This window comes from Drosophila sulfurigaster, chromosome 2R, assembly GCF_023558435.1.
Source record: "Drosophila sulfurigaster albostrigata strain 15112-1811.04 chromosome 2R, ASM2355843v2, whole genome shotgun sequence".
Lineage (NCBI taxonomy): Eukaryota > Metazoa > Arthropoda > Insecta > Diptera > Drosophilidae > Drosophila > Drosophila sulfurigaster.
Genome location: NC_084882.1, coordinates 3760905 through 3871340, shown reverse-complemented (window position 1 = coordinate 3871340; position 110436 = coordinate 3760905). Strand labels below are relative to the sequence as shown.

At 39.9% G+C, this 110436-nt stretch overlaps 3 protein-coding genes across 3 annotated transcripts in view; 2 read left to right on the top strand and 1 right to left on the bottom strand.

Moving 5' to 3' along the window:
* Nucleotides 1–24806: 24806 nt before the first annotated feature.
* LOC133835782 (aminopeptidase N) lies at nucleotides 24807–102303 on the bottom strand. Its single transcript, XM_062265847.1, has 13 exons — nucleotides 102228–102303; nucleotides 87289–87364; nucleotides 54829–55082; nucleotides 54507–54765; nucleotides 53271–53350; nucleotides 50087–50261; nucleotides 40102–40247; nucleotides 39896–40046; nucleotides 39142–39836; nucleotides 26455–26638; nucleotides 26198–26394; nucleotides 25826–26137; nucleotides 24807–25013 (listed from the first exon to the last, which is right to left on the bottom strand). The coding sequence occupies exons 2-13, from the start codon at nucleotides 87358–87360 to the stop codon at nucleotides 24935–24937; spliced, it is 2604 nt and encodes an 867-aa protein (XP_062121831.1). The 5' UTR covers nucleotides 87361–87364; nucleotides 102228–102303; the 3' UTR covers nucleotides 24807–24934.
* On the top strand, nucleotides 94588–98885 carry LOC133837923 (uncharacterized). Its single transcript, XM_062268836.1, has 2 exons — nucleotides 94588–94724; nucleotides 94784–98885. Exons 1-2 carry the CDS (start codon nucleotides 94659–94661, stop codon nucleotides 98654–98656), a joined length of 3939 nt encoding a protein of 1312 aa, XP_062124820.1. The 5' UTR covers nucleotides 94588–94658; the 3' UTR covers nucleotides 98657–98885.
* Nucleotides 102304–109803: 7500 nt separating the features above from the next.
* Nucleotides 109804–110436, top strand: part of LOC133837455 (uncharacterized) — a 2042-nt gene continuing 1409 nt past the window's right edge. The window contains exon 1 of the mRNA XM_062268229.1: nucleotides 109804–110149. Within this exon, the coding sequence (XP_062124213.1) occupies nucleotides 109999–110149 (151 nt within the window). The 5' untranslated portion in view covers nucleotides 109804–109998. The remainder of the gene's footprint in view (nucleotides 110150–110436) is intronic.

Genomic DNA, 110436 nt, shown 5'->3' with positions numbered 1-110436 from the left:
CCATTTTTAGTGTTCCTGTTGGGTAACAAACTAAATTATCTAATTGACTGTGGGTCTCATATACTCAAAGCGGTTTTTTTTTTGCTGAACTCTATATAAGAAGTCCCAGAGCTTCTTAAAATAACTGATGTTCCCAGATGATCGTAAGCGCTATCATTTTGACCACTTTGTACAGGAATATAATTGTTGCAGAGCGAGTTGCTTATTTTGATATAAAATGGGAATAAGTAGTCAATTGATGAGTAATAAATAAATTTTACTTATATATATATGTACTTATACTTTTTGAATGTCCATCGTGCCACATAATTTATTAAATTGCTTATTTTCGGGTGATTTGCTTCTATTGCTTTTGTTATTCTTCTTTTTTCTGCCTGAATTTTTTTCTTATCCCTAAACAGCTGTTCGCGTGATGCAGTTTTGCTGTTAACACTTGCATCATAGAACTGCATCATTAAAGCAGATGCACTTGGTCTAAACCGAGTGTTATAGCCTATTTCCACTGCACTTGTTTTTTAGGTTTTTCAAAGTCCCGTTTCGGGGTTTCCATTGGCACGAACCGAAAAATATGGGCAACGGTAAATTTCTCAATATGGCCGCTCTGAAATGTCAGCTGTTCAAATGTAAACACGAGTTGGCGTACAATTCAAAAAACAGCACGCGCATTTCTAAAATGGAAAATTTTCTAAAATTGCCCGATTTTTATGCCAGGATTTTAACGAAGGGGAGGAAGTGTAGGTCATTGCCAAAGTAAAGAAAACGCCATCAGTTTGGGCCTATGTAAGTAGAATTTCTGGCAGCAATGTAATATTTACATGAAAACATTTACTTTTTAGCAACGGCATGGGTATTTTTGGGAACGCGATATTCCTGGAAACAGTGAATTTTTTTTTTTAAGATAATTTTCAAATTAATAGGGAGGAGTTTGGCATCCTTGTGGAGTGAATTCGTGGATTGGCCACAAAAGACACTACATTTCTCCTCCCATAACTCGATCAACATAGCCTCGTGGTTCGCACTCCACGATATTGACGGCTTGTGAGTTTTTTGGCTCATCTAAAATATAAAAAATTTGGTTTAAAAAGCAAAATAAAATTTTTATTTTTCTATTTTCATACCTTGGCGCACTTGAATGTCTGCTGTTTGTTTAGTGGTGAGCTCTTTTTCGTTGTCATATCGATAAAAATATCGCGTAATTACCCAAAAAGTGCGTTCGCTATTTCTACGTAGCTCGCGAACGTAGAAAAACCGACTTTTTTTTCTCAATTTTAATACTTCTCTTCGATATGAGTGCAAAATAATAGGTTGACCATTTTTTCTATTTTGGAACTGCTGATTCGATATTCACATACGGTCCAGTATCGGAGTATCCTAGTTTTCCTGTCTATCTATTTTGGGAGTTCCAATATGCAATACCAGCACATATAAGTGTGTACGCATCGACAATATTCTTACGACTGTCGGTACGACTGACTTTCATTATCCGATTGAATAATATCTAACTCGCTAACTCAAAAACGTCTGTCTAATATTTTTTTTTTTTTACCTCTGGACCTTCCACTGCACTTTCAGCAAAAGAGTAGTTACCTTCAACTTCAAAGCACTCTATTAACCAGTAATATGCATTCTCTATTTTGAGAAATCTTAACACCACTCTTACTAAAATTCACAACACTTCCTTTTCACTCAGTTGTTCCACTGGACATAAAATTCTCCATCGTATATTGGTAAATCGTCCCATGTCTCAAGTGCAACAACAAAGTTTTCATATTCTTTTGATGATGACTTGCAAACCAGACGATCGCTCGTAGGTCATTTGTTATTTCTCTTCTTACTCCAGTTAGTTGGTCAGTCAACGCATTCGAAAATCACCAGCATTTTTCGCCTACCGCACTGGCTGGCTTGGGTGGTACATGTTAGTTTATTCCTCGCTTCCAGCGATGTTTTGAAATTTTTAATATGTACATACATATACCAACTGCGAAGTCGTGACGCTCGCCTGAGCCTTGTTGTGAGTCCAATTGTAGTAGGCTGCTGTATACTTTCTCCTATTCCACGATTCAGTTGCGAGCACACTCGAGTAGCTTTCATAATGGTTTAGCTTGCCCTGTCCACTTTCTACTTATTTAGACCAAAAGCATCTGGTAAGTGATTCTATGATGCAAGTGCTTACCGCAAAGCTAAAATTCAACAGCTATTATACACTCCTGCCCAAAATTATACACCTCTAAATTTTTTGTTTCGGCGCTTGTGGCAGAATGGAAAACGAAAAAGATCAAAACAAAGTATGAGGAATGATAGCACAAAGAGTAATGCATAAAATGAGATATTGTTGACTCTGTTTGGATCTCCCGTTTTCATGTAACGGTAAAAAAAGCACACATGCTTCAATTTTAGCTAGGCTGCACGTGTATCAAAACTATACGACACATTTCATTATTTCTGTGCACAGCCAATATTTTATTTATTTTTTTTATTAATTATTAAAGATTATTAGTTAATAACAGCATTTTGATCTTTTTTTAGTTCAACAATTCTTTTAGACATTGAATTAATTAATTTTTTTTATAATTATTTGGCCTGGGAAAGACCATTGCATCAAAATTTTACGTTTGACACTATCGACGGTCTCAAATTTACTGTTGTCGGCATAAATTCGCCTGGCTAAGATACTCCATATGTTTTCTATATGTACTGTGAGCTTTTTTGAGTGGTCACACCTGCCTTCATCTGGCATCAACATCCTCCCCTCCTTGCAATGAGTTGCAAAGGGATTTATTGTCCACATAGACCGGACAGAATGCAGCCATTGCCAAACCGTTGGTACTCGGCAGGATGCCAGGTTGAATGATGTGAGGATACACATCAGTGCCGAGCACCAGGGACACTATCGATGGCTGGAACCAGCGTTTGTCGCCAAGCGTGATGCTGCGGAACTTTTCCAAGTTATCGCCATCGACAGGTCGGAGGGGGGTGCGCCGGCAAAGTTGGGGATCAACCTTTTGACGAAAGTCGAAATTGCCGTGCACACGCCCTCCGTACCAACGCGGGTGACGGATAGCCGATAGGTCGTTGCAATTATGAAGCGCTAATACGGCTGGTCGCAGTGCACGGGTCGATCAGTGCTCGCATCTCGAACGTTTTACATCCGGTGTCGATAAGGATGTTGGCCGTCGGTAGGATGCTCACAGCCTTATCTTGCAAGGATGAGAGCGACGTCGGAAACGCCCCTTCATGCGGAGGTGAGGCCGGTCGACGGTGAACCGGCGGAGACCGATCCGGGTCCGGTTGTTCGTTGCGTCATCGCTGACGGCTGGGGCGAGCGCTGTGTGCCTCTTTGAAGTGCAGGAACGTGACAAACACTCTGCGGCTTCACGTGGTGCGGCAAGATTGCCTGGAATGCTGGTGGGCCAGACAGTTAGAGCATTACTTGTTAATAAGTACTGATCTTAACCGTTTCTCAGCTGTCAGCCTAAGAAAGCGCTGACACTTCCGTAGTGGGTGGATCCCACGGCGCACGCGACCCAGAAGGAAGCCGTCAGCGGGTCGTCTCTGGTCGACGGTTACATGGAATGAAACAAGGCAATGATTATTATATATTATATATAATATATATATGATATATTATTATATCTTTTACATTGTCAATGAAACATGGAACAGGACAGCATAGGACAGCACAGGACGTCGAATATTCGTCCATCAGTCCTTCCGACGGAGAGGGGTCAGTTTTGTTGTCCTCCATCGAATAGTACCCTGCGCCGTGAGCACGTCTACAACTCGAACCATTGTATCGGTGCCTGGACACGTCGTCAGCACCCGTCCTAGGCGCCACTCTTTGGAGGGAAGGTTGTCTTCCTTTACGATGACTATGTCACCGATCTTAAGGTTCTGTGTAGGGGATTGCCACTTCGTCCGTTTATGCTCTTTCAGGTAAACATCCTTCCAACGGAAAGAGAATTGTTGGTGAAGAGCCTTCAGTCGCTGTCATCGATTTAGGATGGAGGTGGCCGGTTGGTTAATTTCTGGTTCCAACACCGAAATAAGCGGGCCACCTATGAGGAAATGGCCATGAGTTAAGGCCCGTAGGGTCTTCGGACATCGGAGAGATCGGAAGACAGAAGAGTGGATAACTCTTCAAACGTATATTTTGTGGTGAAGGTCGCCTTGTAAAAGAGTGGGGCTTCCCATAATCCATCTATATGTGGGGCGCTCGGTGGGTTGAAGTGCTTTGGTGACCATGCTTTGAGATGATGCAGTCTCTCGTCGCTTCCAAAAAGTCGGTGGAAATCACCTTGCCAACTCCAACGAAATTCTTCCCGTTGTCCGAGTGCATTTGCTGTGGGTACCCGCGCCGTGCTATGAAAATGCGGCCATGAGGTCCGACGTCGCCTCCAAGTTGATCGCCTTCGTGCTGAAGCACACGAACAGACATATGAGGCAGACTCGGCCGGTGTAGTTCTTGACTTCGAATCGACCAGCGAAACCAACTCCCGTGTACGTGAACGGTCTCGAGTAGGATGCCCTTTCCTTGGGCAGGTCCCCCATCATTTAGGTACGCAATCTCTTTTTCTAGATCACACAAACCTTACAGGAACTGATGGTGGATTTCACGGATTGGAATCCAATTTGGATTGGAATCCAAAATCTGGAGCGGATCAGATGCATGACTACTTGGTTACCCCCATGTAAGGATATACCATGGGTGAACCGAACCAATAGTCGCGCAAAGGACGAGTAATATGAGAGTATAATTGGATGACTCTCATCATAACTTAGCGTGTGGGACGCCTTCAGACGCCCACAGGCCCTTAGAATCCCCTTGCCATCAAGAAATGGATTCAAGTTTCGGATTAAACTTGAAGAAGGAACCTGCTGCCTGGACTGCAGACAGTGGTATTCCTTTGGAAAGGTTTGTCGTTAAGTCATGATGATTAATCGCTCTTGGACCCATGACAGCTCATCAGCATTGACCATGGTCGAGCCTGGAACTGCAAATTTCTGACTTTTATCAATCAATCTGAAAACGTAGGCGGAAGTGCGAAGTGCTCTGCCAAAATCAGAAAACTTGCTCAAGAAATCAGGAGTAGGAGGTAACTTAACGATGTTACACCTAATCCGCTGCTTTAACAGTCTCCGGAATTGGACTTGAAGATGTTGGCCATTGATCCGGTTGGAGATGGAGCCACTCGCTCACTGCCACCTCAAAGGGTTATGAATCAGCTCTTGTGGCATGACACTTCAGCTTGCGAGATCTGCCGGATTGTGTTTGGATCGCACGTGCGATCAACTCTTGGAATTGCTGGTCTATTTTGGCAACACGATTGGCCACAAAGGCTGTTCACCCAAGATAGAACAATTGTTGAATTAGTTCAAAAGAATGTCTGGAAACTCTCTGGTGGAACTCAGCCAACAGGACTCCACCACAAAGTTCCAAACGTGGCACTGAGAGTGACTTGATAGGAGCCACTCTTGTCTTCGCAGTGAGGAGATGCGTGGTCACTTTGTTCGCCGTCTCAGCGCGGACATAGGTCGCCGCTCCATACGCCCTTTCTGAAGCTCCCGATATATTCCTTTCATTGGAGTAGAAGATCCGCGGGTGGCTGTCCGAAGAGTTTGGCAATCTGTGATAGTACTTCCCTCTTCGTAGGAGTCCTAACGGGTCATTTCTGGTGGCATGAAGAACTCGTCGTCGTGAGCTTGCCACCCAATGCCCAGAGTTTTCGCCATACTCGAGTCCTCGAGTTCTAGGAAGTCCTCTCGGAGCAGCACGCTTTTGTTGTTCGATGTCGAATGTAACTGTGTTTAACTCGAATTCACTGATCTCACAGTTCGTCGTACGAAACATAATTCGTTAGAACGGTGTGTGCTTCGAGTCCACAAGGATTTGACGATACATCTTCGTTATGTCTGCATTGAACACATACCGAAAATATCGCCATTTGAGGATCTGCACAGTGAGATCCGATTAGAGAATGGGCCCTGGATGAAGGATATCATTCAGACTTGCCATTTGAGGATGGACAAGAAGCCTCCCAAAAAAAGGAAATGAATTTGTCGAGCTGATCTTCTGCTTGGATGGCGACTCTTGTCGAAAATGCTGAGACAGCTTTCAACACATTCTGAGAAAGGAGGCCGGTGAGAATCCAGCTAAATACGGTTTTTTGCGCAAGAAGTGAGCCTCAAATGTTTGGCCGGGAGCCGCTCAAAATGACTGACGGAAGGATATCCGCGCCAATTAAAATGTCAATCTGAGCACTTTTGTAGAAATATGGATCTGCCAGTTCGATTGCTGGTAGATCCCTTAGGATACTTTGCGGCATATGAATTGAAGGCAGCTTTCCTGCGAATGTGGAATGTGGAATGACGAACGCTGGATCTCGATATGGAGCCTCGACTTCGTTGGAGAACCAGTGCTGAAGTGACATAACTTCTGTACTTGGGACGCAACTGCGTGATTCTGCCCAAATACTTGGGCTTGCACGGACTTAAATGGCAACTTTATGCATTGGAATAAACGCTCAGAAATGAAAGTCGCTTCGGACCCGGAATCGATTAGTGTATGTAGTACCCAAATGGCATACATTGTAGACATCTGCATGAGACCACTCACAACATACGTCTCATTGAATACATTCGAATGGAATGGAATGGAATGAGTGGAATGCAAGAAATGAATCGACATTGTATCAGTATAAGTTCGCGTTTTGCTTCATAGCTTGGGACGTTGAACGAAATGAAAGAGAACGAATGAAGCGAAAAGGGGAAATGATAAATTTGACACTGCGTAGTATATTCGAGTAATTCGAGTTGTTGCGTGCAAATTCGGTCCATTCTTTTTCTGAGGCCTGCAGTTCAAAGACGCATTCATGGACACCTTATTAATAAAAGAAGCGGACGAATCTGTATGTATTTGTAGTCCGCGTTATTTTTATTGTCTTTTTAGTTTAATGTTGTTGTTTTAATTTATATTTACAGTTTAATTTTATTTACAGTTGCAACTTCAATCGTTCGAATTCAGCGTCTCAGTTTTCTGAGTTCTCACTTCATTCAATTCGTTTCTCTTTCTCTATTCTTTGTGCGACTGAGTCGTACGTAAGCGAGTCAACTCATTCACTTCAGTTTGGCTTTGCTTTCAAATTCACTCAACTCATTTTGACCATTGTGCATTCGAATGCGATTTTTTTTTGCCACTCATGCAGATGTCTAATACATTGATGACCGCCGTGTCGAGAAGAATATTCTGAGCGTTAATGTTAAAATAATTCTGCTCGTTTGATTCTGAGTGAACCGTATGAGAGGCACCATCGCCTCGATGAAGAAGAGTGTTGTGCCGGCCCTTGCATGTGAAGCAATTGTGCACTCGTACACTCTCTGAGCTGGTGACCTCTAGCAAAACAATTTAAACAGAGACTCTTCTGTTTAATGTAGGTCATCCGATCATTGACCGACGTTTGAAGGAAACGTGGAAAGACTCGGACAGGGTGATTCTCTTTTGAGCACAAGTCACACGATTTGCCTTTCTGAGTGATCCGGGCTTCAAAAGAGGTAACTCACTTTGAACTCTGCTGTGGACGGGATGATCCAGCGGTAGTGTTGTGCGAGTTGGAAGTTTGTTTCACGTGCTCAATAGCCTCGAGTGTACGATAACGCTCGTTGAGGAACGTGATTATGTCAGCCATGCGAGAGTCTTGGGCTTGTCCACCAATGATTGCTCCCATAATGAGAGTATAAGCTTGGGGAGCTTGGATGAACAAAGAAAAACCAGGATGCAGTCTGCGAAAGGACTAGAGACGGAAATGTTTGAGTGGTCAAGAGCGATCAAGCACCGCTGAATCGTGCTCTGCAGCTCCTTAATCGCTACCCCCGACTCTTGTGAAACCGTGGACAGGTTGAAGAGTATTTTGAGCTGGCTCGTAATCAGTAAGCGCTTGTTTTCAAAACGATTACAGAGAGCACTCCAAGCCGACGCAAAACCATCGTTCGTGAGCGGAATCTTGGCAATGATCTCGTTGGCCTCATCTGCAGTTTTGGAATTCAGATGGAACAATTTCTCGACAGGAGTCAACCTTGGATTGTTGACGTAGATGGTCGTGAAAAGATCACGAAAGGTCGGCCAACGCAAGTAATCTCTATGGAAAACTTCGGTCTCGACTGGAGGGAGCCGGCAGCCACTGGCATACACAGGACGCGCGGATGCGTCACTCCTGACTGACCCGGATACTTTGGTAATTTGCCCCTTCACGCGGGCGAGACACTGCTTGTACACTGAATAACAGTGATCGTATTTTGCCTCCGTGGCTTCTATGCCTTGATTGTCGTCTCGATGCAATGCCTCAGCGCATGTGGCATAAGCGGCCTCTACATTGTCCTAGAGGATTTGTAGCCGGCCACGACGGATCTCGTACGTATGTACGTTGTCGTCCTCGGCTACAGGCTCTCTGACCCGACTCTTGAACTGCACCAGTCTGTCAGCAACGGTGACGATATTGTTGAGAGCTATTGTACGGGTTTAGCTAATTCTCGCCTGGATGGATCGTGTGGTTGCCTGACTATGCACAGCACATAGAAGTTGCGGAGCGTCACTGTGGCGTGTGGCAAATCGTTTCGGCAAAGAAGGACTTTTGGCAGACGGAGATAGACGATAAACTTTAATACGCAGTTGAGCTGCAAGAATGACCTTTTATTTAACGGTTTTGGACCCAGAAAGAGCGGGCGAAGCGGACGACAGACGACGAGCTGTGGTCGGGAGCTTGAGTGAGTGCTTGGAATCTTTCTCACCCTTTTGGCTTTCGGAAATACTATGCTTCGGTAGTCAATTTAGAATCTTTTTTCGACAAAGACTCAGAGTAAAGCAGACATCCGACAGCAAGCCCAGATAGTAGAGGAACTTCGGAAATAGCAGACGCTATTGATTGGAGGAAATTGTTAAATAAAACACAAACAGCAGTGAGAATCTTTATTACAATTGATTCTTCTAAACGAAGAACCATCTTTATGGCATTATACATCTTTATGTGATGTATATAATGTAGTATAATGTAATGGATATATGTATTGGATGTGTGGATATATATATAGTGTATGTTAGGGTGTCCCAAAAAATCATAAATTTTTTTTTTAACGCATACCCTCTAAATTTGTTTGAATGATGTTGAAAATTTTTAAAACGAAATTTGGAGTGGGTAGGATAGCGATAACCCGTGCCGACTTGCATTTTAACTTGTCAATACTTGATTACTATGGTCGACACGTTCGAACGGTCAATGTGTCTGGCATTTTTAATTATTATGTAATGGCATGTTACCAGATCGCCACAAATAGTTGAAAGAGAACATGCAAATAACGCATTAATAGAGCTTTCTAACGGTGCATCGCATGGCATGATCGAAAGCTCCCACTGAGAGTTTTGGACGATTGAAAGTGTGCAGTTTCTTCTCGGCACATTCCTTAGACTTACTTGCAAATCAAACACATAGTTTTCGTTCGGTCAACATGTCAGTGGAGTTACGCACTGCTAAAAAGAATATATTCTTAATAGGTGATGCAAAACACCAAATAACGGGTTCAAAACTTCCTTCTAATAAACAAGTCTTAGCAGTTTTATTCTACAACATTCGTCAAGTGAATTTAACTGTAAATGAAAGTGCAAATCTCAGTATTCGTAAGTGCATTATATGGGAAAAAGCTCGTATACCTACGAAATCTTTTCCCAATTGTGTTAAAAAACTTGTGAGTTTATATCAAGTTTAGAGAGATTTTCAAAAAGATGCACAGAAAACACAAGACGTATTTAAACAGCGTCGACAAGAATTTGTCAGTAACTTGGACAATTATTTGATATTGCCCACGCCGATGCGCTTCAATTATTGAAAACAAATGAAGATAAGTCCTTTTTGCAAGGACAACGGGAGCCAGGTCGGCCGGGTCACTTAGGTGGAGTAGACAAAAAAGCGACCGATAAAGAAGAAAGGGCGCGCCTGAGAATTATTTGGGAAGAGAAACGGTGATCTAAATATATAGCAGAGTCAACCCCAACAACATCATCATATGATCCTTTTCAAGAAGACTTATCTTATTCGGACGAAGACATTATATCGTTGCAAAAAGATTGGCCAACTCATATCGAGAGCGCGCAACCCAAGAAAACAAAAATATCAGGGCGGAAAGACTTTCTCGACCTGAATAAAATGCAGTGCTATAAAGATAAACTAGATCTGCATATGTCTGAAAATTTTTGGAATTCGGCAAAATTTTGAAATTCTAAAGGGTGGGCAAACGAAAATAGCGAATGGGCAGTCTGAAAAAATCAACAAAATTTTGAAATTTGGCAAAAATTTGAGACTTTGAAACTTGGGCCAACGTTGAATTTGTATGGGCAATCAAAAAAAGTTGAAAACCTTAAAATTTTTCAAAATTTTAAAATTCTGAGATATGGGCAGACTTGAAAACACTTGAGGCTACCGTTGTATAGTTTAAGTTTCCATAACTTCGAGGTGTGGGCGATCGATTTTGAGACATTCATGCCGTAAAAATGTCAAAATTTTTCAAAATTCAAAATTTTGAAAACGAAAATTTTTTTCGAAAAACTAAAAGATGGGCAAACGATTTTAAAGCGATTTCCGTAAAAAAAAATTTTGAAAAAAAAAAAATTAAAATAAAAATGGTTGAAAATTTAACCAATAAGAATCAGCCCATGAGAAACGCTACATCCCTTCTAAAGAAGAACTCTGTGGTTCATTGTTTGGTAATCTTCATGAATAAATATAGTTTCTTTTATCTTCTATTTTGTAAACAAATTAGTAATTTTCTTCAATTTTATATTTCAGACAAAAACATTTACGACTTCGAATCAGTCAAAAGTAAAGCGTTGTTCACCCGGCTTGGCTTCAAATTGATGATAGTTTTCTGAACGAAGAACCATCTTTATGGCCAAACATCGCTTCGTTTCAAGATGCTAAGAAAAAGGTTTCAATGCTAAGGGCAGTCAATGATGTTGCTGAAAGAGCGGTTAAGATGATGCAAGAGTTTCATGGATTAATTACAGTTGAAGAGGAACAAAAGCAATTTTTATTACGCTGCGTACAAGAACACCGGAAGATTTATCCAGACTGTAAAAAACAAACCTTAAAAAGAACATTTGTAGAATAATGTTTTTTTTTTACATATATTGTACATAATAATAAATAGCAATATGTTTCGTGTATATAAATATTTTATGACCTAAATTAACTCGATTTTTTAGTAATCTTCAATACTTATTTTGTACAAAAATTTAGATTTTATGTTCGACATCAAGTCGGCACGAGTTGTCCTGATTCAATCGCCATAATATTTATTTTCTATGTTCATAGGGTTATTTGGAAAGGAAATAGAGGATATGCGATTTTAATTAAAAAAAAATCCCACCTGTTACCATGGGACACCCTAGGTATTTATGTCGTGTATATGTATGTAGTGGATGTGTATATATATATGTGGAGTTTATATACGTTGGGTATATACGCGCGTTTATAAATAAAAGTGCAAACTTTATTGTTATTTAGAATAAAATAACATTAAGAGTTGCATACACATGGAGTGTGTTAATAACGACAAACGCGGAATGACAGAAAAGTCACTACAAAGCACTTGTACGGCCAAAAGGAAATATACACTGTGCAACATATGTATATGTACACAAAGTCGATAAGATGGCGGAAATTGCCGGTGGAACGCTTATGTACTTATATATATGCTGTGTAACATATATATAAGAGACAAGGAAAAAAATGGCGCGAACACGACACTTAGAAAAATGTATGGAAAAAAAATGTATTACTTACATATCTTGATGCCAATTGCTGTTGCTGGGGTCGAGTGGTGGAGATGGATCCGGCTGGAAGGACCAAATGTTCGTCGGGGTGGCGATGATTAATGATAACACACTTTCCGTTGAGTAGAGTTTGTAACTTTTAGAAATCACGTTTATCACGTTTTCCACTTTGAAATTACACTTGTAGTGTGGAGAATAGTCGCAAAACATATGTGAGAAGGAAAAAACACTAAAAGTGGGCAGGAAAAACTAGATCAGTGTGACTGCGCGAGTGACAAGGTCACACACACAGTATACTAACTTTGTCACTATCGATATCAATCTATCGCGACCTGTCAGCTGTTTTGAGTGGTAACACCTGCCATCATCTGGCGTCAACAATTGTAAACTGCCAAATTTTGTAAGTTTGTAAGTTTGTAATACAACTGATTGTCATCTATACCGCACTTTTTTCGATAACAATACGAAAAAAGGCAATATACAGCCACACTTTCGAAGCATTGTCGTATTTTCAGAGTTTCAAAATTTCTATATATTTTTTCCACAGAACTTGTCAAATTTAACTATTTAGCATATAAGCTAGTCCTGCAAGTTACAACATTACATTCGCACACTATTTTAGATCAAAATATAAAAATGTTGGATGTTATTGAAACATTTTTTTGGCTGATCCAGATTTTTCATTTCTCCGGGGTGAGCTTACTAGCAAGTTTCAACTTTCTAAGAGTTTCAACAACTAAGACCCCTAGTAAATAGGCGTTTTTGCCCATACAAAAGTATTTCTTTAATAACTTCGACAATTTTAATCTGATCGCAACCAAATTTCTAGAAATCACAACTTACTATAGTCATTATTAAGTATTACGCTTTGCCGTGCGGAAGTGGGCGTGGCAAAATTTTCAAACAAACTTGATCTGCATGCAAATATAACAAATGCTGTAGAAAAAAATTATAGTCTTATAGTCTCTGAGATCCAGTGTTTCATACGGACAGACGGACATGGCTCGATCGTCTAGGTTGTTGACGCTAATCAAGAATATATGTACTTGTCTGAGGTGCCTCCTTCTACCTGTGAGATATATTTCCTGCCGGCACAAAGTTATAAAAAGCATCGAGAGCACGGCAGTCTTGATAGACTTGCCTTTTGTATACGCATGCAGGTTGGGAGTTGATTTGAATAAAAGATGTTTAATAAGTAAGGCTGATTAGTCTAAAGTGGTTGGGACTCATATGACTGTACACATGCGTTGTATATGTCCGAGAGCCAAGGAGATATCTGAGATTTGCTGGATTACAGCATGGATGATGATAATCTATCGAGGCAGGGCGACCTGACACTCGAAAAGGAGTACATTGCCAAATTTATTGTATTATAATTTATTAAACTAGCGGGTGGTGTCATAGTTGGGAGGTACTGCTTTTCGCCATTTTTTGTTAAGTAACATCCTGGGAAATGATATGGGCAGCGTCTCAAGAGTTTTAGCAATGCTCTCGGTCCAGATCAGATTGCACGTCCTGAGCAGATTTGAGCTGGAAGACTGCTTGGACAGCAGCTTCTATGGTATTGAGGAGTTTTTGACGTTGTTCAGACCTGAACAGAAAAACTTTAGCACTCATTCCAGACATATACGTTAGCAAATTGAAATGAGAGATCTGGGTTTCACCGAGGTGGTTTCTATCTTTTTGTCGGTCTGGAGAGTTTGCACGATTTACGGAACGAGGAGACTAGATCTTCTAAGAGGATATTCACAGATGTTTTCATGTTCTGCGCAAATTTGGTTGTACTTGGAGAACATAGAATATTCATAACGGTACTCGAGAACTTGACTCAGTCCGTATTAGAAGGGTGAATGGCTTGGTCGTGGAAACCCTGTTGAATTTGATTTCAAACTGAATGTACTTATGGTCACACTGTCAACGACTCTTTAGTCTCCTGCAGAGGTACGTTCATTTGCAATTATCAAATCTAGCTCAAAAGGAGAAGTGAAGCTTTTAAGACTTATGGAGGTTGGGCTGGAGCACATTTATTAGATGCTTTTAAGCTTGCGGGGTGGCATGTATGCATAAGCAGTTCCTCGTCCTGCTCCTCCGTCTTGTCAATAAAGTTGACGTGCACGGTGTTATCGGAGACGCTCTTCAGACCGAGATCTGCCTCGATCTTCCCTGACCTTCACTTGTGAGTGGTTTTGTCTACGGCTCACGACATCAACCATGATAGCAACGGCATAACAGCTTCTGCAACCGTTGCTAATTATTTCTGTCTTGTTGTCTAACCAATGGGTTTGGACCAGGACGCAGTTGACCGTTGACGCCTGTTTGGCATCGACTTCTCGTTTGGATTGGCAGGCCCGGTGAAACCGGATTACAGTTGCGTAATTGTTCAGAAGTGAGTACGGTTGTCACCCAGCGAAATATCAGGCCAGATAAACTTCTTCTTTTCGTGACAGATTAACTCTGACCGATAGGGCCGATAAGAAGCGGGGACACTGTTGATCCACATTGTATGGTAATATACATAATTAATTACGGAAGCTGAGACAAGGTGCTTATATTTATATGTGTACATATATGTATATGGATGCGTGTACAAGCAGAGAGTTTTTGAACGCGAATAGGAATATCTAATAATACCGTTTCCCAAAAAATCAAATACAGTTTATTGCATATATGAATGTACGTTGCGCTGTAGGAAATACGTTTGTAGACAAGAACTACTAGAATAAAGCCGAATCACAGTCGAAAAATATTGCGTTGCGGTACTTTTTTTTGCTAATGCACTAATGCTAATAGAGACGTGCACTCTGCTACTGAATTAGGTCGGGTCGTAGGACCTTGGCTGATTAGTTGAAAAGAGACATTTTTGTAGATCGAGCATTTGAGTTTGAGTCAGTCTGCGAAGCGTCGAGATAGTGACCAGAACTTGTTGAGTCTATGTGAAGAAAAATAAAGAAATAAAAATGGAAAGTGTAGTAAATGAATTGGGATGGGATGGCTTTCATTCGTACAGAGTAAAGTTTCTGATTGCGGTCAACTTGGTGGCCGCCAGTGCGATCTCTGTCTACGAATGATTGCAAGTTGACACACAGCCTCCTCGTGGCACCTCCTGGGTAGCTATCCCAGCATCCGCTAGATAGCGAGCTAATATGTGCAGCGAGTCATCCGGACGGTAAATGGTTGAGCGCAGGGTTTGGAACCCGCCTCGGAAAAAAGAAGCCCAAGGAAAACCAAAGCGAAAGCCTCGGAAAGGATCCCCCCTTATGTTGACGACCACCGCAAAATGAAAAAGGACTACGATTTAAGGATATGCACCTGGAATGTCCGAACCCTTAATTGGGAGGGTGCCTCTATCCAACTGGCGGATGCCCTCGAGAAATTAAAGGCTGACATTACCGCCATCCAGGAAATGAGATGGACAGGACAAGGTTGCTCCAAGCGAGCAAACTGCGATATCTACTACAGCTGCCATGCGGAGAGGCGCGAATTTGGATGCGGATTTGTAGTAAGCCGGAGACTTCGCCACCACGTCTCCAATTTCACCCCAGTGAGTGAACGGCTGGCTACAATCCGCGTCAAAGCTAGATTTTTTAATCTTAGCATAATTTGCGCGCACGCCCCGACGGAGGAGAAGGACGATGCCGCTAAGGATGCATTCTACGCGAGACTCGAGGACACATACGACCGCTGCCCAAACCACGACGTGAAGATCATCCTCGGGGACTTCAACGCAAAGGTTGGGCGCGAACGCATCTTTGACCGCACCGTCGGGCAATTCAGCCTCCACGAGACCACCTCGAACAACGGTTTCAGGCTGATTGACTTCGCCGCGGCGCGAAACATGGTAGTGAGTAGCACCAGATTTCGGCACCTCGACATCCACAAGGCCACATGGCTGTCCCCTGATCAAAAAACGCGCAACCAGATTGATCATGTTGTGATAGACGGAAGGCATGCCTCAAGCGTGATGGACGTGCGTACGTTTCGTGGAGTCAACATAGACTCGGACCACTATCTTGTCCCAGCCAAGATACGCATGCGGCTATGCCGAGCGAAAAACGTACGCCCCATCACGCAACGAAAGCTTGACGTCACTAGGCTGCGATCACAACGGACAGGAACAGCCTACTCCACTCACCTCTCGGAACTGCTCCACCAACCAACCCCTCTTCCTGTTGACGCCGGCGGACTCTGGGCGCACATATCCCACTCCATGCGAGCTGCCGCTGAAACAGCCATTGGGTTCAAGCGCCCACCCACACGGAACCAATGGTACGACGAGGAGTGTCGCGTCGCAGCTGCGGCAAAAAACGCCGCCTACAGAAGAACGCTGCAGTCTGGCGCAACGCGAGCTACGTGTGAACGTTACAGGGAGAAAAGGAAGGAAGAGAGGCGGCTTTTTAGACGGAAAAAACGAGAGAAAGAAAAGCGAGAGTGCGAGGAACTCGAGGTGTTGCAGGACAGAAATGATGCTCGAAAATTTTACCAACAAGTCAACCGTCTGACACATGGTTTCAAGACCGGAGCATCTAACTGTCGAGATGAAAACGGGAATCTGGTTACAGATACGCAGTGCACGCTGAGGTTATGGAGGGCGCATTTCTCCAAGCTGCTAGCAGGCGATGACGGCACCAATCCCGCCATTGGAGGAAGCAGCCCGATACCACCAATCGACGACAATGTGGATATACCACTACCTAGCCATGACGAGGTCCGAGTTGCTATTATGCGACTCAAAAACAACAAAGCAGCCGGTGCTGACGGACTGCCTGCAGAGTTGTTTAAGGCCGGCGGCGAAGAGCTGATAAGGTGCATGCATCAGCTCTTCTGCAAAATATGGCTAGAAGAAAGCATGCCCAACGATTGGAATCTCAGCGTCCTTTGTCCTGTGCTGAAGAAAGGCGACCCGACGATATGCACCAACTACCGGGGAATTAGCCTGATTGCCATCTCATATAAGGTCCTATCGAGCGTAATATGTGAACGACTGAAGCCGTATACCAGCACACTGATCGGACCTTATCAGTGCGGCTTCAGACCTGGCAAATCCACTATAGACCAGATCTTCACATTGCGCCAAATCCTGGAGAAAACCCACGAAAATGGAATTGACACACACCATCTCTTTGTCGATTACAAAGCTGCATTCGATAGTCCGACACGAGAATGCCTATATGCCACCATGTCTGAGTTCGGTATTCCTGCAAAGCTGATACGTCTTTGCAGGATGACATTGAGCAGCACCATCAGCTCTGTCAAGGTAGGAACGAACCTCTCCGAACCTTTCAATACCGTTCGAGGTTTCAGACAAGGCGACCCCCTGTCGTGCAACCTCTTCAACTTTGTGATGGAAGGGGTCTTGCGGAAAGCCGGTGTGCATCGAGCTGGCACTATTTTTTATAAAAGTGTCCAGCTCCTTGCTTACGCTGATGACATTGACATCATTGGCCGCAGCAAGCGTGATGTCACTGCTGCATTTTCCGCTATCGAAAAAGAGTCAGCAAAAGTGGGTTTGGCGGTAAACGAGGGCAAGACGAAGTATATGCTGTCTACAAGCAGGGAGACGCGGCGTCTAGACTCCCAGGTGGTAGCAGACAACTATACGTTCGAAGTGGTCAAGGAGTTCACATACCTTGGCACTGCCATTAATACCAAAAATGACGTCAGCCTGGAGATCAAGCGAAGAATCACACTTGCCAATAGGTGCTACTTTGGTCTGAGTAGGCAAATGTGCAATAGGGACCTCTCTCGCCGAACAAAATTAGCACTCTACAAGACACTCATCCTACCCGTGCTCTTATATGGCGCAGAAGCATGGGTAGTGTCAATGACAGATGCAGCAGCGCTTGGAGTGTTCGAGAGGAAAATTCTTCGCAAGATCTTCGGTCCCGTTCGGATTGGGGACGACTTTCGCATTCGGATGAACCACGAGCTGTATGAGTTGTACGACGACGTGGACGTGGTCCGGCGCATCACGATACAACGTCTGCGCTGGCTCGGCCACGTTGTGCGTATGGATGAAGAATCTCCAGCTCAGAAGGTATTCGAAGCGAGAGTCGACTACGGGCGACGACGAAGGGGACGACCAAATCTTCGATGGAAGGACCAAGTAGAGCAGGACCTTAATCTGCTAGGAATTTCTAATTGGAGGAGGCGCGCGAAGAGCAGAGGCGCCTGGAGGGAGACGCTGAGGTCGGCCAAAACCCGAAATGGGTTGTAGTGCCACCTAATAATAATAATAATAATAGTAGTAAATGAATGTCCAGGTTTACTCCAAGGTTTCAATCCAGCTCAACTCATTTAAAAACAAGTAAGAAAGCTACAGTCCAGTGTGCTCGACTGTGAGATACCTGCTACCCATTTTGAATAAAAGCAATATATTTTGCTGTATTATTCTCAAAATAAACCAAAAATACTACAAATATACTAATATAATAAATATTATATTTGGTATATCGATATAGTACCACATTCAAAATATAACATAGACGGCACCAGATTGTCAGCCAAGGGAACTGTGACCCCTAGTAAGTAGGCGTTTTTGCCCATACAAAAAAAGTATTTCTTTAATAACTTCCACAATCAATTTTAAGGAATCATAAATACTATAGTTATTATTGTATATACCAAAATTCGCAGGTCTAGCTTTAAAATTACGGTTGTTATTTAAAAAGCGATCCATTTTAATTTTATTAATTGTTTTGTGTTTTTTACAATTTTTCCTCGTTCTTTGCCAATGACGCCGACATAGAAAATGCGCGAAAAATTTTTTTACGGATGTAAGAAGCGCACTATCGATGGCACTATCGATATTGGATGAGCCACTATCGAAGGTGTCTGCTGCCATCGATGGTGGCTCATAAGTGCCAAACCATAGTTCTCCACCTCTAATATGAAGTTCTGCAACTTGCAAGTTCATCAAAAGCAAGGAGAGACTGATTTTGTCATTTTTTTTTTGCCGCGACGAAAATCTCGAAATGAAGACAACAATTGCTCGTGTTCTAGATGTTTGCAGTTAACTGCACCTGCATAAGGACTGCGTTGGCTCTGCTGATGGTTCGCAAGCCCAACATTTGTGGTGTTCGGGTTCAAATCCCGATTGAGAATACATGCAGATTTCATTTTTTTTTTAGTAACATCTAATCACGCACTAATTTTTGATGACTTATAATTTTTTACATTTAAATATTCAAATGAAGCCGTAATTCTTCTTTGCAAACACTATTTAAAACTCTAATTAAAAAAAGTTTGAACTTTAAAATTTTGTTTTGTACATTTTTTAGATAACAAAAACATTTCAAAAAAGTTCAATCTTTTTTTATAAGATAAATGCATAATAAAGTTTATGGAAACATATGATAAAATCAAAGAGTGTAGTGTGAAATGCAATTGTGTTTATGTTAACATTCGCTGTTGAGTTTACATTAAGTTTACGTATTGCGATCTAGGCATTAAGTTATTTTTATAAACATTGTTTATACTATATGGTTTGATAAAAAGGGACTACGAAAATAAGATTGATATAATTGGAAAATCGTCAAGCGGGTAATCGAAATTGTTTATATTTCCAATAAGATTGGTTTGGTGAGCTGGAATATAGCTTAAAAAAATAATAGGACTGTTGTATAAACACAATTCGGTTGTCTACCAGCAAATTTCATGTAATTTCATTTCGGGACTCCCTTATTTTGCACCTTATTCCTTTAACGTCTGACCAACGTACTGCACGCACCAGGTGCACCTATCAGATTCCAAGAACACCAAAGGTCAGTTGCCCAATAAATCCGCCGCAAGTCGGTGTAAGCCATTCCAAGAATTTTGTGAAATGCACCCAACCATCAATCAGAAGGAACGCAGTTAACTCCGCTGCTGAAACTCACAGCTTCATATAGGGCCAGTTTTAGAATTAGTCTTTATTCTCTAATTTGAATCAATAAGGAACCGGTTCCAGTTTGTTAAAATATTTTTCGTTATTATTTTTAACACAAATAAATGACTTGTATGTAAATATGTGTTCAAACAAATGGGAAACGTCTGTTAATTTGCACTTGAAGATCGAATTATGAAAACCTGAGAATAAGGAATTTACAATTATTTATAGTAAACAAATGAAGTTTTTGGCGTTTTTCGGTTGGGCTGTGTTTCGATGAATGAACTTTAAAAGAGGAGGCCCCTGACTGTTGATCTGCCTGCTGTGTTGCTCCGTGGTTTCCATCGCTACTTTTGTTGTTGCTCCCGTTTCTATTGCAATTGCTGTCTGTGTCTGGCATTGCTTTTTCGTTGCTCTTGTTGTTATCGTACCGCTGCAACTGCTGGATCTGCCTGTCGATGCCAGATGATGGCAGGTGTGACCACTCAAAACAGCTGACAGTGTGGTCGCGATCAATTAATATCGATAGTGACAAAGCTAGTATACTGTGCGTGTGACCTTGTCACACGCGCAGTCACACTGATCTATGTAGTTTATCCTCACGTTGGTCACCCTGCCCTCTTTTAGTGCTTTTTCCTACAACATATGTTCTACTATTCTGACCGGCACAACAAGTGTATTTTTTCAAGTGTGCAATAAAAGTAATTGTAAAGTTTACAATTCTCCAATAATTCCAAAGTGAAAGTGTTGTTTACTTATCTGAAGACGCCCCCCTACACATTTTGGTCCTTCGAGCCGGATATATAATTGGATTCGCTCGACCCCAGCAATAGCATTGGTTTTTTCAAGATAAGTGATACACTTTCATACATTCTCCATACATTTTGTGCAAGTGTCGTGTTCGCGCCATATTCTTTTTCCTTGTACATTATATATATGTGACACAGCATATATATATGTATATAAGCGTTCTACCGGCTTTCTTTCCGCAATCTTTTCTACTTTGTGTATACTTTGCACCGTATATATATATATATATATCCTTATATGTATATTTATGTGTAAGTATTTATACAGTTTAAAAGAGTTCGCTTATATTTTCCAATTTGGCCGCTGTTGTATGTACTTTGTGACATCTCTGTCGTTTCGCGTTTGTCTGCTTTTTGACACACTCCAGTGTATGCGACCTCTTCGTGTTATTTTACTCTAAATAACAAGGAAGTTGCACTCTATTAAGAACAAACGCGCGTAGATCCACTACACTCCATATATTTATATATACCTATATATATATACATATACATACGACATATATACATCCACATACGACACACATACATACACGTACACTTCCATACACGACACTTACACACATATACACTCCGTATATGTTCCATTATTACACATATAATATACATATAGTATCACATACATACACGTACACTTCCGTACACGTTACATATACACTCCGTATATGCTCCGTATAAATTGATATTATATATTGAAATCCGTTATTACACATTTCCGTATACGTCCAAATCCGCCACTCCTGCCGCTCAACTCAGAGTCAAAGTTGATCGTCCGTCGCCGTCTGCTTCTTCTGCAACTACACGATCCGTCCAGGCTAAACTTAGCAACATCCGTGCGATGGCTCTCAGCAACTTCGTCGCCGTCTCTGACAGACTGGTGCACTTTGAGAGTCGGGTCAGAGGGCCTGCAGCCGAAGACGACAATGTACACACGTACGAGATCCGTCGTGACCGCCTGCAAGCCCTCTGGGACAGTGTAGAGACCGCTTATGCCACGTGCGCTGATGCACTGCATCGAGACGGCGACAACGAAGGCATACAGGCCATGGAGGCGAAATATGACCACTGCTATGCAGTGTATGAGCGGTGTCTCGCCCATGTAAAGGGGCAAATTACACAAGTTTCCGAATCAACCAGGAGTGAAGCATCCGCTCCTCCTGTGTACTCCAGTGGCTGCCGGCTCCCTCCAGTCGACATCGAAGTATTCCGTGGGGATTACTTGCGGTGGCCGACCTTCCGTGATCTTTTCACGGCCATCTACGTCAACAATCCGAGGTTGACTCCGGTTGAGAAACTATTCCATCTCAATTCAAAACCGCAGATGAGGCCAATGAGATCGTAGCCAAATTTCCGCTGACGAACGATGGTTTCGCGTCGGCTTGGAGTGCTCTCTGCGAGCGATTCGAAAATAAGCGCTTGTTAATAACGAGCCAGTTAAAAATTCTCTTCAACCTGTCCACGGTTTCGCAAGAGTCTGGAGCAGCGATTAAGGAGCTGCATGGCACAATTCAGCGGTGCTTGACCGCTCTTGACCACTCAGACATTTCAGTCTCTAGTCCTTTCGCCGACTGCATCCTGGTCTTTCTTTGCTCATCCAAGCTCCCCAAACTTACACTCTCACTATGGGAGCAATCATTGGTGGACAAGACCAAGATTCCCGCATGGCAGGACATGAGCACATTCCTCAACGAGCGTTATCGTACGCTCGAGGCTGTTGAGGACGTGACGCAAAAAACCTCGCAGAACTCTACCGCTGGACCATCCCGTCCACAGCAGAATTCAAAGCGAATTAACTCTTTCAAGGCCCGAGTCACTCAGAGAGGCAAATCGTGTGACTTGTGCTCAAAAGAGAATCACCCTGTCCGGGTTTGTCCAAGCTTCCTTGAAATGTCGGTCAATGATCGGATGAGCTACATCAAACAGAAAAGTCTCTGTTTAAACTATTTCGCAAGAGGTCACCAACTCCGAGAGTGTACGAGTGCGCACAATTGCTTGACATGCAAGGGGCGGCACCACACTCTTCTCCATCGGGGCGACAGTGCTCACAATGGTGCCTCTTCCTCTTCCACTCCATCCACACTTCCCAACATACAGTCCACTCCGAATCAATCGGCAACAAATGTGCAAAATTACTTTGCCATTAACGCTCAGAACATCCTTCTCGGCACGGCGGTTGTCAATGTATCCCATCTAGGTACTACATACACCGCACGAGCACTAATCGACTCAGGGTCCGAAGCGACTTTCATTTCTGAGCGTTTATTCCAGCGCATAAAGTTGCCATTCCAATCCGTTCAAGCCCAAGTATCTGGGCTGAATCATGCAATTGCGGCCCAACCGCAGAAGTTATGCAACTTCAGCATTGGTTGTCCAACGAAGCCGAGGCTCCGTATTGAGACCTCAGCGTTCGTTATTCCACAACTGGCAGACAAGGTGCCATCATTCCGTGTGCCGAAAGGCTTCCTAAAGGATCTACCAGCGATTGAACTGGCAGATCCAAACTTCTACAAAAGTGCTCAGATTGACATCTTAATTGGCGCGGATATCCTTCCGTCAGTCATCCTGAGCGGTTCCCGGCCAAACATTTGTGGCTCACTCCTTGGCCAACAAACCGTGTTTGGTTGATTCTCACCGGCCCCGTCTCCCAGAATGTGTCGACAACTGTCTCTGCGTTTTCGACAAGAGTCCCTATCCAAGCAGACGATCAACTCGACAGACTAAACTCCAAAGTTTGGGAGGCGGAGGATATTCCGTCGAAGCTGGTTAGCTGCGAAAACACAACTTCACGCAGCAGATGTGGCAGATCTCGGGTGACTCTTCCATTCCGGAAGCCCGTCACCACTCCTAATTTTTATCTGCCTCATCATTCATTCAAACCAGATAGGCACCGACACAAAGACGAATAACATCCTACTTCGTTTCGTTTGTGCTGTCCTATACTGTCCTGTTCCATGTGTCATTGACAATGTAAAGAAGCTACTGTAATAACCATTTGTTCTTGTTTCGTTCCATGTTGCATGCCCGTCTCCGTGTGGATGGGCCTCAAGTCTGCACCAGGCGGCCACAGCACCTTCTTTGCCCTGCTCAACTCGCTCGATTGCTGCCATGGGATCCCAGCACCAGAAGTTCATTTGGTGAAAGAAGAACCGGACCACCTTCCAAATGTTGCAATTCGTGGCCACCTTTACGCAACAATTCCAGTTGCTGTTCCGCAACCAGCACGGCCATGTTCCCGTTCGCCGTCCCCCCTCCGACCTGTCGATGGTGAAAACTTGGAGCAGTTCCGCAGCATTACGCTTACGAATGCTGGTTCCAGCCATCGATGGTGTCCCTGGTGCTCGGCACTGATGTGTATCCTCACATCATTCAACCTCGTATCCTGCCGAGCACCAACGATTTGCCAATGGCCCAGAACTCCACATTGAGTTGGTTTCTGTCCGGTCCATGTGGACAATAAATCCGTTTGCAACTCATTGCAAGGGGGGGAGGATGTCGATGCCAGATGATGGCAGGTGTGACCACTCAAAACAGCTGACAGTGTGGTCGCGATCAATTAATATCGATAGTGACAAAGCTAGTATACTGTGCGTGTGACCTTGTCACACGCGCAGTCACACTGATCTAGTTTATCCTCACGTTGGTCACCCTGCCCTCTTTTAGTGCTTTTTCCTACAACATATGTTCTACTATTCTGACCGGCACAACAAGTGTATTTTTTCAAGTGTGCAATAAAAGTAATTGTAAAGTTTACAATTCTCCAATAATTCCAAAGTGAAAGTGTTGTTTACTTATCTGAAGACGCCCCCCTACACACTGCCATTGTCGGTATTGCGTCTTCGCTGGTGTAGTTATTGTTGTTGACGTTTCCGCCGTTTGGTTCCTAGGAGTTAATAACCGAAATATCACTGACGTTGCGCCCGTATCGTTGGTTATGCGCTGCAGTGTGTTTTATAACATGCAGTTCAATGTATAGTATACATTGTATACCTGAAAACTAACTCTGTTCTTAACTTGTATGTTCTAAAAATTATTTTGATTATAAATAAAATATAAGTCTTTTTCTTTATTAAAGTAAATCGATTCTGTATCTTTATTCAAAATTAAATCACCTGATTTGATATTTGAATGACATTGTTTTATTATCAAAGTTTCAACTTAAAAAGTCCCTTGTCTAGAAGTTATCAAGGTAATTTATGCATACAAATTTCACTTGGTATACTAAATATTCAAAAACAAATTTTATCATATTTAATTGAATCTATAATATATATGTATATACGATTATTTTATATATTAGCTAATAAGTGATCTAGCCACTTTTCGATAACCGGAATATTTTCTTCACTCCACTTAGTTTCTTCTTTTATGTTTCGGAGTGATTTTTCTACAATATGCTGAGCACTGTCAAATTCTCCAGCACGCTCTTCAATTAACTTGTAGACCATGTTATAACCTTTCTGAGTTAAGAAAAAAGCCAGTTGCCGATCCTATTAAATGGTCCCATAAATTAGTTTTATTTTTAAATCTGAAATAAACCATTTTTTTATATTATTTTACATACAAGATATATAAGTAACATATGTTTCATCCAGGGTTGCCAATGCAAATTTATACATTTCCCCAAAAATCGGGATAAAATTCCCCAAATTTGGGGACAAAAATCCGCTGATTCCCCACAAATTCCCCACATAGGTTTTTTTTAAATGAAACTATAAAAAGCTGAGTATAACTCATATTAGTATTCTTAATTAATTAAAATAAAAACTCAAACAGTTAACATTCATATTCTTTTCCATATTTTTGTGGATAGCATTTTGTTTGACGGGTTGAACTTGACGCTGCCGTCTAGTTTTTTAATTCCTTCTCTTGCAGTCATAAATGATACAACAGTATCTGTATTCAGTCGATTACGGTTTTCAGTTTTTAAATTCTTAAGAATAACATAAACTTATCGAACTCAGCTACGAAAATGACGAAGACAGCGCGCATAACATGTAGGCGTTTAAGAAAGAGAAAAAACGGGAATCCCCTGATCATAAACAAAACCACTGTCAATCTACTTGTAGTTTGAAACTAGAGATGTGCTATATGTACATAATATTTTTAAAAAAGGTCGATGTCGTGTCGATAATGAATGATGAAATATTTACCGACGAGAATAAGATGTCAAAAAATGTAAAAATCCCCGCATTTTCCCCACATAATGCCAATCCCCAATAAATCCCCTATCAACTTAAAATTCCACGCACTTCGGGGAATTCCCCACAAATTGGCAACGCTGGTTTCATCATCAGATCCGCTCGTATTAATATTAAAAATATATTACTTATTACTCACTTTTGGCGAAGAGTCATCCAGTTTGTAGATACGAAATTCAACAGTGAATAATGACTAGAACCGCTGGTTAGTGAAGTAAGAATTAAAAATTTGTCGTTTTCAGTAAAATTTGAATGATCTTCAAGAATTGTTATTTTTAAAAGTTGTTCAATTTTTTCCGGCTGTGTGGGGCAACCGGCTAGTGCTTTTAATAAATGTGTTCTTTCACTCAACTTTCGTGACTTTGGAAACTGCATCACGCGCTCTAATCCAAATTGCCATTTCTCTAGAGAACCCCACTTAAATATGGGGCACAAATAATGAGAAGCTTCCCTATAAAATAAAAGAAAGGTTAAATATATCAAGAAATATAAATTTAATGAATATACGGACGGATATTCATGGTTCGGGTTGGTGGTATTCTGCCAAATTTCAAAAGTTTGTTCGGCCTCTTTTATACATGGTTTATAACCAGCTCGGCATAAGAACCTTTTGGTTAATGTGCGAATGTCAGTTTTCCAGTTGTCTTCGATTGAGAGTTCTTCACCTAACTCTTCGTAAAATGGAGCCAACAAAAATATAACGTAGGACTGAAATTAAGATTAATTTTAGTTTTTATGAGGTACTTAATATTGTGTATTCTGTTGCACCTCAAATTTTGCGTGTACTTCCGACTCATCTATATGTCGTCCAATTTGATCTATAAATGTAAAAACTGGATTCCAAACAATGTGGTTTCGCTCATATTTTATAAACAGAGTCATGTTTAGGGCAGCTGAAAAACTAAGATCCCCTGCAAAAGCAAGATTCCAAGCATCATGTAGTAATTTTGCTCTGAAATGTTAAAATGAAAAATCAATTGTTAAACTAGCACGTCATCTTTTATGACGCAAACCAAGCTTCTACATCACACACTTGCTTGGTCACGCGCGAAAGGTTTTTACTGGTAAAGTTGTTGATGGAGTTTCTTAATGAGCTTAAGAGCGTTTTCTGAGCATGCACATAAATAAGAGCGTTCTCGAAGCGTAATCAGTGCATAATAAACATAGATTCATGGTGCCTCTTCAATTTCAGCTTCACTTTCTAACATACGGTTCACTCGGAATCAAACATGCAGAATTATTTTGACATTAACGCTCAGAATATTCTTCTTGACACGGCGGTCATCAATGTATGCCATTTGGGTACTACATACACCGCACGAGCACTAATCGATTCCGGGTCCGAAGCGACTTTCATTTCTGAGCGTTTATTCCAACGCATAAAGTTGCCATTTCAGTCCGTGCAAGCCCAAGTATCTGGGCTGAATCACGCAGTTGCGTCCCAAGTACAGAAGTTATGTCACTTCAGCATTGGTTCTCCAACGAATTCGAGGCTCCATATCGAGATCCAGCGTTCGTCATTCCACATTCCACATTCGCAGGCAAGCTGCCTTCAATCCATATGCCGCAAAGTATCCTAAGGAATTTACCAGCGATCGAACTGGCAGATCCATATTTCTACAAAAGTGCTCAGATTGTCATTTTAATTAATTTAATTTAATATCTTTCCGTCAGTCATTTTGAGCGGCTCCCGGCCAAACATTTGTGGCTCACTTCCTGCGCAAAAAAACGTATTTGGCTGGATTCTCACCAGCCCCGTTTCCCAGAATGTGTCGAAAGCTGTCTCAGCATTTTCGACAAGAGTCGCCATCCATGCAGACGACCAGCTCGACAAATTCATTTCCAAATTTTGGGAGGTGGAGGATATTCCAGCAAAGCTGATGAAAGAGTCCGATTTCGTAGCAAATTTGGCAGATATCGGGTGACTCTTACATTCCGGAAGCCCGATGGGATTGAATTGGGTCATTCCAGATCCATAGCGCTGGCGTAGTTTCTCAAGAACGAGAATCGTTTGTCCAGAAACGATTCTCTAAAGGAGCAGTACAATGCCGATTTCAGGGAGTACGTGGCCTTGGGTCACATGACACCCATCTTGCCTCAGGCGATTGTCACGACTCCTAATTTTTCAACTTTACGGTATATTAATTTATCATATTTTGAAAAAATATCGCAATATTTTGCTATTGTTCAAAATGGGTAGCGGGTATCTCACAGTCGAGCACACTTGACTGTAGCTTTCACTCTACCACCAGAGCTATCACAATGCTTATGAAGCCGCTATTTAACTCTAAGCAACTAAGACACTAGCAGTTGTTGTCGTGTTTATATGCGTTGCAAAACTACACGTGCATACACATACCATATAAAAGTATTTCTTTAGTAACTCCCACAATTTTTTCTGATCGCAACCATATTTTCGGGGATGACAATTACTATAGTTGTTGTTGTATATACCAAAATCGAAGCTCTAGCTTTAAAATAATTTGCGGAGGCGGAAGTGGGCGTGGCAAAAATTTGAGACAAGCTTGATCTGCGTGCAAACATAACAAATGTTGTCGAAAAAAAGTTCTATCTCTTATAGTCTCTGAAATCCATTTCATACGGACAGACGGACATGGCTAGTTCGTCTCGGCTATTGATGCTGATCAATAATATAGGATCGGAGATGCCTCCTTCTACCTGTTACATACATTTCCTGCCGGCACAAAGTTATATAAAAAAGAACCGTTGCATTTGCGAGACTCACGCCGACGTTCAAATTGCGCCTGTAAACATATGTACATATGTTAAGGTGGTGTGCAAAGCAATAAAATGTTTGCTAACTACTTATTATTATTATTACTTATTTTACTAAGTGTTGTACTGTGTCTGCCGATTAAATTGCGGTTACTGCATAACCAAAATCTATTATAACACTAGATTTACCGAGCCAGTCAAAATTACTGGTCTGGCCTTTCTGACCTTAAATATTGACTTTGTCTGAATATTTTTTCCAGAATCTTTTATATGACTTTTATAACAACAATTAAATGTAATAAATTTTATAACTTATTTGAATCCATAATAAAAAACAAGTAAGAAAGTTACAGTCGAGTGTGCTCGACTGTGAGATAGCCGCTACCCATTTTTGATAAAGGCAAAATATTGCGGTTTCATTTTCAAAATATACCAAAAATACTAAAAAATGCTAAAATTATACCAAATGGTATGTTTGGTATATCGATATAATACCACATTCAAAATATACCATAGACGGCACAAAACTCCAGATTGTCAGCCAAAGCAACTCAGACCCCTTGTAAGTAGGCGTTTTTGCCCATACAAAAGTATTTCTTTTATAACTTCCACAATTTTTATCTGGTCGCTTGTTATTCGATTTTTTTGATTTGCGGGGGCGGAAGTGGACGTGTTGACGCTGATCAAGAATATATATACTTTATAGGGTCGGAGATGCCTCCTTCTACCTGTTACATACATTTCCTGCCGGCACAAAGTTATAATACCCTTCCACCCTATGGTAGCGGGTATATGAAAGTAATGGAGAAAAGTCTAGCGAAGAAAATAATGAAAAGTTTCGGCAAGTGGAACTATTTGGAAAAATATTGGAAGGAGGTGTTGTTGGAAGGTTACCAAGTTGATGCATATTCAAAGTCATATCTGGACCTACAGTATACGCTAAAACAAATATAATCAAGGAGATGCCAATACGTGCCTTTTTACTATTGATTGACCATATATTAGACAATATCAAATCTTGCACCGAATTAGAAGCTTCAAGAGTTTCAAAGCAAAGAATGGACAAGTTCACAAGATAAACTGAAAAACTGTTTCAAACCAGGAGCAAATATTAGAGTAAATGAATAATTGTTTCCAACGAAAGCCAGGTGTAGATTTACACAGTATATGTCAAACAAACCAGACAAGTTTGGAATAAAATTCTGGCTAGCTTCTGACGTTGAAACGAAGTATATCGTAAATGGCTTTCCTTATCTAGGAAATGACGAATCACGAAATTTGTCAACACGCCTTAGTGAATTTGTAGTAATGAGACTATTGGAGCCTTTTATCATGAAACGAAGGACTGTAACAACCGACAACCTGTTTTCTAGCGTTCCTTTAGCTTCTAAACTAATAGCCAAAAACACTACGTTGCACATTGAGCCGGATGGCCGATTTGGTGGCATAAAGTCCAAAATTGTATGGAAGAAAATCTTAATTTTTATTTTATATATTTAAACAAGATACCCTAGATAGAAAGTATCAATAAATATTTTTCCCAAAAGTGCAACCTTGGGATTTTTACAGATGTTTAAAGTCAGGTGATTGAACAGCTGATTTTTGTGACAAAATTGGCGGGAAACTTTTGGTGACTTTGTACGCTTGGCAAATCCAAACGAAAGATAAATTTTATATTTTGTAAAATGAATATTGAAGTTTGAGGTATGTAAATTAAGAATAATAAACACAGTTTGTGTGATAATTTGTTAAACGTTATATATGTGTACTGTTTTGTGTTGTCCAAAGAAAACAAAAAGCTAACAAAAGTGTTCGTCTTCTGTAGAGAAAAAAAAGGTGTTCTACGTATTTGAGCGGTGTGTAATGTATATTAATCAATAGTAGACACTTTTTATTAAATTTTAATAACAGTCCGGTATGCGGCTTTTTGCGGCTTTTCCGATGCTTTAATTATTTAGATGTGCTTGAGTTCTATCATGTCACGTTGCTGGACGTGTGGATCGACAGCGGGAGCCACTCCTCCGCACTGGCTTTATTTGTATTTGGGCGACGACAAAAAGGAGTGCAATAAAAAAAAAAATTATGATGTCTATATGGGCATTGGAGTAGGCGTGGTCAAACTTACTTGGAAGTTTGCTTAAATATTTAGAGTGGTTTATTATTGAAGTATGCCAAGTTTCAGCTCGATAAATGCAATATTCGAATTAATACCACCAAATCGGGAATGCGGCCCACTGTGCGTTGATTGGTACGGGACCTTCCAAAAATGTACAAGAAAAATAAGGATATGGTTCGTTTTTCAACATTACTGTATGCAACAATTGAATGTACACTTACTGTTTATAACAGCGAGCCCAAAAAAAAAAAAAATTGTTTTATTGAGTACCAAGCACAAGGCGTCAAAATAAATACCGATCGAAAGGAATTGCCAGAAACTGTGACATTTTATAATAAAACCAAATTTGGTGTTAACGTCACTGATCAAATGGCTCGAAAATGGACAAAGCGCTATGGCGAACAGAGTGCTAGACACTGAAGAGATCACCTCCGCCTATAAGAGACGAACAAGTTCCTGTACCTCGGCGGTACAACATTTCAGGGGCCTTAATTCCGTTAAACGAGCAGGCAAAGTACGATGTATTCCCACCCCTCATCCCAAGCTGAACGAATATTTTTCGCCACTGTGGAACTCCGCTTTTGAAAGAGACTTTTTTAGGGCCGTGATATCGCTAGAAGGATAGGGTTTCATCGAGACGCAATGAAAATTCGACAATAAAGGCCACATCTGGTGATATTGGCATTAAGACTGTAGAAAGATAGAAATCCCTTTCAAAATTTGTGGCGATATAGTCGATATGATCATTAACTCAGGCTCAAAATGCAATCTGGTAAGTCAGTCAGTCCAACGTTATTGATTCAGCACATACATTTTAGAGTGACCGTTTGAACAACTTTTATGTGCCTAATTGTGGCATGGAATGGTAAAAAAACAAAAAATTCATGGCCACACCACTAAAACATTTGTCTTTTAAATAATTTCGCATTCTTTGCCTATTTCTATGGCTTCAATTTACCAAGCAAATTTTATTTCAAATTAGTTGTAAATTTTTTTATACGCATAGGGTAAAAGGGTATTATAACTTTGTGCCGCCAGTAAATGTATGTAACAGGTAGAACGAGGCATCTCCAACCCTATAAAGTATATATATTCTTGATCAGCGTCAACAGCCGAGACGATCTAGCCATGTCCGTCTGTGTGTCTGTCCGTCCGTCCGTCCGTATGAAAAACTGGATCTCAGAGACTATAAGAGATAGAGCTATGATTATGTTTGCACGCAGATGGAGTTTATTTCAAATTTTTGCCACGCCCACTTCCGCACCCACAAATCAAAAAAATCTAATAACAAGCTAGAGCTGTGAATTTCGGTGTATTCAATAACAACAATAGTATTTATGATTATTGAAAATTTGGTTGGGCAAAAACGCCCACTTACTACTAGTAAGTTACTAGGGGTCATAGTTAGAGGTGGAGAACTAGTTTGCGCAATCGATAGTTATTGATAGTTTCCATAAACTATCGACTATCGACGATAGCAATGAAAATCTATCGTCGATAGTTGTCGATAGTACAGTAAAAGAAAATAATTTAATTAGTTTTTGAAATAACCCATATTTATTTAAAGTATGAGAGTATGAAATTGGTTTTCCAATCTTTATCTAAAAATAATAAATAATTGTTATTCAAATAATATGTGAAAAATCACAAGAGTTTTTGCAATTATAAATTCCGCTTTATTCGCGAACACAAAGAGTAGGCCTAATTGTTGTTGGTACAACGAAAACGAAACGAAGAGAGTGATGACGCGCTGATGAGTGTTTGATTTCAACTGTTTTTATAAATCTATGCTAAGTTACATTAAGCCTAACTTAACTAGAGCGGCGAAGCGAGGCGAATTCGCTCAGAGAGCAACAAACGAAAGCTTTATTGCGCTCTCGCTTCGCCCTAACTCTAACAACTTCATTTCATGCTCTTAACTAATAACAATCAAATGCGCCAACACCGGCCCCGATGAATGGCTGTGCCTTCATACGATTGGCAGAGGCGCCAATTTGTGTATTGGCCGTTTAAACAGCCCTCCTGCGCTGGTTCGCACGTCTGCGACGCGCATCGCCCCGTCCGCTCCTGGGTATACCGCCACGACTCGCCTCCTCAGCTCCTCCAGATGGCGACTTGCTCCGACGAAGTTCGTCGCGTTGTCGCAATGGACTCGGCTCGGGCATCCTCTTCGACCAACAAACCTTTGGAAAGCCATTAGAAAGTAGAAAAAATCTACGCCACATATTGAAAATGGGCGGAGCGCTCGGAGTCGATCAGCAGGCAAATTTCCCATTATTTGCGTAAGCAACCGAGGTTTGCATTTAAAGCAACGGATGCATGATCGTACTGTCTGACGACAAAGCTCTTGAGCATTAACTAACCAAAGTCGTTCTCTAAGATTGCTCACGAGCGCTCTTGGGCCAGCGTGACAGTTGGTCAAGTGAAGGTACCTCACATAGCTGCGAGCAAATTGTGAGCGCTTCGACAAGAGGAGTGGAAACTTAGTATCAGACGAAATAGGAGCATTTACCAGTCGCCCCCCGACTCGCAACAACGAAAACGAACACCAAGATCCTTCATACTCATGTATGAAAGGATTGAGTCGCTGTAGACTCGAGCTCACACGTGTACTCTAACGAACCCTTTCTATATCGTCTCTGAATTCGAAATCCTGCATTACTTCTACTATTTTGCTGAATGCTTCTTTTAGTTCTGATGCCGTTGGAACCAGTTCAAATTGAACTGTTTTGTCTTTGCATCTTCGAATGAAGCGGAACACATAAGCGAACACTCTCAACAGACTTGTGTGCGACGAAAAACTTTCGATCGAGTCCACTAGATCTGACTTTACCACTATAGCTGTCAGTCCAACAGCTGTTTTGCGCACTTCCAAATTGCGCGTCTCTTCAGAGACGAAGTGGTGGTTAACTGGCCATGCGTCGTGTGGTTCCATCAAGAATGACGGACCACTAAACCACATTGACGCGCACAGTTCAGTCACATCGCAACCTCTCGATACAATGTCTACGGGGTTCTGCTTAGTTGGAACATGACGCCATTCCACGCTCTCTGACCACTCTTGAATTTCGGCCACTCGATTCGACACGAATGTCGCGAGAGTGGAAGGATGTGACCGGATCCAATGAAGAGTGACTTCCGAATCTGACCAAAGAACCGTCCGTTCAATTGGTGATCGGATCAGCCTTCGGATGCGGTGGCAGAGTTCTGCAAGAAGGTGAGCTGCAGACAACTCAAGTCTAGGGAGAGTCTTAGTTGTGATGGGAGCTACTTTTGATTTTGAGTTTAGTAATGATACTTTACAACCTTCTGCAGTATGCGTACGAACGTAAATACACGCCCCATACGCTCTTATTGAGGCGTCGGCGAAGCCATGTATCTCTATCGGTGACGTAGGCTCTGTGAACAAATATCGTGGCACTTTTATGTTTTGCAATTGTGTCAAATTTGACTTCAATTGGTGCCACGATGTATCCAAACTCAATGGCCAGAGCTCTTGAAGCAGTATCTTTGCTTTTATAATTAAGGGACTCAATAGGCCAAGCGGATCGAATAACCGCGATGTCACCGAGAGAATGTTCCGTTTTGTCCCTTTAAGACCCATGAATGAATCGTCGATACGGAATTGGAACACGTCTTCATTTGGCAACCAAATCACACCTAGAGTCTTGGTTGCGTCAGTCTCGGAGATCGTTATCGGCTTTGGTGTACTGTCTGATGCGGAGAACCCAGGAGCATTCGAGAACCACTTCGCAAGCTCAAAACCTGCTCCTAGCAGTATCTGCGACACTTCAGACTTAATTGTCTTCAGGTCCTCGACGCATGCGGCACCAGTCAACATATCGTCAACTTTGAAGTCTTGCCTGATAACTTCAGCTGCCATAGGGTGCGAAGATTTCGCAATCTCGCTCAGCTGGATCAAACACCGTATGGCCAAGAATGGCGCTGGCGCAGTGCCATATGTTACAGTATTTAATCTGAATAATCTCAACGAGTCTGATGGATCTTTTCTCCACACTATGAGCTGATATTTTCGATCTGCCTCGTGCACCATAACTTGGCGGTACATCTTTGTGATGTCAACCGTTAATGCATATTTATGCAATCGAAAACGAAGCAGAGTCGAAAACAGCTCTTCTTGAATGGTCGGCCCGACCATAAGAATGTCATTCAACGCCTTATGTGTCGAAGTGCGACACGAAGCATCAAATACGACCCTCAGCTTTGTCGAAGTGCTTTGAGGCCGTAATACACATTGGTGCGGAATAACATAGTGTGGTGTACTTGGAAGGATGTGACTCACTTCGGACATGTGGCCCATCTCTACATATTCTTCCATAAACTCCAAGTACATTCGCTTTAACTCAGGATCTCGAGTTAAGCGTTTTTCAAGCGACAAAAACCGCCGTTTAGCAACTTCAAATAAGCACCCAAGCTGGTGCGAATCTGATTTGAACGGCAGTCTTACTTCGAAACGACCACACGGCAATCTTCTCACATTATTTGTGAAATGATCTCCACAACTTTGTTGTTCAGCGGAAAAGACTTTGGAGGGAGAGCGCACATCTTCGACAGTCCAAAACTACAGCAAGGTCTTGTCAATCGAGCTCAAACTTTCTTCCTGATAGCTCAGATTGACAGTCATCTTCTGGTGAGATTTTTCACCAGGAGTGTACCGCCCCGAGACAATCCACCCAAGGCTTGTCTTTTGGAGGATTGGGCACTCTGGACCTTGCTTGATTTGGCCAACGGACAATAGGTCAAAGAATGTTTCAGCGCCGATAAGAAGATCAATTTTCTGCGGTTTGAAGAAATAGGGATCCGCTAGCTGAATATTGTCAGGTATCTTCCAGCCACTGACATTTACAGTGTGATCTGGCTGATAGCCTGAGATCGATTTGAGGATCCATAAATCGATCGCATATTCATTGCAGCCAACTCGCGACTTCACCACAGTGTGTATCTTTTTCTTAACTTGAGAATTGGATTCACCAATGCCAAGCAAGCTGATGCACGAGTCTTCTCTACGCAAATGCAGCCGCTGAGCTAGTTCCTCAGTCACAAAATTAATTTGTGACCCAGAGTCCAGCAAATCTCGGGCTAAGACGAAATCGCCTGAATTCGTCTTTATTTTGATGACTGCTGTGGCCAGGATCACTTTATCCGACACGGTCGCATGCATCGCATGTGAAGTGGATGGACGATCAGGCTTAACAGCGGAGAGACTCGGGGGTGGTAACGCTCTATTATTTGTAGTCGCAGAATATATGTGCAGCAACGTATGATGTGAACGGCTGCACACACGACACTTTTTTGCCTTACATTTGGCGACAGTGTGACCCTTCCGAAGATAATTTATGCATAATGCAGATGTTTTTGCGTAGTCGAATCTCTGTTTAACTGCCAAGGCAGCAAACATCGAGCAACTCACGATGGAATGATCTTCGGAATTGCAATATTCACATTCTTTTGATCAATCTTATCTTTGAGCGTCGTACACGAAAACGAGCTCTTATTAAGCTGTTTAGCGGAAACGGCTTGACTATCGGACTTTGTCGATTTCTCAGCTGACAAGTGCTGATATCGACGATTAAGCACAGTTTCACACTCACTCCATAATGGAATTTTCGTGTAATCTAGCTGCTCATCCCACTTCTTCTTTGTCATTGCATCAACTTTGTGCATGACCAGGTGAATAAGGATTGCATTTGCAATTTTCTTATCATCACCTATTGACAACAAAGATCCGTATATCGCAGAGACAGTGTCAATCAAGTTTCGCAACGCTGAAGCGGAGGGCTGCGAAATCTTTGGCAAATTGAAAAGAGCAGTGATATTTTCATTAAATATCAGACAATCATTGTCATATACTCTTTTCACACTCGCCATTGCTTTCTCATAGTTGTCCACGGTGACTTGAAACGCTCTCACCTTTCCAAGAGCCTCACCAGAGAGACAAGAAATGAGATGATTGAATTTCTCAATGCGCGGAATTGAATGGTCCTTATCAACAAGAGTCTCAAACAAACTTATGAAATTTTTAAATTCGGAATACTTTTCGCTGAACTTTGGCAATGAGAGTTTAGGCAGACGGGTACGAGGAGCGGCAATCGGCTGAATCGATATATTGGCGGATGAAGTATCGGTCAACGATTTCACCATCGCCTTCAGCCTTGCCTTTGCAGTAATGCAAATCTCTTCTAACTCGCACCGGTATTCGTCATATTCGTCAAATGTCTCAATTCTGCTTTGATATTTGATATTTGCACTCTAGCTCTGTCAGACCTCGACCGATAGTGTCACCGAGAATTTGATCGTGAATTCTACTAATGCTCTTTACGCAAATAGCAAGTTTCTTTTTAGAGCCTTCAAGTGTTTCTTTCGAATTCATTTTTGTTTAACTTATTGAAGGAGACGAAAAAAATATAAAAATAAAATACAAAATTAATTTTGTTGCTCCCAACAACAACAACGAAAAAGAAAATTAAAAAATAAAATTTATTTTTTTTTTTTTTGAATTATTATTTTGAATTATTTTTTATTTCTACTTAAATTTTTTTTTTTTATTATTTTTAAATTGTCCTAGCAACCACTAAGCTATCTCGGACAATAATAGGGGGAGTACACAATTCGAGGGAGCAAACGAGATATCGCACTGATACGCTCAACCAACGAGCGAGTTCTGAGCGCTGCAAAGCGCGCGACAACGAAAAGTGCAAGCAACAACACAGACTTCAGAGCGCAATGCACTGTGCAGATGCTGGCTTGCTAACGTATGTATGTGTGCGCTGTTTCTAAGCGTGCGAAACGATAACGAAAATGCAAGCAACAACAATACGGAGCCGAAACGCACCGGTGCAGTGTTGGCTTGCGGGTATATATGTATGTATATACGTACATATGTGCGCTTAGCAACAGCACACAACTTACAGCGGCTACGAATCTGGTGACAAAGGGGGCGACGAAAGCGAAAATTGCAACGAACTAAGAGAAGAAGTTCGATGCAATGGAAATAAAAATTTTCCCTAGTCACTTTCACTTAGAAAAGAAAAAACAATGTTCTGCCTAAGCGGTTCACTTTTTTAAATTAAAAATTTAAAAGCAAATGCTCTACTATTACATATGTGCCAAGAATTGAAAGCGTCACTAGAATCTTGCAACTTGGCAACCAATTCAGTTGTTCGCTTCCAATTTTTCGCACAGTACCTGGAATTGGCGATCTTTAATGATCCCAGCCACTTTCCTCTGTGTGTTTTCTGCAGGTGCAGGGTATCCTCCCGCGATGCTGCAAGGAATCCAGCGATGACACCAACACAAGTAGAATCACAGCACTGGCACAGTCAATAGTTTGTTTATATTTTATTTTATTTTATAAACGACCGGCACGAATTTGTTTTGTTTTTGTTTTCTATTTTCAGTCAATCACTCGCGTTCAAAAACAATTAGAGTCCACCCGGGGGCGCCATGAAAAATCACAAGAGTTTTTGCAATTATAAATTCCGCTTTATTCGCGAACACAACGAGTAGGCCTAATTGTTGTTGGTACAACGAAAACGAAACGAAAAGAGTGATGACGCGCTGATGAGTGTTTGATTTCAACTGTTTTTATAAATCTATGCTAAGTTACATTAAGCCTAACTTAACTAGAGCGGCGAAGCGAGGCGAATTCGCTCAGAGAACAACAACCGAAAGCTTTATAGCGCTCTCGCTTCGCCCTAATTCTAACAACTTCATTTGGTACTTCATGCTCTTAACTAATAACAATCAAATGCGCCAACAATATGAATTTTTATTTTTAAGGTTTACCTTAACTGCTATTTATATATTTATTTCAACCAATAATTTTGTACGCCTACTTGAAAAGATTTGTCTGACTCTACGGTGGAAGCGGGTATACAAAAAAATTTGAAAAAATATCGTTAGCGATTAACCACTATCGAGAGTGCACGCCGCTATCGAGAGCGTGTCGATAGTGGCCAACCATCAGTAGTCCCGATAGTGCTATCAATAGTTCTCCACCTCTAGTCTGAGTTGCTTTGGCTGACAATCTGGTATATTGTGCCGTCTATGGTATATTTTGAATGTTCTACTATATCGATATAACAAACATACCTTTTGGTATATTTTGGTATTTTGTAGCATTTTGGTATATTTTGAGAATAATACCGCAATATTTTGCTTTTATTGAAAATTGGTAGCGGGTATCTCAAGCGAGCACACTCGACTGTAGCTTTCTTACTTGTTTTTATAGTATAGGAAAATTCATTTGCAGTTTAAATTAATGATATGATTATACACATCAAATACACAATGCTTCAGGGTAGAGTATTGACTTATTATGGGCGACTTAGGAGGTTCTAAATTAATCAGTCTATGTTTTTATACAGTTATCATGAGAAATTTCTTTGTATTTTTCAAGTGCGCAGAATAGTGCAATTTTCCTATAAATTAAAAGTTCGTCGAGGACGAACAAAAAAACTTTATGTTGTATTATATGCAACATATATGCTTATATATAAGCAAAATGTGGTTAAAAAAACTATAGCTTTGTTAGTACACACGTATATATTTATATATGTACGTATATGTAGTTATATATTTACCTTGTATATGGTGGAATTTGTTTCCTTCCATTATCAGTTTGTAAGATATCTGACAACATTTTCCAATTTTTATTGTCGTAATTAACTGGAAAAGGTGCAATTTCTTCATAATTTATAATTATAAATTGATCTTTTTCGGGCATATTTTGTATATTTATTTGCTTCTTATTCTCCATCCAGAGGTAAGGACAACCACTTGAAAAATTCAGAGCATCTTGTCTATTAAGTAGAATTGGAATCCACCAAAGCATTTTTTCTTGTTCTGGAACATCATGCGGCCGTTCTCTTAGATACACTTTTTGCTGCAGAATTGCCGTTTTTTCAGTGTAATCTCTAAGGACTTTGACTACTGGAAGACGATGATATGCAAACCAAGTATTTACGATGACCCCCACATTTAAATGAGGCTTAAGTGTTCCATCTTTTAGTGATTGTGAGTTTAAAGATTCCCAAAAGTCATCTCCACAAAATGTCTTATATTGATATTCCAAAATGAAATTTCGTATTCCATTTTGAAAAGATTTTTTGCTCAACGTAAAATTGAGCATTCGTAATACTAACTCTGTTTTATGTGAAATTGTCTCTTGTTTCATTCCAGTTATACGTGAATGTGGGTATCTTTTACTGAATTCGTAATACAATGAATACAGTGTAGTCATTGGATATTTTCCATTAAATTCAACGCCTCCATCAATCTGCAATGTTTATTGATTAAAGTTAAGTTATAATATTCACATAGGAAATATGAGCTTACCTCTAATACAATATCAGACGCCAAAAAACTAGCAATTGCTTTATTAAGATGGGCATCATTCCACCAATTGGGCGTCACCCACGAACCTAGCCATTGATAAATAAGTTCATGAGTTATGTCGTAATGTCCTTTTCTAAGAAGATCTCTTTTTCTAAAATATATAAACAAGTCAAGCTAATATAATTATCAATGTAAAATTAACTTACCCAAAAAGTAACAACCCCCAATTATCCACAGGTCGGGCTAGAGGCAAGTCAGGTATGCAAACCACATCAATTTTTGATAGGGGAATATGTGTCCCAAAGTAATGTTTAATTTTGTTATAAATGGTGACAATCTTTATATACGTTTCCTTAAATAAAACAAAACGTAATTTTTAACCATATTTGGTCAACATAATCCTTCCATTCAGGATATTTCGAAGCATTTAACATGCAATTAAAATATAAAAAAACAAAAACAAAACTACAGTCGAGTGTGCTCGACTGTGAGATATCCGCTACTCATTTTGAATAAAAGAAAAATATTGCGATATTATTCTCAAAATATACCAACATAATATACCACTAAAAAAAATATGTCAAATTGGTATATTGATACGAGTATATAGCTACATTTAATATATGGGTAATACAGTGAAAAAAATCATAAACTAAAACAATTTTAAAAATAAGTGAAGGTTATTCTTAAAGCTTTCGATTAGCACTGTTTTTACTGCTAAGATGAATTTAATTTGGCTTAACAATTATCGGAACAGAAAATAAAACAGAAAAAAAATTTCAAATCCATTCTTAGCTCTTATTAAAGTAATCTTTTAGAGCTATAAAAATAATCTTTTCTTATTTTTAAAATTGTTTCTGGCAATTTTTTTTTTCACTGTAAAGATGGTCGCACACGACATTCGTCGGAGAATTACCCAATAGTTCAAAATATACCAGATTGCCAGACAAAGCAACTCAGACGCCTAGAAAGTAGGCGTTTTTGCGCATACAAAAGTATTTTTTTTAATAACTTCGACAATTTGACAAACATAATAAATGCTGTCGAACAAAAATTATAGCTCTATCTCTTATTGTCTCTGAAATCCAGTGTTTCATACGGACGGACGGACAGACGGACATGGCTATATCGTCTCGGCTGTTGACGCTGATCAAGAATATATATACTTTATAGGGTCGGAGATGCGTCGTTCTACCTGTTATATACATTTCCTGCCGGCCCAAAGTTATAATACCCTTCTATCCTATGGGTAGCGGGTATAAAAACTCTATGGAATACATATATGTATGTGATGTACTGATTTGTCACTGGAGTGATTGGCTCTTCATCTCCTTCCATGATTTGTTTATAATGGCACTTCGCACTGTAAGTCGCTTGCAATGTTCTTCGTCTCGTAACTCGAAGCAGACTGACTCACAAGCCATCTGTCTCTCTCCGCCAATTCTTCTATTTCACCACATCTATTTCATCATCCTTCTAACATTGTCTCTATTGCATCAGCCAAACAACTGCAAGCGCCATGCTCATTTGAGCTTGTATCAAATGATGCTCTGTCCATTTAACATTATGTTACCTAACATACTGTCCGTTAATTTTCAAACCAAACATATCTAGATCTGTAATTCTTCGACACGACCATCCTAACCTTTACGCGTCCTCGCGTATCATGCTTCTCAAAAAGATTCATCATAATAATAACTTTTATTCAATATTTCAATTTCATTCATTTCTCGTAACTTAAAATTCTATTTTACATTAATTTTCCGCTAATTTCTATCTTATAGCAATAAAAAAGTACAAGTATTCTCCATTACAAAGTGAAAATTAAAATCAACAACATAATTCATAAATTCATCAAATGCATTGTAGTTCAGTAGTGTTCCCTTGTCCTGCTCAACTTCCTTTTTTTTACTTAATTTTACCGAACTTATCTACCGCCACAGCGCCATTTCTTTTTATTTTTTCTCATCTCTTTGTACCATAACTCCTTCTCTCAACATCTCTTCATCACTTTACACTCTTAGGCTCTTGCTGCACACACTGCAACGCTCACACGCACACTCCGCGTACTGGTCCCTCTGGACCCACATAGACCCCGCCATGCAGTAACTGCGCAGATTACTACATGACATGGCTATAGCCTTTGTAAATGATTTAATCTGAGCTTATGGTACCTACGAGTGCCTCAGTCGACGATCTCTCGCACTCATCTGCCTCTACATCATTAGGACATGGTCACCTACATTGTAACTTACAATCTTAGCCTTATTCTTGTCATATCGTTGCTTCTCGTATTCAGAACTATTCTTTATATTTTGCAAGGCCTTTGATCTAACATGTTCAATGTCAATGTCCACTTCTTCTACCATTGGCATCATGCCCATTGGTCTTGCCTCTTTACCAATTAATAATTCCAATGGACTAAGCTTTGTGACTCTATTGGCCGTGCAATTCATGGCCAACTGCACTTCTTTTTGAGGCATCCTGCCAAGATCGCTTGCTTGTCTCAACTGCCGTCAACATTGCTTTCATGGTACTCATAACGCGCTCAACCTGTCCATTCGCCCGGCTTGCACCGGTCGCTATCAGATGCAAGCCAATTTTTTGTGTTACGCAAAATTGCCTAAAATCAACACTCGCAAAACTGCGACCTTGATCGGCGATGATACGAGTAGGTACCCCAAACATAGAGATGGTGGATTTCAATGCCTCTATGCAACTATTAGTGTCGAGGCTAAGAGCGTGGTGTAGATGAACATATTTAGTGAAAGCATCTATTTGCCCTTATTTTTTGGTCATTTTTGCCACTCAACTTGCCACTTATGTCCATGTGCACGGTATGCCATGGTATGGAAACTTTGGGTATGGGGTGTAGTTCTATTTGGGCCTTTCCCGACGTTGACTTTGAAAGCTTGCAGGTGATGCAATTCTCAACAAATTTTCACATATATTTGGACATATTTGGGAACCAATACTGCGTATATACCTTATCTAGTGTTTTCTCCCATCCCAAATGCATTATGGCCTCATGTACGTGATTAATCACAGACCACCTAAATGCTCGCGGTATTACCGGCAGACATCGACTTTGTGCGTTTCTCTGTATTACTCTATACAACATGCCTGACCGCATTTCGTACGTCTTTGCATCTTCATGTCTCAGTTCGTTATTTTGCAACTTTGCTATTAAGTCCGTAATCTCTATATCTCGCTGCTGTTCAGCAAGTAGCCAGTTATCTGTAATGTCTGCCATGCATATACGTACTTCCGTTATTTTGGTAGACTTAGTAACCTTGTCAATTGGTAGTGGTTTGCGCGAAAGGAAATCTACATGTGCCATACTGTTTCCTCTTCTATATTCTACCTCAAACTCAAAGGACTGCAGATATGCCCACCAGCGATGGACCCTTGGCGTTAATTCTATTTTATTGCGGCTAGCTTTGAGCGAATTACAATCCGTGAAAACGACAAATGGACGACCCTGCAAATAATGACGAAAATGTTTCACTGCGTTGTACACTGCCAGTGTCTCCAGTTCATATGAGGGGTATCTTGTTTCAGCCCCTGTAGTACACTTGCTATAATATTCTATGACTCTTGGTTTAACGTTTATCTTGTGCATTAAGATAGCTCCATAGCAGTCTGCACTAGCGTCAGTATGGAGTTCAACCGGGTATTGTGGGTCATAGATGATAAGAACTGAGTCGCTAACCAATGCAGATATTATTTCTTGGCGTACCTGCTCATGCTTCTCATGCCACTCGAATTTGCTGTTTTTTGACGTTAAAAAATATAAGGGCTTCATTAATTCAGAAAACCAAGGAACGAATTGTCGGAAGTAGGAAGATAAGCCAATAAATTGTCTTAGTTGCGTAACTGTCTGTGGGGGTTGTAATGCAGTCAATGCCTGAATTTTTCGCGGCTTTGGTCTTATTTCTCCGTTTTCAATTGTATACCCCAAGTATTCAACACTTGGCTCCAAGAAGGAACACTTATCAATATTGTAAGAGAAGCCGACATTAGACAACCTTTGCAATACCTCCTTAAGTCTATTAAAGGCCTCCTCTTTTGTGCTAGAAACAATTAAGACATCATTAATGTAAACAATTGCATACGAATAGGCCACTTCACCCAAAGCACGCATTATGGCTCGCTGAAATACAGATGAAGCGTTCTTCAAGCCAAATGGCATTGCTATAAATTCATATTGACCTTCTGTCGTAACAAATGCTGTGCGTTCTATTGACTCGGGATGTATTGGTATTTGGTAAAAGCCACTCGCCATGTCAAGACTTGTAAAATACTTGCTACCGCGCAGTCTATCAATTTGGTCCGATATTAATGGTAACGGATATTTATCGGAGACCGTATTGGCATTCAACTCACGATAATCGATACATAAACGATCACTGCCGTCCTTTTCTTTACCAGCAGCATTGGACTCGCGAAAGGGGAACAGCTTGGACGTATGACTATTGCTGCCAGAAGTTCTTGTATTTTACCTCTCACCAATATCTTTTCTTCCACGCTTAATCTATACGGACGCCTCATTACCGTTTTATTGGCATCAATCAGACGGATATCCAATTCACCCGTGTTGACTCGTCGGTTAGGTATACCCTTTATGAATGTTGATGCGTGAGGTTTTAATATTTCTGCCAGTTCGGTTCGATCAGACTGAGTTAGATTAACATCACTATTTATGGAGTCCATAAAATTCCACTCAACAGTGCTAGACAGGGTATTAACAGTATTAATTTTGTGTAAAATAAACTTATTGGCATCTATAGTTACGCCAAAGCCCTGACCTAAAATTTCACGGCCAATCAGTGCATCGTGTTTCAAATATTTGTCCATGACAACGTGAAACAGGATCTCTATCGAAAACTCACATATCTTAACAGTGGTCAGAATTTGCATTGAACATGTTACTGATCCTTCACCTATGCCGCTTATAAGTACAGTGTTATTCATTCTCTGGCCCAAGAACTTATTAGCTAATTTTTCTTTTAATAGGGAGCACTCTGCCCCTGAATCAAAAAGTACGGAACGGGCTCACCATGTTGGCACATGATCCCCTTTGGGTCGACGACGGTGCACACATCCACTCGCTTCTCATAAGTGTTGCCCTTGCTTGAAGATGAAGAGGTCGGGCATTTGGTTGCTATATGACCTTACTGACCGCACTTGTAGCAGGTTAAAGTTGACATATCCCTCTTTGGTGTGGCATTGCCGCGAGTCGAGTTGAATTTTGTCTCACTTGCGTCTACCGGTTTTCTGCTTCGACATTCTGCCATTTTATGGCCAGGTTTGCCACAAGAGTGGCACTTTCCTTGCCACGATGTTCTCCGCTTCTTTTGTTCAGGGACACTGGTATAGTCTGGTGTCTCGCAGTCATGGCGCTTACCAAACGCATAGGCACGCAATTGTTTCTCTAGTTCGCTTAGGGTTTTGATGTTCGTTGTAAACAATAATCGCTGCAGTCGTTTATCTATTTGCGCAGCATGCGCTAACACGATCGATACGGCAATTTCTTCGCTGCTCACGTTTTTCCACTTTGAAAGTAAAGCCGTTACTTGTCTGCTGGCAAACACAGACAAACACTCGCTTGGCCTTGGTTTACTGCTGAACATATTAAGCAATATAGCAGCTGACGTCTCTACACCTTCGTATCTTTGGATAAATAATTCTCGGAATTCCAGCCACTTTATTCCACTGTAACCGATTTGTGACAGCCACTGAGATGCTCCTCCTTCCAAAGAGTTGCTTAACGCTATGACGAGAGCGCTACCCTCCAACATGTTCTCTGCCATGATTATGTCAATGGTTTTACACCAAGCAGCATCTGCGTTCGCAATATCGGGACAAAACTTTGGAGGCGTTACTTTTCTACTGGGTTGCGTCGCGGTTCTGGGAATCTGCATCGATTTAATTAATTCCCGAAAAGATTTGTTTTCCGCTTCGAATAATGCACGCCATTGATCGTTCGATAAATTTTGTGGCGAGACCGATCCCACTTCTGATGTCGGAGAATACTGATTTGGCACTGGAGTGATTGGCTCTTCATCTCCTTCCATGATTTGTTTATAATGGCACTTCGCACAGCAAGTCGCTTGCAATGTTCTTAGTCTCGTAACTCGAAGCAGACTGACTCACAAGCCATCTGTCTCTTTCCGCCAATTCTTTTGTTTCACCACATCTATTTCATCATCCTTCTAACATTGTCTCTATTGCATCAGCCAAAGAACGGATAAATTGATAAATAAACGTCCACTAGAGCGAACCTTCGCTCGTGGTTAAAAACAAACACGGATCAATTCATATTATTCAATACATGGCGACCGTGACAGCTAGTCCTGGAGGACTCGATGAAAACCTACAAGTCTAAAAAGTTCTGAGAGACTCATTGACATGCAAAGCATCGTCTCAAGATTCACACTCAAATGATGATTGCCCCTTTACACGGGCGAGACACCGCTCATACACTGCATAGCAGTGGTCATATTTCGCCTCCATGGCCTGTATGCCTTCGTTGTCGCCGTCTCGATGCAGTGCATCAGCGCACGTGGCATTAGCGGCCTCGACATTGTCCCAGAGGGCTTGCAGCTGGTCACGATGGATCTCGTACTTGTGTACATTATTGTCTTCGGCTGCAGGCCCTCTGACCCGACTCTCAAAGTGCACCAGTCCGTCAGAGACGGCGACGAAGTTGCTGAGAGCTATCGCACGGGTGTTGCTAAGTTTAGCCTGAACGGATCGAGTAGTTGGAGGTTTAGGCAACGACAGAGTCTTTGCCGAAGAAGAAGCAGACGGCGACGGACGATCAACTTTGATTGGGAGTTGAGCGGCAGGAGTGGCGGATTTGGACTCCGAAGGAGCGGGCGAAGTGGACGACAGCGAAAGCAAGCACAAATTGGAGAGGAACTTCGGCTGTCGCAGGATAGTGAACAAGGCCGACACAAAAAACACACGGAAATATCGCTGTTGGAAAATACAAAATGTTAAATAAAACACAAACAGCAGCGTGAATCTCGTTGGATCACAAGTTACTGATGTTTATATACATATATGGAAAAAGTTTGAATATGATATATATATATAACGTATATGGAATATATGGACTATATACGGAGTATATATGGAATATATACGGAGTGTATATGTAATATATACGGAGTGTATATGTAATATATACGGAGTGTATATGTAATATATACGGAGTGTATATGTAATATATACGGAGTGTATATGTGTGTAAGTGTCGTGTATGTAAGTGTATGTATGTGTGTCGTATGTGTATGTATATGTGTCGTATGTATATGTAGTGGATCTACGCGCGTTTGGGTTTAGGAGCGTGTAAACTTTCTCGTTATTTAGAATAAAACAACACGAAGAGGAGTGTGTTAAAATGTGCAACGTTTACACAAAGTAGAAAAGATAGCGGAAAAAATGCCGGTGGAACGCTTATGTACTTATATATATGCTGTGTCACATATATACATATGTATAAGGTACAAGGAGAAAAGAATATGGCGCGAACACGACACTTGCACAAAATGTATGGAGAATATAAGAAAGTGTATTACTTATCTTGAAAAACAACCAATGCTGTTGCTGGGGTGGAGCTACTCCGGCTCGAAGGACCAAAATGTGTAGGGGGGCGTCATCGGATAAGTAAATAAACACTTTCACTTTTGAACTTTACAATTACTTTTATTGCACCCTTGAAAAATACACTTGTTGTGCAGGTCAGCGAAAGTAGAACATATATTATGTAGAAAAGCACTAAAAAATGGCAGGGTGACCAACATGACGATAAACTAGATCAGTGTGACTGCGCGTGTGACAAGGCCACACGCATAGTATACTAACTTTGTCAATGTCGATATCAATCGATCGCGACCACACTGTCAGCTGTTTTCAGTGGTCACACCTGACATCATCTATGGACTTTGTTTTCTTTTAATGTTTACGTAGCGATGCATGCCAGTCTGTATGGTCGAACCTTGCTTTTTACTTGGTGCGTTTGCCAGCGCACTGGCTGACAGTGACACAGCAGATAGAACGATCGACGGTATCGGGCATACAGACGAAACTGATGTTGTTGTTGTTGTTGTTGTCATTGCATTTACAGTTGCTACTGACGTTACTGTGCTAGTAACCGTGGCCAGACATGTGTGCAGTTGGGGCGAGGCAAAGCAATCACATTTATCGCTTACCTCGCATTGCGCTGTCAGTAACGTAGACGGAGAGAGAGTGCGCGGTCTTTCGTTGAGAGATAAATTAATAGTGACCGAAAATAAAAATGAAGCTTTCAACCGTTTGCAGATCGTGCCAGAAACTTGAAGAAGCATATATTTTCATTCAATATGACAGTGTTCCTTTCTAAAAACTAAGATTTGACTGAATCCACGCAAAATTCAAGTGTTGGTAGGTTGACAACTTCAAAAATGGTAACGCGATAGGGTTAGCTTCTTACTTTCACCATTGGCTGTTTGAAATCGAAAGATTTATTTCAAAAATAATATATAAAATAAATATATAAAATAAAAAATAACATATAAAGTAAAAATAATATATTTTATAATATACAATTTTCAACATTTTTAGCAAAAGCACGTCGCCTGCTAAATCGAAATATCAATTGTATAAACTGGAGACTTTGGCTATTGTCAATGCCATAAAAGATTTTCGTCATTACCTACAGGGACGTAAGTGTGTAGTATTTATAGATTCTCCTTGAATTCCCAAGTGGAGAATGAAGTTATGAATGACAATAAAACCATAACAGAAGGACTAGTTTTGGCAGGGGTCGAGGTGGCTTGCTTTTTTGTATTAACGCTTAAAATAGGTCAGAGAAGCTGGACCAGTGAATTGAGATAATCAAAAAAAAATTGGTGCCCATTGCCTTAAATCGTTTGCCCATGTTTGACCAGGGAAAATTTTTTTTGCCCTCCCTTAGTTTCAAAATCATGAAAAATTCAAAATCAAATTAAAATCGTTTGCCTATGTTTACCCATTTTCGTTTTCGAAATTTTGAATTTTGAAAAATTTTGACATTTTTTCGGCATGAATGACTCAAAATCGATCGCCCAAAATTTGAATTCGGCAAAATTTTGAAATTTTAAAGGGTGGGAAAACGAAAATAGCAAATGGGCAGACTGAAAAAGTCAAAAAAATTTGAAAAATTTTGAAATTTGGCAAAATTTTGAGACTTTGAAGCATGAGCAAACGATGAATTTGTATGGACAATCAAAACAGTTGAAAACCTTCATATTTTTCAACATTTTGAAATTCTGAGATAAGGGCTGACTTGAAAAAATTTGAGGCTACCGTTGTAGAGTTTTAGTTTTCATAATTTCGTGGTGTGGGCGATCGATTTTGAGTCATTCATGCCGAAAAAATGTCAACATTTTTCAAAAGTAAAAATTTCGAAAACGAAAATTTTTTTCGAAAAACTTAAAGATGGGCAAACATGGGAAAACGATTTTAAAGCGATATCCGCAAAAAAATTTTGAAAAAATAAATTTTGGAATTTACGAATACATTTTTTTTTTTTAATTTTGAAACTAAGGGTGGGCCAAAAAAATTTTTCCTGGGCAAACTTGGGCAAGCGATTTAAAGTAATGGGCACCAATTTTTTTTTGATTGTCCCAAATTACTGGACCCAGCTTTTCTGAGCTGCTTAAAATGTTATGTGAAGACAACTTTATTAATAAAATTTAACTGAAGAACAGAAAAAAATGTGTTTTAAAGTCAGTAAACGAGAATGTACGATTTGTAAGGCTAAATCGCAGGGCAGGACTTTTGTAGGTGAGTATCGTACGGGAGAAACGGAGATGCGCTCTGCTGCTGAGTGAGGTCTGGTCGTAGGACGTTAACTGATTAGCTGGAAAAGGATGCCGATAGTCCTTCTAGATTTCGTCACTTGATAAAATTCATATGAATCGAAAATATGCTGAGTTCTGAGAACAGTCTGTGAAACATCGTGATAGCAAACAGACCTTGTTGTGCTTATCAGAATAAGTAATAATTATGCATTCTTTACCAAATGATTCTGCGATATATATATATATATATATATATATATATATATATATATATATATATATATATATGCATTTTAATATATATATATATATATATATATATTAAAATGTAAACTTTATTATATAATTTAAAATACTCTACCTCTAATTGATTTTCGTCGTCTTTCAAAGTCCACATCTGAATAATAGGTTGAGAGGACGTCATGATATTTGTACTTTTGTATAGTTGAAGGGCTGATATGAAAAATCCAAATGTGAATGTTGACATTGGTGGCGTTTTTTCAAAAAAGTCGATAACATATTCATTTAATTTTGGGCTACAATGATATAAGAATAATGTGCAGGAAAAATAAACATTAAGAAAACCCACTTTAAAGTGTTACAAAACACTTTAATCATATAAAAATGAGAAAATGGATAGATCGTTAAAATATATAAAATACTACTATAAAAACAGATTTTAATATATATGAACTTAACTTAAGAATAAATAAAATAGAAATTAAGTAAGAATGCTAAATTCCAGTGTAAATACTAACATTTATAAAAGGCTATTTTTGGTATATAGTAGGAGTTTAGAGGAACAAATATTGCAGATTGTCAATCAATTCACTTAAGACCCAGCAGTAGTTATTATTGTTTTTATTTATTATATTTCACTTGTTTCTGCAAGAACCACGAAGCTAATGAGGATATCGTTAGGGAATTGTGTTCTAACGTAGTAAGACGATGGCATTCCACGAGAAGAAGCTATTAAATATGTAGACTGTCTTTGTGAAAAAGCTGCTCTATCTTGTTTTCTTATGAACAGTATTCAAATTTGATGAGTTTATTAGTAAAAGTAGTATCACGTGAAATCTTGGCTACTGCAGAGAAGAAAACCTAGGTGTAAAATTTGAGAGAGACGACTATGTAATCGACTATTTAGCTCTCTTTTTTCTGTTACCTCCACAGTTGCTACAATTTTTGTTGGCGACGGGACCCAATAAAGTAATATGTATTCTATATACACAATATATATTTTCATTTTTTACATAAGAGAGGTAAAAGTTTTACGTACAACTTCAAAATGTACGTTTAGTTTCTTTTTTTCAGATCGTTAAATGAAAAAGCATATTGCATTCAACACCTCAATTTAACTACAAGCAATAATAAAGATATCAGAGAAAAGCTGCATCTTTGTATATCAATGCTTGAGAAGAAAACAACTTTCTTTCTAACTCAAATTTTGTAATAAATGGAACCAATCCTGCAATAGACAAATTCTTAATTAATTATATTAATGGATAGATAAATTATCTCTACAGACGCCCAGATCTTACAACCCTTCCGTAGCATGCGACTGAATTTGTGCTTAAAGGTTTAAAAAATGTTATAACAACAAAAAAACTGTTTATTTCTATAACAATTTTGTTTGTTGTCATTGGCTACTACTGGCTGTTTCTACAATCGACCAAGAAAAGCAAAGGGTCATACAAGAATTCCCGGAGCACAATACGGTTTTCGAAAGAAGATTGTTCTTGACACCTATCTTGACCAAATATCTACATATTTCAGATGCATTATTAAAAGCGGTTGATCAACTTGTCGACGTTTCTGTTGTCGCCTAGCATACACCCTCAACTCCTATTCTAGTCATCTATCCAACTCTTCATATCAGACTTCGGCTCAACCTTCGGATCTCTGCCTTGGTCGACCTGATCTTTCTCGAATACTCGTAGTAGCCTCCTATTATTTATACACGCTACCCATAGGGTACAAGGGTATTATAACTTTGTGCCGGCAGGAAATGTATGTAACAGGTAGAAGGAGGCATCTCCGTCCCTATAAAGTATATAATTTGAAAGCTAGAATGGCGATTTTTATATATGACGGAGTCTGTTCTACCGAAGTCTGTTTATTCATTATCGCGAAGCGAGTTTCGATGCTCTCTTAGCCGATTGCACGAGCACACTGACTGCTCGATCCTTTTACTGCCTACGCCATAGCCATCGAACCACACTCAACGACAGCGTCTCGTCGCTGTCGCCCGGCAATAACTGTACTTGTCAAAGCGACAAAATGCGGACAACCAACAAGCGCAAATAAAGAATGATGCAGTCTAACATGCACACTCTTAATTACGCAGTGTCAATGTGCCGAAACGCACAAACAACTACGCAGTGTCAATGTGCCGATACGCACCTACAACTACGCAGTCCCAATGTGCCGACACGAGATGCTGCCTTACTCACTTTTCGACATATATATATTATATATTTATTTTATTTTATATTTTTATATATACAATAATAACTATAGTAATTGTGCTTACTGAAAATTTGGTCGCGATCATATAACAAATGACGAAATTAATAAAGAAATACTTTTGTATGCGCAAAAACGCATACTTTCTAAGGGGTCTTAGATGCTTTGGCTGCCAATCTGGTATATTGTGCTGTATATGGTATATTTTGAATGTGGCACTATATCAATATACCAAATATACAATATAATTATTCTTAAAGTTTACTTAATTTACATAATTTCTTTTTGTTACTCGAAGAAATTTTAATTATCATTCAAAAAGCGTCTAACAAATGTATCTGTATAGACTCTGGTATCAGTTGCGCCTTGTGAAGATGTTCTGTTACTCTTAATTTTTTCTGGATTAATACTGGCACACCCTATCTTCTTTATGGATCGATATCTCGATCGTCGCCTCTGACTTCCTATTAGTTTAATGAATGATTGCTGTAAGGTAATAAAAGGCATTCCAGGAAATTATAAAAAAAAATAAATACCACTTGCATTAAAAAAAATATTTCTTCAAATTATTATTCCGCATTTATGTATTTCAGGCTCATACACAGGTCATAAAATCACAAATAGGCAGATTTGCAATTTCGTAAAAAAAATATTGTTTAGATTACCTATATACCGCAATGAAAGGTAAAAGAACGCACAAGGCCTTCAACCTTTTTTGTTTCTCAAGTTATGTGTGGGCCTTTCCACTTACTTGAAAAAATAAAAAATGAATACAAAAATTATAAATTGACAGCTTGCAAGTAACTACGACAGATACTATTCCACCCTCAATAAGCCATGTGCGTAGTACAAAAAGGTATGAATGTGCTCCGGTTGTAAGCGTGGGTCGCTAATTCCTACCCACCTTTTAATAATTTAAAGTTTACATAAATTATAAAACTCTTCGCTAGAGCTGCCGACATTGTCGTCATAATAATGAGTGATAAAAGAAGCTTTTAGTAATGAAAGTGTTGTGTTAGTACTATATTGATCTAATAGCACTGGGAAATTTTATGTTCCAATTAAATTTATTAACTTACTGCTCGGTGCTTTGATTTAAAGGTGTATTAAAGAGCGCAACCAATTCTTTCGGTCTTGTAATAGAGAAAATAAACGGTACCTGTTGAAATTAGGAAACAATTTTAAGTGCATTTGACTTTATTTAAATTGATATTAAACTTTGGCTTTTTGTTTGCAGTTAACTCCAGTCTTGACTTTTTTGTTTAGAGCTCTCACGCACAACACATGAAAAGTTTTTGCCTTGAATATATACATACATATAAATGGATATGAATTTCCTATGGACTGCATCTTTTTAATTACATTGAATACTCAGTGAGACAGTTATTTCTCCAACAATTTTTTTTGGTGAATTACAAATTATTTATACTTTCATATTTTCCTATATTCATTGTGCAAGCAATGCTTCAGATGCATAAAATTTTTACTTTCGTTTACCAAATAATATATTTTATAGCTGTACATTTTTTATTTAAGCCAATTTTGCTCTTATTACATTTTTATTTGAATTCTGAAAACTTTTTCCACTTTTTTAGAAAAATAATTGCCATGGGGAGTTGGGTTCATTGATTTCAGCTAAGATACCTAATGTATCATTCAAGTGGTCATTTTTACTGGTCGATGATTGTCAATAATTAAGACAGGCTTCAAATGCGCCCTTTTACGTTGCATGGATTTATTCAACCATTTCTGGGTCAACTTATAGGTTGCGCCGATACAGCCATGTCTGTCTGTCTATCCGTATGACTACCTAGATGTCAGAGACTAAAAAAGATAGAGCTATAAGTGCGATAACAGCACTTCTTATTGCTGCATGCAGATAAAGATGATTTTAGACTTTTGCAACGATCATTCCCGCCCACGTAAAACAAAACGGATCCAGCAAGTGAATAAAGATACATACACGTACATATAATAAGAACTACAGTCTTTATGATTTGGTTGCAATCAGGTACAAATTGTAATAACCCTACAATTTGTAGACATAATTTTATATAACAAGAAATGTTATTATTGCATATTACCCTACATGTGCTGAAAATTGTCAAAAATTGAATATATCTTGTGCTATTTAAATATGTATCAAAATAGAGGAAAAATATTTTACTTTCGCGCTCTCCACTTCATTTATTGTTTCACGTTCTAAGTGCATTTGCTCTTGCCGCTACGTCTTTCTCATTATACATATGCATTATTTGGTGTACCCGGCGTGTCAACTTGAGTTATCTAGCCAGAAGCCATTAATCATATATTACCTTGAATCCGGGCTCATCAAAGCAGGGAAATAAGCGATGTGCATTATTTAATCGCAGGTTAGTAGCAAAATATGTTGTGTTTTCATAGGATCCTGTGAAAAACCCCTCCGCACTACTCCAAATGTTTCCATCAAAAGGTATTTCCAAAGTACACTCGGTACCTTGCATAATTGTTTCTTTTAGATATACTACATAAATATTTTTTTTTGGAATTCGACTGCCTCTCAGCACCGCCACATAGTCTGTAGAATTTTCATCACTAAAAACAGTTTATTCTTAATTCATTATTAATTATTTTTAAAACTAAATAAATTATACATACCCGTATTTTTGGTTAATTTTGTGCATCTTAATTTTTCTGTCATTAATGTTTAAGTCATGATGAGCATGCAACGAAATCTTTTTCGAATCTGCAGCCCAGCTCAATTTTATTTTAATAAGTCCGCTGAATGTGCACTCTTCATAGTTAGGCTCTAAGTGAATTTCATAGCTGATTGGTAGCACACTTTTTGGTAAACGATCATCTGTATTGAGGGAGTACGCAGCGGACATATCTATACTCCTCTTCACTGCAGCCTGCAAATGCAAAATTTATATATTATATATACATATATGTCGTATATGTTAAGATAAACAGAATGGAATTTCACATTAATCTTTTTTTGATGTTAACTGTGAACTCGTATGTCAAGAGGTGCGAAGGACTACATCAAGCAGTATCCTCTTGCATTGGTATTATTTCTACCCTAGTCTAATGCTCATGCGTCTCTTACAAATACAATAGGCAAGAGCTTGACGAAATCATAGTAGCATTGGGGGATGGGGAGGCAACAGCTATGTATAGGCGATAGTTTCCTATTTTGAATCTGACAATCACATGACTGTGGATTGTTGCAGAGCTAAATTACCACAAACCTAGATTACTAATGGCATTATCGATAAACTCCAGATCAAGTTTCGATTTGATACCGTCTGCAAATGTCATTTCATTTAGATCTATTACTATATTAATACATGCGACTCCAGTTTGCTTTGAAAAGCCAAGTCGATACCATCTCTTGCCTGTGAAAAGTTTGGTGGATTTGTTTAGATGTAGAAGTAAGTTTTGTTATTGCTGTGCACCTCTCTTTTTTGGTTGCAATCTCCACTGGCTTGCAGTTTTGTGAACTTCCTTCGTGTGATAATGTTCAGAATGTTGAATATAAGAAACATCTGGGCTTAATCTCGATTTCTGTTGATGCTTGGTGTTCGTTAGTGTGAGCTGAGCCACTATTCTCGAATACAAGTCGGGCGCTGTCTGTGTCGCCTTTGGTGGATTGACAGGCTTAGGCGGTTGCAGTCGCCTGGATGGAGGTGTATATAACGTGAATCCAGCTTTAAAGGCAGTCCTTCAGAGGCCACAAATTTCTTCGGACTTTTAACCACTACCGACTTGTCGCGATCCTTAAGTCTAATCTTCCACCAGAGACTACAGTAAAGACCTAGAAATCAGGTATTACTAAGATGAAACTATATTGATGATATACAACACAATAGCACTGGTTTTGTATTGTATAACACTCGAAGTTCCTCGTTTGTTTTTAATTCGGATTTGAATTTTCTATTTGGCGTCAACAATTGACAACCAAGCATAAGCTTAGTACTATAACACTTGCACTTATCGCAAAGTGTCGACAAACATTATGCAGGGCGACGAAAACAAAGACTGCACAACTCCAACTGGATGTCCGCGATATTGAAACTGTGTTTAAAAAACGTTTAAAATCTTAGAAAGCTCGATTGTGTTGTGTGCCCATGCACAGTTAAGCAGTAAGTACTCTTGGCAAAACTGATTTGCCATTTTCCCGATATTTCAAGCCCTACCCGGAACAAATAACTATTTTACGTTTAAAATCTTAGAAAGCTCGATTGTGGCGTGTGCCCATGCACAGTTAAGCAGTAAGTACTCTTGGCAAAACTGATTTGCCATTTTCCCGATATTTCAAGCCCTACTCGGAACAAATAACTAACAAAGTAACTCAAATAAAGTCATTGCGTATTTCTAATAAAGATGGACGAGGAGGGTGCAATGAATACCATCGGCCTTTCTTGGTTGCTTAAGGAAGACAAATTATTACACAAGTATGACAAAAAGAAGGGTCTAATCGAACATAGCAACGTTATATGTTATGATGTTTCTCGCTTAGTTCCCCCCTGAATACCTAAAACCGCCATTGAATACTCTAGCCACTGAAATAAGAGCAATATCTATGCTAATACTACCTTGATTTGTAAATAGTTTACCAGCAAACAATGGAAAATCCATGGATTTGGAGATTCTTCTATCTTTTGAAAGATTGAAAGATCAAAGTGATCAGTCTCAAATTCAACACAGGTACCTTGGGCCATTTCATCCACAAGTTAGCTTCTTTCCTATTAAATAATTTGAGTGAAGTGCGGATCCCATTAATGGGAGAAGGATGTTCAAGCAACTCAATATAAAATTTAATTTGCAATGTAACAAATTCAAAAATCTGTCCATCTTGCAACCTTGTTTGTAATCATGAATTTTCTCGTAAGCGTTGTTATAGACTCACTCCAAGACTTGTTTTCTTAAACGCATTTTATGCCTGCATCTGCTAGAATGTGCCTTTTCGGAAACGCGGGTCGTCTTAGCACAAAGTATTGAAATTGCCCTACGATTTTCTCCTTTTATTTTGGCCTTATATTTTTTTTTTTAAGAGAACTTCCAAGAAACTTGAAATAATTTTCAAGCACTAATATTTCTGTTTGCCAACAATATCGCACTTTTTTCGATAAAATTACCAAAATATTAGCCGAGATACGGTAACATTTTCAGAATAATTGTAGCATCGACAGCCGTCCCTCTCTAACAAACAGTATATTCCATAAATGCGTTAGAAGGTTTGACTTTTCTGAAATAAATACAGCTATTCTATGCAGGATATTAGGTGAGCACTTTATGAGCGATGGAACAGATTTCCATTCGCAATATAGTACGTGTTGCACGCTACAGTTTTCTTCAGCAGTATTAAAATCAATTGTAAATTTTTGCTCTTCGCCGGCAAAGTACTAAGATAAGAAGATATAAACTAAACTATCTCATATATTATAAAGCAATATTTTTCTACTAAAAAGAATCTTAAAATTTGTTAAAACATTAAAATTTATGCATTTTTGCACTTAAAAATTTGGTCTGAAGCCATTGAAATCGTGCCCTTTTTGTTTTATTTGCATGAAATGACACATACGACGCACACTGGTCCTAATGCCCAATATTTTTGCAAAAACCCATTTTTTTTAGTTACGAAAAAAAAACATTTTATCTCCTTAGAATAATAAACGTTCAATTTAAAAATCGCAATTTGGTTACTGAAATTGCATTCCTGCTAAATTCGGTGGCCCTGAAAGTGAGCAGTTCGTTGATCAGAAACGTTGACTTTTTGGCACATTTTAAAGTACAGTAGATTCCGGTTATAGCGACTTTCAAGGGACCGTTATACCCGGAAGACGCACTAACCGAAAGAAGCAAAACAAATTTTTGTTTTTTTTTTTAGGGTTGCCATTTTCGTAATAGAGTTTTAAGATAAAACAAATTAATTTTTAAACAAAACAAAAAAAATGTATAAATTTCATTTAATATCATCGTTTTTCCATAATAAATCGTATACCTGCATGTTCCTTAGCATAAGCTAAGGCGTCAGCTAAAAATAAGAACTAAGAATATAAGAACCTTCCTGTCGCTCCGAACACAAGCAAGAGTGCCATTTCTAACAGCGGGCTGCAGCGTCGTTTGATGGTTAAATTTTTTGGCATTATTTCGCTGATTTTTTTTTTTCGTCGCAATATCCGGTTGAATTCTGTTTTGTCGGTATAAGCGGTTAGTCGCTAAAAGCGGAGACGTTGTAAGCAGAGGCCCTTTCATATAAGCTTGTATGGGGACCAACCAATCCACTGTCCACAGTCGGACACTATAAGCGGAGTCGTTATAACCGGATTCTACTGTATGTTGATGCCAGATGATGATAGGTGTGACCACTCAAAACAGCCGACAGTGTGGTCGCGATCGATTGATATCGATAGCGACAAAGTTAGTATACTGTGCGTGTCACCTTGTCACACGCGCAGTCACACTGATCTAATTTCTCTTTATGCTGGTCACCCTACCCACTTTTAGTGCTTTTCTGCATTCCATCTCATATGTTCGAATTTTTCTTGTGCACATGACAAGTGTTTTACAAATGCTAATAAAAAGTATTCTAAAAGTTTTTAAAAAAAACATAGAATTCAAAAGTGAAAGTGTTATTACTACCCCGAAGACGCCCCCCTACACATTTTGGTCCTTCGAGCCGGATTCCATCACTCGACCCCAGCAAGCAATTGGTATTTTAATATAAGTAATACACTTTTTTTTCTCCATACATTTGTCGTGTCGTGTTCGCGCCATCTTTTTTTCCTCGTACCTTATATATATGTGACACAGCATACATATATATAAGTACATAAGCCTTCCACCGGCATTTTTTCCGCTATCTTTTCTACTTTGTGAATACGTTGCACAGTATATATATATATATATATAGTGACATATCCACCACCACACTCATTTCTCGTATGTGACACTTTCTCGTAATTATTCCCCTATCTCCAAAATATCCTATTGCATTCACATAAATATTATATTATATTCAAAACATAAACTTGTCACGACAGCGACCAATCGTAACAAACAAAAAGGATAAAACAACACGAAGAGGTTGCATACACTGGAGTGTGTTAAAAAGCAGACAAAACGCGAAACGACTGAAATGTAACAAAGTATATATATCCTTTCATACACGACACTTACACACCTACTACATTCCATATTTTCAAACATTTTCATATATGTATATGAACAGCGGCAACTTGTGATCCAACGAGTTTAATAAAGATTCACGCTGCTGTTTGTGTTTTATTTAACATTTTGTTTTTTCCAACACCGAAACATTTTTGTTTTTTTAACAGCGATATTTCCGTCTGTTTTGTGTCGGCCTTATTCACTATCCAGTGACAGCCGAAGTTCATCTCAATATGTGCTTGCTTTCGGCTGTCTGCTTTATCTTGAGTCTTTGTCGAGAAAAGGACTCTAAAGTGACTGCCGAAGCATAGTATGTCCGAAAGCCAAAAGAGTGAAAAAGACTCTAAACTTTCATTAAAGCTTCCGACCACAGCTCGTCGCCTGACGTCGCGGGCCTTCGGAGTCCAAGTCCGCCACTCCTGCCGCTCAACTCCGAGTCAAAGTTGATCGTCCGTCGCCGTCTGCTTCTTCGTCGGCAAAGACTCCGTCGTTGCCTTAACCTCCAACTGCTGCACGTAGTCAGGCAACTACCCGTTCCGTCCAAGCTAAGCTTAGCAAAACCCGTGCGATGGCTCTCAGCAACTTTGTCAGCATCTCTGACAAACTGATGAACTTCGAGAGTCGGGTCAGAGGGCCTGCAGCCGAAGACGACAATGTACACACGTACGAGAAGCATCCGCTCCTCCTGTGTATTCCAGTGGCTGCCGGCTCCCTCCAGTCGACAACGAAGTTTTCCATAGGCCGACCTTCCGTGATCTTTTCACGGCCATCTACGTCAACAACTCGAGGATGACTCCGGTTGAGAAACTATTCCAGCTCAATTCAAAAACCGCAGATGAGGCCAATGCGATCGTAGTCAAATTTCCGCTGACGAACGATGGTTTCGTGTCGGATTGGAGTGCTCTCTGCGAGCTGTTCGAAAACAAGCGCTTGTTGATAACGAGCCAATTAAAAATACTTTTCAACCTGTCCATGGTTACCCAAGAGTCGGGAGCAGCTATTAAGGAGCTGCAGACCACGATTCAGCGTTGCTTGAACGCTCTTGAGCATTCAGATATTTCCGTCTGTAGTCCGTTCGCAGACTGCATCCTCGTATTCCTCTGCTCGTCCAAACTCCCCAAGCTCACACTCTTGTTGTGGGAGCAATCATTGGTGGACAAGTCGAAAATTCCTGCATGGCAGGACATGAGCACGTTCCTCAACAAGCGCTATCTTACGCTCGAGGCGATTGAGAACGTGAAACAAAATGCCAATTCACAGAACGAGATTGCTGGACCATCCCGTCCGCAGAGTTTAAATCGAGTCAACTCATTTGAGGCCCGAGTCACTCCAAAAGGCAAATCGTGTGACTTGTGCTCAAAGGAGAATCACCCTTTCCGAGTGCGCACAATTGGTTCACATGCAAGGCGCGGCACAACACTCTACTTCATCGGGGCGATAGTGCCCGTAATGGTGCCTCCTCCTCTTCTCCGATACAGTCCACTCCGAATCCAACGGCAACAAATGTGCAAAATTACTTGCCAATAACGCACAGAATGTCCTTCTCGGCACGGCGGTCATCAATGTATGCCACTTGGGTACTACATACACCGCGCGTGCGCTAATCGTTTCCGGGTCCGAAGCGACCTTCCTTTCTGAGCGTCTGTTCCAACGCATCAAGTTGCCATTCCAGTCCGTGCGAGCCCAAGTATCTGGGCTGAATCACGCAGTTGTGGCCAATCGCAGAAGTTATGTCACTTCAGCATTGGTTCTCCAACGAAGCCGAGACTCCATATCGAGACTTCGGCATTCGTTATTCCACAGTTGGCAGGCAAACTGCTCTCCTTCAATATGCCGCAAAGTTTCCTAAGGGATCTACCAGCGATCGAACTGGCAGATCCACATTTCTACAAAGGCGCTCAGATTGACATTCTAATTGGCGCGGATATCCTTCCGTCAGTCATCTTGAGCGGCTCCCGGCCAAACATTTGTGGCTCACTCCTTGGGCAAGAAACCGTATTTGGCTAGATTCTTACCGACCCCATTTCTAGAATGTGTCGACAACTGTGTCTGCGTTTTCGACAAGAGTCGCCCTCAAGCAGACGAACAGCTCGACAGTCTAATTTTCAAATTTTGGGAGGTGGAGGATATTCCAGCGAAGCTGATAAAAGAGTCAGACTTCGTTTGTGAAGAAACCTTTGTAAAGACTACTTCTCGTAGCAAATGTGGCAGATATCAGGTGACTCTTTCATTCCAGAAGCCCAATGGCATTGAACAGGGTCATTCCAGATCCATAGCGCTGGCTCAATTCCTCAAGAACGAGAATCGTTTGTCAAGAAACGATTCTCTAAAGGAGCAGTACAATGCCGTTCTCCAGGAGTACTTGGATTTGGGTCATATGACACCCATATCGTCGTTTTTAACGCTTCTTGTCCATCCTCAAATCGCAAGAGTCTGAATGATATCCTTCATTCAGGGCCCATTCTCCAATCGGATCTCACGTTGCAGATCCTCAAATGGCGATACTATCGGTATGTATTCAATGCGGATATAACGAAGATGTATCGCCAAATCCTCATGGACTCGAAGCACATACCGTTCCAACGAATTCAATTTCGTACGTCGGACGGTGAGATCCGTGACTTCGAATTGAACGCAGTTACATTCGGTGTCAACTGTGCGCCTTTCCTGGCCCTACGAGTCCTCCAACAACTTGCTGAAGACGTACGCTTGGAGTATCCTCTCGCAAGCCGAGTCATCTCCAGCAGCATGTACGTGGACGACGTCCTGGCGGGGACACACAAGAAGGAAGAAGCCATCCGGACCATTGCGGAAGTGTGTGCAGCCCTGGACAGCGCTGGCTTCCCGATGAGGAAGTGGACGTCCAACAATAAGAGCGTGCTGAAGGACATCCCAAAGGACCACCTACTTCGAGAAGACTTCCTAGAACTCGAGGACTCTAGTACGGCGAAAACTCTGGGCATCAGGTGGCAAGCTCACGATGACGAGTTCTTCTTCATGCCACCAGACGTTGCCCATCAGGACTCCTACACGAAGAGGGAAGTAAGAGACGAAAATTTACCTGCGGATCTTTTACTCCAATGGAAAGAGTATCTCGAGAGCTTTCCTGCTCTGGGAAAGATCCATTTCCAAGATGGGTCCAGTTCCAGACAAGGGTGAAGCTCCAGTACCACGGATTCTGTGATGCTTCAGAAAGGGCGTATGGAGCGGCTATCTATGTCCGCGTGGAGACGGCGAACAAGGTATCCACGCATCTCCTCACTGCGAAGAAAGGTGGCTCCTGTAAAGTCACTCTCAGTGACACATTTGGAGCTTTGTGGCGCAGTCCTATTGGCTGAGCTATCTTCGGCCCTCCTCCTGAATTTTCCGGCAGAGAGTTTTCAGACTTTCTTTTGGACTGATTCAACAATTGTTCTCGCCTGGTTGAACAAGCCACCCTGCAGATGGACAACCTTTGTGGCCAATCGTGTGGCCAAAATAATCCAAGCCAGCGACGCCAAGAATTGGTCGCATGTGCGATCCGATCACAACCCGGCAGATCTGGCAAGCCAGAGACTCTGCTGGAACAGCGGATTAATTGTAAGTTACCTCCTACTCCTGATTTTCTGAGTAAGTTCTCTGATTTTGGCAAAGCACTTCGCACTTCCGCCTATGTTCTCAGTTTCATCGATAGAAGTCCGAAATTGGCAGTTCCAAGCTCGATCGTGGTCCTGGCGGATGAGCTGTCACGGATCCAAGAGCGGCTAATCGTCATTGCTCAACGACAAACCTTTCCGCAGTAATACCACTGTCTGCAGTCCAAGCAGCAAGTTCCTTCTTCAAGTTCAATTCGAAACTTGAACCCTTTTCTCAATGCAAGGGGATTCTACGGGCCTGCGGGCGTCTGAGAGCGTCCCACTCGCTGCGTTATGATGAGAGTCATCCAATCATACTCTCGTACTCCTCGTCCTTTGCACGACTATTGGTTCGTTTCACCCATGGTTTTTTCCTTAAATGGGGTAACTAAGTCGTCATGCGGCTGATCCGTTCCAGATTCTGGATTTCAAAACTGAAGGTCCTTGTCAAATCCACTATCAACTCTTGCTAGGTTTGTGTGATCTATAAGAAGAGATTGCAGACCCAAATGATGTGGCACTTGCCCAAAAAAAGGGCGTCCTACTCGAGACCGTTCACGCACACTGGAGTTGACTTCGCTGGCCCATTCGAAGTCAAAAACTACACTGGCCGAGCCTGCCTCATCACCAAGGGATATGTGCTTCAGCACGAAGGCGATCCACTTGGAGTCGACATCGGATCTAACAACGGAGAAATTCCTGGCCGCATTCTCCCGTTTCATAGCACGGCGCGGGTGTCCACACCAAATGCACTCGGACAACGGGAAAACTTTCGTTGGAGCTGACAAGGTTATCTCCATCGACTTTTTGGAAGCGACGAGGGAGTGCACCATCGCACAACATGATCACAAAAGCCTATCCTGGCACATCAACCCGCCGGGCGCCCCACATATAGATGGATTATGGAAAGCCGGCGTAAAGAGTTTTAAGACACTCTTTTACAAGGCGACCTTCACCACAAAATATACGTTTGAAGAGTTATCCACTCTTCTGGCTAAGATCGAAGCCTTCCTGAATTCGAGGTCGATCTCTCCTATGTCCGAAGACCCTCCGGATCAACTAGCGCTAACTCTTGGTCATTTCCTCATAGGTAGCCCACTTATTTCGGTGTTGAAGGCTATTCACCAACAATTTTGTATCCGTTGAAAGGATGAGTACCTGAAGGAGCAACACAAACGGACGAAATCGTAATCCCCTACACGGAACCTTCCGATCGGTGACATGGTCGTAGTAAAGGAAGACAACCTTCCCTCCAACGAGTGGCGTCTAGGGCAGGTGCTGACGACGTGTCCAGGCACCGATACTAAGTTCCGAGTTGTAGATGTGCCCACGGCGCGGGTTACTATTCAAAGACCCGTCGCCAAACTAATTCTACTCCCGATGGAGGACAGCAAGACTGACCCCTCTCTGACCCCTCTCTGTTTCGAATCCCCATTCGTCGTCCTGTGCTGTCCTGTTCCATGTGTCATTGACAATGCAAAGAGGCTACTATAATAACCATTTGTTTCTTTTGTTTCATTTCATGTAGTATGCCATCACACAGAGCCGCCCCGCAGGCACCAACTCCTTCCGGTGTCGCGTGTGCCGTGGGATCCACCCTCTATGGAAATGTCAGCGCTTCCTCAGGCTGACAGCGGAGAAGCGGTTGAAAGCAGTACTTATTAATAAGTAATGCTCTAACTGTCTGGCCCACCAACACTTCGGGCAATCCTGCCGCAGCGCGGGAAGCTGCAGGGTGTGTCACAAGGACCACCACACGCTCCTGCACTTTAAGGATGCAAGCAGCGCTCGCCCCAGTGCAATGAATACCATCGGCCTTTCTTGGTTGCTTAAGGAAGACAAATTATTACACAAGTATGACAAAAAGAAGGGTCTAATCGAACATAGCAACGTTATATGTTATGATGTTTCTCGCTTAGTTCCCCCCTGAATACCTAAAACCGCCATTGAATACTCTAGCCACTGAAATAAGAGCAATATCTATGCTAATACTACCTTGATTTGTAAATAGTTTACCAGCAAACAATGGAAAATCCATGGATTTGGAGATTCTTCTATCTTTTGAAAGATTGAAAGATCAAAGTGATCAGTCTCAAATTCAACACAGGTACCTTGGGCCATTTCATCCACAAGTTAGCTTCTTTCCTATTAAATAATTTGAGTGAAGTGCGGATCCCATTAATGGGAGAAGGATGTTCAAGCAACTCAATATAAAATTTAATTTGCAATGTAACAAATTCAAAAATCTGTCCATCTTGCAACCTTGTTTGTAATCATGAATTTTCTCGTAAGCGTTGTTATAGACTCACTCCAAGACTTGTTTTCTTAAACGCATTTTATGCCTGCATCTGCTAGAATGTGCCTTTTCGGAAACGCGGGTCGTCTTAGCACAAAGTATTGAAATTGCCCTACGATTTTCTCCTTTTATTTTGGCCTTATATTTTTTTTTTTAAGAGAACTTCCAAGAAACTTGAAATAATTTTCAAGCACTAATATTTCTGTTTGCCAACAATATCGCACTTTTTTCGATAAAATTACCAAAATATTAGCCGAGATACGGTAACATTTTCAGAATAATTGTAGCATCGACAGCCGTCCCTCTCTAACAAACAGTATATTCCATAAATGCGTTAGAAGGTTTGACTTTTCTGAAATAAATACAGCTATTCTATGCAGGATATTAGGTGAGACTTTATGAGCGATGGAACAGATTTCCATTCGCAATATAGTACGTGTTGCACGCTACAGTTTTCTTCAGCAGTATTAAAATCAATTGTAAATTTTTTGCTCTTCGCCGGCAAAGTACTAAGATAAGAAGATATAAACTAAACTATCTCATATATTATAAAGCAATATTTTTCTACTAAAAAGAATCTTAAAATTTGTTAAAACATTAAAATTTATGCATTTTTGCACTTAAAAATTTGGTCTGAAGCCATTGAAATCGTGCCCTTTTTGTTTTATTTGCATGAAATGACACATACGACGCACACTGGTCCTAATGCCCAATATTTTTGCAAAAACCCATTTTTTTTAGTTACGAAAAAAAAACATTTTATCTCCTTAGAATAATAAACGTTCAATTTAAAAATCGCAATTTGGTTACTTTATAATGCAAGCTCTGATCAAGTGCGGTCAATTACCCCAACTCGACCGAATTCTTAAACGTAGAGAGTAATAGAGCGCGCTCATGCTCTCCCTCGCTACCATCGATGTCTCTGCAGCCTAAGAGCGCAGTAACTAGCACCGCAATTTCGCTGACAACGTCAACCGTAACAACAACAACAACCGCAACTGTATCGACAGCGCGTTTAACGACATCATCAGCTAGCGGCGCAAACATTACTACGTCTGTCGCTGCGCTGCCCGAAAAAGAACAAAACAATGAACCTATTAAGCCGGCTGTGCAGACTGGTATGGATCGCTACATTCAAATTAAAAGAAAGATGAGCCCTCTAAATTCTCAACGCAAAATAACCCGTGGCAATGCTAGCCTAGCTGCAATAGAAACGGACATGAACTCGAACCGATTCAAAATCTTGGCAGACGCCTATGAGGTTGAGGCGGCCGAATCTACTGAAGTCGAGAAAAGGAAGCCAAAGCCTCCGCCTATTTATATACGAGAAAAAGTTCCAATGTTCTCGTCAACAAAATTATTGAGCTTATTGGCAAGGATAACTTTCACATAATACCCCTTGTAAAGGGCAACATTCACGAAACAAAAGTTCAAATGAAGTCTGAAGATAATTACAGAGTATTATCGAAATATCTTACCGATAATAAAAAGAACTTTTACACGTATCAGCTTAAAAGCAGCAAGGGTTTGCAAGTCGTACTCAAGGGTATAGAATCTGAAGTAACGCCTGCAGAGATAACAAAGGCACTACAAGAGAAGGGATTTAGCGCAAAGACAGTCTTCAATATCCTTAACAGGGATAGAAAGCCGCAGCCACTCTTTAAGGTTGAGCTCGAGCCAGACAATAAGCCCCTGAAGAAATACGAAGTGCACCCTATATACAATCTTCAGTTCCTGCTGCATCGCCGAATTACAGTTGAGGAACCGCACAAACGCAATGGTCCGGTACAATGTGCGAACTGCCAAGAATATGGTCATACAAGGTCATACTGTAAACTGCGCCCGGTGTGTGTAGTTTGTGGAGAGCTTCATGACTCCGCACACTGCCCAGCGAGCAAAGATGACTGCAACTCGAAAAAGTGCGGCAACTGCGGTGGCAATCACACTGCTAACTATAGAGGTTGACCAGTTTATAAGGATCTGAAAAGCCGCATTCATCAAAAAGGAATTACCGCCCGCACCCAAAATAAAACGTTGAAAGTCTCCAGATCAAACCCTGAAGTCTTCTTCTCGACTGCAGCCAGATCCTCACTAGGACCTATTAACTCTGAGAAAAGTGTGACATACGCAAGCGCTTTAAAATCAGGACCGGCTATCCCTGCCTCAAAAAGTTCATTTCTGCAATCAGCATACCAAGAACCGAACATGGCTCAGCAACATCAATCGCCGGAGCAGTCAAAAGCAACTTCGAAGTTATGATATGCAGCTTACAACAAAGCCTTACAGAATTTATGTCATTTATGCGCACAACTATGCAAGATTTAATGCGAAACCAAAATCTATTGATTGAAATGCTGGTTTCACAACAATCCAAATAATGACTCCCTACGGATCTCTACGTGGAACGCTAACGGCGTTTCACAGCATAAACTTGAGTTAGCTCAATTCCTACTCGACAATCAAATCGACGTAATGCTGCTTTCAGAAACACACCTTACAAACAAATACAATTTTCATCTTCGAGGATATACTTTCTACGGAACAAATCATCCAGACGGTAAAGCACATGGTGGGACTGGAATTCTAATCAGAAGCCGTATTAAGCACTACTATCATAACAAATTTGCTAAAACTACCTACAGGCCACATCTATAAATATAAAACTAAATACCGGCAACGAACTTACACTAGCCGCCGTATACTGCCCCCTCGCTTCACTATAGCTGAAGATGAGTTTATGCAGTTTTTCAACTCACTAGGAGACCACTTCATAGCAGCAGGAGACTACAATGCCAAGCACACACACTGGGGATCTCGTCTCGTGACTCCAAAAGGAAAGCAGCTCTACAATGCCATTATCAACGCCAAGAACAAGCTCGACTATGTTTCTCCTGGCACACCAACATACTGGCCGGCAGACCCAAAGAAACTGCCCGATTTAATAGACTTTGCGATTACCAAAAACATTCCAAAAATCTGATAAGCGCCGAATGCCTTTCGGATCTTTCATCTGACCACTCGCCTATACTGTTTATTCTACTCCGGCATCCAGGAACATTGGAACAATCACTAAAATTGACCTCACAGAAAACTAATTGGATTAAGTACAGAAAGTATATAAGCTCACACATTGAGCTAAGTCCCCATCTCAATAATGAAGCCGACGTAGACAGCTTTGTTAATTCACTGGAGTCTGTACTTGTCTCTGCAGTCCAAGCTTCAACACCTCAAACCATAAATACACAAAGCAATCGAAAGAAGACAAATCTACAAATCGAGCAGCTTGTCCTCGAAAAGCGACGCTTACGTCGAGAGTGGCAATTCCACAGATCGCCATCTTCTAAGCAACGTTTAAGACATGCCTCACGTGAACTTACTAAAGCTCTACAGCAAGAAGAAGCATACGTCCAACGCCACTACATAGAGCAATTGTGTACTTCTAGTACGAAAACTCACTATGGAGAGCTCACCCTACTCTGAGCTCACCGAAAGAAGCCGTGATGCCTATAAGAAATCCCACAGGAGGCTGGGCGCGTAGCGATGCAGACAGAGCCAGCACGTTTGCCAACCACCTTAAAATGTATTCCAACCAAATCCTGCCACGAGTGCGTTTACTCTGCCGACTTTATCAAATGAGCCTCAGCTTCAACGTGAGCCAATCGAATTTCGCCCAAAGGAAATCGTTAGCATCATCAAAAATCAACTGAATCCGAAAAAATCCCCGGGATGCGACCTCATAACTCCCAAAATGATCATCGAGCTCCCATATTGCGCCGTTTGCACTATCACCCAGCTTTTCAACACCATCGCAAAACTTGGCTACTATCCAGTGAGATGGAAGAAGTCAATTATAATAATGATAGCAAAGCCGGGAAAAGACCACACAGTCCCCACGTCGTATAGACCTATAAGCCTACTTTCATGCTTATCTAAACTCTTTGAAAAATGCGTTTTGATTCGGATAAACACGTACCTAAGACTCCAGGAAGGAATCCCGTCACATCAATTTGGGTTTCGTGAAAAGCACGGAACAATTGAGCAGGTCAACCGGATAACATCAGAAATTCGGAACGCGTTCGAAAAACGAGAGTACTGTACTGCCATATTTCTAGATGTCTCAAGCATTTGACAGAGTCTGGCTAGAAGGTCTAATGTACAAGATCAAGACAATGCTCCCCAGCAACACCCATAAGCTTTTAGAGTCTTACCTTTACGACAGAAAATTTGTTGTGAGATGCAACTCTGCTATATCTGATGTTTTCACTGTTGGAGCTGGAGTTCCTCAAGGTAGTGTGCTAGGGCCAACACTATACGTCCTCTACACAGCAGACATCCCGACAAGCACACGAATAACAACATCTACGTTTGCTGATGATACAGCTATTCTTAGCCGCTCAAAATGCCCGAGGCAAGCAACTGCGCAGCTAGCTCTTCATATGGTCGATGTTGAAAAATGGCTATCAGATTGGCGAATTAGAGTGAACGAACAAAAATGCAAGCACGTTACATTCACCCTGAACAGACAAAACTGCCCGCCGCTAACGTTAAACAACACTCTACTCCCGCAAGCAAACGAAGTGACATATCTAGGAGTACACCTCGACAGAAGACTCACATGGCGCCGGCACATTGAAGCCAAAAGAACACACCTGAAGCTAAAAGCCAGCAGCCTTCATTGGCTTATCAACGCACGGTCTCCCCTTAGCCTTGAATATAAAGTCCTGCTGTATAACTCGGTACTAAAACCTATATGGATGTACGGCTCCCAATTATGGGGGAGTGCCAGCAATAGTAATATTGACATAGTCCAGCGAGCTCAGTCGAAGATCTTGAGAACCATCACCGGGGCACCGTGGTACGTTCGCAACGAAAACATACAACGCGACTTAAACATCCTACCAGTCAAAGAAGTGATCGCAGAACAGAAGGAAAAGTACTTTACCAAGCTACTGTTGCACCCTAACCACCTGGCGAGAGGTCTAACAAGGTTGAGCAACCAATCACGTCTTCGTCGTAATGACTTACCTACCCAGCGACCGACCTGAGGGACGCGCAACCAGAATGCAGTTTTAACACACTGTTAGCTAAATTTTAATGTTAAGATTCGTAAACTTATTGTTAGTCTCAAAATCTAGAGAAGATTCAATAAATAAAAGCAAAGTCCTCAAAAAAAAAATTTGGTTACTGAAATTGCATTCCTGCTAAATTCGGTGGCCCTGAAAGTGAGCAGTTCGTTGATCAGAAACGTTGACTTTTTGGCACATTTTAAAGTACAGTAGATTCCGGTTATAGCGACTTTCAAGGGACCGTTATACCCGGAAGACGCACTAACCGAAAGAAGCAAAACAAATTTTTGTTTTTTTTTAGGGTTGCCATTTTCGTAATAGAGTTTTAAGATAAAACAAATTAATTTTTAAACAAAACAAAAAAAATGTATAAATTTCATTTAATATCATCGTTTTTCCATAATAAATCGTATACCTGCATGTTCCTTAGCATAAGCTAAGGCGTCAGCTAAAAATAAGAACTAAGAATATAAGAACCTTCCTGTCGCTCCGAACACAAGCAAGAGTGCCATTTCTAACAGCGGGCTGCAGCGTCGTTTGATGGTTAAATTTTTTGGCATTATTTCGCTGATTTTTTTCGTCGCAATATCCGGTTGAATTCTGTTTTGTCGGTATAAGCGGTTAGTCGCTAAAAGCGGAGACGTTGTAAGCAGAGGCCCTTTCATATAAGCTTGTATGGGGACCAACCAATCCACTGTCCACAGTCGGACACTATAAGCGGAGTCGTTATAACCGGATTCTACTGTATGTTGATGCCAGATGATGATAGGTGTGACCACTCAAAACAGCCGACAGTGTGGTCGCGATCGATTGATATCGATAGCGACAAAGTTAGTATACTGTGCGTGTCACCTTGTCACACGCGCAGTCACACTGATCTAATTTCTCTTTATGCTGGTCACCCTACCCACTTTTAGTGCTTTTCTGCATTCCATCTCATATGTTCGAATTTTTCTTGTGCACATGACAAGTGTTTTTACAAATGCTAATAAAAAAAGTATTCTAAAAGTTTTTAAAAAAAACATAGAATTCAAAAGTGAAAGTGTTATTACTACCCCGAAGACGCCCCCCTACACATTTTGGTCCTTCGAGCCGGATTCCATCACTCGACCCCAGCAAGCAATTGGTATTTTAATATAAGTAATACACTTTTTTCTCCATACATTTGTCGTGTCGTGTTCGCGCCATCTTTTTTTCCTCGTACCTTATATATATGTGACACAGCATACATATATATAAGTACATAAGCCTTCCACCGGCATTTTTTCCGCTATCTTTTCTACTTTGTGAATACGTTGCACAGTATATATATATATATATATATAGTGACATATCCACCACCACACTCATTTCTCGTATGTGACACTTTCTCGTAATTATTCCCCTATCTCCAAAATATCCTATTGCATTCACATAAATATTATATTATATTCAAAACATAAACTTGTCACGACAGCGACCAATCGTAACAAACAAAAAGGATAAAACAACACGAAGAGGTTGCATACACTGGAGTGTGTTAAAAGCAGACAAAACGCGAAACGACTGAAATGTAACAAAGTATATATATCCTTTCATACACGACACTTACACACCTACTACATTCCATATTTTCAAACATTTTCATATATGTATATGAACAGCGGCAACTTGTGATCCAACGAGTTTAATAAAGATTCACGCTGCTGTTTGTGTTTTATTTAACATTTTGTTTTTTCCAACACCGAAACATTTTTGTTTTTTTTTTTTTAACAGCGATATTTCCGTCTGTTTTTTGTGTCGGCCTTATTCACTATCCAGTGACAGCCGAAGTTCATCTCCAATATGTGCTTGCTTTCGGCTGTCTGCTTTATCTTGAGTCTTTGTCGAGAAAAGGACTCTAAAGTGACTGCCGAAGCATAGTATGTCCGAAAGCCAAAAGAGTGAAAAAGACTCTAAACTTTCATTAAAGCTTCCGACCACAGCTCGTCGCCTGACGTCGCGGGCCTTCGGAGTCCAAGTCCGCCACTCCTGCCGCTCAACTCCGAGTCAAAGTTGATCGTCCGTCGCCGTCTGCTTCTTCGTCGGCAAAGACTCCGTCGTTGCCTTAACCTCCAACTGCTGCACGTAGTCAGGCAACTACCCGTTCCGTCCAAGCTAAGCTTAGCAAAACCCGTGCGATGGCTCTCAGCAACTTTGTCAGCATCTCTGACAAACTGATGAACTTCGAGAGTCGGGTCAGAGGGCCTGCAGCCGAAGACGACAATGTACACACGTACGAGAAGCATCCGCTCCTCCTGTGTATTCCAGTGGCTGCCGGCTCCTCCAGTCGACAACGAAGTTTTCCATAGGCCGACCTTCCGTGATCTTTTCACGGCCATCTACGTCAACAACTCGAGGATGACTCCGGTTGAGAAACTATTCCAGCTCAATTCAAAAACCGCAGATGAGGCCAATGCGATCGTAGTCAAATTTCCGCTGACGAACGATGGTTTCGTGTCGGATTGAGTGCTCTCTGCGAGCTGTTCGAAAACAAGCGCTTGTTGATAACGAGCCAATTAAAAATACTTTTCAACCTGTCCATGGTTACCCAAGAGTCGGGAGCAGCTATTAAGGAGCTGCAGACCACGATTCAGCGTTGCTTGAACGCTCTTGAGCATTCAGATATTTCCGTCTGTAGTCCGTTCGCAGACTGCATCCTCGTATTCCTCTGCTCGTCCAAACTCCCCAAGCTCACACTCTTGTTGTGGGAGCAATCATTGGTGGACAAGTCGAAAATTCCTGCATGGCAGGACATGAGCACGTTCCTCAACAAGCGCTATCTTACGCTCGAGGCGATTGAGAACGTGAAACAAAATGCCAATTCACAGAACGAGATTGCTGGACCATCCCGTCCGCAGAGTTTAAATCGAGTCAACTCATTTGAGGCCCGAGTCACTCCAAAAGGCAAATCGTGTGACTTGTGCTCAAAGGAGAATCACCCTTTCCGAGTGCGCACAATTGGTTCACATGCAAGGCGCGGCACAACACTCTACTTCATCGGGGCGATAGTGCCCGTAATGGTGCCTCCTCCTCTTCTCCGATACAGTCCACTCCGAATCCAACGGCAACAAATGTGCAAAATTACTTGCCAATAACGCACAGAATGTCCTTCTCGGCACGGCGGTCATCAATGTATGCCACTTGGGTACTACATACACAAGTATCTGGGCTGAATCACGCAGTTGTGGCCAATCGCAGAAGTTATGTCACTTCAGCATTGGTTCTCCAACGAAGCCGAGACTCCATATCGAGACTTCGGCATTCGTTATTCCACAGTTGGCAGGCAAACTGCTCTCCTTCAATATGCCGCAAAGTTTCCTAAGGGATCTACCAGCGATCGAACTGGCAGATCCACATTTCTACAAAGGCGCTCAGATTGACATTCTAATTGGCGCGGATATCCTTCCGTCAGTCATCTTGAGCGGCTCCCGGCCAAACATTTGTGGCTCACTCCTTGGGCAAGAAACCGTATTTGGCTAGATTCTTACCGACCCCATTTCCTAGAATGTGTCGACAACTGTGTCTGCGTTTTCGACAAGAGTCGCCCTCCAAGCAGACGAACAGCTCGACAGTCTAATTTTCAAATTTTGGGAGGTGGAGGATATTCCAGCGAAGCTGATAAAAGAGTCAGACTTCGTTTGTGAAGAAACCTTTGTAAAGACTACTTCTCGTAGCAAATGTGGCAGATATCAGGTGACTCTTTCATTCCAGAAGCCCAATGGCATTGAACAGGGTCATTCCAGATCCATAGCGCTGGCTCAATTCCTCAAGAACGAGAATCGTTTGTCAAGAAACGATTCTCTAAAGGAGCAGTACAATGCCGTTCTCCAGGAGTACTTGGATTTGGGTCATATGACACCCATATCGTCGTTTTTAACGCTTCTTGTCCATCCTCAAATCGCAAGAGTCTGAATGATATCCTTCATTCAGGGCCCATTCTCCAATCGGATCTCACGTTGCAGATCCTCAAATGGCGATACTATCGGTATGTATTCAATGCGGATATAACGAAGATGTATCGCCAAATCCTCATGGACTCGAAGCACATACCGTTCCAACGAATTCAATTTCGTACGTCGGACGGTGAGATCCGTGACTTCGAATTGAACGCAGTTACATTCGGTGTCAACTGTGCGCCTTTCCTGGCCCTACGAGTCCTCCAACAACTTGCTGAAGACGTACGCTTGGAGTATCCTCTCGCAAGCCGAGTCATCTCCAGCAGCATGTACGTGGACGACGTCCTGGCGGGGACACACAAGAAGGAAGAAGCCATCCGGACCATTGCGGAAGTGTGTGCAGCCCTGGACAGCGCTGGCTTCCCGATGAGGAAGTGGACGTCCAACAATAAGAGCGTGCTGAAGGACATCCCAAAGGACCACCTACTTCGAGAAGACTTCCTAGAACTCGAGGACTCTAGTACGGCGAAAACTCTGGGCATCAGGTGGCAAGCTCACGATGACGAGTTCTTCTTCATGCCACCAGACGTTGCCCATCAGGACTCCTACACGAAGAGGGAAGTAAGAGACGAAAATTTACCTGCGGATCTTTTACTCCAATGGAAAGAGTATCTCGAGAGCTTTCCTGCTCTGGGAAAGATCCATTTCCAAGATGGGTCCAGTTCCAGACAAGGGTGAAGCTCCAGTACCACGGATTCTGTGATGCTTCAGAAAGGGCGTATGGAGCGGCTATCTATGTCCGCGTGGAGACGGCGAACAAGGTATCCACGCATCTCCTCACTGCGAAGAAAGGTGGCTCCTGTAAAGTCACTCTCAGTGACACATTTGGAGCTTTGTGGCGCAGTCCTATTGGCTGAGCTATCTTCGGCCCTCCTCCTGAATTTTCCGGCAGAGAGTTTTCAGACTTTCTTTTGGACTGATTCAACAATTGTTCTCGCCTGGTTGAACAAGCCACCCTGCAGATGGACAACCTTTGTGGCCAATCGTGTGGCCAAAATAATCCAAGCCAGCGACGCCAAGAATTGGTCGCATGTGCGATCCGATCACAACCCGGCAGATCTGGCAAGCCAGAGACTCTGCTGGAACAGCGGATTAATTGTAACATCGCCAAGTTACCTCCTACTCCTGATTTTCTGAGTAAGTTCTCTGATTTTGGCAAAGCACTTCGCACTTCCGCCTATGTTCTCAGTTTCATCGATAGAAGTCCGAAATTGGCAGTTCCAAGCTCGATCGTGGTCCTGGCGGATGAGCTGTCACGGATCCAAGAGCGGCTAATCGTCATTGCTCAACGACAAACCTTTCCGCAGTAATACCACTGTCTGCAGTCAAGCAGCAAGTTCCTTCTTCAAGTTCAATTCGAAACTTGAACCCTTTTCTCAATGCAAGGGGATTCTACGGGCCTGCGGGCGTCTGAGAGCGTCCCACTCGCTGCGTTATGATGAGAGTCATCCAATCATACTCTCGTACTCCTCGTCCTTTGCACGACTATTGGTTCGTTTCACCCATGGTTTTTTCCTTAAATGGGGGTAACTAAGTCGTCATGCGGCTGATCCGTTCCAGATTCTGGATTTCAAAACTGAAGGTCCTTGTCAAATCCACTATCAACTCTTGCTAGGTTTGTGTGATCTATAAGAAGAGATTGCAGACCCAAATGATGTGGCACTTGCCCAAAAAAAGGGCGTCCTACTCGAGACCGTTCACGCACACTGGAGTTGACTTCGCTGGCCCATTCGAAGTCAAAACTACACTGGCCGAGCCTGCCTCATCACCAAGGGATATGTGCTTCAGCACGAAGGCGATCCACTTGGAGTCGACATCGGATCTAACAACGGAGAAATTCCTGGCCGCATTCTCCCGTTTCATAGCACGGCGCGGGTGTCCACACCAAATGCACTCGGACAACGGGAAAACTTTCGTTGGAGCTGACAAGGTTATCTCCATCGACTTTTTGGAAGCGACGAGGGAGTGCACCATCGCACAACATGATCACAAAAGCCTATCCTGGCACATCAACCCGCCGGGCGCCCCACATATAGATGGATTATGGAAAGCCGGCGTAAAGAGTTTTAAGACACTCTTTTACAAGGCGACCTTCACCACAAAATATACGTTTGAAGAGTTATCCACTCTTCTGGCTAAGATCGAAGCCTTCCTGAATTCGAGGTCGATCTCTCCTATGTCCGAAGACCCTCCGGATCAACTAGCGCTAACTCTTGGTCATTTCCTCATAGGTAGCCCACTTATTTCGGTGTTGAAGGCTATTCACCAACAATTTTGTATCCGTTGAAAGGATGAGTACCTGAAGGAGCAACACAAACGGACGAAATCGTAATCCCCTACACGGAACCTTCCGATCGGTGACATGGTCGTAGTAAAGGAAGACAACCTTCCCTCCAACGAGTGGCGTCTAGGGCAGGTGCTGACGACGTGTCCAGGCACCGATACTAAGTTCCGAGTTGTAGATGTGCCCACGGCGCGGGTTACTATTCAAAGACCCGTCGCCAAACTAATTCTACTCCCGATGGAGGACAGCAAGACTGACCCCTCTCTGACCCCTCTCTGTTTCGAATCCCCATTCGTCGTCCTGTGCTGTCCTGTTCCATGTGTCATTGACAATGCAAAGAGGCTACTATAATAACCATTTGTTTCTTTTGTTTCATTTCATGTAGTATGCCATCACACAGAGCCGCCCCGCAGGCACCAACTCCTTCCGGTGTCGCGTGTGCCGTGGGATCCACCCTCTATGGAAATGTCAGCGCTTCCTCAGGCTGACAGCGGAGAAGCGGTTGAAAGCAGTACTTATTAATAAGTAATGCTCTAACTGTCTGGCCCACCAACACTTCGGGCAATCCTGCCGCAGCGCGGGAAGCTGCAGGGTGTGTCACAAGGACCACCACACGCTCCTGCACTTTAAGGATGCAAGCAGCGCTCGCCCCAGTCGTCAACGACGAGGCGACGAGCGACCGGAATCGACTCGGTCCTCAACTCCAGCACGGTCACGTTCCCGCTCGCCGTCTCTCCCGACGTCGCTCACATCCTTGTTGCAGGAACAGGCTGTGAGCATCCTTCCGACGGCCAACATCCTGATCGACACCGGATGTAAGACGTTCGAGATGCGAGCACTGATTGACCCGTGCACGACGACCAGCCGTATCAGCGCATCATTGGCAACGGCCTATCGGCTATCCGTCACCCGCGTTGGTACGGATGGCGACTGCACAGCGATCATCCGCTCGCGGACATCCGAGTTCCGTCAAAAAGTACTGCCGCAGGTGAATTCCCAACTCTGCCGCCGCACCCCCCTCCGACCTGTTGATGGCGAGAACTTGGAGCAGTTTCGCAGCATTACGCTCGCCGACGAACGCTGGTTCCAACCATCGATGGTGTCCCTGGTGCTCGGCACTGATGTGTATCCCCACATCATTTAACCTGGCATCCTACCGAGCACCAACGGTTTGCCAATGGCCCAGAACTCCACGTTAGGTTGGATCAAAAACACTCAAAACAGCTGACAGTGTGACCTTGTCACACGCGCAGTCACACTGATCTAATTTCTCTTCATGCTGGTCCCCTGCCCACTTTTAGTGCTTTTCTGCATTCCATCTCATATGTTCGAATTTTTCTTGTGCACATGACTAGTGTTTTTACAAGTGCTAATAAAAAATTATTGTAAAAGTTTTTACAAAACATAGAATTCAAAAATGAAAGTGTTATTACTATCCTGAAGACGCCCCCCTACACAAAGTAAGATTGCAAAAGCTATACTTAACATTTTAAAACAAAGTAAAAAAATATTAGTGGAAGTATGCAAATTTATTTAATGTGATTTGTCTTTTTGTATATGTAGGTGCTTTTGTAGAGTTGTATATTTAACAATTTTAACCTAGCATTTTTCGAGTTTCGTAGAACAAAAGTCGGTTGGATTGTGCCGGATATAAAAACTATTAGCGCAGTTTTGTTCTTGCATTTATTTACAATACGATGACATAAACCTTTCCAAGGTATACGGCGCAGAAAGAAAGTTTTTTTGCATTACGTTTTCAAGCGAAATTTCAGCCATCAGACTATGTATATTAAAGAATCCCCCAATAGTGGAGGACGGCCACGATTAAGCTATGATGAAGGGCGTTCTCGATTAAAGCATAGATTAGCTTGCGAAGTTTCAGCAGAAATAGATAATGATGTCAATCTTCTTGCTCATGCAACTAGTCTAGCATCGCTTATAAAGCACCCCCCAATTTGTGCGTCTAACAACCCGAACAGTTTGCAAATATACAAATATATTATTAGAAAAAAACCGCGAGTGTTTTTATTTCGGAAAGAAACAAGTAAGAAAGCTACAGTCGAGTGTACTCGACTGTGAGATACCCGCTACCCATTTTGAATAAAAGCAATATATTTTGCGGTATATTTCTCAAAATATACCAAATATACTACAAAAATACTAAAAAATATACCAAATGGTATATATGATATATCGAAATAGTACCGCATTCAAAATATACCAAAGACGGCACAATATACCAGATTGTCAGACAAAGTAACTAAGACCCCCAGTAAGTAGGCGTTTTTGCCCATACAAAAGTATTTTCTTTAATAACTTCGAAAATTTTTATCTGATCGCAACCAAATTTTCAGGAATCATAACTACTATAGTAATTATTATTTATACCTAAATTCGTAACTCTAGCTTTAAAATTACGTTTGTTATTCGATTTTTTTGATTTGCGGGGGCGGAAGGGGGCGTGGCAAACATTTGAAATAAACTTGATCTGCGTGCAAACATAACAAATGTTGTCGAAAAAAAATAATAGCTCTATCTCTTATAGTCTCTGAGATCTAGGTGTTCATACGGACGGACGGACAGACACACAGACGGACAGACGGACAGACGGACAGACAGACAGACGGACATAGCTAGATCGTCTCGGCTGTTGACGCTGATCGAGAATATATATACTTTATAGGGTCGGAGACGCCTCCTTCTACCTGTTACATACATTTCCTGCCGGCACAAAGTTATAATACCCTTCTACCCTATGGGTAGCGGGTATAAAAACCTTGGAACTTTTCAGCGCCCCCACGGAAACAATCCCAAAGGTCTATATATTACAGAATCTGTCGCGTCTGTCTCATTACAGAACTTGTTAAACCACACAGCCGAGCGTATTACGCTGTTACAAAAAGACGTGTTCAATGTTTATAAAGATATTTCCGGTTTGACATTAATTGCCAGTTATGGATTTGACGGTTCAACTGGGCAAAGCCCTTACAAGCAAAATTTCGCACTGGACGCTAAAGACACATTCGATCAGTCTCTGTTTGTGACAACACTAATTCCGCTTAAGTAAGTGGATTCGATTGGTCGAGGTATTTGGATGAATCGGTCCGAGGTTTGTTTAATTTTGCAGGCCTCTAAAAATTGAGTTCATAAAAGAAACACAAAGTGATATCAGAGCAGAGAAAAAACGACTGGACTCGGAAATTGAAAATTTAGTGTGGTTTGGTTTTACATATGAGAACAAAAGCATTTTGCCTATTAATTTTGAACTGAAAATGACATTAATAGATGAGAAAGTTCTTAATATTTTGACAGAAACCAATTCGACCCAGTCGACTGCAGTCTTGCCCAATCTGTGGAGCAAAGCCCTGGAACTCATAACTATCGCTGATGTTCATTCGGACAAATTTACGCCGAAGAACTTCCATGTGCTCGAGTATGGAGTAAGTCCTCTACATGCGTGGATTCGTTTTTTCGGATTTGTTTTAAAAGTGTCATACAGAATTGGTATTGACAAGTGGCAGGCCTTCAAGACAACGAAAAAGCTGCCCCGAAAACAGAAATTCAGCACAAATTATGGGAGAATTATGGCGGCAGTACCAACGACGGGAACACAGCGAGGAGAGCATTTTTCCATACCGACAAATTTGCAAATGCTCTTGGGTTCGACCAGGAGATTTTTAAGAATTTCTATTTTATTTTAATAGCAATTTCAAGCAAAAACTGGATTTTTATGTATAGGCAAATATCCCTGGTACCCAATGTCAGCTACTGTAAATAAAGTACTAGCTCATGGGGCCCATATCGTTGCCGCATCAAAAATAGTCGCTTAAACACCATGACTGATGTTTTATGTAGAGCACTTGATTCATTAGATCCGATGGTTTCCAGCATCCACATCAAGAAAAGAGCACATCAAAACAAAAAACGCAGCAGTTACCCATTAGAAGTTATTGATCTTTTAACACCACCAAATGTCGATTTCACGAGCCTTTAATAATATAGCTATTACATAAGAAATGATATCGAAAAAATAGTCTCTATTACAGTCTCTGAGATCCAGTGTTTCATACGGATAGACAGATGGATAAACGGACATGGCTATATCGTAGCGGCTGTTGACACCGATCACGAACTTTAATTGCGATCAGATATTTATTTTATTTATTTATAAAAGTAGACAAAAATTTATAAAAAATCTTAGCCTACTAGGAGAAGAGCCATGACAATTTAGTTCTTCGGCTACTAATAACATTCTTAATTTTACAAATTGATTATAAAGATATAGTTAACACTTAAAATTCTAGGTATGAATTAACAATGATGAATAAGATGAAAAGAAAAAAAGTAATTATAATAGTTTTGAAAAGATACATGAGGGTGAATAATTTTATTTTAATTTTGTTTATATAAATTTAGAATAGATTAGAATAGCAACAAATATATGTATTTACATGTGAGTATATGTAACTTAAATAGCCATTAAGGTTAACTTTATATAGAATGAAAGATGTTACTATGTTTGAGAAATTTGATTAAGAATATTATATTGTCAGCAACTGGATTGGTTAAAGCGTACAAAGGTGAGTTGTTGGGAAAAAAACGGGATTTGATTTGTTGAGTAAAGGAGCAGGAGTTCAAGAGGTGGTTCAGATTAAAAAATATAGAAGGCAAAATATAGAGGGCAATTGCCGGGTGTGTCATTGGTAAAATAGTGAGAATGGGTAATTTTAGTGTGGCCTAGACGAATGCGAATTAGTTTCCTTTCTTCTAGCCGTGAAATAGATATATGATTATTGTTGAGAAAATTGAAGATGTTTAATTTTTGGGGGTTGGTGCTTTGATACCAATTCGAAGTTTCAGCAAAAGAATTGCCATTGGATAAAATTAAACTATTTTGAATGTGTTTTTTTAATGTCATTGCTGTTGTTGTTGATAGTATAAACAAGAGGAAACTGAAAATATTTTTTAGCTGTTTGATCTGCCAACTCATTGCCTGTTATGTTAATGTGACTGGGAATCCATAGTAAAGTGAATTTAGGGTAGAGTCGTATTAGAAGGTTACGAATTAAATCTGGGTAAAAGGAGGAGTTTGATGTTTTTTATTGATTTGAGAGAGGAAAGAGAGTCTGAGCAGATAATGTATCTGCCCCTCTTGTTTTGTAATAGGCGAATAGCTAAGTAAATGGCAATAATTTCAGAGGAAAACACTGTTGTGTACGGAGGAAGAATACCGTAAGAGAGGATGGTGTGAGTTGTGGTTATTCCATAATCAGTAGAGCCATTAATTTGAGACCCATCTGTGTATATAAAAGTTGTGTTTTGATTTTGTTCCGACTGAATTCTAGCAAACTCTTTCCTGAAAATTTCAGGAGGGTTAGAATTTTTATTTAAATAGCTTAGAGATAAATTAATAGATTTTGGGTGTAGATTCCAAGGCGGCGATTTATGTTTAAGTTTAGAAATGGGCTTAAGATGAATCCCTAATGAATTGTGAGTAGAGACGATTCTATCTATAGTCGAAAATTTTTTGCCTTCTTGGGCGGAAGTTAATTTTTCATTATAATGTATAACGGGGAATCAGAACTGTTGATTATGGTAGTAAATAAATTAGCTGATAGTTTATCTTTTCTGTTGTTAAGTGCCAGAATATTAGCTTCAAAAAACAAATTTTTGATAGGAGTGGAGCGGAAAGCCCCTAATGCGAATCTAATTGCTGAATGTATAATTGTATTTATTTTTTTAATAGTGGTTTTAGGAGCATTGCCATAAAGGGGAAGTGCAAAGTCGATTTTAGATAAAAGAAGGGCTTTAACTACAGAGATAAGTGTAAGGGTGCTATAATTAAATTTAAGTCTCGAAAGGCATTTAATAATATTGAGGCGTTGATAAAGGGGATCTGTAAGATAATCAATGTGTGAGTTCCAGTTATGTTTGGCGTTAAAAAAAAACGCCTAACATTTTCAGCGATCGGACATTTTGAAGATGGTGCAATGACAGTTATGTTTATTGCAAATGTGCATGTGTTTGCATTTGTCAAGTGAAATACTGGCTCCTGAGTAGGAACACCAGTTTGAAATATTAAGAGCTAAAGAATCAAGGTTAATGGTTATGTTTTTCCCTTATCTAATTTGACAAGGAGATTGAAATCATCAGCATAAGCGCTGATTTGAATTTATGTCAATTATTTCAACAAGTTGTTGGTATGCTATAACAAATAAAATGACCGATAGTGGCGAGCCTTGAGGGATGCCATTGTTAAGTGAATGAGTTTTTGAGAGGTAATTACCAACTCTAACTTTGATTTGTCTGTGTGTCATAAAGTTTCTTACGTAATTAATTATTTTGGGGGCTGCTTTACAATTAATAAGTTGGTCTATAACTACATGAACGCCAATTTTTTTTGAATGCCTTACAAAAATCAAGCGAAATTAAAGATAAATGATTTTTTGAGCTAAGGGTACGGTTGATAAGATTGTCTGCAAAAAACAGACAATCCATGACCGATTTGCCCTTCCTAAAACTAATCTGACTTTTGTGTAGCAGTTTGTAGTTAGTTACAAACCACCAAAGTCTCTTTGCTACTATTTTGTCTAGTATTTTAGCTATACAAGAGTTCAGTGATATAGGACGATAGGACGATGGGTTTGTCTTGTTTTTGTCAGGTTTCAGGATAGGTACTATAATACTCAATTTATATTGTTGAGGAATACATTTATGAAGAATGCAGTTAAAGAGATCAATTAGTCTCTTATGGACATTGATAGGTAGCTCTTTTATCATTTGATAGTTAATCCTATCAAAACCCGGAGTTTTGCTTTTTAGATAATTTAAGGAAGCCGAGAATTCTGTATAATTAATGTCAATTTCTATTGGATATGCACGTTTACTATGTGGGTAAATTAGTGAATCGGAAAGAGTTCTAATTGTATTGACAGTAAAGAGACTAGAAAATGAGGAGTCTTGAGACTGAACGGACCAGTTATGGCATAAGAAATCAGCAATATCCTGTTGACTTGTGATTTTTTTATTACAGGAATAATACAGTGGATACCCTTAGTAGGATGCATACCGTAAAAGCGTCTAATATTGTTCCAGATTTTACGACCGGAGTATTGGGGTTAATCTCTTCAGTAAATTTAGAAATGGATTGTCTTTTGGCTGTTTTAGAGCCCTTCGGAATACGGCATTTTTATACCCGCTACCCATAGGGTAGAAGGGTATTATAACTTTGTGCCGGCAGGAAATGTATGTAACAGGTAGAACGAGGCATCTCCGACCCTATAAAGTATATATATTCTTGATCAGCGTCAACAGCCGAGACGATATAGTCATGTCCGTCTGTGTGTCTGTCCGTCTGTCCGTATGAACACCTAGATCTCAGAGACTATAAGAGATAGAGCTATAATTTTTTTTCGACAGCATTTGTTATGCTTGCACGCAGATCAAGTTTGTTTCAAATTTTTGCCACGCCGACTTCCGCCCCGCAAATCAAAACAAGTAAGAAAGCTACAGTCGAGTGTACTCGACTGTGAGATACCCGCTGCCCATTTTTAATAAAAGAAATATATTTTGCGGTATTTTTCTCAAAATATTATACTGCAAAAATACTAAAAATATACCAAATGGTATATTTGGTATATCGATATAGTACCGCATTCAAAATATACCATAGACGGCACAATATACCAGATTGTCAGCCAAAGTAACTAAGACCCTTATAAGTAGGCGTTTTGCCCATACAAAAGTATTTCTTTAATAACTTCCACAATTTTATTTGATCGCAACTAAATTTTCAGGAATCATAACTACTATAGTAATTATTGTATATACCAAAATTCGCAACTCTAGCTTTACAATTACGCTTGTTATTCGATTTTTTTCATTTGCGGGGGCGGAAGTGGGCGTGGCAAAAATTTGAAACAAACTTGATCTGCGTGCAAACATAACAAATGCTGTCGAAAAAAAATTATAGCTCTATCTCTTATAGTCTCTGAGATCTAGGTGTTCATACGGACGGACGGACAGACACACAGACGGACAGACGGACAGACGGACAGACAGACAGACGGACATGGCTAGATCGTCTCGGCTGTTGACGCTGATCAAGAATATATATACTTTATAGGGTCGGAGATGCCTCGTTCTACCTGTTACATACATTTCCTGCCGGCACAAAGTTATAATACCCTTCTACCCTATGGGTAGCGGGTATAAAATCGAATAACAAGCGTAAATTTAAAGCTAGAGTTGCGAATTGGTATATACAATAATTACTATAGTAGTTATGATTCCTGAAAATTTGGTTGCGATCAGATAAAAATTGTGGAAGTTATTAAAGAAATACTTTTGTATGGGCAAAAACGCCTACTTACTAGGGCTCTTAGTTGCTTTGGCCAACAATCTGGTACATTGTGCCGTCTATGGTATATTTTGAATGGTGCGCTGTACCGATATACCGAACATACCATTTGGTATATTTTTAGTATTTTTTTTAGTATTTTCGGTATATTTTGAAAATAATACCAATATTTTGCCCTTATTAAAAATGGGTAGCGGGTATCTCACAGTCGAGCACACTCGACTGTAACTTTCTTACTTGTTTCTTCTAAAATCGATGATGTTTTCCGCAGAAATAAGTGTACGCCATGCAGAGTTTTTTAAGCTACGTAGAGCTTCTAGATCTTTATTCCACCACGGAACTGATTTTGAAATTAATTGAACAACTTTGGGTATACTTTGATGGGCACTAGATAAAATAATTTTATTCAAGTTGGCTGATTCTTTGTTAATGTAGGAACTGATAGGGATAGATTGGTTGTTAGAATTGGACAAGGATTGGAAAAGTTTCCAATCAGCTTTACTAAGTTTAAAAGACGGTCTAACAATTTTAGCATGGGACTGAGTGTCCTGGAAAAGGCGAGAAATAATGGGTAAGTGATCACTACCAAAGAAGTAATCTTCGGTTCTCCACTCCGAGTCAATTGCTAGATCCGGAGTACAGAAGCTGAGATCTGTGAGTGAGTGTGTTATGTGTACTGAGGTGGGTAGGACTTTTATCATTAAGAAGGATTACATTAGATTATGTTAAAAACTTATCAAGAATCAGGCCCTTCTTATTGTTGACTAGGGAACCCCAGCGTTTGTGCCAGCTATTAAAATCTCCAGTTATAAACGAAAGTTTGTTATTAGGAGGGGAAAGATCAGAACTTAAGTTGGCAAGCCTAAAGACAGCTTTAGGTTGGAGGTAGGTAGAAATAATATTAAATTGAATATTTTGAACAGATTTCGACGCAGATGGCATCGAATTATGTAGAGAGGCAAATTTCTTTGTATTGAATGGAGTTATGAATAAGTATGGCGACACCACCATAAGATGGCAGAGAGTTGCGCGAGATCATTGTGTAGTTTATGGGTATTGGATGAATGGAATGAGATGCTAAGTGGGTCTCTTGAAGGCAAATAATTTGAGGCTTGTATTTGGCTATTAGAATTTGCAGCTCACTGTAGTTGTTAGTGAAGGCATTAATATTCCATTGGATAATTGTCAATTGATAAATGATGTATTGATAAGGAGGAAATAGTCGATATATATAATATAAATAACAATAAATTAGTTAGTATGTGACCGTAAATGCATATGAATACGCATATACAGTCACAAACTACAGTGAGAAAAGAATATATAAAACTGCAGATTCCCCCCTCCCCAGCCTGCCAAGCCCACATTCTATTTAAACAACAGAGTATGGGCCCGTCGAGCCGACGAGGAGAGAATCCAGCAGTTAAGTGAATAGGTTATTTAAGTTATATTACCATCATCAGGAGACAATCTATATCGGATATGTCTGTGCTGTTGGAAAGAATAGAATCTGGAGATCGTTTCATATTTTGTTTTAAAGATTTAGATTGAACGTTAGCTTTAGCTTTGAGTTGTCTTTTCATTCTGTTAGAGGTGGCTCTAGGGAGAATTTTTACTAAAGAGTTTGGGGTTAAAGGCTTAGAGGTACACGGGAGTTCAGTGTTAGATGTTGCCTTAGGGTCAATTGATATGTCATTGTAGTCAATTATATTTTTAGAAAAAGGTGGAATAGGGGTACTGCTCTGAACTAAATTGGAAAAGGTTAGTTGAGAAGTGTTTATACTATCATTAATTTTATCTAGGTTGCTTTTAGCTTGTGTTTCATTCTTAGTTTTGATTAATAAATTTCCGTCCCGGGGCTTCTTTGCAAAAAAAACTTCACCGCCGCAGGTGTGGTCAATAATTTTCTTAATAACAAACGGTGAAACATTTGACATTGATTTGTCATCTAGTCATTTAACAACAACAAATCTGTGCTCAGATTTGTTTTTGTCTGGAGGGTCATCTCTCCGCATCGTAGCGAGTAACAAACGTTTATCGGGTAACGGCACTTTTTGTTTCTTCTTTGAGACTTATTTGTTTACAAAAACTGAGATCAACGAGATAAGCGCGCGAAAAATGACTATGCGTGGACACGTCTTGTCGATACGAGAGTCTATTTGGAACTGCGATCAGATAAAAATTGTGAAAGTTATGATGTTTCTTTGATCAACCTAATAGATGTTTTTATTTTTTAGTGCGAGCAAATCATAAAAGGTTGATTGACATGAGTTTAATTAACACAACAGTAACAAATACAGCCTATGTTAGTTACTAAAAATGATTTTTATAATATGCATTACTTACATTATTTGTTTGAAAATTTAAAATAAAGAATAGTAGATGAAAAATACAGTGTGCATGCCACTTGATCCCCATTATCCTAGAATGGTAAAAGAAAAATAATAATTGTTAGCTATATTTTTAAAATAATAAATTTTTTGTATTCCTGTTATCTTATATATTTATTTCTATACGCAGTTCCCATTGTAATGTGAAAATTTTCCAATAGGAAAATTGCATAACATTCAGAAAGATTTTTCGACCCTATAAAGTAAATATATAATATATATATATATTCTGAATCTGCATAAATAGATAAATTGAATTAGCACCGTCTATCTGACGGCATAAAAAATTAGAAAAGAAAGAGACATAGGCACTGTGGCATCTTCTTTTATTTCTCTCTTTGTATTAAACTGGTTTCTAGCTTATATTTTCAACATCGCAATTTATAGTTGTTAAAATCTTTATTGTAAAGAAACTTTTTGCCTTCAGGAAATGTCTGTAACAGGCAGAAGGAGGCATCTCCGACCCTATAAAGTATATATATTCTTAATCAAAGTCGAGATGATATAGCCATGGATGTCCGTCTATCTGTTTGTCTGGCCGTATGAAACACTGGATCTCAGAGACTATAAGAGACTTAGTAGCTGTGGCTGACAATTTAATATATTTTGTCCTCTATAGTACATTTTGAAAGTGGTACTAAATCAATATACCAAACTTAGCCTTTAAATATGTTTTTTATAGCCAAAAACCGGCTGCTGCAGTCGTGTCTTAATTGCTATGGTTAAAAACCTGGTACTTTATGAAAACACTTTTAATTTAATATAAATAAAATTTAATATAAATTTTTTAAATTTAATATATTAAAAAAAATTACTCCCAGGTTTTGCTTTTAATAAAATGGGTAACGGGTCAAGGTGTGTTGAGCACTATCCACTGTAGCTTTCTTACTTGTTTTTTTTTACACTACATAAATTAATGTCAATGTCAATGTTGGCATTTTAAATTATTGTATTAATAACACATTTTGCAAACTTTTGGCAATACTCTAAGAATTCTGATACTTTTCGCTCTCGCTACGATGCGCATAACTCTTGCTGTTAAGCTGCCACACACGATCACCATTCTTGCTACTCTTCGGGACTCTTTAATTATGTTTTCATTGTTAAATGCTTACGTAGCAACAGACAGCAGCAGCCGGTGTTGGGCGTTTGCTGCCATCGCTGTACTTGTACTGTACTACATTGTAAATCTTGCCCTAGTTGTTGAAATGGTTTAGCATATCATTTAGCTGTTTATTTTCATACAAAAAACTAACAGACAAGCTCACAGAACATTTCAAAACGAAAATATTAAGGCTCGTTACGTGCTCTTAAGAGAAAAATTAAGTATTCAAAAACACTTAGAGTGAATAGCCGATTTGCGCAGGATCACCCAAGAATATCAAAACATCAAAGGTTGCAACTAACTCTTAAAAAAGTGTCCATACTTGCAGAAATCTTATGCCCATACAATTGGGAATTGGGAATCCAGTACTTAAAATAGGTGGAGTAATTCGGATTTGTGGCCACTTTAAGCAATTAGTAAACGCACAAATCGATGCTGTACGGTTTCTGTTGCAAAATATATATCATCCGCCGTCACGGTCAGCTAATTAGAAAAATAGATCTCCAGGATGCGTTTCGACAAATCGAATTGAGCGAGCCATCCAAATAAATCCAGATCGAGAATATTCTGCAGTGCCTTTTCCAATATCAATATCATTTTCCTCGCAATGGTGATCTTTCTAATTTACTTCGAGAACCTTCTAGAATAAATGGTATTGGAAGCGTTTATTAGTAAAGTAAATTACTATTAAAACTTTATCCCAAATTAGTCGCAGATGTCTACTTTCTTGATCCAACTTCGCAGAAAATATGTGCCATATATGTACTTTGGATCTCAAAGGCATCAAGCATTTATAGATTTCAAAACTCACATCATTAATGCAACGCAGCTAGCTCATTTCGATCAAAAATTACCGCTACTTGCTATTGATGCCTCGAAGTAGTGCTTCACGTGCCACAGCAGCCCATGGCAACACCGATGCTCTTTCATGCCTTTCGGTAGGTACATATATATATGTCGGCGCATTGAAACTGCGTGGTTGCGAATGTATGTGTGCGTGTGTGCGAATACACATTTTCGGGTATTTCACCAGAGTGATAATATTGCATCAGCCTCTTGCGTCTGTGAGTGTGTGGTTGCCAGGCAACCGTTGCACTATGTTGAATTTGACCCGTTTTCGTGGCCAAAACTCATTTTTCGCAAGTATTCAAATTTCCGTTTTTTTAATGTTACCATGTTGAGAAATGATCAAGTCGCGATATTGTATACCTAAAATGTTAACTTAACAGTTTAATGTTAAAATAACAGCTGTTAAAGTAAGCTGTTGCAAGCAGACAATACGTGCAGTCTTAAATGTTAAATTTGCGGTGCAATTTCAAATTGACATATCTTCCACAAAAAAACATTAAATAATAAAATTCAAAAAGAATATTACTTCTTCAAGTTATTACTATGTGTTGATACTAATATGTTGCGTGTTTTGTTCGTATTTTTCTAATAATTTGTATATTTAGCAAGTGTTGTCCCCTTGTCATTTTTGGAAAGAAAGTTGAACTTTCAAAAAGGTTTTAACTAAAATGTTCAAATTTGTTCAGTGAGCGTGTATATACATGTTGTAGATTTGTCAATTCTGAATTCATAATATGTAAGCTCATTATGCGTTTTTTGCGGTTTTTTGCGTAATTTGAATTATTAGGGAGCAACATTTTGATCAGAATTGCAGAACTGTTAGAAGTGTGGCGTCAGCAAGGAGCATTTGCGAGAAACAAAATGCCATATACACTTTCATAACTTGTTGATCTTGCTGTCCTATTAAGATTACTTGCGTTAAACCCTGAAAAAATCGTCACTTTTCGCAAAATGATAAACAAGCCCTTGGTCAAGCCTTTAAGATTTTTTTTTTCTTGAATAACTTTCATATTTTTTATCCGATCTGGACCAAATTTTCAGGACGCATTTGAAATAGGACATTCATCCTGTGTTCCAAAATGGGGTCTCTAACTTGAAAATTACTTTAGATATTCGCTTTTTTCCGATTTCTGTGGGCGTTGACACGCCCACTTTTTTAAAATACCCTTCTATAGTAATAACCTTCATTATACAAGAAACCTGCATTCAAAAATCTTGTTAATTTAAAAAATTTTAATTTTGGCCACAAAAACGGGTCAAATTCAACATAGTGCGTTGGCAGGCGACCGTTGCTTGGATGTTGTCGCTTTAAGAAGTACCGTTGTAGCGAGGCGACAGCGTTGTGTCGCTGTCGCCGATCGTGGCTCGGTAGTATGCACAGTAGGTAGAGAATTAGACGCAGGCAGTTGCGTACTAGAACTTGAAGTGTGTACAAGGCCGAAACTCGATGCGCCATAATGGAAGACAACAACAACAACGATCATGATTCGACATATACATATGTACATATACACACTTTGACAAGAAAGAGGAAGGCTACCACACTGCTCCCAAAATGCTACCGCCGAATAATGCTAACAAAATTTTCAGACAACAAGTACTACAATTCGTTACTGAGTACTGGACATAATATTTTGAGCCGAGCCAGAAAGTTTTGTTGCCAAATTTCAATGGGAGGGTTGCATTTACCACTAACCAACAGAGGCGTACTGAGGCGAGTCTTGTAATAATTCCAGCCGATCTTCGCGCTCATATCCTACAACACGTTTATGAAGGATATTGGCACATTCTCCGTATGAAGCAGTTTTCCATGTTCATTCAAAACAATATTATATTGACCCCAGAAGAAAGGAGCGCTGCGATTAAAGCCTCAGAGCCTTTTCGGCTCATTTCGAAAGTCGAAGTTCTAACCCAGTCGCAGCAGTGGTGTCATTTTTTTCTGAGCAAAAATAGCTGGATCAACGAAAAAAAAAGCTAAAAAAAGCGGAATACCAGAGAAAAAAAGTTAAGAAATAAACTGATTTTTATAAGGCAATGTACTGTATGTTTTTCATGAATAAACCCTGAGTTCCACTTAACGTAACATAAAATATATGGGCAATTCTCTAACGGATGTCATTACAGTGAAAAAAAAATCAACTGAAACAATTTTAAAAATAAGTAATATGTATAATGAAGTGGGGAGCCAATGCATTTTTAATTATGTATGTGCATTTTGTGCGGTGGATCTTTATTTTTGACGTGGTGTTGCTGTCATCAAACTTTTTTTGACAAAGGTCACTCAAATGATTTACAGGGGCTATTGCGCTATGCTGAGCAACAAATAGGCACAGCGCTACCTCCTGCTCAATTGTTTTTGATGGCGTTTTAGCAAAATTTATTTTATTTTTTTGCACAAAGCCCTCCATAGCACTGGTGTGTTTTTTTGTAGCAGCATGTGCACGCAAGTCGCTTAATTTTGCAGTTATGCTGCACTTGCAATAGCTGCAAAACACCCGCGTGAGGTCTGTCCACACCCGCGTGAGGTCTGTCCTCATCCACTCCTTGAATTCTGTGCTCTGCAGCCAGACATCTCTCACTTTTTGCTTATAAGTTTCCTTCGGCATCGTTAATTTGATATAGCGCATGCGAATTTCACAATATACATAAGTAACGCAAGACGCTCCAATTTAGGTGTGAACTTTTGAGGGAAGTTATTCGATACAAGTAAATATCGATATTTTGTCGAGAGAAATACATTTTTAACATTTCAGCCGTTAAATTCAATTTAAACATCTCTACAATTTTGAATAAAACTAAACTAAAAAAAAAGCTGCGTAACTTTGCTCAAAAAGCCAGAATTCCCGCTGTTTTCATATTTTTCCCGCAATCAAGCTTCAAAAAAATCCAGATCTGACGGGAAAAAAGCGGAAATGACATCACTGAGTCGCAGACCGAATGCGGAACCATGAGCTAGAGGTCTGCATGAATGCACTCAAAATTTTCGGTTATTTGAGTACAATAAGCTTAAGTCGCAATTCGGCGTGCCAAACCAGTTTCAACAAAGTGAATTGCGCATTGGTAAGGGTTGTTTTCGTTAAATGCAGAATGAGTGAAATTCAAACCACGCAATGGATAGAATGAGTGAATGCAGAGTAAATGTTTCGAGTATTCGAATGAAATTTTGGCATTCTCGTCGTTCATGGCAGGCAGAGCAGGAGCAAAAATTTAGCGATAAGAATGCAGAGCTTGCACGAAAGCGTAAGAACTTAGTGTTTTGCGTATGTAGTACATAATATATGAATATATGTACATAATATATGTGTAAATAGAATAACACAATAATTATATATATATATATATATATATATATATATATATATATATATATATATATATAAATTTATATACATATATATATATATATATATATATAGGTATATAAATTTATATATGTAAATATAAAAGAATATAAATTTAATTTCAGAAAAACGATGTATTATTGCTATCAATTCAGATACAATAAACAAAATTATGTTTCTGCATTTAGTCATTGAAAAATAAAATAAATAAATTATACATATATAATAATTAATTCATGTCTTTCTATTTTTCTATGTACATACATACATATGTCTTGTATTGAAAAGCAATACAAAAACAACAAAAACAAACACGCAATAAATTTGACGTCGGTCGCGAAACTCATTCGTGTATTGTGTCGCCGTTTGGATAGAGTAAATTTTCTATTCATGCCTTTACCACATTTGCCAAATCCGTTTTACTCAATGTCTCACTCAGTCAGTCAGAACTTTGAGTGAGAGTACCAAATGCTGCTTTGACAGTATTCATGCAGACCTCTAGCATGAGCGTATTTCGTTGCGCTGTGCCTTCGTTTGTATGTATGCGTCTATATATCTACGTGCTCGCCTATATTGATATGGATACATGTGAAGTTTTGCAACGTGCAGTTGCCTCGCAGATAAGCAGCTAGCGCACGTCAATTTTGTTTTGCCGCAACGAAAGGCTCGAAGAAGACAACAACAAATGCTCGTGTCTTAAATGTTTGCAGTTAAATGGCGACTGCACAAGGATTGGTACTAGCAGAGGCTGCTCAATATGACCTACGTTTAAAATGGGAAAAATGTGATTTTCTTCTAACTAAAATTAATTTTCAGGGTTTCGTCGATGAGGGTGGTACAATATGATCTGGAGACTACTGAAGTAAAAAGACGACACCAAGTGAATCAGAACGCCATAACTAAAGCTGTCCCTCTATAATCATAACAATGAGTGCGAATGAAAGGGTCTCAGCGTAGTAGTGTGAGCGAGCCGAAAATGAATTTGTACATTAACCCTTAGACGATGCAATTAATATTTACATATTTATAAGCTAATATTAATGTCTCCTTGATATTATTTTAAAATGTAAATTGTTTATGAACATATCTTAAAAATATATGTTATAATTCTCTACGTTCTAATTCTATCCGTGTCTACGGTATACATTGCAAAATGTAATTTTGCATAAGGGTTAATTCATCAAAAAATTCGTCCGCAGACAATCTTCAACGTTGAAAAACGAAGACGCATTGACGAAAGCTTTTGCCGACGGAGACTACCTTTTACTATTGTATCATGGTGATACATGTATGTATGTATATGCATGTATGTATACGGACTTTCATATTTATTGTGATTGCTTGCGATTTTGATGGCCGATGTAATTAATTAAGTGCACTTGCTGATCAAATTGTGGAAAGCCACTTCTGTGTGTGCACTTAATTTATTGTGAAAAATCAACTATTACGTGTTGCCATTTGAAGTGTAGGTTTAGTCAGGGCAAAGAATTTTCTACATCTAAATATGTATATATGTACATACACAATGTGAATGCGTATACAATATATATATGCATCATATATATATTTATATACATATATATTGCAACCAAATTTTAAAGAGTCGAAAATACTTTAGTTATTATTGTGTGTACCACAAGCACTTTCGTGCAGATATAATTGTAGCTTATTTTTGTTTACTCTGGTTCTAGTAAGATTGATACCGTATCCTTGCATTGATATTACTAGTACATAAAGTTTGGCGTAGAAATGGCATGAAATGGAGAAAGCGCTAAAATTACTTTTAATTTTTATGATTGGCACAAAAAAATTGTTAAAATTTAATGTAATATCCAATCTGCAACTTCTAAGTATCAACTGGGTATAAATACACATTAGATAACAGAGATAAAGAAATGCTCTGATTAAAGATAAGATATCTCTGAGTGGGTTATGGCTGCAAAATTCAAATGGGAAATATTTGTATCGTGCATACCTAAAAATACAGTCGAACTACAATGAAATTTTGTTCTTTCGAATATCAATTTTAAAATGACCAGTCAAATTTTATTCTTTATAGTCCTATGTGTAAATTGCTCGTACACTTTTCAAGTAAAGGTTAGATTATACACATTTTATTTCATTATCCAAAATTTAATAAACTTTAAACTGTGAAGTGTGAAGACAACACAACGAAAACAACTGGAGGAATAGCGGTATGGAAATTTCGAGGCGTTCGTTATACAACATCCGAAGATTATCTATGTTGGAAGGAAAATTGGAAACTTTTTTTACGTGAATGCGACACAGAAACCGGCCAATGGCTACCAGAAAAAGTAGTTTGCCGGCAACAAAATAAAAAAAATCAATATTGCCCAGAAAACTTGATGGAAATTTATAATGATGATGAAAGCGACTATCTTTGCCTTAAAATTTCACCAATGCCACATAAATATGATGACGCATTTTGTTATGGATCAAATGCAATTGTACCATCAGATCTTTCAAAATCTCAGTTGTCAAATCTTTTATTGTATCTATTTCATAGAAATATCAAGGAATATTGGTTACCATTCCGACGGGATGATAATACTATGCCAATCAAGATAAGATTGCCAGGTAAACATTGGGGGAAAGTTGTCGATGACGATAAAATGAAAATCTTGGATTTTAACTCTAATCGTAATTGCATGTCAGCACAATATATCAATAATCATTTAAAAAAAAAGGACGCTGAACCTACTATAATTATGAAAGATTGTCAAGAAATGCTGCACTCGATTTGCCTATTTCAAGACAATTTTATAGCAGCTTCAGGGTGCCCTAAAGGTTTCAGAGCACTAAGCTATCGACCTAATGAATGCTATGGTGTACGCAAAACGAAATCCCCTTTTGTAGAGAATATGAAAATTTCACTAAAGGAATATTTTCAAAGTCGTAATATTCTGAGGAGAGTGTTAAATAAAACTATACCAAAAATAAAATATGACCAATTCTTTGAAGTTGATCGGTATTTGGACGATTCTGCCGATAGCTATGTGATTCTTATGAACCGGAATGAAAAAGTGAAAGTTGAAAATCAATCTTCAGAAAATCTGCCGATACTATACAAAGAAATAGTTAATCTTGAATTTAACACTGTTCAGTTGATATTGAAAATAGATATTGAACTAGATATGTTAATTTTAATAGTTTATAACCGCGAATATATTTGGCGAATAGGTAATCATGATGGTATAAAGTGCTTTACAAATGCTGATTATGATCTTCTGCGAGAAACAAATATCAATCTGATTTGGGAAAATGAAAATAACACAAAGTCTATTTATAAAGTAAAACTGGTTGGAAAAGACCCAGGGGAATATTGGTGTGAATGCCACACGATTCAAAATTTTCAATTAGTTATCAGCTCAAGAGTAGTGACTTCGAAAGAAACCCGCGGCCACACGTTTTCTGTAAAATTAAATATGTCGTGCATGAGACATTCAAAATTTGACTTGTGCAGTAATATAATGCAGAAAAATGTCAAACGAATTGCAAAACATGACCACGAAGAACTAAGAAAATTAAGTAAAGCAATTTCACCCCAACTTATCTTACACAACACACGAATAATGACTATAGAAATGCTCGCATCAAACTACACAATTTACTGGATTCATATAACAGCCTCTCTCATGAACTCAGCAGTAGACAACAGTGAAGAAGACAGTAGTGAAGAACGCGATAGCCTAGAAAATGAACAACGCATCAGACACGATACTTCTGTAAGGATGAAAGTTTGGCGACTATTGCAGAAGTTGTTATTAATTTACAATGTCGATCGTAAAACTTTAGTACGCAGTACAGAATATTGTTTCCCAGAATTGGTTAATACGAATAGCGATGAAATATTTGTATGGAATCAAGCACTCAGAGGACAAATGGCAACATTATCTGCGTTATGTCTCCAAAACAATGGAATGCCATTAACGCGTAAGTGTCTAGGCAATTTTACATACGGTGCTTATTGGGAAGAGCTTAAAGAAAAGGTATTGTGCCAATGTAAAAACGAGAAATGCCAAATAACAAAAACGCTGTACAGCTTGCAGAACTCAAATATAACTAGGGAGTTCCCAGAAAAGACTGTAAAGGAATTAAAAAGTATTATACAAAAAAATGCAAATAAGTTGTTGCCTGCAGATATTCATTATACCGCAAACATTTTGCAGTCATCAGTAAAATACATTCAGAATAACTTAAATGGAAACGTTTCAGAAAAGAATTATCTTACCGATGTGATTAAATACACTGCACATGATATTGTAGACATATACAATTATATAGTAAATGTAAAGAAAAGTACTATAAGGATATCAGCTACGTTAAATTCTACAAACAAATTACTAGAGGCTATTGAAACCACAATTAACACCTTGGCGGTACAAACATCTGAGAATATTGCAAATGCAACGTCAGACGAAACTGATGTCGCACCGATGGACCTTGAAATATTGGAATATGTGGATATCGGAGTTACTGCAAAAGTTTCGTGCAACTTTCTCTATTTTATTATAAATCCGTATGTAGCAAATATTTCGGGGATTGCCATATTTCAGAATGATAACTTCACAGATTTTCCCCATATATTAAATGGAGCATTTAAGCACCAACATTTTCGATTCTTACAGTCATCTCACGATATTCAAGAACTTGTTTCGGAGCCAAATTTGGAATTTGCTACATATCTACCAGAAAAACTTTTAGATAACTTAAATAGAATTTTAAACACAGTAAATGTTACCGAAAAAATTAAGACAAGCATTGTTATTAAAATTTATTCAAATGACAAGCTTTTTCAAGCCCAAGGTATCCACGATCGACGAGCTGTAATTGGTTGGGTAGTATCAATCTCCTTACCTGGTCATAGTACACAGTTACCGGAAAATCTGCCAATAGTCTTTCGTACTCAAAAAAATGAATTTTTAAAAGATAATATTAGTACTGAGACAGATCCGTGTAGATACTGGAATTACGAAAATTGGGCCCAAGACGGAATTTGGCTAGACCTAAGAATTCAAGAAACTCATCAAGATATTGTAATATGCCAAGTGAGCCATTTAACACCCTTTGCCTATTTAGTAGGGTTTAACATTACTAATGTTGACGATGATATTGAGTTCAGTAATCGACAGGTTCACGATCAAGTCTTAAACATTATAACGGTGATAGGTTGTTCACTATCACTTCTTGGTATATGTGGAATTTTTATTACGGCTGCAACATTTCAGTCTTGGCGACAAAAACCTTCATCCAAAGTGCTCCTACAACTTTCGGCTGCAATCGCTTTAGAAATGATAATCCTTTGCTTTGTCAGCACAGAGGAATATTCTCTACACTTAATTATAAATAAGATTATACCAAGTTGCGTGACAATTGGAGCTTTTCTGCACTATTCTGTTTTGGTACAGTTTTTCTGGATGATGGTGATTGCATACCTACAATTTAAAAGGTATGTTCAAGTATTTGGCCGTACTCGACCAACAAGATTCTTAATGAAATCAACGCTATTTTGCTGGGGTTTGCCCCTTTTACCAGTCATTCTTGTCGTTCTGCTGGATCACAATTCTTTTGGTAAAGGCGGTATTTGTTATCCTTCAGGGTATGCACTTTACTTTGGCGTAATTTTACCTATAGCTGTGATTGTCATAGCAAACTTTATAATATTTTGTCTTATTATACACAATATATTACTGAGTACCACCAATCCATCCATTCGACACACTGAAAAAACTGTTGTAATATACCAGATCCGATTATCGGTTTTATTATTTTTCTTATTGGGATTCACATGGTTTTTTGGGTTTTTGTCAACAATGAAAGCGGGTATTTTATTTTCATATTTATTTTGTCTCACTGCCACATTACAAGGGTTTGTCATATTTTTATATTTTATTATCCTGGATCCAGTTACGCGTAGAATGTGGAGCCAATACTTTTATAAACTTTGTTCAATTGAAAACAACGTAATTCACAGTACGAGTCTTAAGGATACCACTGATACATCTTAATCAATGTAAATTTAAATAATTCTTATTGTTTTAAAGTTTAATTTCGATTGGTGTTTATTTAATAAAAATTAATCATATTTGTGGATTTGAATAAAATAATTGTAAAAATTCATTCAACTATTGATTTTGCATAGAACACAATACTGTTTTTTATTTACTTTTACTGGAATAGGGCGCATAAGTTGAGTGTAACTTAACAACGAGAAGAAAATCTGACACTAAATTATAGCACCATTCTCGAATATAATAGCTTTGAGTTTTGTTGCGTGTAGGTATGTATGTATGTAATGTATGTATGTATACGGTATATATCATGTATAATATAATGCACTAATTTAATGTTTGTAAGTTTACGCAATCAAACTTTATTTTTACATCCAAGTAGAAATTATTTAAGAATAATTTTAGCTTTGGTTGACAATCTTGTAAACTTCATTCATCCTTCATCCTTCGGTGTCTTTAAATCAAATATAACAAAAATGTATTGCTAAATCTAAATCACTTATGCCAGCCATACACCCTTTCAGCGATTTGAAGCTGAATACCATAACTTTTGATGTTAATTGCGCAGTGTTTCTGGATGTATTGGTTCTTCGGCAACTCCTTTGACAAGCCAAGCTATTTCTAACAGATGTAAGCAGACGATGTACTTGCAGGAATGCATACCCAACAGCCTTGGACAGCGCTGTTTTTCCATTACGGAAGTGGACGTCTAACGTCCAAAAGATGATGAGTACAAATCAAAAATAATTCAAAAAATCATCTAAGTGAGAATTTTCTGACGCTTGAGTACGGCCAAAATGCCGGGCATCAGGTGGCAGGCTCATATTGAAGGTATTTCGTGCCACTAGAACTTGTCCAGCAGAGCTCATTGCCAAGCTCTGCACTTCAGCTGGCTTGCCTCCATTCATCATCCAAGCCATTAATTTATGTAGGAGATCTGACTAAAAATCTCTAGTGGCAATACCTCAGGAGCAAACCTGCTGTAAAAGACATCCGCGTCCCGAGGTGGGTGCAGTTCTAGGCTGGGATAAATTGCGAATTGCGTATGTATGCGTGCGTATGAAGCATACTGCTTGAGTTCCAAGCAACGCGTTTCCAGTTTCAGCCATATCCGAAACATGAATCCATTTCTAGGCGGGTTCTGAAGGCTTGCGGTCTTCACAGCGTTCGACATCAGAACTTCACCCGTCGAGTGCCTCTTATCACGAAGGCTTACGTCTGTGTCTTCGTGTGCTTCTGCACAAAAGAAATACTTGGCAGAAACGTCAGACCTCACTACCGAAAATTATTGTCTGCTTTTTTCCGCGTTGTGGCCCAACGAGGATATTCTCAGCATATGCACCCTGACAACGGGAAGACCCTCTTTGTAGCGTCCAGGGAATTTCTGGAAACCACACGAGACTGCATCTTCTCTAAGACTGACTACCAATACCTATTCTGGCATTTCAACCCTCCCAGAGTCCCATATATGCGCGAACTACGGGAAGCGAGCTTGTAGATTTTTAAGTCACTTTTATGTAAAACTACGTCATCTTACAAATATACTTTTGAAGAACTTTCCACCCTTCTATCCAAGATCGAGGTATGCCTGAATTTGAGTCCAAACTCCCCATGTCGAAGGACCATACGGAATTAGTGGTCATGACTTCCAGTCACTTATAAATGTGCGGTCCACTGGTCGCTGTGTCCGAACCAGACTTCTTCTATCATGAGCCGCTGGCAACGACTAAAGGCTTTTTTAGCAGCAATTCTGTCTCTGCTGAAAGGATGAGTCCCTTAAGGACCAGCACAAGCGAACCAAGTGCAATCCTCCACAACTATTCTACGGACCAGTAACATGATCATCGTGAAGGAAGACAACCTTCATACTAACGAGTAGTCACGTGCTGGCCACGTGTCTTGGCAAGGATGAAAAGGACCGCGACGTCGACGTTCATACGACATGTGGACCTATTCGCATCCCAATTGTGAAGTTGATCCTGTTTCCGATGGAGGTCAGCAATCCTGACACATCTTCGTCAGGAGGACATAAAATTGCCTGCTTCGTCAATTATCGTAGCAATCCTGAACATCGTCATGTACTGTTCTACTATTTTTTATGTTTGGAGTAAGTTTCAATTAAGTTTCACTCCAAATATTCTTTTCTCAGCCTTTGCGTGAAATATGCCGTCCCATCAAGAGGTCCAGCACATCCACCGCAGCGGTACATTCTCCTTTCGGTGCTGTGCATGCACTGGGAAAGTCTCAACGTATTTTGGGGATCACAATACGCCGCTGCAATTTATGGAGGCTCGGCGAGCACCGAAGACGACGGACTGGCTTGAGCGAACCCTAACGGAAATCCGTCACAGGGTTCGAACGAAAAGCATATGCACGGCGATTTTCCGCTTTCTGACCCCGTACCTTTTGTCGAGAAGTAATACTCCATGTTGATCCTCAGCTTAGCTGTCGCACCCCCCTCCGAACGGTCGATGGCAACAACCTCCAGCTCCAGCCATCGACGGGTCCTTGGTGCTCGATGCAGATGTATGTCCTAAGCCTTGACTCGACAACAGGGCCTGCCAATGGCCCAGAATTCAAACCTTGGTTTGATTTCGTTCGGTCCATGTGTATAGGGACACCGCTTGCAACTCGTTGTAAGGGGAAAAATGTTGATGTACTGCGCCGGGCTTGAAATATTCATTCAATTATTCTCCTAACTCTCAAACAAGCTTTCTATCATATTGTAATGTATACTCAGGAAAAATAAAGTTCGTCTACAAGCAAAGAAAAAAAAATTGCCTTTCTATTTTTTTGTACTTTGGGTAAACGCGAAATCTAATGGCGCAGCAGGTTAAAAAGTGTTAGTCAATAAAAAAGTCGTGACTAAACTAAAATCATTGTGTACCCATAAGCAACTCTTATACAAAGAAAGCAAAAAAAAAGAAACAAATAACATCATGGCCTTTGAACTATCAGTATCACATTTAAGCCAATGTTTAAATCAAGTGAAGCGTGGACCCGCATTCGACAGTGGCGCTAAAAATCTATCAGCATTTGTGAAGAGAATCGATTTTATTTTATCCTTATAGTATATGGGTCCGGCGAAACAGTGTTAACTTTAGAGCTATGAGACTGCAACTCTATGGAGACATTGAGGATCGCATAGATCACTCAATCTAACTGGGTGGCACTCAGAGCATAACTCATCGAGGAATTAAAAACTCAGACAATCTACGAGGAACTGTTAAGTATGAATGAAAATAATCGAAATAATAATAATCGACTGATTCGGGACTCTATCATCAATGAAAGCTAGTATTTTCACATTTATTTTGTCTCACTGCCACATTGCAAGAGTTCATTATATTTTCTTTATTTGATAATTCTGGTTTTAGTTACGTATACAATATGGACTCAATATTTTTATATACTTTTCTTCAATTGACACAAGTGTACTTCACAACAACAATAATACCTTTTGCGTTCAAATTAAATTTATATATCTTGTTTTTATAATAACTTAACATTTCATACTAGTGTATTTTGATAAAGTAATTATAATATACTGTACAATACTGTTTTTTACCTTTACTTGAATACGGCGCATAAGACGAGTGTAACTTATCAACGAGAAGAAAATCTGAAACTAAAAAACATTCTCAAGCATAATACGTTTTGACATGCAATAGCATGTACATGTGTACGGAACATATCTATATGTGTACACATGTACATGTACAAATAGACTTTTACAACACAATGAACTAATTTAATGTTCGTAAGTGTGTCCAATTAAACTTAATTCTCACATCTCAGCAAAAAATTGGATGATTATTGAAGACGGCAATCACCGGGAAGAGACTTTTTCGACTCTATTCGAAGAAAAAAAATTTGACTCCTGCATGATTTAAAAACAAGTCTAAAACTACTCAAGTATATGAATAAATTGAGATGAACAATAACAAAATATAGAGCAATCTCAAATTAATCATGTGGTTGACTACTCGATAAAGTAACAGGGTAGAAGGAAAGGCGGATAGCTTACAGTAGCTTTCTCACTTGTCAATCATTCATTGATTTTCATAATATTTATTTTTGTATTATTTATATTTTAATAAAGAAATACAAGATATAAGTAAAATATCAAGAAAAGATTTCAAGCTAGAGAAATTATTTTTGGTACAAACAATTAAAACTACACTCTTTATGTATCCTGAAAATTTTGATGCGATAAAATAATTTTAAATATACATATTTCAATATAATAGTATACCTCAATATTTTGCCTATATAAAAATTTGATAGTGGGTGTTTTACAGTCAAGTCAAAAACTACACACTTTTGTAGGATTATATTTTATGGAAGTTTGAAACCTATTGCAGAAAGATATATTAAATTACAATGTCAACCGCAAAACTACATACATTACAGAAAATTGCTTGCCAGAAATGTAAAAAATTAATAAAATATCCAAGTGGATGGATGTATAATATTATCTACGCTTTGTCTCCAAAATAATAAAATGCCGCTAACGCGCAAAGAGTCAAGGCAATTTATTATAAAGTGCTTATTCAGAAGAGCTTAGATATTGTAAAATTGAAAAATGCAAAATTACAAAAAACTTTACAAATTGGAGAAATCAAAGTTAACTAGGGAATTCCCAGAAAGGGAGTGTAAATGAAAAGAAAACAATTCTGTAAAAATATGCAAATAAGTTAATGCCTGTCCATATTCGTTTGTTATTAGTCATCTGTAAAATATGTACTTGGATGGAAACATATCAGAGCAGTTACCAACGCAAGAGAATTAAATTCACTACGCATGAAAGACTTTGAAACTGTAATTAACAAACAGCTGAGAATATTATAAATGAAACGATAGGCGAAACTAATGTCGCACCAATACATACATATATTAAACGGTGCATTTAATGACCAACAGTTCTGATTCTTACAGTCATCTCACGATACTTAAGAACTTGTTTCGGAGCCAAATTTGCAATTTGTAGCATATATATAAAAATATATGGTAAAAGTCACCGAAAAATGTAATGCAACGGTATTTAGGTAGGTAGGTATTAAAATTTATTCGAATGACAAGCTTTTCCAAGCCCAAGGTAACCAGGATCGTCAAACTGTAATTGGCTGGGAAGTATTAATCTCCTACCTCGTTTTAGAACACAGTTAAGCGCTGTTCCCAAATAAAATAAAGTTAAAGACCATCAACCATTACAATAAATAAAAGGTATCGATATTCAGATACTGGAACGTATGTGGATCTCAAATCAGCTGTTCACCAGACGAAAAAGTAGACAGAGACAGCTTTAAAGGTAACCTAAGTTCAAGTATTTGGCCGTAATCGGCCAAGAAGATTTTTAATGAAATCAGTAGGCACAGTTGTCATTTTTGGTACAAATGTACCAAAACTGGTACATTTTTTATACGTTGGTACATTGGATCACTTTTTTTCATATTGGTACATTTTCAATATGCCTAGTCTAGTTTTTTGAATTTTTCATAAAATTTTATGTTCACACATATTTTTTTTAACAAATGGTTCTGTTCCACCAGACATAAATTTTGTATCAGGGGCTGTCCATATATTACGTAATCACTTAGGGGGTGGGAGGGGGTCAAGGAAATGATTATGTTTGATTACATCGGGAGGGAGGGGTCTTGGACAATGATTACGTAATCATTTTATAAAAATTTTGTTAAAAGTATTTATTCAAAAATTGGTTTAGCGCCGATTAATCTGTTGATAAGTACCGAATGCAATAATTCATATAAATGTAGCTGTAAGTTTCGATTGGAAATCAAAGAAACCCTTTTACCGTGTGGCTGGACGGCGATAGGGAGAATGCCTAGTATTTCAGTCATACGAAGGATGTGAAGACCTCGAATGGCTTGACGAGGACTATGTAGACGACGAAGACTAAGATGATACCTGCGGATATAAAGAGATTTTAACAAGCCAACTTCCAATAATAAAAAATATTAAAGATTGGCTGGAATCTTCTTTTGAAAATACAGATTAAAAGAACAAATTTTCATATTTTTCTTTTTTTGTGATTACGTAATCATTGTTAGGGGGGAGGGTGTCCATCAATTGATTACTTTTGATTACCAGGGGGGGGAGGGGGTCAAAAATCGCAGAAAACGTGATTACGTAATATATGGACAGCCCCTCAGTTAGAAATTGAACCATGACTAGCACTGGAAAATATCGCATACAGTCGATTTGCGATGTTTCGTGTCAATTGAGAGAATATGTATGCGCCAATGTAAGGTCCATCACTACGTAAACAGTTATATATTGTGATCACAATTTGTGATTCAGCCAAATTTCTAAGCGAAGGAGAACTTTCCATAGTACCTCTAATAAAAACCTTTGAAAATTTATACAATGGTGATCCTGATGATATCCCAATGGAACCAACTCCCACTTTCTTTAAATCAGGGAAAAGAAAAAGATTTTTTTTTGAGGACTTTGCTTATTTATTGAATCTTCTCCTAAATTTTGAGACTAACAATAAGTTTACGAATCTTAACATTAAAAATTAGCTAACAGTGTGTTAAAACTGCATTCTGGTTGCGCGTCCCTCAAGTCGGTCGCTGGGTAGGTAAGTCATTACGACGAAGACGTGATTGGTTGCTCAACCTTGTTAGACCTCTCGCCAGGTGGTTAGGGTGCAACAGTAGCTTGGTAAAGTACTTTTCCTTCTGTTCTGCGATCACTTCTTTGACTGGTAGGATGTTTAAGTCGCGTTGTATGTTTTCATTGCGAACATACCACGGTGCCTCGGTGATGGTTCTCAAGATCTTCGACTGAGCTCGCTGGACTATGTCAATATTACTATTGCTGGCATTCCCCCATAACTGGGAGCCGTACATCCATATAGGTTTTAGTACCGAGTTATACAGCAGGACTTTATATTCAAGGCTAAGGGGAGACCGAGCGTTGATAAGCCAGTGAAGGCTGCTGGCTTTTAGCTTTAGATGTGTTCTTTTGGCTTCAATGTGCCGGCCAGTTTTGCCTGTTCAGGTTGAATGTAACGTGCTTGCATTTTTGTTCGTTCACTCTAATTCGCCAATCTGATAGTCATTTTTCGACATCGATTATATGAAGAGCTAGCTGCGCAGTTGCATGCCTCGGTCATTTTGAGCGGCTAAGAATAGCTGTATCATCAGCAAACGTAGATGTTGTTATTCGTGTGCTTGTCGGGATGTCTGCTGTGTAGAGGACGTATAGTGTTGGCCCTAGCACACTACCTTGGGGAACTCCAGCTCCAACAGTGAAGTCATCAGATATAGCAGTGTTGCATCTCACAACAAATTTTCTGACGTAGAGGTAAGACTCTAAAAGCTTATGGGTGTTGCTCGGGAGCATTGTCTTGATCTTGTACATTAGACCTTCTAGCTAGACTCTATCAAATGCTTGAGAGGCATCTAAAAATATGGCAGTACAGTACTCTCGTTTTTCGAACGCGTTCCGAATTTCTGATGTTATCCGGTTGACCTGCTCAATCGTTCCGTGCTTTTCACGAAACCCAAATTGATGTGACGGGACTCCTTCCTGGAGTCTTAGGTATGTGTTTATCCGAATCAAAACGCATTTTTCAAAGAGTTTAGATAAGCATGAAAGTAGGCTTATAGGTCTATACGACGTGGGGATTGTGTGGTCTTTTCCCGGCTTTGCTATCATTATTATAATTGACTTTTTCCATCTCACTGGATAGTAGCCAAGTTTTGCGATGGCATTGAAAAGCTGGGTGATAGTGCAAACGGCGCAATATGGGAGCTCGATGATCATTTTGGGAGTAATGAGGTCGCAGCCCGGGGATTTTTTCGGATTCAGTTGATTTTTGATGATGCTAACGATTTCATTTGGGTGAAATTCGATTGGCTCATGTTGAAGCTGAAGCTCGTTTGGGAAAGTCGGCAGAGTAAACGCACTCGTGGCAGTATTTGGTTGAAATACATTTTTAAGGTGGTTGGCAAACGTGCTGGCTCTGTCTGCATCACTGCGCGCCCAGCCTCCTGTGGGATTTCTAATAGGCATCACGGTTTCTTTCGGTGAGCTCAGAGTAGGGTGAGCTCTCCATAGTGAGTTTTTCGTACTAGAAGTACACAATTGCTCTATGTAGTGGCGTTGGACATATGCTTCTTCTTGCTGTAGAGCTTTAGTAAGTTCACGTGAGGCATGTCTTAAACGTTGCTTAGCAGATGGCGATCTGTGGAATTGCCACTCTCGACGTAAGAGTCGCTTTTCGAGGACGAGCTGCTCGATTTGTAGATTTGTCTTCTTTCGATTGCTTTGTGTATTTATGGTTTGAGGTGTTGAAGCTTGGGCTGCAGAGACAAGTACAGACTCCAGTGAATTAACAAAGCTATCTACGTCAGCTTCATTGTTGAGATAGGGACTTAGCTCAATGTCTGAGCTAATATACTTTCTGTACTTAATCCAATTGGTTTTCTGTGAGGTCAATTTCCAATGTTCCTGGATGCTGGAGTAGAATAAACAGTATAGGCGAGTGATCAGATGAAAGATCCGAAAGTCATTCGGCGCTTATCAGATTTTTTGGAATGTTTTTGGTGATCGCAAAGTCTATTAAATCGGGCAGTTTTTTTTGGGTCTGCCGGCCAGTATGTTGGTGTGCCAGGAGAAACATAGTCGAGCTTGTTCTTGGCGTTGATAATGGCATTGTAAGGCTGCTTTCCTTTTGGAGTGACGTGTCGAGATCCCTAGTGTGTGTGCTTGGCATTGTAGTCTCCTGCTGCTATGAAGTGGTCTTCTAGTGAGTTGAAAAACTGCATAAACTCATCTTCAGCTATAGTGAAGCGCGGGGGGAAGTATACGGCCTGTAGGTAGTTTTTAGCAAATTTGTTATGATAGTAGTGCTTAATACGGCTTCTGATTAGAATTCCAGTCCAACCATGTGCTTTACCGTCTGGATGATTTGTTCCGTAGAAAGTATATCCTCGTAGTTGAAAATTGTATTTGTTTGTAAGGTGTGTTTCTGAAAGCAGCATTACGTCGATTTGATTGTCGAGTAGGAATTGAGATAACTCAAGTTTATGCTGCGAAACGCCGTTAGCGTTCCACGTAGAGATCCGTAGGGGAGTCATTATTTGGATTGTTGTGTAACCAGCATTTGAATCAAAAGATTTTGGTTTCGCATTAAATCTTGCATAGTTGTGCGCATAAATGACATAAATTCTGTTAGGCTTTGTTGTAAGCTACATATCATAGCTTCGAAGTTGCTATTTGACTGTTCCGGCGATTGATGCTGCTGAGCCATGTTCGGTTCTTGGTATGCTGATTGCAGAAATGAACTTTTTGAGGCATGGATAGTCGGTCCTGATTTTAAAGCGCTTGCTTATGTCACATTTTTGTCAGAGTTAATAGGTCCTAGTGAGGATCTGGCTGCAGTCGAGAAGAAGACTTCAGGGTTTGATCTGGAGACTTTCAACGTTTTATTTTGGGTGCGGGCGGTAATTCGTTTTTGATGGATGCGGCTTTTCAGATCCTTATAAACTGGGCAACCTCTATAGTTAGCAGTGTGATTGCCACCGCAGTTGCCGCACTTTTTCGAGTTACAGTCATCTTTTCTCGCTGGGCAGTGTGCGGAGTCATGAAGATCTCCACAAACTACATACACCGGGCGCAGTTTACAGTATGACCTTGTATGACCATATTCTTGGCAGTTCGCACATTGTACCGGACCATTGCATTTGTGCGGTTCTTCTACTGTAATTCGGCGGTGCAGCAGGAACTGAAGATTGTATATAGGGTGCACTTCGTATTTATTCAGGGGCTTATTTTCTGGCTCGAGCTCAACCTTAAAGAGTGGCTGCGGCTTTCATCTCTGTTAAGGATATTGAAGACTGTCTTGAAGAAGATATTGAAGACTGTCTTTGTTATCTCTGCAGGCGTTACTTCAGATTCTATACCCTTAAGTACTACTTGCAAGCCCTTGCTGCTTTTAAGCTGATACGTGTAAAAGTTCTTTTTATTATCGGTAAGATATATATAAGATTTCGATAATATTCTGTAATTGGAACTTTTTTCTCGTATATAAATAGGCGGAGGCTTTGGCTTCCTTTTCTCGAGTTCAGTAGATTCGGCCGCCTCAACCTCATAGGCGTCTGCCAAGATTTTGAATCGGTTCGAGTTCATGTCCGTTTCTATTGCAGCTAGGCTAGCATTGCCACGGATTATTTTGCGTTGCGAATTTAGAGGGCTCATCTTCCTTTTAATTTGAATGTAGCGATCCATACCAGTCTGCACAGCCGGCTTAATATGTTCATTGTTTATACCCGCTACCCATAGGGTAGAAGGGTATTATAACTTTGTGCCGGCAGGAAATGTATGTAATAGGTAGAAGGAGGCATCTCCGACCCTATAAAGTATATATATTCTTGATCAGCGTCAACAGCCGAGACGATATAGCCATGTCCGTCTTTCCGTCTGTGTGTCTGTCCGTCCGTCCGTATGAAACACTGGATCTCAGAGACTATAAAACTACAATTTTTTTTCGACAGCATTTGTTATGTTTGCACGCAGATCAAGTTTGTTTCAAATTTTTGCCACGCCCACTTCCGCCCCCGCAAATCAAAAAAATCGAATAACAAGCCTAATTTTAAAGCTAGAGCTGCCAATTTTGGTATATACCATAAATACTATAGTAGTTATGAATTTGGTTGCGATCAGATAAAAATTGTGGAAGTTATTAAGGAAATACTTTTGTATGGGCAAAAACCCCTACTTACTAGGGGTCTGAGTTGCTTTGGCCGACAATCTGGCACATTGTGCCGTTTATGGTATATTTTGAATGGTGTACTATATCGATATACCAAACATACCATTTGGTATATTTTTAGTATTTTTTCGTATTTTCGGTATATTTTGAAAATGATACCGCATTATTTTGCCTTTATTAAAAATGGGTAGCGGGTATCTCATAGTCGAGCACACTCGACTGTAACTTTCTTACTTGTTTTGTTTTGTTTTTCGGGCAGCGCAGCGACAGACGTAGTAATGTTTGCGCTGCTAGCTGATGATGTCGTTAAACGCGCTGTCGATACAGTTGCGGTTGTTGTTGTTGTTACGGTTGACGTTGTCAGCGAAATTGCGGTGGTGGTTACTGCGTTCTTAGGCTTCGGCCACGCATTGAGCGATGAGCGACTGAGCGACTGAGCGACGCTCTCTCGAGCGACGTAAAATATTAAAGCTTATGAGAGAGCATTGGAGTGGCCACGTAGCCGCTGAGCGACGAGCGAAGTTCTTGAGCGTCAGAGCGACGTCGCTCAGCGCTAGAATTGGTTTTAATTTTTAGTGCATCGCTCAGCGACAAAATGCAAACAATGCAAAAAATATGCGCGGAAAGTTTAATTTCGGCTGTTCAAAGCCGAACCGTTTTATGGAACGACATTCATAAAGAGTACAAAAATAGAAATACTACTGATAAGGAATGGAATGAAGTAGGAGTTATTTGTAACTGTACAGGTAAGCTTTTATTTAACGTTATGTATAATATACAATAACAACGTAAGTAAAGTTATATTTAATATGTGTATATGAATATATATATTTATTTAAAGTGTCATTATTTAATCAAATGACTTAATATCGGAAATCCCAAAAAAAAATCTGTTAAAGAATTTCTAACATTCATTGCTGACTGACTGCTTCTATTGCAATGTGAATGTTCTTCAAGAATATCCACATTTCTTGAAGCAACTATTCCGTTATTAATTTCGGCTGTCGTATTTATGTAGTCCAGATCACTGTCC

Coding starts and splice junctions, on each gene's coding strand:
- LOC133835782 (XM_062265847.1), bottom strand. CDS start 87,360: ATGGGGATCAAGTGGCATGCACACTGTATTTTTCATCTACTATTCTTT. Junction 53,351..54,506: donor TTGATGAGCCCGGATTCAAG/GTAATATATGAT, acceptor TAATTTCAACAG/GTACCGTTTATTTTCTCTAT. Junction 50,262..53,270: donor TTAAATCAAAGCACCGAGCA/GTAAGTTAATAA, acceptor ATATCATTGTAG/CCCAAAATTAAATGAATATG.
- LOC133837923 (XM_062268836.1), top strand. CDS start 94,659: ATGACCAGTCAAATTTTATTCTTTATAGTCCTATGTGTAAATTGCTCG. Junction 94,725..94,783: donor CGTACACTTTTCAAGTAAAG/GTTAGATTATAC, acceptor TAAACTGTGAAG/TGTGAAGACAACACAACGAA.